The sequence below is a fragment of the Lampris incognitus genome, chromosome 6 (assembly GCF_029633865.1).
Source record: "Lampris incognitus isolate fLamInc1 chromosome 6, fLamInc1.hap2, whole genome shotgun sequence".
Taxonomy (NCBI): domain Eukaryota; kingdom Metazoa; phylum Chordata; class Actinopteri; order Lampriformes; family Lampridae; genus Lampris; species Lampris incognitus.
Window position 1 is genome coordinate 24,128,352 of NC_079216.1, and position 144,179 is coordinate 24,272,530.

General features: G+C 47.1%; 1 protein-coding gene across 1 annotated transcript; it reads right to left on the reverse strand.

Annotated features, from left to right (window-relative positions):
• Positions 1-729: 729 nt before the first annotated feature.
• Positions 730-106,254, reverse strand: fa2h (fatty acid 2-hydroxylase). Its single transcript, XM_056282622.1, is given in 8 exon segments — positions 730-797; positions 1,069-1,321; positions 1,437-1,609; positions 2,122-2,222; positions 3,096-3,238; positions 8,716-8,780; positions 35,157-35,202; positions 105,905-106,254. Coding segments are annotated over 8 exon segments (1,134 nt in total). The 5' UTR covers positions 106,190-106,254.
• Positions 106,255-144,179: the final 37,925 nt, after the last annotated feature.

The window sequence follows — 144,179 nt, forward strand, 5'->3', positions numbered from 1 at the left end:
CTCTCACCCACACTCTCTCTTCATCTTGCATTCTCTATCAAATTCTCATAGTCTTTGTCTGTCTTTGATCGCCATCATCTTCTTTTTCTGTCTCTTCCACATTCAGCCCCCTCCCCCACCTTGGGGGGGGGCACTGGGACAGTGTGTGCATGTGCACAGATGTGGATGTGTGTTGTGAATATATGTATGCATGGGTGTGTATACGAGTGTATATGTGGATGTCTGCGTATGATTCTCTTTCCCTCCACAGTCCACCTCCAGGCTCTGTCAGCCACCATGATTGGTTAATAAGTGATGATTGACGGCTGAGTTTTATCCCCAGAGGAGCTTAGCAGCAGGTCAGCAGAAGTAACAGTTGAGGATGAGTTGCAATAAAAGCACAGCAACGCCTTTAAAATGTGAAATAGGGAAGAAGACACAAAGTGCTCACACCAAGGACCAGTACTGACAGTCCATTACACTGGTGCTGTCCCAGTACTTCATAGAACCAGACGGGGTGGCTGGCTGGGGGTCAAGTGAGTGAGTTATTAATGTATGTAGGATGGATTTCTTGCCTCTTCCTGCCTTTTTGTCAAAGATACAGTATGGCTACACAATGTGTGTGTGTGTGTGTGGGGGGGGGTTGTTACGGTTGTCTAGGCGGGGGTGGGGTGGGGGGGATGGATGATACCTTTCCAATATTCTTCCAGTAGAGGAACATTGGAATATTGGTCCCTCCTTGTTTCTGCTCTAGAATGTCTCATCAGGGATGACCGTGTTGAAAGGATGGTCCCAGAACGTGGTGGTGATTCCAAAACCTGACAAAGACAAAGAGAGATGTGTAAGGAAAACCAGAGTTACAAGCAGACTTGAATGCCATTGTAGTCAGGCCAGCAGACACTGAGGCAGATCATTTGACAGACCAACAGGTCTACAACCAGGCAGATGGGCAAGACGAGACCCAGACAGATAAACTAAACAGTTGCAGAAGCATTTTTTGCATGTTCTTGCGACTAAGAAAAGTTTGATTTTTTTTCCCATTTGTAGGTTTTTCCTTCATTTCCCCTATGTGTTTCACCGGGTGCTCACCTGCTCTCTGGTGCTCAAAGTGGTGTTTGACATGGTAGGCCTTCAGCCCGTACATGTAGGAGCCTCTCTTCGGTGAACCATAGTGAAGGTAGTAATGGATCATGTCATACACCACGTAGCCACACAGGCCCCCTACAAACACCGACATCCCAAGGACCTCTGGGAGCAAACGGCTGAGAAAAAGGTAAAAAGCACCCACCATTATGGAGGCCAGGCCAGGTGGGAACACCAGTCGAGAGCCATCAAAAGGACACTGTGGACAAGAAGCACCAATGGACAAGATGTGAGAATGACAGAAGTGTTAGTTGTTAGGAGAGGAAAAGACAGGAGATTTCCAATTCTTATGAGCTGTACAACTGTGTGTGTACCTTGTGATGCTGTCCGTGTAAGAGGAAGTGTAAGGTGATGAGGTAGTAATTATAGGCCGGCGGTTTCATGTGAAAGACGAAGCGATGGATGCAGTACTCGACGAATGACCAGAGAAACCAACCCATCACAAAGAGCAGGGGGAAACTGTACTTGTGGATCAGGATGGAATAGTCTGGTAACACACATACACACGCATAGAAATGCATACACATGTAAAATTAGACGAAAACACAAAAAAGCACAACCTTAAAACAGTTCATTTTTACAGCGTAATTAAAGGCACAGTCCCCAGTTGATGCACTGTCTGCCCCACTTCTGCCGTTGTTTTGGTCAGACTTCGCAAACGTTGTTTGGTTCATTTGAGTTGTCTTCATTTCTCAAACAAATTCACCGTGTTCACCCGGTGGTGAGAAACATCAGGTTTCTTGTTGTCTGTCAGCAGAGTGCTCGTGTTGTCACAGTACTCCACAGAGCCGTGGCGCCGCATGCCATGGCAGATTGTACCTTTAACTTTGTGAGGTTTTGTTGCATGCTCACATAGCATGCACGTGGTCATACAAACGAATATTCAGCTATGCATGAAGACTGATGCATGTGACAGTGTGACGCTCTCATGCATGTGCGGCAGAAGTGTGAGCATTTTAGTGTGGTGCCATTGTGTGCGTACAGGCAGGTGTTTGTTACCTGAAGTGAGGGCCAGCCTGGTGGTTCCCCGTGCCAGCGTAGTGTAGCAGTGCCAACTAAGATAAATCACAAGAGGGAGCCATACCACCGGCACCCAGTACCTAGAGAAACCCATTCTTATTATCCATTGGAGTCTTATATAAAAAACATTTCGGTAACACTTTCTATGAAGCTTGCATCTATAATGCCCTATAAGCATCTATCTTGAATCTATAACGCCCTATAAGCATATATAACGCCCTATAAGTGTAGCTATAAGTCATTGTAAGATTCGTTATCACCATGTATACGCCCTCACAACGCCTTATAACCACCTTTATCATACATTATGCCAATTTAAAACTGATTTATGCATTATAACTATGTCATCATTAGCCTGTTTATCTGTCAAATGTCATAATGCATCATAGCCAACTTATTCTGCTGAAGTTTTGTAGAGATGCATAATGAGACTTCAGTGCTATTTCAGTCTTCAGCCATAGCTGTTAGTCATTGTAACACACATTGTAGGAACATATGTGCGTTATAGATACAATAGATACTTATAGGGCGTTATAGATGCAAGCTTCATTTCTTTTTAATTCAGCCAGACTGATAAAATGTTTCCAATATCTAGCTGACTAAAATGTACACAATCGAAAAAAGTTGGAATTGGTCAAGGATATTGTGTCTACCGAACCAGCTGTTAAATTGCAAATTGGCAAAATTAGCATTGTTGCATTAGATTACTTCTTTATAGAAAATAATAAAACACAAAAACCAGCGACTTAACACTTAGTCATTGTTTGGGAGCTTTGATAATCAGTATTGTTGTTGCTGACAAATATTTATTGATGATGAGTTACATTTTAAATAATTATTATTTAAAGCAGCATTTTTGAGACATTATTCAGTCTTGGCAGTAAAAATAACATCATCGTGGATTACTCCATCTGCACACTGACTTAACAGCGAGAGTGTGTTTCTTGCGCTACCATGACGTCTTCGTGCTGGCCTCCAGGAAGGGGTTTCCAAACAGTCGAATTGGCCTGTCAACTGGCTGGTGGACCCATGTGTCGTATTTCTCTCCCAGGTAGCCGACCTGCCACGCCAAGGGCCTGCGCCAGTCTACCAGGTCCTGACAGCACAAGACACTGATAAGTTTGAAATGTATAATACAGAGATTTGATATAGAAATAGAAATGAAGTAATCTATAGGGTTAACCTCCACTTGGGAGCCATTACAAGGCAGGAAAAATTACACTGCAAAAGAACGACAAGCTTATCAAGGTATTTTGTTTTGCATCAAGTCTCATGATGCTCATTTCAACATACTGCTCCTCCAGCAAACATTGCTTGTGTAAAATAAAGTGTACTTGTTTCAATAACGGGGCTTGTTTCAAAATATTTTCTCTAAAAAAAGACAGATCATTGTAAATCAAGTTTTTTGTTTTAAGATTTCTTTTCTTGTTTAGTTAAAAATTCCTTACAAGTCTTATAATCATCTATCATACACACGTTCTTGAGACGACTAGTAATACCTGCCAGTGGAGCAAGAAACATGTACCAACTATATCTTGAAATAATCATATGAGAATTAACAAGATAAAAAAAAACCTTTATAAAAGCGTCTTTTTCATATCTACTACTACTACTACTTTCGGCTGCTCCCGTTAGGGGGCGCCACAGCGGATCATACGTTTTCATTTCTTCCTGTCTTCTGCGTCTTCCTCTGTCACACCAGCCATCTGCATGACCTCCCTCATCACATCCATAAACCTCCTCTTTGGCCTTCCTCTTTTCCTCTTCCCTGGCAGCTCCATATTCAGCATCCTTCTCCCAATATACTCAGCATCTCTCCTCCACACATGTCCAAGCCATCTCAATCTTGCCTCTCTTGCTTTGTCTCCAAACCGTCCAACCTGAGCGGTCCCTCTAATATAATCGTTCCTAATCCTGTCCTTCGTTACTCCCAGTGAACATCTTAGCATCTTCAACTCTGCCACCTCCAGCTCCACCTCCTGTCTTTTCATCAGTGCGCCTATTTCCAAACCATATAACATAGCTGGTCTCACAACCATCCTGTAAACCTTCCCTTTAACTCTTGCTGGTACCCTTCTGTCGCAAATCACCTTTTCTTTGTCTTTTTAATATACAAAGGCATATGTCACTCTTTAAAGACAGTCTAACTGAGTTAAGGTGGGTAAATTCTTTCAGTTCATTCAATTTTCTTGATTTCAGCAAGAGCTGTTCTCATATCAACATCTGACAAAATGTTCCTGAGCTGTCATATCATTTATCCAACCACATTTATGTTAGAAACAGGCTAGGATTAGGGTTAGGGTTAGCACATATCAACTATGAATATTAAAATATGTCACACTTGAAGAAATAAGGATATAACCATTTCATTCAAATAAAAAAAATCAAAACTGAGAACGCAAAACTTTTGTTATTATGCCGGTTTGATGCAAAGTCATTTAACAGCGTTTATAGACTCTGCCTGCTGTAACAGGTGTTTCTTCCCAGCAGGGGGCAGCACAGGCTAAAGTCAGATGACCAGCAGTAGGACGCACAAAACCCGGATGTGACTGCATGGTCTGGTTGTTTCCGTGTGTTGACTGTTGGAGTATGCACGTTATTAGATGAGTTCAAAGCTAACCACACACCAGCCCGAGCCAGACGTCTTTAAAACTGAGCTGCTGCCAATGACAATTACACACTGCATACTCTGTCAGTCAGGGCGGGAGGTTCAATAAAGATATAGAGATTGAGGCTATGTAAAAAGACAAAGAATTAAAAGAAGATTTTAAATAAATAGACTGCTGCATTGCTTAGCAAACCCTATACAGAATGTAAAAGAAAGTCCATGGGTTGGGATCCATTTTCACATTCTGCCATAGGTATGCCCCCTGTCAACCTTCAATGTATTCAATCCAAAAAACTTCACATAGTGAGGTGAAGGAGGATAGTAAAACTAACGCAGTCAAAATAAGTTATGTTATGCTGCTATCAAATTACCAAATGTAAATATGCACATAAATATTTATTCAAACTAGACAATTGCTGATTGACCTTGGAGCTAATGAGTCACATTAGTATTCCAATGGAATTAGTTTTCATAATGCATTTCATCTGCCTTCTTCTTATCCATCACAAAATCAGTCAGTACCATTCATCATGTTCCTGCTCAATCATTGTTTTTTTTGTTGTTGTTTTTTTTTGTTTTTTTACAAAATCTGTTTAAGATGAATAAAACCAAAAGCATGCTGAAACATACTATATTACTGAGTAGCTATCTGGACTTCTGAGAGATGGCTGTCCCCAGGGGACACATCCCATGATTGAGGCTAGTTCCCCTGATTTTGCACATTTTCATATTCCCAGGCCCTCTGGTACAGGGGGTGGCCTAGCTGTTTTCTATAAATTGGGTCTTAAGAGTCATCCTGTTACTTTTGGTAATTTTATCTCTTTTGAGGTTTTATGTTTTTTAATCACTGGTCATCCCCCTTTACTCTGCATCTTAACTTATAGGCCCCCTAACTCAGTTAGTTTTATTTTTGAGTTTTCCAACCTTCTATCTATTGTCATGCCAAAATATGACAGGGTGCTTATTCTTTTTGGATTTTTCCCCCTTTTCTCCCCAAATGTACCCGGCCAATTACTCCACTCTTCCGAGCCATCCCAGTCGCTGCTCTCTGCCGATCCAGGGAGGGCTGCAGACTACCACATGCTTCCTCCAATACATGTGGAGTCACCAGCCACTTCAGTAACTACAGACCAATCTCCAAATTGTCTTTTTTTATCTAAGGTTCTGGAGAGAGTAATTTCTTCTCAGTTGATTTCTTTTATGAACCCTAATACTGTTTTTCATAGTTTTCAGTCTGGTTTTAGAGCACTTCATAGTACTGAGACAGCACTAGTTAAGGTCACTAATAACCTACTGCAGACTGCAGACAGAGGTGACTGCTTGACTGTAGTTATTTTAGAGTTAAGTGCTGTCTTACATCGCTAAGAGACTTTGGTTGGTATCAAGGGCTCGGCTCTTAGCTTATTACGCTTTTACCTCACCAAAATAACTTTTTTCTGTTGTTCTGGGTAACTCTACCTCCTCGGTAGCTCAGTTGATTTGTGGTGTACCTCAAGGCTCAGTTCTTGGTCCCCTTCTCTTTTCTATATACATGCTGCCCCTTGGCCAGGTCATTCAAAATCACGACGTGCTCTACCATTGTTATGCTGATGACACTCAGTTATACATGCCACTAAAACCCATAGATCCTAGTGCCCTAGCAAATCTCACAACTTGCCTCTCTGACATATCTAACTGCCATCTGTTAATTATTTTGACAAATATTACATAAAAATTTTGCATCAACTTCAGTTCTCCATATATTAAGATAGGCACTAGAAATTCACTGTGTGGTATGTAGAAAAATTACAGGTGGAAACATAAAAGTGAGGCAGCAAGAGGCTGTATTTATTCTGATCCATGCTTGACATTCCTCATCAATAAGAATGTTGAGAGAAACCGTGACATGTGATAGGACAGCTGCCTAATGTTGTTATAATGTAACAATGACACAATGACAGAACAGAAATGCAAACACATTTGGCTCAAACAGCCATAGATATGAGCGTGTTTGAGCATGCACACACACACACACACACACACACACACACACACACACACACACACACACACACACACACACACACACACACACACACACACATGCACACAACTCCGTCAGTCAAAAGACATGTGAGAATAGCAGTAATGTAACTGCGAAGATAGATGTTTTTCAAGTTTGTCACTTTGTCACTTGTTAAAATACAATAGTACTGCATGGCCTTTCTGTATACTGGAAACAGAAGGTGGTATTAATGAATCTTATCGAATTAAGTTTTTTTTAATTCAAGCAGCCGAGTCATTTTTTTAGGCAAGTTCATAGATGAAGTGTAGATATAGACTTGCCTGTAATGAAAACCATAGCAAATAAGTCGCGTTTCAAATAATACTGCAGCAAATTATCTCAAATAAACACTTCATATGATATGTGTTACTTCTGCTTCTAAGGGTATTCACCTCTGCATAGATCCAACCACAAACTGTCTTGACCCTAAAAAAGTGTGTGTGAAGAGAACCTCTTCATGTGACAAAGGCTTACATTTGTTAACCACGTAGAAACAAATGAGGCCAGCACAGAAAAGGTTAGTAAACGCTGAGCTGTTAGTTTGTAAAAGTAGAAGTGATTCGTTCAAATCACATTTATATCCAAAGTTATATCTCAATCATAATCAATTGACTGTTAGGTAGCTCATATATTTCTAATCACTTCCCCAGCAAAATCAAACCATGCAAGCATTGCCAACGCCCACCATACAAGCAAAATTAAAACCTATCTGGCTCTTATGATAAACTCAACGTTATATGTAATAACCATGATAAACTCTGTGTTATATGTAATAACCATGATAAATAAACTCAGTGCTATATTTAATAGACATGATAAACTCAGTGCTATATGTAATAACCATGATAAACTCAGTGTCATATATAACAACCATGATAAGCTCAATGCTATATGTAATAGACATGATAAACTCAGTGTTATAGTATGTAATAACCATGATAAACTCAGTGTTACCTGTAATAACATGATAAACTCAGTGCTATATGTAATAACATGATAAACTCAGTGTTACATGTATTAACCATGATAAACTCAGTGTTACGTATAATAACCATGATAAACTCAGTGTTGCATGCAACATCAGCACTGTGTACACAAAAAGGTTCAAAGAGAGACAGAGAAGTGCTGCCAGGTTTAGTTGTTACATTTTTGTGGAATAACTAATGTGAATCTGATTATATTCTGCTTTCTCTAGTTTTGGTGTATGTGTGTGCCTATGCATGTGTGTGTGTGTGTGTGTGTGTGTGTGTGTGTGTGTGTGTGTGTGTGTGTGTGTGTGTGTGTGTGTGTGTGTGTGTGTATCTTAGATGTTTTGAGTGTGGGTGAGTTTGAAAACATCTATTTCATGTTTGTGCATTTAGCTGAAATCTGGTAGAAAAGCGCTATGTAAAATGCAATTTGATTGATTGATTGATTGATTGATTGATTGATTGAAAGGGCAACGCCGTGCATGTTGTTCTATACATCCATCATGTTCTATACGTTCATCATGTTCTACACATTCAGCCCTGCAGCAGTGAGACAACAGCAGTCTGTCGTCACCTGACAATCTCTTGTCAATCACCATATGTATGCATGAGTAAATGTGTGATGTGTGTGATGTGTGTGTGTGTGTGTGTGAGAGAGAGAGAGAGAGAGAGAGAGAGAGAGAGAGAGAGAGAGAGAGAGAGAGAGAGAGAGAGAGAGAGAGAGAGAGAGAGAGAGAGAGAGAGAGAGAGAGAGAGAGAGAGAGAATGTTAAGCATTTGGAGGAAGGCCAGGTAGTTCTGTTGTTTTTAAACAGTCAATGACCTACTGACTGTTAACTCCTTGCCTATCCCCTTTCCTTACACACACACACACACACACACACACACACACACACACACACACACACACACACACACACACACACACACACACACACACACACACACACACACCTTGTCCAGGTCCACAGTGCTGCAGCGGCTGTACGGTGAGATGTCCTCCTCTTTTTCCCTCTCCTCTCTTGTCTCCATCTCATCTTCTGTCTTGTTTGGACTCCTCTTCCTCGCCGTCAGTGTCTGAGGAAAGCAAGACCAGACACAGTGGACGTTAGAAACAGAAACACACACCAAGAGTTACAGAACTGGGTGGGCTAATGTATTTTCAATACTTTTCCCCAGTAAAAGGCATGTCTCTACATCCAGTGCACACACACTGACTGAGGGGCAACAAGCACACACACAAAGTTCACAAAACTCATGCACAGCCTGACATACAGCAACTATTGTTGTTATCAGCAACCTTTACCGTTTAAGGGGCAATACTTCATTTTATACCATCTATTTCTGCTGTCATCAGCATGAAAAATTAGCCAAGCCCACATCCAGACTGGCACATTCAGACTGGCACTTCCCCCTCAGCACATCACATCCTGAGCTATGGATAATGTTATAATGTTGTCAGTGTGTTACTAACTGAGTGACCATTGACCAGTTGCTTTTAATCAGCCCCATCTCTTACATCGGCCATGATTCCATAGTCAGTGTAGCCCAGTGTCACTTCCAGGAACCATTCAGTCTGTCTTTCATTTTGTCTTTCATGCTCAGTTTGCCAGCTCTGCCACCAAAGGTGGATGTTAGCGGGTTTTTTGGACAGTGGGAAAGGGGCTTCAGGTAAATCCCCCCCCCGTGTGTGTGTGTGTGTATGTGTGTGTGTGTGTGTGTGTGTGTGTGTGTGTGTATGTGTGTGTGTGAGGGGGAAGGCATGTCCAGAGGCAGCGGGAGAGGAGGAACGGCAGGAGTGTGGAGGTGAGAGTCGGAACAATGTTGGGACTATGACTGGTAAAGGGAGAGAGCTGGCTGATATGATGGAGTGAAGGAAAGTAGCTACACTATGTGTGTGTTACCGGCCTCAGGTGTAGGGGTGCCTGAGCCAGCAGCTAAAGTTGCTGCACAGTCCTGAAATGGCTGTGGAGCAGTAAGGAACAGACACGGGTTAAGTATGTTATCAACTCAAGCGCCATATTTATTCTGCCCCTGAAGTAACCAACACGGCTTGAGTTGGGTGTTTCCCTACTGTACCCAATATTACAGTGACACCTGCTGTCACCAGAAGATAACATTTAAATGAATTGACGTACAGACGGGCGCGGGCGCGGCTGGACATCGGAGCACAGGAGAGCCACGCATATCAATAGCTCCGATAACGACGGGCGCGGCCAAACATCGGTACACAAAAGAGCCACTCATATCTATGGCTCTGTTAGCGACGGGCGTTGGTAAACATCGGGACACAAAGAGCCATGGACATCTATAGCTCTGAACACGACTCGTAGAGGATAAATTCTGAGTCTCATCACCAGCCAGTCAGAATAGCTTGCTCTAGTCAGAAAGGCACGAACTGAGGAAGCCTCTTGGATGAGAGGCGAGACGTCTTCACGGATATATACCAAGTCCAGTTCCACTTGATTCAACTCCTTTCGACTCCCGTGGTCCAAAACCTGCTGGATAACCTCGGAGGCTACATTTGGTTCTCCATACTTGACCAAGGGAGTGCTTACCACCAGGGCTTCGTGGATGAGAGTTCACAACACGTCACTGCATTCGACACGCCATGGGGGTTCTATGAGTGGGTGCGACTCCCTTTCGGACTCACAAATGCACCTGTGGCATTTCAGAGATGCATGGAGGGAGTTATGGAAGGCTTGAGGGATGAGTGTTAGGAATGACAACATTCACAGACACGTATAGAAAGAAGACTATTTATAAAGGAGCTGGCGATTTACATGTTTAGATTTACAAAAAAAATAAGGGGGGTGTCCTTCTTTATTTAACGTTCAATAGAGGCTATTTCCCACCCTCTACACTCTCCCCTACTTTTAAAGATGTCTCCTGACATCTACCGCTACAATAGTAAGTCATCACAGAGTCAAGAGTTCACCTCAGAAGAAGTCATTGCTCCCTAAAGAATCTGTTAAGTGTTTTTAAAAAAAATATTTCTAGTTTTTCCCCTTATCCCACCTGATTAACCCGATGGCATATGGCTGAAACTCTTGTCGAATAACTCCCCTGGCTCACGTTTCCACAGGAAGGAGATAGTGGTAACACCAGCTTCCTTCAAACTCGTGTCGGCTGCTCTCGCTATCTTACACGCTGAAGCCTCGCATGGATTGCATCACCTTCAGGCCGCGTAGGGAGAATGCTTTCAGTTGCTTGGCTGCAGGCGCCCGGGTGGGCCAGAGAGGTCGCTGGAGAATGACGAGTCCCCGAACACTACACCGATCTACACCCACTATCCCTTGGGTAAGGGTGGCCTAATGAATGCCTTGCCCCGTGGACGCTCTGGCTGTGACCGGTAACGGCGAGTCTGGGACACGAACCTCCCAGCCACATGACGAGCGGGTTGCAAGAACGGCGGTTTATTCCGCTCGGCCACCAGAGCGGCCTAGAATCTGATAATTGTTTTGTCCATCATGGATCAAGTTCTAGTCTTCAGTCTAGTAAGACCAGGCTACTGGCCTTGGAACATAGTAGTTAGTGTCCGGGAAGACTAGGCTTGGCATTTCAGTACTTGACATGAGGTAGGGTACACATTGGAACACAGAGTTGACTCCAGGCATCAAAAGTTGATATGAAGGCTGGCCTAAACTGTTATACTCCCCTGGGTCGTGGTGCACTTGAGGATCTTCTTAACGTTTGTTCACCTGGTGACTCTGGTTCAGGCTCCTCTTCTACTTCACCGTGTTCCTCTTGGACATCATTTACTTCCTCATGTTTCTCCATCATCTGCACTTTGTGAGATTGTTGGTACTTGTTGCTGCTCTGGCCTGTGAGCTGGTTTTGGTCCTGTAACTGGTCCTTTGTCGGCTGATACATTTCTCACTGGTTGGAAACCATGAGCAGAGGGATCCAGCTGCCGCTGTGACTCTAAGTGAGTAGTACGAGGTCTGATAGGAGTCATCCTATACACCAGTATGAGACGGGGGCTATATGTATCCTCTTCTTTGTCTGACTCATAAGAGTCCTGCTCTGACATCCCATTGTTGTTAGCTCTCCATTTCGTTTGTTCCCTTTTTACAGATCCAGTTCCAGTCTCTTCTAAAGGTAAGGCATTCACTGGCAGCAAGAGATTTCAATGGAGCCCCCGGATGACTTTGCCTCCACTCTCAGCTTGTACTTTGTATACAGGCCCTTCACCGACTCTCCCAATCACACGGTGGACCCTCTCCTCCCAGTATGCAGGGCCACCTCTTTCGGAGAGGTTCCGCACAAGCACTCTGTCACCTGGTTGGAAGGTGGCACCTTTCACACCCTTGTCATATTGCCTTTTTCCCTTTGCTGAGGATTTTTTACTATTTTCTGAGGCAATTTTGTATGCCTCCCACATCCTGCTTGCCCATTTTTGTGCAAACATTTGTCTGTCTGGGGTCTCTTGCTCAGGGTTCAGGTGAAAGAGTAAGTCGATTGGCAAGCGTGGGGCTCTTCCATATAAGAGAAAGAATGGCGAGTATCTCATAGCTTCGTGGGTAGCGCAATTGTACGTGTGCACAATATGAGGCAGATGCTCTTTCCAATCAGACTTTTTCTCCTCCTGCAGGGTTCGAAGCATCTGGAGCAGTGTTCTGTTCAGTCTCTCAACAGGGTTCCCCTGCGGATGGTAGGGAGTGGTTCAAGAATGAGAGGTGTCGGCCAACTGTTGGAGTCTCTGAAACAGTGCATTCTCAAATTCCCGCCCCTGATCATGGTGCAATTTTTCAGGGTACCCAAACCTAGGGACGAAATCCTGGAATATTTTCTCTGCCACAGTCTTCCCTGACTTCTTTTTAGTGAGGTACGCTTGGGCAAAGCGTGTGAAGTGATCAACTAGAACGAGTATGTATTCATAGCCTCCCTTGCTTTGCTCAAGGTGGAGGTAATCGACTGAGACAAACTCGAATGGGGCACTGGACGTTATGGAGCCCATGGGTGCTTTGTTTGGAACACAAGGCCGCTTCTGTTTAATACAAGTACACCTTCTGATCACGTAATCCTCAATCTCCTTCTGCATAAACGGCCAAAAAAATCTCTCTCTTGCCAGGCGAATTACTTTGTCAGAACCAACATGCCCCATGTCATTGTGCAAGCTTTTATGCACCATTTGTTTAAGTTCAGTAGGGAGAACCAACTGTTTCCTCTGACTAGCATGTCTATACAGAATTCTCTTGTCTAATTTTAGTTTGGTCCATTCATGTACTAGTCTCCTTGTCTCATGTGACATTTGTTTTTTTCCTTGTCATTTGGGATCCATCCTCTCTTTTTCAGTGTTATGACTTCACTAATTGAAGAGTCATTTCTTTGTGTAGTTCAAATGTTCTCTGGGGTAAATACAGGTACAGTACTAGGTGGTGAGTCCTCGGCTGTTGAGGTGAGGACCAATGCGGCGGCCCATGGCACATCCTCATTTTTCTCCACTTTGTCTCCTTGCCAGATAGCTGCCGCTACATCTGCGGGCATCGTTTCGGTGTACTCGCCTATGCACTCACTGAGCTTAATGGGATAACATGACAGTGTGTCAGCATCTGCATTCATCTTCCCTGGCCTATATTTGATGTTGAAATTTAAGTCTGCCAACTTGCTGACCCAGCGGTGGCCTACTGCATTCAGCTTGGCTGTACTCAATATATAAATCAGAGGATTGTTATCTGTATATACAATGAAAGTAGGGGCGTTGTACAGATAGTCTCTGAATTTTTCACAAATCGCCTACTTCAGAGCGAGAAACTCCAGCTTGCCTGAGTGCAAGTGGTAGTTTTTTTCGGCTGGAGTGAGTGCTCTGGAGCCATAGCCTATGACACGTAGTTTACCTCCCTGCTGTTGGTAAAGTACGGACCCCAGACCTTCATTGGAGGCATCTGTGTGAAGAATAAATGGCAAATCGCAGTCGGGATAGCGTAGTATAGGGGAAGTGGTTAGCATGTCCACAAACCTGGAGACAAGAGCACTGTGCTCAGGAGTCCACTGGACAAGTGTATTGGATGGCAGCTGACTACTGTTTGTAGTTTGGACTCTGCTTCTGGTGACCTTGGACTGAACAGTTTGATTAGATTCCTTCTGGCCCTGTTCAAGCTCAAAAAGGGGTCTGGCTATTCTAACAAAGTCCTGGATAAAAGAGCAGTAGTAGCTTAAGAAGCCTATTAGGGCTCTAACTTCCCCCACTGTCTTGGGCTCTCTCTCTTTGAGCTGTATTACTGCCTCCAAGTCCTTGGGGTCAATTTGGACTCCCTCATCTGATACTACACGATCTATGTATCTAACCTGCCGTTTAAAAATTTCACATTTCTTCGGTCGCAGTTTGATATCGTGTTCTCTCATTCGGCCAAACATCTGTCGTAGTGTTTGTATGTGACTATCAAAAGATGTGGAATAGCACAGCACATCATCTAAATAGGGGGAACAACACTCACCCCTCAGGCCTTCCATAACTCCCTCCATGCATCTCTGAAATGCCACAGGTGCATTTGTGAGTCCGAAAGGGAGTCGCACCCACTCATAGAACCCCCATGGCGTGTCGAATGCAGTGACGTGTTGTGAACTCTCATCCACGAAGCCCTGGTGGTAAGCACTCCTTTGCTCAAGTATGGAGAACCAAATGTAGCCTCCGAGGTTATCCAGCAGGTTTTGGATACATGGCAAGGGGTGTCGGTCGGGAATGGTTTTCCGATTAACCTCTCTGAAGTCGACACACAACCGTAGGCTGTTGTCCTTTTTCCGCACGCAGACCACGGGAGTCCAAAGGAGTTGAATCAAGTGGAACTGGACTTGGTATATATCCGTGAAGACGTTTCGCCTCTCATCCAAGAGGCTTCCATGACCTGGATGAATGAGAACATTCACAGACCACGGGAGACGAATATGGCAATTTTGACTTCTTTACCCATCCTTGATTCAGCAGATTCTGAATGTATTCTTTTACTTCCCTGTATAAAGGCGTTGGGATGGCATTGTAGCGCTTTTGCACAGGTACGTCATCCTTAAGACTGATTTTGAGTTTCAGATCTTGGATGCAGCCGATATCACTATCATCTTTGGCGAAAACATCTGACTCCTCATACAGCATCTTTCTTACTGTTTCCTTCTCCTTTTTCTCCAAGTGTGACAAATCAACGAGTGGCTGCCATTTCTCGTTAACTGGAGGCTTTTGTTTGTCATTTACCTGTTGGCTTTGTTTTTCAGAGCTTAGTTGAACAGAGCAGATGTCAGCCTTCGTGGACGGTTTTGCTGATGCGCCATGTTGCATAGGGCAGGTGAACAGTTTCACATCAGCAACTTCCTGAAAAGTGCCAAGTACTGTTCTCCCTGAGAGAAAAATATCATGTTTGGTCACGTTCTGGATAGCGATCTTAACTTTGGAAAAATCACTGGGGACATCCATGAGTGCAGGGAGCGGCTCTAAACCGTCTGGACAGTGATTGTCTATAGCTGGCTCGTACAACACTGTTCTCCCTTCTGGCCAGGCTCTAACTCTGCCCCTCACCTCGCCTATTTGACGTGCCGAGATTTTAAGCCCTTTCTTCCCTACCCTGACATACTGAGGAGATTCATCTGACAGTTGCACTGAGGGTGGACACTATGGCTTTGACTGTATCTTCATTAACATGTAAAGCTTCCTTTAGCAGTGAGCTGATATCCATGCCATCTGTCTGCTCATTTCCCTTGATTATCTCTGTGATAACATTTGACCCTAACAGGGGGAAACTGACACTTTGACCTACTAACATGGGGACTTGCACTGCTACAGTTCGATGGTTCACGCTCACAATCTCCAGGGTTACATCTATCCAGCCGTCAAATGGCACATCAGTTCCGTTAGCTGCAGCGACCTCTAGGGATTGGTCAGCGAGCAAAATCTCAAGGGGTTGGATTACATTAGGTAACTCATTTTGTACCCACTCTCTCCCGACTATGGTTACCTGAGCTCCTGAGTCTAAGAGCATCTGTACTGGAAACCTGTTGATGGCACAGTTAATGATGCATCTTTTGCCAATGAGTTGTGCAATACGTTTTTTTTCTTGGTTTAGGCTGAGCCGTCACTGACACAGGTTTCTTGCCTTGAATTGAGTTGACTGTCACCAGGGACATTGCCTTTACCTCAGTCACAGGCTTCCCTTCTCCAGTGACTGCACTCCATTTCCTGACCACTGTCTATTTTAGACAGCCCACAGCACGATGTCCAGCCTGGCCACAGCGGAAGCAGTGAGAGCATGACGCATTTGGCTGTTGCACAAATTGAGAACAATGGCCTCTGGTGTCAGTCCTCCCTGTCTGGGTGCTTATCTGGGGCTGCGGAGCATCTCGAGGAGTCTCACTGTCTACTTTTCTGGTCAGTTTAGTCAAGTGTTTTGTCAAGGTAGACGCCTGCGCAGTCAGTTCCATGATAGCAGTCTGATTTGCCCGTATGTCACGGTTAACATCAGTCAGCTTTAACTGGTCAACTGGTCAGTTGTCACCCTGCTGAGCTGAGCTAACAGTCGCTGATTTGGATTTAGTCACAACACCAAGGCGTTTAAGTCTGTCTGCCTCCTCACTAGCTGACATAGTGATTTGCTCCAACAATAAATCATCAGTCACCTGTAAGTTTTTGAGGTAAGGTTTAAGATCACTCCTTATGTGACTATTTCTCTCAGTTAAACCTTGGTAAAGCGTTTGGAGGAATGTACCCTGTACCAGTCTTTTGTCATAGCTGAATTCAGTATCAATTTGTTGTCAGGCTAACAGAACACGCTGTTTGAGACCCATTATCCTATACAAAATTGCTGTGGTGTTTCTTTAGCCTGCTGTTTAGTATTACTCAACTCGTGAAAGAGTTCTCTGCTACTTTTATTTCTGATGTGAGACCTGAGAAACCACTTTAAATCATCTACTGTGAGGTCATCTTTATTGGTTAGCATTTCTCTGAAGTTACCTGGTTTGGTTACCTTTATCATGGTTCTGATAATCTCAGACTCACTGAACCCCTCCTTAAGACCCTGATCTAATTGTTTGCACATACTGTTGTAAGGAATTTCGAACCCAGAATCAGATAGTTGACCACCATGGATCTTAAATTCCCTACGAGGTAACAAACTTGCGATGTCAATCAGCCCTACTACCTGATCAGAAGCACGTGAAGATGTGCTGACTCTCACACCCTTCATAGAGTCTCTGACTGGAACAATAGACTTAGCTGGGATGACTGCTTCTAGAATTGACTGTGCCTCGTCAACCTCTCCGCTGTTGATCTGTGTCTTGATAGACGTGGGTGAGAATAAGTCATCCTGGTCATCAGCATCTTCACCTTCCAACGTGGGGGGATCAGTAGGGGTCAACAGTTCCTCGACCATATCAAGAAGAAATGCCAGGCAAGACATGCCTCCATCTTCCATGTTCTTGAGCTTCTCACTCCTTATGAAGTCGACAATCACATCATACAGTTTGGGTTCCGTCAATTTGGATGGATGTACAGTTGCTTCTTTTCCCACATTACTGATTTCATGTGCCATGGTCTGCAGTTGACTGCAACTCAACTCTGGTAGTTTCTTCTGCAGTTTCCAGATCAGCAGCTGAGGACGAGACATTGTGACTGGGATCCCTGAAGCCGTAGCTCCCTGGATGACACTTTGGAGGGCAGTCTTCCCTGAAGCTCTGGAAACAGGTCACAGTTGCAGTTCTGGTGCCCTCAAACAGCTGGTCGTATCCCAGACGAACCCCCAAATGTTACTGGCCTCAGGTGTAGGGGTGCCTGAACCAGTAGCTGAAGTTGCTGCACAGTCCTGAAATGGCTGTGAAGCAGTAAGGAACAGACACGGGTTAAGTATGTTATCAACTCAAGCGCCATATTTATTCTGCCCCTGACATAACCAACACGGCTTGAGTTGGGTGTTTCCCTATGGTACCTGGTATTACAGTGACACCTGCTTTCACCAGAAGATAACAACATTTAAATGAATTGACGTATGGAAAGAAGACTTTTTATAAAGGAGCTGGCGATTTACATGTTTTAGATTTTAAAAAAAAGATAATAAGGGGGGTGTCAGTTTTTATTTAACTTTCAATAGAGGATATTTTCCCACCCTCTGCATGTGCAAGAGATGAGGTGGGGAGTAAAGTCAGGAGCATCCGAGGTGGGTTCAAACTCTTCTACCATGGTGCAGATGGGAGGAGAAATGGGGTGGGGGTAATTCTGAAGGAAGAGTGTGTGAACCTGGAAATTGAAGGTGTATTGATGAAAGTTATCAGCACATATTGGTTGTGAGATAGAAGAGAGAGAATAATTCTGGAGTGAGTTGGACGAAGTGGTGGAAAGTGTACCCAAGGAGGAGTGAGTGATGACTGGAGCGGACTTCAACCCTTAATGTTCAGTCACGTGACTGACGCGGAGCCCTGGCGGGAAAAACAAAGTTCCAGCATGGCGGCCAACATTGGAAACTCGATAGAGCAGCAGCACAGACCTGTCAATTTTCCAGCTGTTCCAAGCAACGACTATTTGGAAGAAAAACAAAGATATATTAACAAACTACAAGTTTGGGGCACTTACGATCCATGTCCAGCACCCGCCGTAGTATTTCAGTCTCTAAAAACAGCGAAGTCCCTGCCAGAGCTCCAATTTGGCGATGTTTACATATATCTTGTGGAGAATCCCTCTCCTTACACTGCAGCCAGGATGAATGCTTACAAAAGTACAGACAGTTATATGTATTTTCGTTCTGGATGGGTCAATAATGCTGCCGTTTGGGACGTGTTTTGCCTGCCAAGTGGGCGTTCGAATATGAATGTGACGTCACATGAAAACTATGGATGGGCATGTTGGTGAAAGGAACAGAGGTGATGAGGAGGTGATGGGTAGGTAAAACAAAAACAAGAAAAAAACTTCTGTTTTTTTCTTGTTTTTCTTTTCTTTTCTTTTTTTTCCTGTGAGCGATGTCTGCAAGTACTAGAAGCTGCTTTGAACCGGAGTCACATTTCTCGTGTGCACAGGCACAAGTGACCAATAAAGTTGATTCTGATTAAGTCCATTCAACAAGCTACTAAAATAGCTTATACACACTGAAAAGCTGGAAAATGTCCAGTCGCGGATTCCCAGATTGACCCTCACAAATGTTGATGGTTTAAATGTTGAAGTTCTTCTGAACATTTAGATGTTCAGGAGAATTTCAGTATTTTTTCATGTGAACAGCTTTCATAACACACCTTTTGTCACCCCTTGTCAAATGTAATCCAAGTTCCTGATTCATCAGGTAGGTAGATGTCTCAAAGCTGGCACCAGGTTAGCGTTTTTGTTGATTTATTTGGTTGTCTCTTCTTATAGGGGAGAATGGATGAATGGATGAACGAATGCATGAATGAATGCATGAATGAATGAATGAATGAATGAATGAATGAATGAATGAATGAATGAATGAATGAATGAATGAATGAATGAATGAATGAATGAATGAATGAATGAATGAATGAATAATAAAAAGACTGCTATGATGGTGCTGGCCAAACAGATGATCTCACTCCCCTGAGGAGGACAGGGAGCAGGAATAAGACATTTAGGAGTGAAATGGTTGAACAGAAAAAAAATATAAAGATGTCTAAACACTGGGCTACTTTGTCCTTATTTCTCCTCAACTGACTGGACAAGAAAAGGGTGAGTTTAAACAAACAATGGAGAGGGCTACGACAGGGCGGCAGCATGGCGTGGTACCATCAGAACACAGGAACTACAGTGAGCCTAAATGGGGACGGGGCGGGGGTGCACTGCTGGAGTTCACCCCCATGTAGGCAATGGCCAGGCTGAGGTTAGAGCAAATTAACTAAGCAAAGAGTGGACTTAAGACTATGGGTACTGGTAGCATGGATGTGTGCGTGTGTGTTCTGGCTGGAGAGGGTTGGGACTTGGTAATAGGACAACTGGGTAAAAACCATACGACTGTGGATGAGATGGAGTGAGAGGAAAGGGTGGGATGAAGTTCCATCCAGCCATCCATTATCTGAACCGCTTATCCTGCTCTCAGGGATGCTGGAGCCTATTCCAGCAGTCATTGGGCGGCAGGCGGAAAGACACCCTGGACAGGCCACCACAGGACCGACCGACCAAAACACACACACACACACACACACACACACACACACACACACACACACACACACACACACACACACACACACACACACACACACACACACACACACACACACACACACACCTACGGACAATTTAGCATGACCAAATCACCTGACCTACATGTCTTTGGACTGTGGGAGGAAACCGGAGCCCCCGGAGTAAACCCACACTGACATGTGGGGAACGTGCAAACTCCACACAGAGGACGACCCGGGATGACCCACCAAGGTTGGACTACCCCAGGGCTCAAACCCAGGACCTTCTTGCTGTGAGGCGACCGTGCTAACCACTGTGCCACCGTGCCGCCTGCGATGAAGTTAAGGTGTACAAATAACTAAATCTTAGACTGAATTTAAAATGAAAACATACTAAAGATAAAGATAAAACCTAAAGTAAATTAAAGTTAAAAAAATATTAAACTGTTGCTCGGAAGGTGGGGACTTAGAAAAGATGAGTTATAACAAGGCAAAGCACAGGTTGAGTGGACTGTATTGTAGGCAGGTTTGGCTTGGGCTGTGTTCAGAGAACCAACACAAGAGGCCCTAGATTTGTGAAAATGATTAGAGTGACAAAAACTCTGTTGACCCTTACAGCCCTAAATGTTATCAGTTGTATTTTGTCCCAGTTATCAATTCCGATCCGTTCTGAAGGCAATCTTTTCGATGTCCACTGCCTCAGTGCGTAAGTCAAAGTGATGCAAGGGAACGTTTCTGACTTGGGCAAGTCAAGACAGTTGTGATCCCTTACCATCCTTTAAGCTGTCTATCTAACTACTCTATGAATTAATAAAATGAAAGTATTGTTATCTACTATAAATAAATACATATCTACTATTTATCACATCTCCATAGGGACTGATTCAGTATGTAGTGAAGGCTTCTTTCTGGTTTTTAGTGTTTACACTACAACTAAAAACAAACTCAGGGAGGTTTAGGCCTGCACGATATGGACAAAAACAATCAACTTGCAAATATTTTGCTATATATTGCGATTAAAATGTAAACTGGATTATGACCCACATTGAAGTTAACATTTCATATTGCTGTTTAGCAAAGCTAAAAGCTCATATTGGCCTAATCAGACACTGAAAAAATTGAGTAATTTTCCTTACTTTCTCCATGGGACCTTTTCATCATAAAGTCCTCGTGTGAATCTCTATGGAGATGATTAAGATGCTGATATAAATTATTTGTGTTACCATGTGATGTTGCAACTATTGTTTTGTCTTTTGCATAGTACCTGCAGTTCAGTCAAATAGTTAAATCAAATATGTAAACTGATGTTCTACCCTCTACCATATTTAAGATTAGACAGATAAATTTCATAAAATATCTATATGTGCATGAGATGTAATCTAATATTAAGATCTATGCTACCACTAGAAAGTATGTTGTTATAAACATAAACCAAACTTTAATTTTTCTCCTTAATATTTCCCGTTTTTGGGCTAGACGCCATTTTTTTATTTGCTACTACAGATGGCCAAAGTACACGTCACATCTAAAGATGTAATTTTGCGTACAAACGTCATATGTAAAGATGTAGTTTTGTGCATCGGCGGGCTGTTTTGACCTACAAAAAGCTAAGAAATGTCTATGATTTCCAAATTATTGTTCACGTATGAGATGCTGACTTAACCCAGCCACTGAGGATGCACAAGCCAGTGCATTCTTAGTGCTGGTCCCAAGCCTGGATAAATGGGGAGGGTTATATCATGGAGGGCATCTGGCGTAAAACCTTTACCAAATCAAATATGCAGATCATAAATCAGATTTCCAGACCGGATTGGTCAAGGCCCGGGTTACCAATGACCGCCACCAGTACTGTTGGCCAGCAGGGTGTCGGTGAAGGGAAGTCAGGCCAGGCGTATCGGAGGTGGGTTCAAACTCTCCTATCATGGGGCGAATAGGAGGAGAAATGGGGTAGGGGTATTTCTGAAAGAAGAGTATGTTGGGAGTGTGTTGGGGGCGAAGAGAGTGTCAGACAGAGTGATGAGTATGAAGCTGGAAATCAAAGGTGTGTTGATGAATGTTATCAGCACATATGTCCTGCAAGTTGGGTGTGAGAAGGAAGGGAAAGAAGAATTCTGGAGTGAGTTGGATGATGTGGTGGACAGTGTACCCAAGATGGAGAGAGTGGTGATTGGGATGGACATCAATGGGCATGTTGGTGAAGTGAACAGAGGTGATGAGGAGGTGATAGGTAGGTATGATGTCGAGGAGAGGAATGTGGAAGGACAGATGGTGGTGGATTTTGCGAAAGTGATGGAGATGGCTGTGGTGAATACATATTTCAAGAAAAGGGGGGAACACACGGTGATGTATAAGAGTGGAGGAAAGCACACAGGTGGACTATTATCTTATTTCAGACGCGCAATCTGAAGGGATTGAAGACTGCAAGGTGGTGACAGGGGAGAACGCAGCTAGGCAGCATCGGATGGTGGTCTGTATAATGACTTTGGAGATCAAGAAGGGGAAGAGAATGAAGGCAGAGCCAAGGATCACATGGTGGAAGTTGAAGGAGGTAGACTGATGTGTGGAGTTCAGGCAGGAGTTAAGACAGGCACTGGGTGGTAGTGAAGAGTTGCCAGATGGCAGGGTAACTACTTCAGAAATAGTGAAGGAGACAGCTAGGAAGGTACTTGGTGTGTCATCTGGACAGAGGCCAGTGAATGAAGAAAATGAGAGAGAAGGTTGGATGACGTGGGGATAGTGAAGCTCCGAGTGATGCTAACCGTATGGCTTATGGTGCTAGCATCTCAGCAGCAACGGTGAAGTTGCCCGAGTTTTGGCAGCACAGTCCCCGGACATGGTTTCAGCACACTGAAGCCCAGTTCGAGCTGGGAGGAATAACGCGGGACGTTACAAGGTATTTCAGTGTGGTGGCGGCGTTGGATGCCCAGACGACAGCCAGAGCTATGGGGCTACTGGAAGCCCCCCCCCCCCCCGGCTGTGGGAAAATACGGCACACTCAAGGCCTTCCTTTTGCAGCTCTTCGAGCTGTCGGAGATGGAGAAGGCGGAGCGCCTGTTGTCACTCAACGGACTCGGCGATAGCAAACCTTCTGAGCTGCTGAATAAGATGTTGGCCGTTTTTGGCTCGGCGGACCCCTCCTTCATTTTCACCCATATTTTTCTACGGCAGCTCCCAGCGCCTGTGCGCACAGCGCTAGCCAGCTCCCCCCCTCTCCTCCACCAAAGACTACCACGCTCTGGGCGCGGAAGCGGACAGGATTTTCCTTGCCAACCGACAGCAGTTCGTTCATGCGATGCTCCCCACCCAGACCTCGCCCCCGCCTCTGGAGGACGCAGCGGGCACCGCGGCTGCGGGCACACGCCATGCCATGCAGCTGTTGCGCCCCCCCCCCCCGCAACACGGTAAATACGTCGCCCTCAAACATCTTCTGCTCCGGAGGTACAACCTATGTGCCGCAGAGAGGGCAGATAGGATCCTTTCCCTATCCGGGTTGGGCGACGGGACGACTGTGGATCATATGGACAATATGCTGTCGCTGCTAGGCTCGGACGAAGGTGGGTTCCTTTTCCCGCACGTTTTCCTGCGCCAGCCGAGGTTTGGCTGAGGAGGCCGATCGGGTCCTGCTGGCTACCAGACGGTTATCTGTTCAGAGTGTGGCATCGGAGCCTCTGCAGGCGGCGTCGGAGGACGCGGACCCGGCAGTGGTGGCTGGAGTGACTGCCCGGAGACGGCGTGGGAGCGGCCTCTGTTTCTTCCACCAGCGGTTCGGCGGCAAGGCTAGGCGCTGCGTCCCCCCGTGCACGTTTGAGGCGCCGGGAAACTCCAGGGCCAGCGCTCAGTAGCAGCTGTGGGCGCTGGTGGACGTAGTGAGCTGCTCTTCATTAAGGACTTGTAAGGGATTGAAAATAGCCTCAATGAAAAGTGTATCTTAAAAACTATACCCCCCCCTATTTTTTAGATTTAGATCTAACTTAGATACGTGATTGCAATGCAGTAAGGGTGTTTCTCCACGAAGCCAGTAGAGGGCTCTGTAGCGCTTCTGTGGATCCCTGGAGTCAAGCTACTCCCAGCTTCCTAACCAGCTCAGAATAAACTGGTTCGAGCTGGAGTGAACATGGACTCATGCGTTTCTCTTCTATGATCCACAGTTTATCTACCCAGTTCACCTCACCGGTCCACAGTACCCACTGTCTGTGGATCCGTGCTACCGCCCAGATTCCCCTAGGTCTAGGCCGGTAACAATTGGGGGCTCGTCCGGGATTCAGCGCCACCTAGAGGAGGACGTGGTTACTGCAACGACAGGATCCGGTGCCCAGAAGCTTCAGGGAAGGCTGCAATTTGCGTCATCCAGAGAGCGACGGCCACAAGTGTCAAGTCAAGATGTCGACTGTACCTCCTCGGCGGACGCTGATCGTTCAGATACAGAAGAAACTCTCAGGTTTGAGTGACAATCAGCTGCAGGGTGTGGCAAATGCAATTGATTCTGGCACAGAGACTGCGGTTGAAGAGCTTAGTGACTCAGAGCTCTACCTGATTGTTGACTACGTCAGGGGCAAGAAGCTTAAAGAAATGGAAGACGAGGGTATGAGTCAACTCCTCGCCCTCACTGACCTGATTGATGAGATGCTGCTTGCCCAAGTCACAGACTCTGCTGGAGTGGGCAAAGCCATACCTCCCATGACTGGGGGTGAATCGCCTTCACATCCCACCTCAACGGACAAAGACATTGCCACCCACTCAACTAGTACAGATGGAGACATTCACACTCACACCGCTACTATGGACAGAGACATTAACACCGACCCCTTCACGGAGCGCAGGGCAGGCCCGTAACCAGAAACATATTTTTTTGGGGGGGGGCAACACTGCCGAAAGCTATAAATAAAATTCCCACACTGTATACTATAGCCTAATACCCAATCGTACGGTAAATGTCAACGTATTAATGGCCCATAGATAATCATCAATGCATTAATAAATAAAAGTGTGTCTTACCTTATAAAAGCAGGTCCAATCATCTTTTTTGTCTGCAAAATATGTCCAGTACCTCTTCCGGCGTCACCACAATGTCTCTGTGCTCCGAGAGCAATGTCAGTCCATTAAGCCGTCTTTCCGTCATTGTACTGCGCATTTTGTCCTTGATCCTTCCCAGACGGGAAAAAACTTCTCTCTACATGGGCACTGGTGACAGGAAGCGTGGTCAAAACGCGGAGAAGCTTGAAGATGCTTGGAAACAACTCACTGTTACAGGCATTTAATGCCTCAATGGCATTTTGTGGATCATAAGTTGCATCTTTCCATTTATCCCGCCAGGTGTCAATTTCTGACTTTACAACTTCCAGATGTGGTGACACTTCATCAGGATACAGGTTGGAGAGCGCTTGAGCTGAGCTGTCGTTCAGCATGCTGACCTTAGATGGCAGTAAGGAGCAGAGGTTGGAGATCACATTTCTGTGTTTGCTGAAGCGTTCCTTCATCTGTGATGAATAAAAGTCAAGCATGACTATGAAAAGCTTTTGCCGGTAGTGATTTTCACAGGCCTTCAATGGATCCTCATTGCAGTCCATGCCTCTTCGTGGTCGAAATTCAACCCCATACTTGGCTGCTTGGGAAGAGGTCTTTTGGAAAATCTGCCTGAACTCCATCTCAGAGTTAGCCCTCATCTCATCTACCTGCTTAATAACAGCATCAGCAGCTGAAACGCAACTCCCCAAGTCACAATTTTCCTTCTGAAGGAAAGTGGACAGGTGGTAGGTTTTTGCAAGCATCTTCTCACTCACATTCATGGACAGCATGAATTCTGCATTGTCAATTGAATTAAAGAGCTGAGTGGCTTTGACAGATGTGTCTCCTGTGAAGGTTTCACTGATTTTCTGCAGGCTGGATCGCACAGGGTCTAAAAGCTCGTTGTATGTAAATATTGCGTCGTGGCGTTCGACCCATCTCGTTTCACACAACTTCGTCAGTCGCGTTTCTTGCAGTCGGGTAAAAGACGTTCCGTCTCGTGTCGCAGACTGGCAGACCGCAAAGCCGAATCATGGAAAAAAGTGCAGATTTCCGAGACAATTCCAAAGCAATTTCGCACCATTTGTACAGTGCAGCACTTGTTTAGGACCAAATTCAAACTGTGGCTGGCACAGTGCACATAAACTGCTTGCTTGTGCTTCTCTTTGATTTTAGCTTGGGCACCATTTAAACGGCCACTCATGGCAGATGCGCCGTCGTATCCCTGGCCACGTAAAAACTGTAAATCAACGCCTGCATTTGTCAACTGACTTTCGATTGAATTGGCGATTGCCTCCCCGGTTAACTTCTCGATATCAACAAAGGACAAAAAAATCCTCTCTGATGCTATATTGGCTGTCATGCTGGTTCACGTATCTGACACAGACAGAAAGCTGCTCCCGCCCTGAAACATCTTTCATTTCATCTGCCAACACAGCGAAACACTGCGCGGAGTTTACTTTCTGCACCAGTTTGTTTGTTATCACATCTCCAATTATGCTGATTATTTCATCTTGTACATCAGGACTGCAGTAGCTAGCGTTTGCTGCACATTTACTCAAGTGTTGTAACAGTACTGTGTCGCCAGATGTAGCCCTAAACCTGAGTAAAGCCCTGACATTTCCGTCATTGTGAGTTGGCTCATTCAATGTCACTGGTCCTGAATCAATATCACCTCTCAGGGCGAGTTCTTGGCGACCGCAAATAAATCAACGTTGCAATGATGCTTTTGAGTTTTTCTCTGTTTTCTTGGACTCGCTTTTTTCTCTCAGAATCTAGCCTCGGTGAAATTGCATCAATTTTATTGTTGAGAACCATTTGGAAATTGTCCGCTTTCAAACATGCATCCTTGTGATATGCCTTTTGTGCATGGTCTTTGAACGTCTCTAAAGCATGTTTCCAGTCTGAGAAGTGGACATTAATTAGTTTGCCAGCTTTTCTGTGCCCTCCCTTGCCCACATGCTCGACTGCAAACGCAACACAGTGCTTACAAAAACAACCGTCGGACCTTGTTGAGTATACTAGCCAGCTACACTGGTCAATCCAATGACGTTGGAAACGTAGTTTACCTCCTAGTTTTGTAGGGAATGTTTGTCCGATATTGGCCGTCCAGTCCAGTGAGTATATTTCTCTTCTCTGTTCGTCGGATATTTTCCCACCAATATAATCCACAGAGTCGTGTGAAAACGTTTCCGAGGTAGAGGACGGCGGGTCTGCTAACTCTGGCTCCGTTTCCGAGGAGGGCAGTGGGTCTGCTAACACTTGCTCCGGAAAATCGGTAACGTTAGTGACCAGATCATCTGTAATGTTCTTTTTTTTCTTTTTGAGTCGGGACACGTTGAAACCAAAAATCACTGATTTTACGAATATTAACTTTACTGCTCTTGCCTGATTTACAGGTAGCTTTCAGCGGCTCCATTGCTTTTGAAAAGCAAACTATAGATCGACCATTTAGCTAGCATAACCAGTGGCAGGTTGCTTAGCTGACTCGTCAGACCCCTGAGCCAATCAAAAGCGTGTGATTTTATTTGTTTTACGAAACAGACCAATAAGATACATCATGTTTGGAAACAAATTAACTGACAGGTTTAACGCCTGTCAGTCACGATAGATGCAGCGTATGAGTAGGCTAGAGGGGCGGTGACAAATAATCAAAACGATAACTAAATAATTATTGGTGCCATTTCAGACGGGCCGTGGGGTTTCGGGGGGGGGGTTCAGACACGAAAACCACCTACCTGGCTACGTGCCTGGCGCAGGGCCAGCTCCACGCCATCGGGAGAGCCTCCCACTCCAGATTCCAGCCGCCAAGCTGGCGGGGGGACTCCCCTGCGTTTACCCTCTGCTGTCACGGGTCAGGTGGTAAGATTGTCTGATGTAGCAACCCTGTTACCTCGCAGAGAGTTCAAGTTACATGGTGGTCAATTGTCTGATACTGGTTCTGAGATTCCATATGGTAGTCTGAACAAACAGATTGATGAGGGGTTGCGAGACGGGTTTAGTGAGTCAGAGATCATCAGAACTGTACTTAAGATCACTAAACCTGGTGTGTTTAGAGAAATGTTAAGCAACAAGTTTGATCTTACAGTAGAAGGGTTAAAGAGGTTTCTCCGTTCTCACACCAGAGACAAAAATGTTACTGAGCTTTATCAAGAGTTGAGCAATGCTAGACAGCATGACAAAGAGACCCCACAACAGTTTTTGTATAGAGTCATGGGTTTAAAGCAGGGGGTTCTATTTGAGTCGCAACAACCTGCTGCAGGATTTAGCTATGATGCAAAGCTAGTACAGGGAACATTCCTCCATACACTCTACCAAGGGTTCAATGAGAAGAACAGTCATGTCAGATGTGATTTAAAGCCTTTCCTCTCAAACATGCAGGTTAGTGATGACTTCCTTTTAGAGCAGATTACCAAAGCAACCAGTGAGGAGGAAGAGAGACTCAAACGTCAAGGTATACCAGCCAAAACCAGACCAGTGACTGCTAGTGCAGCTCAACACGATACTGAACAGACTAAACCTACGGCAGTTAACTCTGAATTACAGGCCCACCGTGCAGCTATTTCCGAGCTGACGGCACAAGTGTCTGCTTTGACTCAGCACATGGCTCAGATGGTGAAACCTGCTGAGAATGTGAGTCCTGGAGGCCCGACCCAAATGATGACTCGTTCCCAGCCACCAGTCACTGAATCCAAGGGTAGGTGCAATGACTGTGTCCAAAATGGCAACGTGAACTGTCCTCATTGCTTCATCTGCGGCCAGGCAGGACATCGGGCCATCGGCTGCCTGCAAAGGAAGACGTCGGGAAACGGGGGGGGGGGGTCGTTGGAAAAGGGCAGCCGACGACCTTCAGCAGCGAGAGGCCCTCACCAGTAAAGGTCAAAACCACCGCACCAAACCCACCAGGTCAACAAACCTCACGAAAACATGTAGCTCAGCTAGTAGGAGAGCGATGTATGGTCTCCTGTTATGTCAATGACATCCCTCTCCAAATGCTACTGGACACCGGAGCTCAGGTGACCATCGTGGGAAGAACATGGATTGAGAAAGAGTTACCCCATGTCAGAATCCAACCATTCACATCCCTGCCTTTTGATCTCGAAGTATCAGCCACAAATGGTACAGAAGTTCCCTTGGATGGCTGGGCAGAAATTGACCTTCAGCTAGGTAGCATGAAGCATGGGTATGTGACAATCCGAGTGCCAGTAGTGATCAGTCAGAATTGTAACAATGCCCTACTAGGTAGCAATGTGATCGCAGAGATTATCAGAGAGAACACAGAGCAGGGCAATAGAGTAGATGTTATAGCTATTCTTAAGGAAGCTTTGAGTGTTACTGAGAGTACAGTAGAGGCCATCATCTCCATTCTCCAGATAACAACCCATGAGAAAGCCCCACCCCAGTGTAGCGTGAGAGTTGGGAAGAAGGGTGTTGCTATTCCTACAGGACAAATCAGAGAAGTGAGATGCAGAGTGAGGGGGTGGCCAGGTGGGAGGACAATGTTGTTTCAGCCGAGTTTAGACAGTAACTGCCCCGAGGGTTTAGAGCTGTTTCCCTCTCTCGTAGATGTGCCTAGTGGATCATCAAAATGCACCAAAGTCCCGATCCAGAACTCCACTAGACATGATATTTATTTAGCACAGAGAACAGCATTAGGGACCCTCGAGGAATTCATTGACGTAAAACCCGTCAGGTGTCCCACTTTGAGTCCTGAGCCCACTGCCCAAACCTGCTCTGCCCAAGTGAACTCAGATGAAGTCAACAACACAAGGAAAAGGGATGACACACACTCAAACACACAGACTACAGAGGAAAAATGGCACCCACCAGTTGACTTGTCACACCTTGGAGAAAATGAACAGCAGATAGTCCGTGACATGCTCTTCCATGAGTCCAATGTGTTTGCCAAGAATTATGCAGATATAGGTTGCATTCCAAACCTGCAACTGAAAATCCATCTGAAAGATGAAACACCAGTTCAAAAGTCCTACAATGGCATCCCAAAGCCACTGTACAAGGAAGTTAAGGACTATGTGCAGAACCTGCTTGATCATGGATGGATCAGGAAGTCAACTTCACCGTACTCGTCTCCTGTGGTCTGCGTGAGAAAAAAAGACAAGAGCTTACGTCTGTGCGTGGACTTCCGTGGGCTCAACAGCAAAACCGTTCCTGATCGTCACCCACTCCCAAGGATTCAAGATCTACTGGATAACCTCGGAGGCAACTCATCGTTTTCCATACTCGACCAAGGCAGTGCCTACCATCAGGGCTTCGTTGAGGAGGGTTCCAGGCACCTGACAGCCTTTAGCACGCCTTGGGGGCTGTATGAGTGGCTCCGCCTTCCTTTTGGCCTCACCAATGCTCCGGCAGCATTTCAGCGATGTATGGAACAAGTACTGGATGGTCTGAGGGACGAGTGCTGTTCTCCATACCTGGATGATGTACTCTGTTTCTCCAAAACATTTCAGGAGCATGTGCAGGATCTAAGAAGAGTACTGTGCCAGCTACGAGAGCATGGTGTTAAGTTACGCGCAAAGAAATGTGAATTTTTCAAGCGCCAAGTGAGATATGTTGGGCGTCTGGTGTCGAGTGAAGGTGTTCAGGTAGACCCAAAAGACCTAGAAGCAGTGCTTCAGCTGAAGGAGAGAGAGCCGAAGAACATCGGAGAAGTCCGTGCTCTGCTGGGATTCCTGGGATACTATCGACCCTTCATCCAGGATTTCTCCAGAATAGCACGCCCTCTGTTCAAACTTCAAGAGAACCCTACAGAGTCCAGTGAGCGAACTGCGCAATCTAGGTTCGCCCAGGCTACACTGAAGGGCACCAAGGATGGCCAGTTGTCATCTAAGACACCCGTCCAATGGACCCCTGAGCACAGTGCCGTGGTGTCTCGCCTGGTTGACATGTTGACCAATCCTCCCATCCTGGCTTACCCAGATTTCAATTTACCGTTCGTCTTACACATCGACGCATCCAATGAAGGCCTGGGAGCTGTGCTGTATCAGGAACATGGAAACAAGCTCCGGGTTATTACATATGGATCAAGGTCACTCTCGCCTGCTGAAAAGAACTATCACCTCCATTCTAGCAAGCTTGAGTTCCTCGCCTTAAAGTGGGCAATCTGTGATAAGTTTAGGGATTACTTGTACTACGCCCCCACATTTACTGTCTATACAGATAATAATCCCCTTACTTATGTCTTAACCACAGCTAAGTTGAATGCAGTCGGGCACCGCTGGGTGGGTGAGTTAGCTGACTTCCATTTCACGCTCAAGTACAGGCAAGGCAGGGTGAACATCGATGCAGATACTCTGTCCCGGTATCCATTAAAACTCCAAGACCACATAAGGGAGTACACAGAGATCATGCCCCCTGATATCATCTCTGCCATCTGGCAGGGGGACCATGCCAAAAGAGAGGAAGATGTGCCATGGGTGGCAGCGTCGCAACTGCGTTCTAGTGATGACTCCCTGCCGACGAGCACGCCCATGTGCACTCCAGAGGATATCAGAGCAGCCCAGAAAAACGACGCTGCCATCTGGGAAGTGATATCCTTGAAAAGGAGGGGATGGAATCCGAATGAGCAAGACAAAAGACAAATGGGACCAGAAACAAGAAGACTAGTACATGAATGGAACAAACTCAAACTGGACAAAGGAATTCTGTACAGACAGACAGGACAACATAAACAACTGGTCCTTCCCAATACACTCAAGTCAACAGTCCTGAAACATCTGCACAACGACATGGGGCATATCGGGGCTGACAAGGTCACCCACCTGGCAAGGCAGCGGTTTTATTGGCCATTCATGCAGCGAGAGATTGAAGATTACGTCATCCGCCGGTGTTCCTGTATCAAGCAGAAGCGGCCCACCATTCCAGAGAAAGCACCAATGGGCTCCATTACAACGAACGGTCCATTCGACCTCATCTGTGTGGACTACCTCCACCTTGAACCAAGTCGAGGAGGCTACGAGTACATTTTAGTCCTCGTAGACCACTTCACGCGGTTTGCACAAGCCTATCCGACAAAGGACAAGTCGGGAAAGACGGCGGCGGAGAAGATTTTCTATGACTTCATCCCACGTTTTGGTTTCCCTCAAAAGCTGCACCATGATCAACGCAGGGAGTTTGAGAACAAGCTCTTCTATCGACTCCAACAGCTGGCGGGGATCGCCCAATCTCGAACCACTCCCTACCACCCGCAGGGGAACCCTGTTGAGCGCCTGAACAGGACACTTCTCCAGATGCTCCGCACTCTACAGGAGGAAAAGAAAGCTCAGTGGAAAGATCATTTGCCAAACATCATCCATGCCTACAATTGCACCCGGCATGAAGCAACAGGTTACTCACCCTTCTATCTCCTGTTTGGAAGAGCTCCAAGGTTGCCTATTGATCTGCTCTTCGACCATGACCGGGAGCAGGAGATACAGACGCGAGAGAAGAACGCAGAGACATGGGCTTCTAGGATGCAGGAAGCATACAAGATCGCCTCGGAAAACAGCAAAAAGAGCTCAATGAAAGGAAAACATCACTACGATCGAGGTGTTAAAGGAGTTGTGCTTCAACCTGGGGATCATGTGCTTGTCAGAAACCTGTCAGAGAGAGGTGGCCCAGGCTAACTTCGTGCATATTGGGAGGATAAGGTTCACCGTGTGGTTGAAAGGCTTGAAGACGGACCTGTGTACAGAGTACAAACAGGGAACGGCACCCTCCGTACGCTTCACCGTAATCTCATCCTACCAGTGAATGACTTGCCACTTGAACATGAACAGGACTGTCATGGAAAGTCAACGAGAAAACAAAGACCAAGACAGCTACAGGCAAGCTACAGGGAGGCAGCAGACTCTAGTGAATCTGAGGATGAGGAAGAATTCTCATACAACCTCCGGCACTTGCCTGTGTACCGAAGGGAGACCATGACAGGTCCACCCCGTCAGGCTGAGTCTCACAGGGAGCTCAGAGCGGTAGCACCAGCGTATCGGCCATGGCGTCAAGAGGCTGAAGTTGATGAGAGGTCGCTAGACGAACCTCCAGAGCCATTACGAGTACCAACACCTGTGGTTGACATGCCTCCATCGATGGATGTTCAGGAGCAACCGGAGGACAATGATACCGGCGACCAAGGAACAGATGAGGAGCCTGGGATGATCATGGAGTCTGTTTCAGAGTCAGCGGGTGACGAGGAGCCAAGTCTGAGAAGGTCTGCCCGAGAAGTCAGACCCAAAGATATCCTCGTGTACGACCAGCTAGGGCAGCCCACTTACCAACCGTGGAGACTTGGAGCAAATGTCATACTGTCCTGTTTGCCATACTCCATTCCGACCTACCCAGTTATCCCTGAAATCTGTTACTATCCTACGCAAGCAGTGTGGACATGCTAGAGACATGAGGGACACTGACTAAAGACGTTAGTTTTGTTCTAGATGTCAGGAGACATCTCTAAAAGCAGGGGAGAGTGTAAGGGATTGAAAATAGCCTCAATGAAAAGTTTATCTTAAAAACTATACCCCCCCCTATTTTTTAGATTTAGATCTAACTTAGATACGTGATTGCAATGCAGTAAGGGTGTTTCTCCACCAAGCCAGTAGAGGGCGCTGTAGCGCTTCTGTGGATCCCCGGAGTCAAGCTACTCCCAGCTTCCTAACCAGCTCAGAATAAACTGGTTCGAGCTGGAGTGAACATGGACTCATGCGTTTCTCTTCTATGATCCACAGTTTATCTACCCAGCTCACCTCACCGGTCCACAGTACCCACTGTCTGTGGATCCTTGTACCGCCCAGATTCCCCTAGGTCTAGGCCGGTAACAGACTCAATGTCAGTAAGACGGGCTCTGGTGGACTCCGGCTCGCAAAAGAGCCCACTCCCTCCAGCTAGCACAGACATGTCAGCCGAAGGCAGTGGCCCACAGTTGAGTGCAGCTAACGGTTCGTCCATTGCGACGTTTGGCACAAGGTTGGTTACTGTTTGTTTCCACGGGCGCCATTTCGAGCGGGACTTTGTAGTCGCCTCCATTACTGTTCCTATTATCGGCGCGGATTTTCTGTGTGCTAATGGTCTGCTTGTTGATGTTGCAAACCGCCGTTTAATTGATGCTGTGTCTTTCGCCACTTTTCCGTGCGAGACGGGGGGGGGCGGGCCGTTAACACGCGCTAACTTTTTAGCATTAGGTGATGTTTTTTTTAACGTTTGCTGGCGGATTTTCCATCGGTGACTACACCTGCCTTTTCCACCGCGGTTACTAAACACGGGGTAGAACATTTCATTCCCACTGTGGGACCGCCAGTTTTTGCACGCGCGCGGCGCCTCAACGCAGTAAAATTGGCTACAGCTAAGGAGGAGTTCGTCATCATGGAGCGTCTGGGTATAGTGAGGCGTTCCAACAGCCCGTGGGTCTCACCGCTTCACATTATGCCCAAGGCGGATGGGGCGTAACGTCACCGCCAATGACCGCTATCCCATTCCACACATACAGGACTTTTCCATACGCCTGGCAGGTGGCACTATTTTCTCTAAGGTGGACCTGGTGCGCGGCTATCATCAGGTTCCCGTGCGCGCAGAGGACGTGCCCAAGACCGCAGTGATCACCCCATTCGGGCTTTTTGAGTTCATGCGCATGCCTTTTGGCTTGAGGGGGGCAGCGCAAACCTTTCAGAGGCTGATGGACTCGGTGTTGCGTGACCTTGCTTTCGTGTTCGTTTATCTCGACGACATATTAGTGGCCAGTCCGTCAGCTGAAGAGCACATGGCGCACCTGAAACAGGTTTTCCGTCATCTGGACGAACACGGCCTGATAGTCAACCCGGCCAAGTGTCAGTTTGGACTGCCGGTGATTGACTTCTTGGGTCACCGCATTTCGCGACAAGACGCGGTCCCGTTGCCTTCTAAGGTGCAAGCGGTCGCGGAATTTCCCCGCCCAGTCGTTGTTAAGTCATTGCAGGAATTCTTTGGCATGGTGAATTTTTATAACCGTTTCCTCCCTCGCGCTGCCCACCTCCTTCAGCCACTTTACGAAGCCCTGCGGCTTAAGAAGGCTAACGACCCTGTCGACTGGACTCCCGAACGGGTCCAGGCCTTTGACGGAGCTAAGTGCGCCCTGGCTAACGCTGCCCTCCTCGCTCATACCACACCCACGGCGTGCATAGCTTTAACAACCGACGCGTCTGACATAGCCGTGGGGGCTGTGGTTGAACAGCGTGTGGCGAATGCGTGGCAGCCACTCGCATTTTTTAGCCGCAAACTGCGAGATAGCGAGCGCAAGTACAGCGTTTTTGACCGGGAGTTGCTGGCACTGCACCTTGCAACCCGTCATTTCCGTTTCCTGCTGGAGGGTCGTACCTTGACAACAGGACGCCAGGAGAGGGGGATAGAAAACCCAAGCCGCCAAGCCGCACTGTATTAGATACGCAGCCTAGCCGTAGCTACGATGCCCAAAAGTTGCTGTGTGGTGGACTGTACTGTTAACAAGAAAAACAACCCAATATTCGTTTTTTTGTATTGCCTAAAAGGCAGGAGGGAGAAAAACGATTGAAATGGCTCCAGGCGATCAGAAGGAAAGGCAAGGATGGACAACTTTGGGATCCTGACAGCAAACATGTTTACGTCTGCGGTCTGCTCTTCATCACTGGTAATGTTAGCTAGCTTAACTAGCTAAGTTACGTCTATTCTACATTTTATAATCACCAAAATGTCAAGTTAGAATGCCAATAGATCAGTGGGCCCAGATGGGAAAACGAATTTAGTCAGTGTAATAGGCTAGCTACATTGAACGAGATGTAGCCGAGTTAGCTAGGCTACAACCCATATAATGTTAGCTACACTGTAGTCTCCCTCGCCAGACTCCTTTCAGCTACACTGTAGCAGCTAGATGTGAAACTCAGTTGCGGGGTAGGTTGAGTCATCTCCCTCTTCCCCTCCCTTTGCCTTCCCTCCTCCACTCATATTTTCTAAGACCCGCTCTGGCCCCTCCCTCACCTCCTCCCCTTCCCCTCTCTCTCCCTCCCTGGAACAGTTTGGTCTGGCGCAGGTTGAGCCGGTGGCTATATGGAATTCCAGTTAGCTAAACCTGTCTGAATGGGATCACATTCTTAAAACCCATATGTATTTTTATCCATTAAAAATCATAAAATGGTCCCTCCCCCCTGAATATTTGGTCACATGCTCAATTTTGTTTATCTTTCCTAGAAACAAGGGGTAACTACCCCGGTCTCCCTTACCCAGTTAAAATGCAAACATTGTTATCACATTATCATTGTCATCCTTACTGAGTAGTATATCATGCATCATTGTATACAGTCATGTGTAATCCAGTAAAAAGTAATAATTCAACAAAATGCAAACATTTGTTGAAAATGTAGCCTAGTTCCTATGTCTTTTCCCCATGGCTGCTCTAGGTCATGATGTGTGATTTAATGTTTGCCTTTTATCATTTCAGGGTGTAATGCATGAGTGGGGTAATTAAGCCATTCCCCTGTTCGATTGAAAGGACACTGGCCACCGATACTGCGAATTTTTCGCAAATATCGGTTCTTGTCCGCAGCCGCCAACGTAGCGAGATAGTTAGCCATTTAAACCGTGTTCAGACTTGCCGGTTTCTATCCCCCTCTAGCTCCCCCCGCTCTAACGTTCGAACGCGGAAGTGCAGTGGTCTATTCACGGCTTATGTGAATCATAAACCACTGATTTTTGCCATGTCCAAGGTGACTGAGCCGTGGTCTGCACGTCAGCAGCGCCACCTGGCGGCCATCTCTGAGTTCACAACGGACATTCAGCATGTGGCCGGGAAGTCCAACCCTGTTGCTGATTGTCTGTCGCGTGTGCTTGTGTGTCCTGTGCACCTCGGTGTGGATTTCTCCGCTATGGCTGCCGACCAGCGCAGTGACCCGGACGTCCTTGCCCTTAGGTCAATGCGTACAGGCCTCAAGCTAGAGGACGCTGTGATGCAGGAAGGCAGTCCTGCCCTCCTCTGCGATGTCCCCGCCCCGTTGTTCCAGTGGCCTGGCGCTGTCGTGTTTTCGAATCGATTCACTCCCTCTCGCACCCTGGAGTTCGGGCATCGGTGAAGTTGGTCGGTTCCAAGTTCGTCTGGCCTGGCCTCCGCAAGGACGTCAAGAGGTGGGCGGCTGCATGTGTGGCGTGCCAGCGCGCTAAGGTCCACCAGCACACTAAGTCTCCCCTCGAACCGTTTCTCATCCCGGCCAGACGTTTCGACCACGTGCATGTGGACCTGGTGGGCCCTCTACCTTCTTCACAGGGTTTTACGCACCTGCTCACAATGGTAGATCGGACCACCAGGTGGGCCAGAGGCTGTCCTTCTGTCCTCCACAACATACTCGGACGTTGCACGCGCTTTTCTTTCCTCCTGGGTCGCCCGTTGCGGCACTCCGTCAGATATCACCTCAGACAGGGGCCCCCAGTTCGTGTCAGAGCTCTGGTCGGCACTTGCGCGATCCTTGGGTGTGCAGGTACACCTCACTACCGCGTACCACCCTCAGGCTAACGGCTTGTGTGAACGTTTTCAGCGGTCGCTCAAGGCAGCGCTGCGCTCTCGGGTGGTAACTGGGTGGACCGTTTACCTTGGGTTATGCTCGGGTTGCGTTCGGTTCCTAAGGAGGACCTCGACGCTTCGCCCGCTGAGCTGGTGCTCGGTCAGCCGCTCCGCGTCCCTGGGTAATTTTTGCCTGGGAGTTCCGCTCCTCGACCCCGTCCGGCCGTTTATCCTTTTTTGGCCGACAGCACTCGGGTTCCAGGCCCCGTTCACCACTGTTTTTCGCGGTCGTTCGTGCCTGCGGAGCTCATGTCGGCTCGTTTTGTTTTTGTACGGCATGATGCTCACCGCTCGCCCCTCCAACCCCCATACGATGGCCCATTTCGGGTTCTTGAGACGGGTCCTAAGGGTTTTGTGCTGGATATGGGTGGGCGTAGGGAGCGTGTCACGCTTTATAGGCTTAAACCGGCGCTCAGGGTGGCAGGCGAAGTTGTGTTTCTGGCCCAGGTTCCCCGTCGGGGTCGCCCTCCTTCCAGGACCCCGGCAGTGTCTTCACAGGTTCAGCATTCTGCTTCTCAGCCGGCTTTGGACTGTGTTTCACCTACTGTTTCGGCTGAGGGACGGCGCAGCCGTTATGGCAGGCTGCTTAAGTCTCCAGTGAGACACGGATTTTCTTTCCAGGAGTCCCTTCTGGGTGTTCGGGGGATGCTGTGTGGCGGACACTAGGGGCTATGCTTCTCACCCAGCAGGGCTGGGGGCGTGGTTTACGCTAGGGGCGTGGTTTACGTTCCCGGGCTCTCTGGTGCAGGGTTGTTCCTGTTTCAGTTTGGTTTTGGAGTTGAGGAATAAAGTTCAAATTCGCCTTCGTCTCCTGTGTTTTTCCTCATCCTGCCACAATACTATATACATTCTACAATGTCTGGACAATATTTGAGACAAAGGGAGCGGGCAAAAACTGGAGAAAATTGGACGTGAAAGTAATTTATAATCAGAATCAGTTTTTATTGCTGAGTATTTACGGAGTAAATTTCTGGAACACACAGACCAGGACCATCCTATACGGAAATCTGTGAAATTGTAGAATCAGTTGTTTGGCAACTAAACTGTGTGTGTGCATGTGCGTGAGAGAGAGAGACAGAGACAGAGAGAGAGGGAGAGGGAGAGGGAGAGGGAGAGGGGGAGAGAGAGAGAGAACGTATATATGTTTTTGTTGTGTACTATAGCCTTTACCAGGCTGGACTGATGTGTAAAGAGCAAGGCTGAAGTTCAGTTACACTCAGGGCCTTGAGCTCTGAATAGACACTCACACACCACTGACCAAATCTCCCGTTGGCTTTTCCTTCCCCGGGATACAAATAGATTACGATTTTGCAGCAAATCAAATTGTTCCACTTTTTCAGACTGGAGGATGTATAAATTCATCTCTTCCAGTAAAGTTTCACAATAGGAGCATCATGGGATTAAATTACAAAATACAGAAAAACCTTACAAAGTGATATACACTACCGTTCAAAAGTTTGGGATCACCCAAACAATTTCGTGTTTTCCATGAAAAGTCACACTTATTCACCACCATATGTTGTGAAATGAATAGAAAATAGAGTCAAGACATTGACAAGGTTAGAAATAATGATTTGTATTTGAAATAAGATTTTTTTTACATCAAACTTTGCTTTCGTCAAAGAATCCTCCATTTGCAGCAATTACAGCATTGCAGACCTTTGGCATTCTAGCTGTTAATTTGTTGAGGTAATCTGGAGAAATTGCACCCCACGCTTCCAGAAGCAGCTCCCACAAGTTGGATTGGTTGGATGGGCACTTCTTTGAGCAGATTGAGTTTCTGGAGCATCACATTTGTGGGGTCAATTAAACGCTCAAAATGGCCAGAAAAAGAGAACTTTCATCTGAAACTCGACAGTCTATTCTTGTTCTTAGAAATGAAGGCTATTCCATGCGAGAAATTGCTAAGAAATTGAAGATTTCCTACACCGGTGTGTACTACTCCCTTCAGAGGACAGCACAAACAGGCTCTAACAGGTACTATTTAATGAAGATGCCAGTTGGGGACCTGTGAGGCATCTGTTTCTCAAACTAGAGACTCTAATGTACTTATCTTCTTGCTCAGTTGTGCAACGCGGCCTCCCACTTCTTTTTCTACTCTGGTTAGAGCCTGTTTGTGCTGTCCTCTGAAGGGAGTAGTACACACCGGTGTAGGAAATCTTCAGTTTCTTAGCAATTTCTCGCATGGAATAGCCTTCATTTCTAAGAACAAGAATAGACTGTCGAGTTTCAGATGAAAGTTCTCTTTTTCTGGCCATTTTGAGCGTTTAATTGACCCCACAAATGTGATGCTCCAGAAACTCAATCTGCTCAAAGAAGTGCCCATCCAACCAATCCAACTTGTGGGAGCTGCTTCTGGAAGCGTGGGGTGCAATTTCTCCAGATTACCTCAACAAATTAACAGCTAGAATGCCAAAGGTCTGCAATGCTGTAATTGCTGCAAATGGAGGATTCTTTGACGAAAGCAAAGTTTGATGTAAAAAAAATCTTATTTCAAATACAAATCATTATTTCTAACCTTGTCAATGTCTTGACTCTATTTTCTATTCATTTCACAACATATGGTGGTGAATAAGTGTGACTTTTCATGGAAAACACAAAATTGTTTGGGTGATCCCAAACTTTTGAACGGTAGTGTACAAATTTCACTCAAAAATATTTCTCAGAAACCTCCTTAATAGGAAGTGTCACATTATATTCGAATATCGAATTTAATTTCGAATTTGCATAAAAACACGAGATTCGAACGTAAATGGGGAAATTCGAATTAAATAAATAAATAAATACATTGATTGTACTTTAAAATTATTAATTAATCAATGTCAAAAATGCCGAAAGTAGGCTACGGCAAGAATTCCAGCTCTAATTACCCATAAGTCCATTACACATAAGTCCATGGAGCGGAAACGTAGGCCTAGGCTGCAGCCAGAAACGAGAAAATGGAGGAATATGGTGCTGCCGACAACGAGCCCGATGATCAGCATACCAGAAAGATCGTCACTCCAGAGAATCTTAGGAGTGCGATTTGGAAAAACTTTGGTTTTTGGACTGTAAATGGAAAGACTGAAAACAAGGACAAGGTAATATGCAAACTATGTGAGCGTGAACTAGCATACCATAGTTCCACGACCAACCTATAGCATATCAGCTCCTTCACGCCTCAGGGCGCCTACGCTTCCGATGGCCTTACGGTCGCTCCATCCCACTTCTGACACCAATGTAGCGAATTCGGGGGGACAACGCAACCACAGGAACTGCCGCGGCCGGGAAGAGAACCCGTATCGCCCGCACCGCAGGAGGCATCGTTAACTGCTCGACTAAAGGGTCAGACCCGCCGGCCAGCGGCCAGCGTGTCTTCTTATCCATGCACGTTACAGTACATATGAAATGATCTGCAGGGCATCGGAACAACAGGCAGCTGTTGCAGCTGTAATATTTGAGAAAAAATGGTCAAATCTCGAACTAACCACAACTGAATGGTCCACGGTCGAACAGATGCGTGAAATACTTAGACCGTTCAAGATTGCGATTGAGGCTTTGTCAACTAACAAATATCCCTCAGCTTCTGCTGTATTGCCTTTACAGCATGTACTACTGTGTCAAATTGGCTCACCCATTCCTAATGCAATGCCCAGCTTGAGGGAAATGACCGCAAAGATCGACACAGATTTGAGGAAGCGTTATGAAAAAAATAATCAAGCAACATTCATGTTATTGAATAAAGCAGCATACCTGGATCCCCGCTTTCATAGTTTAATGCATTTATCAGAGGAACAGAAGGACCAAGTGCACGCAAACATTAAAGAAGAAATGGCCGTGAGATTTGAAAGTGGGACAGATGAGCATTCGTTAAGCTCAGACACTCACGCACGAAAAACGGCCCTGACGGCAACGGGCGATCTGTTTGGAGAAACATACAAGGGAAGGGGCGAGACGAGAGACGACCAAGAAAATGTACTGCACCAAGAGATGTGGTCCTGCCGAAGAGAGACAACGATGCCAGCAGACAGCAATCCTCTTCTATGGTGGAAGACGCCAGGTAGCGCAAAATATCCCCACCTGGCGCAGCTTGCAAGAAAGTAGCTGAGTGTTCCCGGGACATCAGTGCGTTCTGAGCGAGTCTTTTCCACAGCTGGGAATATTGTTAACAAGAAGCGCTCCGCTCTTGACACTGAACACGTTAACCAGTTGATATTCCTGGCGAATAATTTGTAGCCTCCCAGTCCAGTTAGGTCTATGTGTAGGCTATATATAATCGTATTTACAAAGGCCACATAACCCACTATTTTTTATTTTATTATTACTATTATTATTTATTTTAGTTATTTAGTTTGGTGGGCTTGCCTAGGCTACTTATAGGCCACGTTCTGTTAGTAGCCTACGTTACATTGCCATGGCAGCGCTTAATGCAGCCCAATTGCCGTGAGGATTATTGACATTATTATTACTTTTTTGAGAAGCATACTCTGTGGTAATTGTTTTTGAAAATATGGCAACATTTGACTTCATAATTTGCATTAAACTTCACTAATTATTTCGACCGAAATATGTTGTCTGTCTGCTTGTCCCCTCTTGTGGATACAAATGGTAAAACGCATGATCAAAATAATTACTGGTCAATAAATTACGGGTTATTTTTAGTCTTGCCATTTTAAAGACCGTTTTTTACGTGGAAATTCGAATCCAAATTCTAATATGGGTACAATTCTGCCACGAATATCGAATATGTTTTTTTCTTAAAGTGACAGCCCGAAGTACTAAGTTATCTCTTTTTTTTTTAAAGGGAAATGTGTTTTTTAAGGATAATAAGGCAACTTGGATGATAAGGTACACTACTGACATGTTTTTCCCATTTAGTTCTACCTGGATTAATGTTTCCAGTGTCTCGTAAAATAAATCGATTGTACCTCAAGCAGGGGAAATATCTGATCCTCTTTTCACATGTAAAACATTATTTATCAATCATAAATCTCAGTAGCCCTGTTCTGCTAGTCACATTTGATGACAATGACATCAGTGGGGTTGGAGAGGTCACATGATAGCAGGGTTACTGGTTAAACGCTATCATGTCCATGCCAGGGTAGACATTTGTACCACAAGATGACAGACAGTTGACATGCCACTCTGCTGTTACCTCTACCTCTCTACACCTTTCACACATGCAATCTTCCTCTGAAATGTCCAGGGATGCTTCCTTCATGGAGTCAAGTGTGAATGGGAACAGGGAAACATATTCAGGGGACCTTGTACTGCCAATTTCCCACCTCAAGACCATGTAACATTTCAAGGAAAATGCCGGTAAGGCTGTGTTGTGAATGAAAGCAGTAACATTTTTTTTCAATTTTCCCCCCTTTTTCTCACCACTTATATCTGGCCTATTAACCCAAGCCGTCCTGGTCGCTGCGCCTCCCCTCTCTGCCGATCCAGGGAGCGCCCCGACTAACCAGAGGAGGCACTAGTGCAGCGACCAGGACAAATACCCACATCCAACTTCCCACCCACAGAACGGCCAATTGTGTCTGTAGGGACACCCGACCAAGCCGGAGGTAACACGGGGATTGGAACCGGTGATCCTGTGTTAGTAGGCAACAGAATAGACCGCTACGCTACCCGGACGCCAGAAAGCAGTAACATTGTAGGAAAGTGCACATAAAGGGTTACATCCGTCTGACAAAAGAGGCTTTCACGTGGAATGAGCAAACCAAGCACAAGACTCCACTGGTGACATATTTGAATCCACCACAGTTGCTTTGCCTCATGGGTAATTTGATAACTGAAATACAAGCTCTTCTCTTTTTTGCCAAGAATGGCTCGAAACTGGACAAATTCAGAAATATAGGCACTCCTCTCAGTATGCGCAGAGGATAAAATCGATATCCGTAAGTGTTGCATTACCACCACCTCTTTTAAAAACTCGTTTCTTCTTAAGCAAGATGGCGGCCGCCAGCCTCGTCCAGGTACAAACTCAGTCAGTTGCTGTGTCTCTCACTTTTACTCATGTCATTCATATGGAAATCCCACCAATACAACAGACTGGATCTATTAAACATCTGGGAGAAATCGTATGGATTATTTATCCCACAACGTCTTTCCATCCCTGATGAATTATGGAATAACGCCGTGCCTGGGCAAATAGGCCTACCTGGGCATATACTGCCAGCAGGTAGGAATACGGGATGAAAATGTACCAGCACAGTCACCAGATTCAGAAAGCGGCCCTACCGAACCAACCTTGCTGGCTTTGCTACCCTCCAACGTTAGAGCGCTCAGGAATAAAATGGATGAACTCCTACTTTTTATCCAAACTAACTGGCATTACAAGGAATGCTCTGCCATCTGCCTTACCGAGACTTGGCTGGATCAGCATACCCCTGATGCAGCTGTAACACCCCCAAGTTTTACTATCCACCGAGCTTACAGGTCAGTTAAACTGTCTTTGAAATCTAAAGTGGAGATATATGTTTTATGATTAGTGAATGCTGGTGTACCAACTCCACCATAGTACAACAGTCCTGCTCCTCAGACCTTGAGTTCCTAACATGCAGACCCTTATACCTCTCAAGGGATTTTGTAGCCATTGTGCTAACTGGTGTTTACATCCCACAGAGGTTAATGCTAACACTGCTACCAGTGAACTAGCACATCACATATCCTCAGTTGAAAGAATACACCCAGACTCCACTGGGTGACTTCAACCACTGCAATTTGCCCAGTGAACTCCCTAACTATGTGCAACAGGGGACATGTCCAACAAGAGAAGATAAAATACTGGAACACTGCTTTACAACAATCAAATCCGCTACCGTTCCTTCCCGAGAGCCCAGCTGGGAAAGTCCGATCACACAATGGTGTTCCTTGTCTTGGTGTATATACAAAAACTCAAAACTGTTAAACCAAAATGCAACACCATAAAAACATGGTCCACAGATCCCATTGAAACTCTGAATGGTTGCTTTGAATCCACTGTTTGGACATCTTCAGACATGTGTAGCTGTCTTGACGAGTTCACAAACACAGTGATGTCATACATCCGCTTTTGAGTGGACCGATGTATACCAACCAAAACCGTGTTGTCATACAATAATAGCAAACCGTGGTTCTCAAAAGAACTAGCTGCACTGCACAGGAAAAATAATTCTGCCTTTAACATTGGCAACAGGGAGAAATATGTCTGCCAAATATGAACTGAGATCTGCACTCAGGAAAGCCAATTCTGACTACAAAAAAAAAAAAAACTGGAACAACTCACTACCAATAACCCCAGAGCAGTTTGGAAAAGCCTGCAGGAGATGACAAAGTACAAAAAGGTGCCTGCTTCACCAGCAGATGAGGACCCTAGTCTCCCCGACAGGCTCAATGATTTTTAAGCACGGTTTTAGAACACACCCCAGCAGTTATCCCCTCACCTCCTCCTTCATTCAACCCCTCCTTTTTCCATCCAGAAGGCTGAGGTGAGGAGGCTTTTCAAAAAACAAAATATGGGGTGTCTGGGTAGCATGGGTGTCTATCTCGTTGACTACCAACACGGGGATCCCAGTTCGAATCCCCGTGTTACCCCCAGCTTGATCAGGCATCCCTACAGACACAATTGGCCGTGTCTGCGGGAGGGAGGCCAGATGTGGGTATGTGTCCTGGTTGCTGCACTAGTGCCTTCCCTGGTCGGTCGGGCACCTGTTCGAGGGGGGGGGGAACTGGGGGGAATAGCATGATCCTCCCACGTGTTACACCCCCCTGGCGAAACTCCTCACTGTCAGGTGAAAAGAAGCAGCTGGCAGCTCCACATGTATCGGAGGAGGCATGTGGTAGTCTGCAGCCCCCCCCGGATTGGCGGATGGAGTGGAGCAGTGACTGTGACAGCTCGGAAGAGTGGGGTAATTTGCCAAGTACAACTAGGGAGAAAAAGGAGGGGAAAAAAGTAAACAAACAAATAAATAAAATGAAAGCAGCTGGGCCGTATGAGCTCTCCCCAGCTATGCTTAGCCACTGTGCGGCTCAACCGGCCCTAGTGTTCACTGACATTTTCAACACCTCCTTACAACAGTGTGCAGTCCCACAGTGTTTTAAAAAAAATCTACTATCATCCCGGTCCCTAAGTCAACATGCCTTAATGACTTCAGGCCATTTGCCCTCACTTCAGTGGCTATGAAAGTGTTTCAGCACTTAGTCCTTCCCTACCTGAAGTCTTGCATATTGCCACTGATGGATCCACATCAGTTTCCTTATCAGGCTAATAGATCCACTGAGGATGCTATAAACCTGGCTCTTCACTTCACTCTGCAACACCTGGAATCAACCAACACCTATGCACGAATCCTGTTTATAGACCTTAGCTCAGGTTTCAACATCATTAATCCTCTCATACTCTTCACCAGGCTTCTAGACATGAATATCACCCCAGGTCTGTGTTACTGGATACTGGACTTTCTTAGAAACAGAATTCAATCTGTCAAGGAGAACAACGCTACATCACACCCTCTGACCCCCAGCACTGGTGCACCACAACACTGTGTTATCTCCTTTGCTTTTCTCCAGCTACACCAACGAGTTTACATTTCATCACAGCTCAGTCAAAATATTCAAGTATATGGATGATACTACCATCTGTGGACTTATCAATAAAAATGCAATTTCACAGTCTAAGAAGGCTAACATGTAATTTTTCACATCCACCCTGGCCAACTTGATGTGGCAGTTGTTGATGGGGGACAATTGATTGTTGATATTTACTGTAAACTTACACATATTGATCAGTACTTAAGGTTTGACTCTCATCATCCACTGGAGCACAAACTAGGAGTCATCAGGACGCTGTACCACCGAGCTGACAATGTCCCCCAAACAGTGGCCAGGGAAGGGGAGAAATCCCACATTAAACAGGCCCTGGTTAAGAGTGGTTATCCTAACTGGGCGTTTGTCAAAGCCAGGAAAATGCCCAAACAGTGCACCAGCCAATCGCAGACAGGAGAAGGACAACAGCTGCCTAAGCGTAGACAAGTGGTGAATATGTATGTAGCGGGAGTGGCAGAACAGTTGAGAGGCGTATTTTCCAACCACCGCGTCTCAGTTGCTTTCAAACCCCGAAACACGCTGCGCCAGAAATTGGTCCACCCCAAGGACTGGGTCTCCTGGCACAAACAGAGCAATATAGTGTACCCTGTTAAGTACCAAGAGGAGTGCCATGGCTTGTACATCAGGGAAACCAAATACACTGGCCAAGAGGATGGCACAACACAGGAGAGATAACACGTCAGGCCAGGGCTCCACAGTCTACACCATCTACAGGCCAATGGCCACTCTTTCAAGGATGAGGATGTGCACATCCTTGATAGGGAGGAACGCTGGTCTGAATGGAGAGTCAAATAGGCCATCTATGTGAAGCGGGAACGACCATCCGTGAACTGAGGGGGGGCCTGAGAGTACATCTGTCACCATCTTACAATGCTGTGATTGCAACTATTCCCCAGCCCTCTGTGAATAGTACACATGGCCATTGTAACTCTAGTTAATGGTCACACCCATATTTGCACATGAAGCTGATCATTGGTTTGGGTCGTTATGCCACTATATTGTTTAAAAGGGTGGGGACACCTGCAGTCAGTCGAGACTGAAGAGGTCACTTAGATGAGTGATGAAACATTTCTCTCAATAAATGTCGTGCCCAGATGAACTGATCCAATTTTCTCTGAATAAAGTATCTTTCTATCATTTTATAAAATGGCTTTTAGAGTTTTAGAGTTGTATTATGCTTATATTAATTTTTTTCTTAAGATTTTTATTTCATTGTCTTTTATCTATTTCTTGATTGCATTGTGCATTTTCTGTTTGTATGTCTGTGGAGCACTTTGTAAACTTGTTCTTGAAAAGTGCCGTTCAATTAAAGTTTATTTATTTTTATTTTGTGCTGGACTATCCCTTGCCTCATGTATTGCCATGGCCTGTGTGAGAAGGTGCAGGACAGAAATGTTCCTGAATGCAGCTGCATGTGAGAACATTGAAAATCACTAGCAGTGCCTGAAAGGTCGCTTATCCAGTAATTTACCGGGAACTATGTGTGAAAAATACTTAGGACTCTCAAATAAAGACAGGTACAAATGCAGAAATACAGATAAAGACACGATTGTGGAAGCAAACACAAATCTAGTTATCAGTCTTATGACTACCAAACAGCATTTTCACATTGCTTTAACAACACACCATCCCAGTTTGTAAAAACAGCTGTGTTACAGAGGCCAGGCATTTGGCGTGAGCAGACCGTGTGAGGTCTTAGACCTCATGATAGATGTATTAAAATGGATGTGTGCGGATCAGAAGGAAAGGGAAAGACACAGCAGAGAGGAATTGGTTTCACAATATTGACTGTCAGCTGACTCTGAATTTTTCAACTTTCAATTCACGATTTTAAAGACTGATGGTGTTGTCACAAGACAGCCCTGGAGAGAGAGAGAGAGACAGAGAGAGAGAGAGTGTGTGTGTGCGTCTGTGTCTGTGTCTGTGTGTCTGTGTGTGTGTGGCCAGCAACATCACTCACCTCACTGCAACTAACAGAACCAGTCAAACCTGAATTACCAGGACCTCCCTAAATCTCTTGCAATAGTGTATTCAAGTGTGTGTGTGTGTGTGTGTGATACAATACAGATAGTAGTAAGTTAATCAGTCCACAGAAGCCAACTTAACTATACTATCATAAAGCCTGTGGACTGTATGTGTGCCTTGAAGCAACTCATTTTCAAACTGTACTGTTCAGTCTTTAGCTCACGGTTTTAGCCTACAGTTTTAGCCCACAGTTTTAGACCCTTTTCAGCTGCCCTCACATTTATGCCTGTTTTACTTTTAAGCTAACTGAACAAAAGAATAAGCTCTAATCAAGTTTTCTGTTCAGGGTGTTTTTGTAGCTTCTTCAGCTTGCTGTGACTCCATGCTGACCTGTTCTGCACGGTTGCTGAAAGGTTTTCATTTGTAAATTAATATTTCAGTTTACCATTTCTTCAGAATTCTGTGGGCCTTATTGAAACATTCTCGACTCATATTAACAGCAGGCCTTTAGGCATCCACAACTGTTTGTGCATGTCTTAGCTGCCTTTAAACACAACTGGTATCCATTGTATACTTTACTCTGGGTGGGTTTTACCTAAAAAAGGCTTTACTAAGACTTTAACCTCACTGTGAACTTCAGTTTGTAATGAAGAATTAAATGTTTGACACACTTCAACTCACAAATGGAAGTGTTGCTAGAACAGTGTAGGTAGGCGGTGTGTGGTGTCATGTAGAAAGTAGAAGAGCAAGGTGTCAAAAGGACAATCAGTATGTCCTCGGGTAACACACACACACACACACACACACACACACACACACACACACACACACACACACACACACACACACACACACACACACACACACACACACACCTGATCTGACAGCTCTACATGTACAGCCAACCAAAAATGTGATGAACAGACAGCAGAGACCCTCAAACACTTGTATATTTTCATATGGCCCACCATTAGATGTAACTCTTCATGGGTTTCTAACAAGCTGAACTAAGCTGTGCTGTATAAACTGGACTGTTGTATGTGCGTAAGATGAAGACAACTATGCAGGTCGTGTTGCAGTGTCAGAACACACACTATTATCAAACTCAGAAATAACTGTATTGGCTTAGTGCACAAGGAATTGGACTTGATTTATAGACAAACATATCTTGTATATATTAGTTACACATGGTGCAGAGACAGGATCTCATACAGTTCAAGTGCAGTTAATTAAGGGCTAGCACACAGGGTGTAGTTCCCATTAAATATGTATAGATAGAATATACATTGCAGAAACTTTATTATGTGCCCATCGTGACGTTATACCTAAAACCTATCAAGTTGAGCAGCCTATTATGAGAGTCTGTCTTCTCCTGGTTTTCCCAGCCAGAGATCCTCTCACACTCCTTTGGGTGTGTCTGACCACCTTGTCTGTTTCTCCCACACCTTGTTTTTCCTCCAACAACAGACCTGCGAGTGTATCTTCCCCAAGGGCTATGGGTCAACCAACTACACACACACACACACACACACACACACACACACACACACACACACACACACACACACACACACACACACACACACACACACACACACACACACACACACGTGCAGCTCAAAAGGGAAATCAAAGAACTGAGAGTGTGGAAGAAGAGCAAGGGGACAAGAGTACCAGAAAAACATTATCCTAGTTTACTGTTTGCTGTTTGTTATGCTGCTTGTTATGCTGTTTGTACAGCAACCAATCAGCTCCAAATTCAGCAAAAACAAAATTTAAGACGTTGCGTACAGAGGAAGACATGGCTGGAGAGGCGGCCGCAGCAAAGACTGTATTCTACATAAAGAGTAAAGGCAGCTCAACAAGAGCCATTGTCATTAGATGTTTGTTTTCTTTGTGTGTCCTGGCAGAAGTAGTTGTTGATGAAGTAATTACACTTCATCCCGCTGGCTGTTGCCAGTGCAAGTCCCTGAGTTGAGTCTTTGACCCATTCCCACTAAATGATAGTCATGACAAAGTAAAACATTTTTGAAAAGAATGATCCACTAAAACTGGTCAGGAGTCAATGGGGGGCAGTAAAATCTTGAGTCGGAAACCTTTTCATACAAGAGGGTAATCTGCCCCAGATTAGCAGACCCCTGTGGGCTCAGTCAGCAAGGATAGCCTGATGCGAGGATCAGCCCAGTTCTTGCCAAGTGCAGAGCCACCTTTACCAACAACCCAGAAAAACAAGCTGACAAATAGAAATTATTCAAAACATTAAAAGATTAATTTATTGTAGCACGTTAAAGGTGATACAGCATATCGTACTTGCATCTCTGTTGATGGTGTTTCTGTGAAATCCTACTTTGAGTGAAATGGCATGGACAATACCAAGTGATAGAATACATGGGAGAGGCTAAGCGAGAATAGTGGTGGGGTGCAGAAAAAAATGTATTTTGCCAATTTTCTTACCAAGGAGGATTGTAATGTTAAAGAAAGAAAAGCAAAATCTATTACAACAGCATATATTCTAAGATGCAATCACTCACCACCATTTTTGGAAGCTACACTCCTCAAACCTACACTGATGGTACAACTAAATGTGAGACCAAATCTCAGTTTGTGAGTGAGTGAGTGAACTAGAAGTCAGGTTCATGAGGTGCTTCACATCTTAAGATTCAGAGTGCATCAGAATGGTGCAGGTTTGAGGAACTGAATAACATGTCCACATGAAGCCAGTGTAGACAGCTGAACTAATAAAATGAGAACTTTTCTTCAAGAGATGGGCTAATTTGTTCAGGTTAAGGCTCGGAGTTTGATACAACCGTAGTGTCTTCTAACCACTCAAACATTCCCCCTTTTTTAAATTAATTTGAATTCTTAATGACTTATTTTCTACTCCCATTAATTATTGTAGCTATTTTATCCAGAGTCAATACCAAGTATGTCAAAGAGTAAAAAGTGACAGAAAAAGATGGACAAATAAACACGCACATCATATTACTTCTCAAAATAAACTCACAAATCATACTGTCTTTTGAATATATGCTATCATATGGAGCCAAAAGTATCCAGAAATACCCTACCATTAACCGTTCTCGCTACACCACCACTAGCACTAATACAGGCAACTATACCACTGCTTAAAAACTTTCCTTTTTCCATCTATGCACTTTAGATCACAAGCAAAACAAGAGGGAAGGTTGTCCATAGCTAGGTTTGAGGTTTAATAGCTGAATCCGTTTTGGAACTGGCTCTAAAAATGATAGAATATCTGCATTCCATAAACTGAGTTAAACAAATCTGTAATTGAACTTTTTTCCCCTGAAATCCAGACCTTTCTTTCGACAACTACCATCAGTTGCTGTGGCATAATAAAACCAAATGCAATATTTTAATGAAAAGGCCATTAAATCTTTACTGTGGATTCAACAGCTGATGATATCATGCAGGTAAGTCCAAAGAAGTTGAATCAAGTGCACTTGATTGAACTCCTTTGGATAACCATGACCTGGATGAATGAGAACATTCACAGACATGCAGGTAAGTCTATCACACACAAGCAACTTGCAACATATGGCACACACAAGCAGCTTGCAACATCAGTGAAATGCCCACACAGGCATTCTCATTGGTTATTGGAGCTTGGTAGCCTACGGTTGCAAGTAAGCATTTCAGAATTTTTTTTTTTTTGCCATTTTCCGCCTTTATTCAATAGCAGTAGTACAGAGAGACAGGAATGGCAGGAGAGAGGGGGGAGGACATGCAGCAAAGTTTCTGGGCCAGACTCGAACCCAGGCCGCTGTGGTAAACAGCCTTATGTGGTACGTGTTCTACCAAGTGAGCCACCGGGCTGCCCCTGGGCATTTTGATTTTTGACATGCTGAATGGGTTGTTTCAAACCAACAGTGTCAGTCATCCCATTAGCATACAGGCATTCTTAGCGATTGTCAAGTTTGTTAGCCAACTGAACCATTTGGAACCGTGTTTATGCAGATTGATGATGCCATTGCCTGATGTCCTCTCCTTAAATGTAGAGAGAAGTGGGTGAGGTTGTTTGGTTGAGCAGGGCTCCCGTGTGTATCCCCTCCTATTTATCAGCTACAGGGAATTTAACATCAGATGCTCTGTATTAGTTCTGACATCAAGGTTTTCTCAGCAAAAACTGGGCCAAACTTCTGTGAATCATCAGTAATAATTTGCTTCATTTTTTTTTCCTGCAGCACTAACGCAACTGCCACCATGGGCTATGCATGGAAAATTGTGGTCACTCACTCACTCACCCGCTCACTCATGGACGACCTGAGAGGGACGTTTTGTAGGATGCACGTGCAACTGCTAGGACATGTGTGCAACTGCAACTGCTTCCATGGGCTGTGTGTGGTAAATCGGCTCTGTGCGTAACTGTAGTCCACTGCCTTCCAGTTTCTACTGCAGCGGTCATACCAGTTTCCTGTTTGTTGGCGTGTGCTATTGACAATGGCATATTTTTTGAGAGATATACCATGGATAAATGTCAATGACATACACAGAACTGTCAACAATTCTGTGTGACGGGGCTGTAAAGTTGCTTGAGGCAAATTTGTAATTTGTGATATTGGGCTATACAAATAAAATTGACGACTTGACTAACTTTCAGCTGCATCTACCAGCAAATGGGTGAAAAGTTTCAAGTTGTACATATCAAGTTGTGTCCACAAAATATGCCTCTGTCAATAGCACACTTCAGCAAATAGGAAACTGGTATGACCGCTGCAGTAGAAACCGGAAGTCAGTGGACTACAGTTATGCACAGAGTTGATTGTCGTCGCTCACTCACTCATGGATGACATGAGATGGATGTCTACTGTTATCGCCTTTCTCATTGAACACTGCCTTGCTGCACCTACATGTGAGTTACAGGTGTGTAGTGGGTCAGGACACTTTCATGCTTTTTTTTCTATAATTTACCAAAAAAGTTTGACAAAAGATTTTAACAGATATAGATTTGATAAGAAGTGCCCAGCCACTGAGGATGCACAAGCCAGTGCATTCTTAGTGCCAGATAAATTGGGAGGGTCAGGGTCAGGAAGGGCATACGGCACAAAACCTTTGCCAAATCAAATATGCGGATCATAAATCAGATTTCCATACTGGATCGGTCGAGTCCTGGGTTATCAATGTCCACCACTGGTACTGTTGGCCAGCAGGGTGCCAGTGGAAACTATGCTACTGTTGGACGAAGGAGAAGGAGAGCAGGAAGACATGTCCAGAGGCAGCAGCAGAGGAGAAAGGGTAAGTAAGAATGTGGAGGTGAGAGTCAGAACTTTGAATGTTAGCACTATGACTGGTAAAGGGAAAGAGCTGGCTGATATGATGAAGAGAAGGAAGGTGGATATACATACTGTATGTGCAAGAGACCAGGTGGAAGGGCATTAAGGCCAGGAGCACTGGAAGTAGGTTCAAACTCTTCTACCATGGTGCGGATGGGAGGAGAAATGGGGTAGGCATAGTTCTGAAGGAAGAGTATTTTAAGAGTGTGTTGGAAAGGAAGAGAGTGTCAGACAGAGTGATGAGTATGAAGCTGGAAATCACAGGTGTATTGATGAATGTTATTAGCGCATATGCCCCCACAAGTTGGGTGTGAGACAGAAGAGAACGAATAATTCTAGATGAATGCTGGATGAAGTGGTGGAGAGTGCACCCAAGGAGGAGAGAGTGGTGATTGGGGTGGACATCAATGGGCATGTTGGTGAAGGGAACAGGTAATGAGGAGGTGATGGGTAGGTATGGTGTCAAGGAGAGGAATGTGGAAGGACAGATGGTGGTGGAATTTTTGAAAAGGATGGAAATGGCTGTGGTGAATACATATTTCAAGAAAAGGGGGGAACACATGGTGACGTATAAGAGTGGAGGAAGGTGCACACAGGTGGACTATATCTTAATGAGGAAGTGCAGTGTGGAAAAGATTAGAGACTGCAAGGTGGTGACAGGGGAGAAGGTAGCTTGGCAGCATAGGATGGTGGTCTGTAGGATGACTTTGGAGATCAAGAAGAGGAAGAGAGTGAAGGCAACGCCAAGGATCAAATGGTGGAAGTTGAAGAAGGAAGACTGTTGTGTGGAGTTCAGGGAGGAGTTAAGCCAGGCACTGGGTAGTAATGAAGAGTTGCCAGATGGCTGGGCAACTACTGCAGATATAGTGAGGGAGACAGCTAGCAAGGTCCTTGGTGTGTCATCTGGACAGAGGAAGGAAGACAATGAGACTTGGTGGTGGAGCGAGGAAGTACAGCAAAGTATACAGAGGAATAGGTTGGCAAAGAAGTGGGCTAGTCAGAGAGATGAAGAAAGTAGGAGTACAAGGAGATGCTGCCTAAAGCGAAGAGATGTGGCGAAGGTGAAGGAAAATGCATATGGTGAGTTGACTGAGCGGTTGGACACTAAGGAAGGGGAAAAGGACTTATACAGATTGGGAAGACAGAGGGACCAAGGAGGATGTGCAGCAGATTAGGGTGATGAAGGATAGAGATGGAAATGTGCTGACAAGTGAGGAGAATGTGTTGAGAAGGTGGAAATAGGAATTGATGAATAAAAAAAATGAGAGAGCGAGAAGGTCGGATGATGTGGGGATAGTGAATTCCGAAGTGCGGTGAATTAGCAAGGAGGAAGTGAGGGCAGCTATGAGGAGGATGAAGACTGGAAAGGTAGTTGGTCCAGGTGATATACCTGTGGAGGCATGGAGTTTGCACTAGATTATTTAACACAATCTTGGAAATTGAGAGGATGCCTGAGGAGTGGAGAATAATTATACTAGTACCAATTTTCAAGAATAAGGGTGATGTTCACAGCTGTAGTAGAGCTCAAAAGTTTATCAGCCAGAGCATGAAGATATGGGATAGAGTAATAGAAGCTAGGTTAAGAGGAGAGGTGATGATTAGCGAGCAGCAGTATAGTTTCATGCCATGAACGAGCGCCACAGATATGATGCTTGCTTTGAGAATGTTTATGAAGAGTATAGAGAAGGTCGGAAGGAGTCACAATGTGTCTGTGGATTTAGAGAAAGCAGGGTGCCGAGAGAGGAGGTGTGGTATTGTATGAGGAAGTTGGGAGTGGCAGATAAGTATGTAAGAGTAGTGCAGGATATGTATGAGGGAAGTGCGACAGTGGTGAGGTGTGCAGTTGGAATGACAGATGGGTTCAAGGTGGAGGTGGGATTACATCAAAGATTGGCTCTGAGCGCTTTCTTGTTTGCAATGGTGATGGACAGGTTGATGGACGAGATTAGGCAGGAGTCTCCGTGGACTATGATGTTCATGGATGACATTGTGTTCTGTATTGAGAGTAGGGTGCAGGTTGAGGAGAGCCTGCATAGGTGGAGGTATGTATCGGAGCAAAGAGGAATGAAAGCCAAGATGGAACACATATGCATGAACTAGAGAGAGGACAGTGGAAGGGTGAGGATGCAAGGAGTAAAAGTGATGAAGGTGGATGAGTTAGGAAGTACAGAACAGAGGTGAAGTACAGAGCTGAGGTAGGGTGGAGTGGGTGGAGAAGAGTGTCAGGAGTGATTTGTGACATAAGGGTACCAGCAAAAGTTAAAGGGAAGGTTTACAAGTTGGTAGTGAGACCAGCTACGTTGTATGGTTTGCAGATGGTGGCACTGACGAAAAGACAGGAGGCAGAGCTGGAGGTGGCAGAGTTAAAGATGATCAGATTTTCATTGAGAGTGATGAAGGACAGGATTAGGAACGAGTATATTAGAGGGACAGCTCAGGTTGGACGGTTTGGAATCAAAACAAGAGAGGCAAGACTGAGATGGTTTAGACATGTGCAGAGGAGAGATACTGGGTATATTGGGAGAAGGATGCTGAATATGGAGCTGCCAGGCAAGAGGAAAAGAGGAATGCCAAAGAGGAGATTTATGGATAATGGTGAGGGAGGACATGCAGGTGGCTGTGGCTGGTGCTGCAGATGAAGATGCAGAGGACAGGAAGAGATGGAAATGGATAGTCCGCTGTGGCGACCCCTAACAGGAGTAGCCAAAAGTAGTAGTAGTGGTAGATGGATTTGATAAGCAGATTCGATACAGGGTTCCGATTCAATGGAATACTATTGGCACCCAATCCTATCCACAGGCCACTCTGGGCACCTCGCAAGCCAATCAGATCCTTTGAAGACATTCCTATCTGCTCTCTCTCATTCAACAGACCAATGAGAACCTAAAAGGCCTCAGGAAAAACAATTATGTCAGCTGAAAAAAAGTTGCCATCTGGAAACCTAAGCCAGTGCACAAGTAATTATATCGACCAGTGAAGGGGATATCTCCTCTCAATCTCTCAAACATATGTCCCCTCTCCATCTGACCATCTATCTCAGGGGTGGGCAATCTTATCCAGAAAGGGCCAACGTGGGTGCAGGTCTTTGTTCCAACCAAGCAGTTACACACCATTGTCTCCTAATCAAGTCCCTCAGCAAAGACTCTACTGGTTGATTAGTGGGATCAGGTGTGTAACTGCTTGGTTGGAACAAAAACCTGCACCCACACCAGCCCTTTCTGGAAAAGATTGCCAACTCCTGATCTATCCAGTCTCCCTTCTTCCCTCCCTCTTCTCCATTGTCTCCTGAAGGGAGTTACTGCAGCAACCCGGGGCATTACCTGAGACCAAACCACTAATTGAAGCGTTTGTAGTCTCCAAGGTAGCAAAGGTAAACAATTCAAGGCAATGCATTACTGAGGTGATGAACTCTGATCCAGACTAGTGAAGGTTGTAAGGTGAGTTCACCTGAACAGCTCATGAGGGAAGAACAATGACAGACATCTCAGAGACTCATTCTTCATTCAATCATTCTCTTTACCGTTCTCTTGCCTCTTTTCTTCTCCTGCCTTCTATCCATCCCCATCTATTTTACCCCTTCTTCTCCTTCTTGCTTTCTCACATCTCAGCTCATCGACTAGCCCCTGCCCCACCATTTCCTTATTACTCTCCCTCCCTCATCTCTCCCTCTGCCCGTCCCTGCACTGACAGACAATCACTTCACTGAGCAGAGATTCATGCAGATAAAAGTGAACATTCCAGCACTCGCCAAGGCATTGCTGACAACCCTTTGGCATTCCACCCACCATCTTGACCCTTTATTCATTCCTGCCCGACTGCAGCTAAAATCCACAAGTTTCTTCAGGAGTATACCCTGTAATTAACTATTATGCAGTGCTATTACCCCTCTGTTGTTTATCACAGCAAAGATTTCCCCCTTAACATCTCTGGGGTTTTGGCCTCTGTGTTGTTGTAGTTACAAATATTAGACTTTTTAATTTTATTCTGTTGTACTATGTAGCATAGACTGTCCATGCCTTTACGGTCTGTTTTTGTTTCTTCATTCTCTCACTTAGACTTTTTACATTTCATTCATTTGTATTATCACACTTAATTCAAAGATATACAACCGCAAACTTCTCTACACAGCTCAAAAAAGTTTATTGTTACGGCGTACTTTTCAACTTTGAATTCATTTACATTTTAATTATATATGAAGAAAGAAAGAGAGACAGAGGCAAAGAGAGAAAATAGACTATAGTCTGATGGAGAAAGAATGTCATGGATTGTTGAATGGTGTATGTCCACATCCTGCCCAGGGACAGGGCCTAGTCAGCAAGTCCTAGTCAGAACAAGCAGTGAACAAACAAAGGTGTACCTGTGACTGACACACAGCTGGTTACAGGGATAAGGATGTATCCACATTTTTTCATTTAACTAGTTTACTAGTTTCCTCTCATTTTCTCTTCGCTTTCATGTGATACTCAATGCACAAATAAAGACTGGCATTTTTTTCTCTTATTATTATTATTATCATTATTGTTAGAGTGATTTGTCGTTGTTGTGTAATTAAGTAATAACCTTGCACCAGCCTTGGAATTAGGTAAACCTGATAAGTTTCTCTTATTTGTATTATCTGTATTATTATTATTATGTAAAAACACCTAATGACTCTGCAGCTTCAGAAACTTAATACCTGACTAGCTTAGCTGTGACTACTATATCTTGTTTATGTTGACCAAATTACTTCTAAGTTGTTGTATTGATTGTTGCTGTCCTCGTTAGTATAGTGGTGAGTATCCCGCCTGTCACGCGGGAGACTGGGGTTTGATTCCCTGACGGGGAGACAACATCTATTTGGCCCTGTGATGGCCTGGTGGCCTGTCCAGCGTGTCTCCCCACCTGCTGCCCAATGACTGCTGGGATAGGCTCCAGCATCCCTGTGGCCTTAAAAGCAGAATAAGCGGTTTGGATAATGGATGGATGGATGTTGTATTGACATACGTATTCCACTAACAACATATGATATTGCACCAACAGATCAACTGATAGGGGGAAAAAAACTAAAACAAATCTTCAATTTTAACTTTTACTTTTATGTCTTTAATTTCTGTTCTGACTCTTCACAGCTATCATGTGCTTGTATCTGGCTAACTTTAGAAACAGGTTACCAAGGCACGTAAGTTCGAATGGCTGAAGTATGCTTTGATTGTATCTAGCCTCTTGTGTAGGTTGCTTTGGATAAAAGCGCCGTTGCTTACCAACATAGGGATCGCCGGTTCAAATCCCTGTTACCTCCGGCTCGGTCGGGCATCCCCACAGACACAATTGGCATCTGTTCGGGGGGGAGGGGGACCTGGGGGGAATAGCATGATCCTCCCACACGCTACTGAAGTATTAGTGGATGACAAGGCAGACAGCCAGAATAGGGATTAACAGAACTTTACTCCACGTTGTGCTCAGGCGTCAATACATCATACATCACTTCCTGTATCACTCCACCTAGCATCTAGTTCTTTGATAACAGAGTGAGGTGTTTCACTATGGGAAACGCTCTCCGCGTGACCATACGGAAGCTCCAATGACACAACGTCTGTCTCTGACAGACAGGTCGACTTTCGGGGAGGGCCCCGCCCCCTCTTATATCCCCCGGTCGACTGCCCTGCCAAGTCATTCTATACCGGTTTCTTCCCTTTGCCATGCGAGAAGGGAAATGCAGGTGAAACACCTCACTCTGTTATCAAAGAACCAGGGTATACGTTAAGTAACCCGACGTTCTTTTTCTAACTTCATTCGGTGTTTCACTATGGGAGATATAGCCCACTCCCGGCTTGCATACTCTCCCAAAGCCATCCGGCATTCAGACTCAGACTGACACATTATTCACAGGCGCTGAAGCCCCCCCAGTCCCTAGCACCGCATGAGCTAAGGACGGGTCTGAAACATCCAGCCTGTAAAATCTGACAAAAGTGTGCGGCGTAGCCCAACTTGCTGCCGCACAGATGTCCTCAACACGAATTCCCCTGAACAGAGCCCATGACGTAGCCATGCCTCTGGTGGAGTGAGCTCTTAACCCAGCAGGAGGCTGCAAGCCCCTGCATCTGTAAGCCATCTCGATAGCTTCCAAAATCCAGTGGGACAGCCTCTGGTGGGACAGTGGCTTTCCCTTGTGGGGCGTGGCCCAGGAGACAAACAGCTGATCACTCCTGCGGAGCTCTGCTGTCCTGCCAACGTACGTGCGTAATGCCCTGACCGGGCATAGAGTATTCAGCCTGCGCTCCTCCGCTGTTGCAAACAGCGGAGGATGAAAAGCCCCCAATTCTACTGTGGGGCATCTGTATGCAGACTCCAACACCTTAGGTACAAAGGCCGGGTTGGGTCGCAAACATACTTTGGAGCACCCCGGAGCAAACTGCATGCAGGTTGGGCGCGTTGACAGAGCATGTAAATCACTCACTCGCTTTGCTGTAGTCAAAGCTAAAAGTAAGGCAGTTTTAAGGGAGAGGAACTTTAACCCCACTCCCTCCAGTGGTTCGAACAGGTGTTGAGACAGGGCGTATAACACCAGAGACAAATCCCATAATGGTACCAGGGGTCTTGAAACGGGGCGCTTGCGGCGCGCCCCCCTCATAAAGCTGCATACCAGTGGGTGCTGGCCAGGTGTTTTATCACCGAGGCCTATATGGCATGCTGAAATAGCTGCCAGATAAACTTTAACGGTGGAATACGATTTTCCTCTGTTCAACAGGTCCTGTAGGAAACAGAAGACATCCCTCACCAAGCATTGAAAAGATACAATGCACCTCTCCTCACACCACTTCTCAAATACTCGCCATTTACCACTGTAAAGCGAGCGGGTGGAGGGAGCCCTCGCACACTGAATGGTGTTGATCACGCTGGAGGGCAGACCTATTGCATCCAGATTTAGCCTTTCACGGGCCAGACTCAGAGCGCCACCAGCTCCGGGTGGGGGTGGTAAATTTCTCCCCGCGCCTGAGACAGGAGGTCCCTGCGCAGCGGGAGTGGCCATGGCCGGCCCGACAGTAACTGAACTATCTCTGCCACCCAGTGTCTGGATGGCCACCGAGGAGCTATTAGGATCAGTGACAGGCCCTGTTCCCGCACTCTGGCTAGAGTGGGGGAGATCAGGCAGAGAGGAGGGAATACGTAAAGCAGAACATCTGGCCACGGGTGCGCTAACGCATCCACACCCAGCGGTGCAGCCGCGTCTGCCAAGGAGAAGAACAGAGGACACTGTGCGTTTCCTCGCGATGCGAAGAGATCTATGGCAGCCTGGCTGTATCTCTGCCACACCTTTGCCACTACTTGGGGATGGAGTTTCCATTCCCCGAACAGCGGATTTCCTCTCGACAGAAGACCTGCTCCTCTGTTCAGTACTCCTGCTACGTGCGTCACTCGGAGCGACAACAGCCGCGAGCTGCTCCACAGAATGATTTTCCGAGCCAGTCTGTGCAGCTGCAGGGAGCATGTGCCTCCCTGCCGGTTTATATACGCCACCACTGTGGAGTTGTCGGACTTCAACAGGACATTTTTGTCCCTGAGGAGAGGGGAGAAGTGTTTGAGTGCCAGAAACACTGCCATCAACTCCAAGAAGTTTATGTGAGCACAGGATAACTCCATGGGCCAGATGCCGTTCACCGCTCTGCCCTGGAAGGTCGCTCCCCATCCTGTGAGGGACGCATCCGTTGTCATGACAACCCTGCACGCCACGGTCTCCAAGCACATCCCCTGAGAGAAGATCGCCGGGTCGCGCCACTGATGCAGAGCCTCCATGCCCGTTAACGAGACTGTCACTAAACGGAGAAGCTGACGGCGGGGGCATAATTTCAGTGATGCCACCCATCTCTGTACATCTCTCATCATAAGGAGGCCCATTCTTATTACAGATATGACCGACGCCATCAAACCGAGGAGCCGCAGACAGATCCTGAACGGCACCCTAGCACCCTGCTGGAAGCGGGCCAAACACTGTCTGAATGATTTTATCCTCTCCTCTGACAGAGTGACACGATACGAGAGAGAGTTTATGCTGAGGCCCAAATATACTGTGCATTGTGCGGGCCATAATCGGCTCTTGGACCAGTGTATTCTGAAACCCAAGCTCGCCAGATGTGACGTCACCACTGTCGCATCTCTGGACGCCTGTTCTTGTGAATGAGAACAGACCAGATAATCGTCTATGTATGAAAATATTCTGATGCCTCTGTCCCATAACGGAGACAGCGCTGCCTCTACACACTTGCTGAACACCCGCGGGGCTAGTGAAAGACCAAACGGGAGAACTAAATACTCGTAGGATTTGCCCTGGTGTGCAAACCTGAGATATTTTCTGTGTGCAGGGAGAATATCGATGGGAAAATAAGCATCTGCCAGATCTATCGTCAGAAACCAGTCGCCCGGACGGATAGACTGACAAAGCACTTTGTGTGTCAACATCTTGAACGTGTATTTTCTCAAATGATTGTTTAATACACGCAGGTCCAAAATAGGGCGGAGTGAGGCCCCCCCTTTTTTTGGAATGAGGAAGTAACGGCTGTAAAAACCCTGCCGGGACTCCTCGTTTGGCACAATCTGATCGCTTTCTTTATCAACAGAGAAGCGATCTCTTTCTGCAGCACCTGTGCTGCTTCCCCTCTCGCTACAGAATCTAAAACACCGTTGAACCTCGGTGGTTTCATAGCAAACTGTAGCCTGTATCCCCGGGAGATAGTTGACAGAACACACGGGTGAACTGCGCATGCGTGCCAGCTCTCCCTCAGCGCAGCGAGAGGCCCGCTCGCGCCGGTTTCTCATCCGGCCGCCTCCCTCTCGCTGCAGCAGCCGCTGCAGCAAAGCCAGGGTGGGCCGCGGGTCATGGAGCCTGTTTGCGAGGCAGGCACAATTCGAAAGCCTCCCCTTCCTGTTTTCTGAGGGTGCTCGTCTCCCTCATTTTCTGCAAAGCTGGACCGAACAGAACTTTGGTGGGGTCGTAGGGGCGTCCATCACCTCTGCTTTCTGGGTGTCTCCCAGCCCAGACAGGTTCAGCCACAGGGCTCTCTCCCCCGCAATCGCCAAGCCCATTACGCGGCCGCTTCCCTGCACAGCTCCGCGTAAGGAGCGCAGGAGGAGGTCATTTACAATGCAGATTTCATCCCAGAGAGCCGGGTTCGGGGCCCCCGAGTCCAGCTGCTGGCCCATTTCCTCCAAAATCTCTGCCTGATAAGCTGCCAGCAGGGTAACAGCATTTAGGGAGCAGACTGACTGAGCAGCTTATTTATACATTCTCTGATAAATACCTGCGGCTGTGCGCTCCGTTTTCCCGGGCAGAGAAATGTGGGAGGACGCTGGGATGGTCCGGCGGTTCGGGGGAAGGTGGTATGCCACTGAAGGCTCCACCGCTGGGGGTTCGGCCAGCCCCAGGTCACTCATGCCGTGCACCTCCAGCTTTGAGTAGCCCTGCATGGCGAGCTTGCTCTTGTACGGGCTCGTCCAGAACCGGCTCATTTCTTGCATGCAGGCCGGGACTGCTGACAGCAGCTGTTTGGCTGGAGGCTGAGATGGGGGGAGCCGTTTACCGTCGTAGAGGTCCCTGGCTTTCCCCTCCGTGTCCAGGGCCACTGGCAATGGGATGTTTAATTTAGCCGCGGCCCGTTTGCAAACCTCGTACAGGTTACTATCAACCGGGGAGGTTGCTCCGGAGGAGCTGGCGGGTCTGGAGTCCTGAGTGGGGAAGGTGGATTCGTCCTCCCCTTCCTCCATCTCATCCAGTTCGAGGATGTCGGAGCCGGCGTCGCCGTCCGCATCGTCACTCACATTCCCCTTGTCGAGGAGGCCCTCGAACAGTGGGGGCATGTCCCGCACCTCAGCCTCTTCCATCAAGTCCGCCCAGGCCGCTGGCGCTGGCGGGTGATGGTCAGCCATAGCTCCGGTAGCTGGAGCAGCCAGGTTTGGGTCCTGGCTAGCAGCGTTAGCTACCGCTACCCTCAGTCTCCTCTCCAGTATTTTCTCGGGCATCATGGCGCAGTGTGGACAAACCTGGGGATCAGCCAGAGACACCTGCGCGTGTTTAGCACCCATGCACGTGATGCACAGTGGATGCGGATCTCTGCCCGAGATGGATGGACGCGGGGCACAGGCGGGGGACACCCGCTGCCTCCTTCTTCGGCTCGGGCCTTTTGGTGGGGGCCGAGGGAGAAGACATGTCCGCTGGAGGGGAGGATACGAAGAGCTAGTTGTTAGCCTAGGCAAGAGTAAAATAATCGGCTCGCCGCTACGCGTTAGCCTTGCTAATGACACTGGCTAGCTGGTGTAAGCCTCGCTAGGACCGAGTCAAACGGAGAATAGCCCGCCGCGACGCGATAGCTATGCTCCGACTATATATATATATATATATATATATATATATATATATATATATATTACGAGGGCTACACGGCAATTACTACTCGGTAGCCTGAATGAATAGCTCGCCAAAACGCGGACGCTATCCAGCTAAGATAATTTCTTAACGAAGCTTACCAGCACGATCCAAATAATCGCCGATACCGCGCTAGGCGACGTGACTCCTTGACGGGACGTCTGTTAGCTGTTTAGCAATATCCGACTAGCTTGGATGCGCTTTGGGAGCTTTTTCTCCGCAAGGGAAGAAAGCGAGAACGACTTGGCAGGGCAGTCGACCGGGGGATATAAGAGGGGGCGGGGGCGGGGGGCGGGGCCCTCCCCGGGCGGGGCCCTCCCCGACTTCGATCTCCCGCCCTCCCCGACTTCGACCTGTCTGTCTGAGACAGACGTGGTCACGCGGAGAGCGTTTCCCATAGTGAAACACCGAACGAAGTTAGAAAAAGAACAAAGGTAAACATATTTTAACAGTCCTGTGTAATAAACAAGAACTCAAATGTAGTGTCTATCAAATGCATTAAACACCATTTGTCCACATATCATTGGAATGATTCAACTAACGCATGTCCCTCTCACTTACAACAGTATACGATTTTTTTTAGTTTTTTTTAACCAACATAGTTAAGAAAAGTGTACATGAAAGATAAGGAAGATATAAGGTTTCTAGTCAAAAGATGTTATCTCATAATCCTCTGTTCCTTAGTTAGCATAGTCCGTGTAGTGGGCTGGTTTGATTATAGCCCTCCCAGATCTTGTGTGTGTTGGGTTTGGGCTTTTGAGCTCCTTTGCATTTGTGTTAGTTCCACCGGTTGGTGTGGTAGGTGTTTCATCTGGGCCCCTGTGATTATTTTGAGCTTCATCTTGAGATTCTGGCTCAGCAAAGCGGATCCTTTATATATTCTGCTGCAGTTATGGATTGTATAGCTCTCGCAGATGGCTCCTGCAACGTCTGACCTTGTTTCCATTTGGTGTTTGGACGATGTAGCTCCTTGGCTCAGTGCATTTTTGCAGGACAATTGCTGGGCGCCATGTTCCTCTCCCCTTATTTAACACAGTGACATGCTGGCCAGAGTGGAGTGGATGATGTAGTTCTCTGCGGCAGCTGCAGTCATGATGTTCCTTCATTACAGCTGCTCTGTGAGCCAGATGCATTCGGTGTCCCTCTTTGCCTGGGTCTGCCCGACTTGGCAGCAGGGTGGTAACAGGGCCCACCAAAGATCCATTCTGCAGGTGAGGGTAGCTTACTATCAATAGGGGTTGCTCTGACTTGTAGTAATGCTGTGTGTAGATCACCCCCATTTTTCTGAGTTTTCGTCATAATTGATTTGATATGTCGCACATGCCTTTCAATGAACCCATTGCTTTTTGTATAGTGGGATGAGCTTGTTATGTATGTAGCACACTTGATAAGAATGACACTTACAAGGGCTGGTGTTTTTGTTGTTTTACTCCATCTGTCAAATAGACATTACAGAGGACACGTTTTCAGAGCATGGCTCACTATACCAACGGCAACACTCATCTGACGATTCTACCCGAATGCCCCAGAGTGCACCACGAGAGCCAGCGCTACGTCACACAGGCTAGAAGCAATTAACCTGCAGTGCCCTCCTGTGGCGAGAACCGGCTATCACAACAACACAGCAGACAATTCTCCTCTTTACTAGTAGTGAGTGGTCAATGAAGGTAAGTATATGAAATAGAAGGTAAGTATATAAAATAAAAAATAGATGGGGGGCTACTAAATCCCAAGTACCCCACACTCTCCCCTCAAAAAGATAATGGCGTCCCGACATAACAAATCTACCAGTCCACATTGCGTAACTTTTCATTGAAAAGATAGGTTATTACTAAACAGGAGTCAATCTGGATACTGTACTGTAATCAGTCATAACATATAACACACATCTCCTATTAATGGTATATGTTTGCAGTAAATAATGTGCACTTTAATCCACTGCTTCGTCCGTCTTGAGGCCGGGGAGCTATAGTATCTGACTAAAAGCAAATAACTTTGTAATAGTAATATCCCTGGTGGTAACAGGTGTGTTCTAAAACACCAATGCTACAGTAACTCTATGTCTGGTGATCACAGGACAACTAAAATCACATAGCTATAACAATTGTAACATTTTTTTTTGTGGTTTTTAAATTATTTTTTTTTTACGTTTATTTATTTATACTGACTTGTCTGATTTGCTTATCTACCAGACACACTAGGCTGCCCTAGTCTGTGATAAGTAAACACTGGTGTAGGTTTTCTATTTCTCAAAGGATATGCTTTTTCTCTGGCAGGCTGCACAGCTTCCCCTGGAGGAGGCTGCAAGGCATCTTCTGGTGGAGGCTGCAAGGCATCTTCCGGGCTCTTGTCGTCATCGGGCTCATCCTCTTCTTCAGCTCCAGATGTCTCGCCATTCTCTGACACTGTCCCATTGTCCTCTATTGTTGCAGGCTGCTCCGCAAAATCCTCTTCATCTTGACCTGTCTCTTTCCTCCGGATAGAAATCCAAGGCGTCTGGGCTCAGCTGACTCTGGATCCGCTCACTGGCTCTGACTGTTGGTCGTCCCACGATGCATCTCCAGTTATCCTCATCATCTGAGTCACTGTCCTGTTCCTGGTTCCACTGCATTTGTCTGTCTGTCTTCTTTCTCTCCCGTCTAGGTTTCACAGGTAAGTTCTCTCCTCTTGGGTCCACAGGTCTCTGTCTCTGTTTCACAGGTAAGTCCTCTTCTCTTGGTTCCACCGGCAGGAAGTCGCATGGCAGAAGAAGGTTCCTATGCATGATTCTGGTTCTCCTTTTCCATTCTCCGGCTTCAGCTCATACACAGGGCTGTCGGCGTGCTTCCTCTGTGTTACTACATGCACCTGCTCCTCCCAAAATGGTCTTAATTTCCTCGGTCCTCCTTTCTCGTTCAGGTTGCGGATGAGAACCCTGCATCCGGGATACAGCTCTGTCCTGTGGGCCTTTTTGTCATATAGTGTTTTGTTTCTGGCCCCCTCCTTCCGTGCTGTCTCTGATGCTAGGCGATAGGCGTCATTCATGCGGGCCTTCCACTTCTCTGCATATTCTTGATGGGATAGTGCCTGGTCCTTTGCTCTAAGGCCAAACATCAGGTCAATGGGAAGTCTTGGATTTCTGCCGAACAACAAATAGTAAGGTGCAAATCCGGTCGCTTCACTTCGGGTGCAGTTGTATGCATGTATCACCTTTGGGAGTGACGCTTTCCAATCCGTTTTCACAACCGCTGGCAGGTTTCTCAGCATCGCCAGAACCGTTCTGTTGAAACACTCGACCTGACCATTTCCTTGCGGGTGATACGGTGTTGTGTGAGAACCCCTGACTCCACTGTACTCCTGCAGCTTGGCGAAGAGCTTGTTGTCAAACTCCTTCCCTTGGTCATGGTGCAGCGTCGCCGGGAAACCAAATCTCAGCACAAAGTCCCCGAATACCTTCTCTGCGGCGGTCTTGGCAGCTTTGTTTCTGCATGCATAGGCTTGAACGAAACGGGTAAAGTGGTCCATAACCACCAGTATATACTCGTACCCTCCCTTACACTTCTCTAAGTGTAAGAAGTCAATGGAGACCATCTCAAATGAGTGTGTGGTCACGATGTTGGTGAGAGGGGCTCTGGTTGGTTTGTTGGGACGCTTGGTCTTCAGGCAGCTACACACCTGTGTGATGTAATGTTCCACATCTTTCTGCATGTGAGGCCAATAGAAACGGTCCCTCAACAGGTGCAACACCCTCTCCACGCCTAGATGGCCCAGGTCTCTGTGCAGTTCTTTATACACCAGCTCATGGAACTTTTTTGGCAGGACTAGCTGAGATCGGGTAGCTGTTTTCCGGCGCAGGATGCCATCATCATCAAGGCACAGCCGATGCTTCTCTCTCATGAGTGTCACAACACCCCTGCTCGCACACTGTGTTTTTCCCCGAGGCCACTGATTGGAGGTTATGTACTTCAGCACCTCACCAATGACAGCATCCTCCCTCTGGGCGTCTCTCACCGTCTGACTGGGTATCTCTGCCACAGGTGATGTATGTTCCTTCTCAAACTCGGCTAGTGCTGTGGCTATGGTTACCGGACACATCCAAGGCTCAGCTCTCTCCAGCTGTACTGACAGCACCTGGGTCACACTGTTCATGACCTCGGGGTGTACTTCTTGTGAACAGGTCTGCATGTACTGCTCCATCGGCATGCGTGAGAGGCCATCTGCGTCCCCATTGGCTCGTCCAGGCCGGTACTTGATAGAGAACTGGAAATCGGCTAACTCTGCTACCCACCTGTGGGTGGTCGCATTCAGTTTGGCTGTCGTGAGCACATAGGTGAGGGGATTCTTGTCTGTGTAGACAGTGAATGATGGAGCGTGGTAGAGGTAATCTCTAAATCTCTCACATATGGCCCATTTCATCGCGAGGAACTCCAACTTCCCTGAGTGGAGATGGTAGTTCTTCTCAGGAGTTGTCAGTGTCCTCGACCCGTACGCGATGACTGCCAGCCCACCCTGTGACTGTCTTTGATACAATACTGCCCCAAGGCCCTCTCGTGACGCGTCGCAGTGAAGGATAAAGGGCTGTTCAAAGTCTGGGTAGCCCAACACTGGTGGCTGGATGAGGAATTCAATCAACTGACAGAGGACCTGTTGGTGTTCAGCTGTCCACTTAACTGGGTGAGAGGAGGGCAGATGGTCTCGGGAGCCCTTCCTCCCCTTGTCCTTTCTCTTTTGTTTGAGCTTCCCCGCTGCTGTCTTCTCTGGGGTGAGGAGGTCATAGAGAGGCCTTGCGATTCGGGAGAAGTTAGGTATGTAGGGCCGGTAATACGAGATGAATCCCAGCATCTTCCTGAGCTCTCCGATGGTCGTAGGTTCTCTCTCCTTCAGTGCCTGGACCGGGGCCACATCAGCGGGGTCCATTGTGTATCCATCCTTGGTCACAAGCCTTCCCAGGAACCTTACTTGGTTTTTGAAGAGTTCACATTTTCTTGCCGTCAGCTTGATTCCATGGCTTCTGTAGCGCTGCAGTACTCTTCTCAGGTGCTGGAGGTGTTCGTCGAATGTGGTTGAGTGGACCAGGTTGTCATCTAAATACGGCTGACAAATGTCGTCCCTCAGCCCAATCAAACATTCCTCCATGGACCTCTGGAACTCTGCTGGTGCTGAGGACAGTCCGAAGGGAATTCTCACCCATTCATATAATCCCCACGGGGTGATGAATGCAGTCAGTGGGCGGCTGGACTCCTCAAGAAACCCCTGGTGATATGCCTTCCCCTGATCCAAGACAGAAAACCAGGCACTCCCCTTCAGGCTGTCGAGCATATCCTGGATGCGTGGTATTGGATGGCGGTCTGGGATGGACCTTTTGTTCAACTCACGGTAGTCACAGCAGAGGCGGAGGCTCCCATCCTTTTTCCGCACACACACGATTGGGCTTGAGTAGGGTGATTTTGACTTAGTTATCCAGCCTCTGTTCAGTAAATCCTCGAGGTATTCCTTCACTTCTTTATGAAGAGGCTTTGGGACTGATGTGTATGTCCGCTTCACCGGTGTGGTGTCACTCAGGCGGATCTTGAGCTGGAGTGATGGAATAGTCCCCACATCATGGTCATCGCGTGCGAACACACTACTCTCCTCCCGCAGTAGCTCTCTCACCTGCAGTTGTTGGTCAGGTGTCAGGTGGTTCAGAGGGACAGGCGGATCCCATAGATCTTCCTCCTGGTGTTCCGTCTTGACATCACCTGGCCCTTTCAGCTTTGTTGTGTCTCTAATCACAGGTCTTCGTTCTGTACCTGTTGTGGAGGTCCCTGGGATGACTGGGTTCACTGTACTAGTCCCATCCACATCCAACGGCTTCACGGCGGCAGGGTAGATGGCTCTAGTTCTTTGGGTCTGCCCCAGGGGAGTCCGTGGCGGCAGTGTGATGTCATGAGCTGTGACGTTAGTCACTGGGACAGCGATGCGTGACCAGGTTCCCTTCTGTAAACATACAATGTTTTCATCCAACTTCAGGCCCTCTGGCCACTTTGGGTTCACATTAGGCTCAAAGGGGACGTTCTGGTCTGCTTGGAGGGGCCCTGCTCTAACACCACACTTAACAATCTTTGTCTGGCCCGCCGGAATAGTCATGCTTTCTCGGCCCACTTTAACCATCCCCTCACCTTCCATATCATCTCGGCTCTTTATCAGCTTCACGAGGACTTCAGCCTTCTTGTAGTCAACCGCGAACGCAATGCTTAGTGCCTTTGTGATTACACTTGATGGCTGTCCAGCTCCAGACTCTAACAGGTGTTCAATTACATTGTAACCGATGATCGGTTCTTCTGCGGTGCCCTGGTGTGTGGTTACTAGTATTGGCACAGTGAGTTCCATTGGTGGGGTCTGAGTGGTGCTATTCGGTGCTAACTGGACAGTCACTTCCACCCATCCAGAGAAAGGAATGGTTGTCTGGTTTGCTGCTTTACCAGTAAGGGTGCCAGGGCCAAGGATCTCTTCTGTGCTTCTCACCTTGGTGTGTGGGAGATGTTTTCTCCTCCATTCTTCACTGATTAGGCAGACCTGCGACCCGGTATCCCACAATGCCTGTGTGGCTACACCATCAATGTAACAGTTTATCATGTATTTCTTTCCAATTAGGTTCAGCAGCTGTGACTGGCGTTTTGAGGAGATATGACTCACTGTGGGTGCTTGCTGTTCCCGCCCTGCCTCGTCTCGCTGTCGGGCAGACACTCTGGCTTCTAGTAGCTGAATACTGTCGTCGATGAGCTTGCTGGTAACAGTACAGCTAGATGTGTCTACCTGCTCCGATTTTTCAGGCCTCTGAGCTCTACACCCTCTTGAAAGATGGCCACTCTGTCCGCATTTGAAACAGTGGTTGCACTGGTCACCCCTTTCACTGTCTTGACAGGCTTTGCATCCACGCTTCCTCACAGGCTGCTGCTGACGAGAGGGTCTTTGGCCAGAGGAGTGGTTCATGGCTTTTCTCATCTGTTCCATTTCTCCTTTCAGCTGTTGGATTATCTCGTAGAACGCAGACTCCTTTTGGTTCCCTGCCTGTGTCTTAAGGGCTTTCACACTCGCGGATGTTGATGGCGACGACTCCTGACCCCCGACCACTGCAGCTTCTGCTCCTAGATACTGATGTGCCTCAGCTCGCACTTCCCGCACTCTGGTTTCCTTACTGTGGGAGCTCTTCTTGAATTTCCGCTGTCTCTCTGACTCGAAACTTGCGGCCTCTATCATCTTAACAATGAGAACATCATCAGTAGTTGCTTGATCATCGAGATAGCTCTTGAGCTGATATTTTACCTGGTCACTCACTAGCCCAGTTCCCACAGCTCTTAGGAACTTCTTCTGTATCAGTTCAGGGCTGTATTGTTCATCAGAGCCAGGCTCTCTCGGTGCTGCTAAGAGTCTCTCTTTAAGTGCTATGGCTCGGAACAGGAAGTTCTGTGGTGACTCCTGACTGTCCTGTGTGATGCTGATTAGTCGGTGATATAGGTCCACAGAGCTATCCTCTTTTAAATGGCCTTTCAGAATGGTCCTCAGCTGAGGGAGGGTGAGTTCAGTTTTGATCTCTAACAAGTCACGGAGAGTCAGCCCAGGGCTGATGGCTCGGATTACAGCCTCTATTATCTCCAACTCGCTGTGGCCTTTTCTCACCCCCATATCAATCTGATGCGTAAGATTTGTATAAGACAACTTGTCTTTCTGCCCCCGTTCTCCTATTTGGCCATTTATCTTAAAGTCTCTGCGTATGGTCACTTCAGGGGGTTGGATTACTGACGGGGTTGGGTTTGAAGGTTGACTAGGTCTACTGGGTTCTTTAAGACTTAGTTTCTCACTGAGGCGTGATATCTCTTCCTCAAGCGCTTTTGTGGATGCAGTAAAGCTGGACTGTAAGGCCTGATATTGTTCATGTAAGCTTGCCAATTCGGCAGCATCCTTGTTAGTACTGTCTGCACCTGCACCAGTATGTGACTCCGCCCCTCTCTGCTTCATTTCACTAGAGAGGTCCACTAGTCTGGACAGAAACTGACGTGCTACCTCTTCATCCTCCTTCTCAATTGCTTCATCCACAGTTTCACTAATAAGTCTGATCAGCGCATGCCTCTTTGTCTGGTTTTCAGTGGGGACTTTAGCAATAACACACACCTCTTTTAACTGGTCCAGCCCTAACTGCAGGAGGGTCTCACTCAGCCTGTCTTGCAGTTGCTCAAGCTCCAGTTCCATTGTTGGTCACGTGTTCTCACTCTGCTTCCCACTTTTTCTCCTGACAATGGTGGCAATCGCGCTGATCCCGGGTTTCGGCACCAATATTTGTAGCACACTTGATAAGAATGACACTTACAAGGGCTGGTGTTTTTGTTGTTTTACTCCATCTGTCAAATAGACATTACAGAGGACACGTTTTCAGAGCATGGCTCACTATACTAACGGCAACACTCATCTGACGATTCTACCCGAATGCCCCAGAGTGCACCACGAGAGCCAGCGCTACGTCACACAGGCTAGAAGCAATTAACCTGCAGTGCCCTCCTGTGGCGAGAACCGGCTATCACAACAACACAGCAGACAATTCTCCTCTTTACTAGTAGTGAGTGGTCAATGAAGGTAAGTATATGAAATAGAAGGTAAGTATATAAAATAAAAAATAGATGGGGGGCAACTAAATCCCAAGTACCCCACATGTATCTTATTCCCCGGTCGGTTACAAACTTTTTAAAAGCCTGCCCTGTGTACTCTGGTTCATTGTCAGTTAGTATTTCATCAGGGCATCCAAATAAGGACATGTACATTTACATTTTCTGTTTGACTGCTTGGCTAGATACTGGAATTTTAATTTCATCCACCAGTGGATATTTTGAATATCTGTCTACAGTCAGCAAGTATTGGCAGCCATTGATTTTGAATAGATCAGAGGCTAAAGATTGCCATGGCTTGGAGGGAATTTTATGTGGTTTGAGAAGCTTTTTTGGATTTGCATCTTGATGATCCACACATACACTGCAAACTCTTTCAATGTCGTCATTCATCTTTGTCCAATAGACACTTTCTCGTGCAAGCCGGCGTGTTTTCTCTATGCCTTGATTGCCTACATGTAACTGTTTTAGGATAGCCTCAGTCATGGAGTCTGGAATGAGAACCTGCCTGCCCTTGAATATGACTCCTGATTCCACTGTGAGTTCATCCCTAAAGGACCAATAAGCACGCAGGTCTTTAGGCAGGTCTTGTATCTTTTTTGGCCATCCTTGGTGAATCAGCTCTTTCAGCATACTAAGTCTAGGAACTTCAGCAGTTTCTGTACGGAGCGCATCCTGTTTTTCAGAGGAGACGTTTATTATGGTGATGGTATGCAACTCTTAATCTCTGCATCAATTCCATCTATGCGCTCGTCTAGCTCAATGTCACCATGGTTTTCTGGATTTGGTAACCGGCTTAGAGTACCTTACGTCATAGTTGTACCCCTGTGTCTTGATCAGCATGCGCTGAAGTTATGGTGGTGCAGCATGCAGTGGTTTCACACATATGGTGATGAGCCGTTTGTGATTTGTTATCACTATGAATGACTTCCCGTATAGGTAGGTGTGGTATCGCTGCATCCCATAAACAATGGCGAGCATTTCACGCTCTATGTTGCTGTATCTAGATTGGCAGACTGTTAGGGTTTTTGAGCCAAAAGCAATGGGTCTGTTGTTCTACACCAATGCTATACCTACGCCTTTCTGTGACGCATCAACTTCAGGCACGTAGCCAGGTAGGTGGTTTTCGTGTCTGAACCCCCCCCCCCCCGAAACCCCACGGCCCGTCTGAAATGGCACCAATAATTATTTAGTTATCGTTTTGATTATTTGTCACCGCCCCTCTAACCTACTCATACACTGCATCTATCGTGACTGACAGGCGTTAAACCTGTCAGTTAATTTGTTTCCAAACATGATGTATCTTATTGGTCTGTTTCGTAAAACAAATAAAATCACACGCTTTTGATTGGCTCAGGGGTCTGACGAGTCAGCTAAGCAACCTGCCACTGGTTATGCTAGCTAAATGGTCGATCTATAGTTTGCTTTTCAAAAGCAATGGAGCCGCCGAAAGCTACCTGTAAATCAGGCAGGAGCAGTAAAGTTAATATTCGTAAAATCAGTGATTTTTTTGTTTCAGCGTGTCCCGACTCAAAAAAGAAAAAAAAGAACATTACAGATGATCTGGTCACTAACGTTACCGATTTTCCGGAGCAAGTGTTAGCAGACCCACTGCTCTCCTCGGAAACGGAGCCAGAGTTAGCAGACCCGCCGTCCTCTACCTCGGAAACGTTTTCACACGACTTTGTGGATTATATTGGTGGGAAAATATCAGACGAACAGAGAAGAGAAATATACTCACTGGACTGGACGGCCAATATCGGACAAACATTCCCTACAAAACTAGGAGGTAAACTACGTTTCCAACGTCATTGGATTGACCAGTGTAGCTGGCTAGTATACTCAACAAGGTCCGACGGTTGTTTTTGTAAGCACTGTGTTGCGTTTGCAGTCGAGCATGTGGGCAAGGGAGGGCACAGAAAAGCTGACAAGCTAATTAATGTCCACTTCTCAGACTGGAAACATGCTTTAGAGACGTTCAAAGGCCATGCACAAAAGGCATATCACAAGGATGCATGTTTGAAAGCGGACAATTTCCAAATGGTTCTGAACAATAAAATGGATGCAATTTCACTGAGGCTAGATTCTGAGAGAAAAAAGCGAGTCCAAGAAAACAGAGAAAAACTCAAAAGCATCATTGCAACGTTGATTTTTTGCGGTCGCCAAGAACTCGCCCTGAGAGGAGATATTGATTCAGGACCAGTGACATTGAATGAGCCAACTCACAATGACGGAAATGTCGGGGCTTTACTCAGGTTTAGGGCTACATCTGGCGACACAGTACTGTTACAACACTTGAGTAAATGTGCAGCAAACGCTAGCTACTGCAGTCCTGATGTACAAAATGAAATAATCAGCATAATTGGAGATGTGATAACAAACAAACTGGTGCAGAAAGTAAACTCCGCGCAGTGTTTCGCTGTGTTGGCAGATGAAATGAAAGATGTTTCAGGGTGGGAGCAGCTTTCTGTCTGTGTCAGATACGTGAACCAGCATGACAGCCAATATAGCATCAGAGAGGATTTTTTTGTCCTTTGTTGATATCGAGAAGTTAACCGGGGAGGTAATCGCCAATTCAATCGAAAGTCAGTTGACAAATGCAGGCGTTGATTTACAGTTTTTACGTGGCCAGGGATACGACGGCGCATCTGCCATGAGTGGCCGTTTAAATGGTGCCCAAGCTAAAATCAAAGAGAAGCGCAAGCAAGCAGTTTATGTGCACTGTGCCAGCCACAGTTTTGTGGTATTGTCTTACATGCCTTATCATTCCAGTAGGTGGCAGTAGCGCCTAGCACTACAGACTGTACGTGTTGATATGTGCATGTCCCTGAAGAAGAGTTCCGAGTAAAGGAAGTTGAAACTACACCTTGCGTTGTCCGTCTGCTCTTTTCATGCTAACGGTACTACTCAACAAGTTTGAATTTGGTCCTAACCAAGTGCTGCACTGTACAAATGGTGCGAAATTGCTTTGAAATTGTCTCGGAAATCTGCACTTTTTTTCCATGATTCGGCTTTGCGGTCTGCCAGTCTGCGACACGAGACGGAACGTCTTTTACCCGACTGCAAGAAAACGCGACTGACGAAGTTGTGTGAAACGAGATGGGTCGAAAGCCACGACGCAATATTTACATTCAACGAGCTTTTAGACCCTGTGCGATCCAGCCTGCAGAAAATCAGTGAAACCTTCACAGGAGACACATCTGTCAAAGCCACTCAGCTCTTTAATTCAATTGACAATGCAGAATGCATGCTGTCCATGAATATGAGTGAGAAGATGCTTGCAAAAACCTACCACCTGTCCACCCTCCTTCAGAAGGAAAATTGTGACTTGGTGAGTTGCGTTTCAGCTGCTGATGCTGTTATTAAGCAGGTAGATGAGATGAGGGCTAACTCTGAGATGGAGTTCAGGCAGATTTTCCAAAAGACCTCTTCCCAAGCAGCCAAGTATGGGGTTGAATTTCGACCACGAAGAGGCATGGACTGCAATGAGGATCCATTGAAGGCCTGTGAAAATCACTACCGGCAAAAGCTTTTCATAGTCATGCTTGACTTTTATTCATCACAGATGAAGGAACGCTTCAGCAAACACAGAAATGTGATCTCCAACCTCTGCTCCTCACTGCCACCTAAGGTCAGCATGCTGAACGACAGCTGAACTCATGCGCTCTCCAACCTGTATCCTGATGAAGTGTCACCGCATCTGGAAGTTGTAAAGTCAGAAATTGACACCTGGCGGGATAAATGGAAAGATGCAACTTATGTTCCACAAAATGCCATTGAGGCATTAAATGCCTGTAACAGTGAGTTGTTTCCAAGCATCTTCAAGCTTCTCCGCGTTTTGACCACGCTTCCTGTCACCAGTGCCCATGTAGAGAGAAGTTTTTTCCCGTCTGGGAAGGATCAAGGACAAAATGCGCAGTACAATGACGGAAAGACGGCTTAATGGACTGACATTGCTCTCGGAGCACAGAGACATTGTGGTGACGCCGGAAGAGGTACTGGAAATCTTTTGCAGACAAAAAAGATAATTGGACCTGCTTTTATAAGGTAAGACACACTTTTATTTATTAATGCATTGATGATTATCTATGGGCTATTAATACGTTGACATTTACCGTACGGTTGGGTGTTAGGCTATAGTATACAGTGTGGGAATTTCATTTACCGGTAGCTTTTGGCAGTGTTGCCCGACCCCCCCCCCCCAAAAAAGTTCCTGGCTACGGGCCTGATCAACTTCAAGGGTTAAGGGTGTGTTTGGGTTATAATATTTTAAACATGCATCCTCAGTGATTGCTGACTTCAAGCCTTCAAAGCATTTTTGGTGATCTGCGTCCCATATCCATGGTGCTTCATTTTTCAATAACCCTCTCACTGTGTGAGCTTTGTGCAAACTTTGGTATGTAGGGTGATAGGTATGTCAACATTCCCATGAACCTATGTATGTCATCTTTGTTTTGGGGGGTTGGCATTTTCTCTATGTCTGATTTTAGCTGGGTCTGGTTTGATGCCGCTGTCTGTATACAGATTGCCAAAGAATGGGATGCTGTTCTGTTTTATTGTGCATTTGTCGCTGTTGAACACAATACCTGCTTGAGCTATGCGTTCCATCAGGTTAATCAGGTTTCTATCGTGTTCGTCCTCCTTTTTTCCGTATACAGTTATATCATCAGCTATGCTGACCATGCCACGAAGGCCCTCGAGGCTCTTATCCATCTTGACCTGGAAAAGATCTTGAGAGACACTTAGCCCAAATGGCAAGCGTTTCTAACAGTACCTGTCAAAAGGAGTGCGAAATGTTGTCAGCAGTTGTGAGTCTTCATCAAGGTGTATGGACCAGTATCCTGCTTTTGTATCGAGCTTGCTAAATATTTTTGCATTTGCAAACTTTGGGTTCAGTTCTTCCACAGTTGGAATCTTGTGCGGGCACCTTTTCAGGCTGCCATTCAGCTTTTGTAGATCTAGACATATCCGTAGAGACCTGTCTTTCTTGGTGCCATATGCAAGGCTGGAGCACCAGTCTGTCTGTTCTTCCACCTTTCGCGTCACGTCTTGTTCCACAAGTTTGTTTAGCTCTTCCTGGAGCTTGTCTTTGATGTGGACGCTGCACTTCTGTGGTGGGTCTATGAATGGCTCGGCGTCCTCTTTCAGAATAATCTTAGCAGTTCCCTTGAAGTTGCCTGTTTTATCAAATTGGTCTGGGTACGCTCTCTTAAGGTCTGCACAGGGTGATATTTTTGGTGGTTTTGTTTGCTTTGTCGGTGCTTTTTTCTGGTTATCATTTACTTTTTCTTTTACTGTATCCACATTCACAGTTACAAGGCTTAACAGTTCACTTGTGGGTAATCCAACTACGGCTGACCCTGGTACATCCACAATATAGAACCTGGCATTGACCCATTTAGACTCCTTATATTGGCATGGAATGTTAATAGTTCCGAGGCAAGGGATCTCATGGCCACTATATGCAGACAGCTTTGTGTGATTCTTTTTTAGTTTTTTTGTAGGCATAGGCTTCGTTGCCATATATTTGTCTAAATGTGTGCAGTGGGAGTGTGTTCCCTGACACCCCTGTGTCTATTTTCAGGCAGAGTGTATGTCCGTCGCCTGGTAGATCAGGTGGTCTCACATTCAAGGTTGTGTATGCCTCCTCTCTGGGTGGTTTGCTGTCAATGCTATGCATGCACTTTTCACTGATTGTGATGGAGTAGAACTGTTTTTGATACATGTATTCTTCATCAGGTTCATAGCTGTCAACAGCATCAATTTTGGACTCGCTTTGTTGTCTGTGGCCCTTTCTGGATGTCTGGCATCCGTGATGTTTGTTTTGTAAATGCGATGTCATTTCGACTTTGCTATGTTTCCACTGTATGGTCTGCACGCTCCCGCTAGCTTCCTAGCCTGACGTAGCCTGTGGCCTACACTCACCGCCTGTGGCGACAGAAAGTATCCTCGGACAGCTCTGTTTGCGTCTCACATCAAGCACAAAGTGGGTCTTTGCGTTGGTCTAATAGGCAATCCCACCACTGCCACCATGAAGTATTAGTGGATGACAAGGCAGACAACCAGAATAGGGTTTAACATAACTTTACTCCACGTTGTGCTCAGATGTCAATACATCATACATCACTTCCTGTATCACTCCACCTAGCATCCTGTCCTAATTAACATATCACAACAGCTACATCCCCCTGGCGAAACTCCTCACTGTCAGGTGAATAGAAGTGGCTGGCGACTCCACGTGTATCGGATGAGGCATGTGGTAGTCCACAGCCCTCCCTGGATTAGCAGACGGGGTGGAGCAATGTGGTGAATACTCTGATACATTAATCACTATCACATATTGGAGGAAAATATATTTTATCATTTAAAATTTGCCATCACTTCTAAGTAAATTATTGCCCTGATACTAAAACTAAAGCGGGGCATTGGTTCTGAACGGGGGCATTCACCATGCAAAACAAACCTGTTCAATTTGTTGTCAGTGTCAACAGCATCTGTTTGATTGTAAATCCTCCCTCCCTCTCCCTCTCCCTCTCTCTCTTGCTCTCCCTTTCCCTCTCTCTCATGCATTCACACACGTACACATAAACACACATGCAGAATGGCAACTACTGTCTGGTCCTCCTGCAGGGATCCAGCCCCACCAGGTCCTCTGACTTCCCACTTCTCCTTCTGCAGGTCAGAACTTGGCAAGATAAAGACTGGCATAACAGGGTTTCTGTAGCTTTCAACAAGTCACATTTAAGAATTTTTAAGACCTTTTTAAGACCATTATTGATGCAATTCAAGACCTGTTTTATGTCCATACTGACAAAAAAAATTACAAATGCTATGAAGGAAAATCAGTCTCAGAATTACTTGCAAGTAAATTGACTTTATTCACATCGAACATGAACATTCAACTTAACATGACCACACAGAAATATGTGTATGCAAGAGTAATGTGTGTGTGTGTGTGTGTGTGTGTGTGTGTGTGTGTGTGTGTGGTGTGTTTACAATAACTACACCACATTAATCTCAGCTCTTTTTCTCGGCTGCAATATCTGCCCCTCGATGAGCTTGAGCTCAGATAACTTTCTCCTTGCAGCCTCAGAGCATCTGACTTTGTTAGGAGCTGGGCCATCTGACTGCCAGCTTTGCCCTTAGTCTCTTCTGCAAACCTGTCTGCTTCTCTGGCCAGTCTTTCAGAAAGCTCTAGGATGGTTTTCCTTTTCTTTTTTAGTTCCTCTAGGTAATCCCCTGTAGCCTTCCTCTTCTGGCCCTGCGCATCACACTCCTGCTCCCTTTTGTCTTCATTGAGGTGGACACGGTACCTGTTGGCACAGAAGTCAGGAGCTGTTTTGTGAAGGGAACCTTGGTAATCCTGCCGTGTAGAGTGATAGAATCACACACAGGCATGTGTGCAACAATAGTGTCCTCCTGCATATTGCAAGTCTCCACTTCCTTGTTCACAGAAAAGCCTCTTGAGATGAGGTCTCTCTTCATGAAATCTGCCAATCCAAGTTGCATAATGTAAAACAGCTGGTCCTCTCCACACGTGACGCCATGTCAGAATCAGGGAACATGGTTTGAAACAGCTCACCTAGTATATCTTTATCGCTTTTATATGACAGATGTTTAGCTACCGTGTGTAACGTCCAGAGCACCTCCGCTTTTTTTTCTATAAATTTATTTCTGATTTTCCCTTTTTCTTCCAATTTAGTGGCCAATCGATCCCCATTTTAATTCAAACACCCACCCACTCGTACTGCATGCGTTCGTTAACTGCGTCTCTCCGGCCGGCAATCTCGAACGAGACGCCTCCCCACTTTCGTGACAAGGCGAATCCAGGCCGAACCACTGCTTTTTCCGACACATTCATATGATGAACACAAGCCGGCTCCGCCCCCTCCCGAAGACAGGGTTGCCAATTATCGCTGCTTCATCGAGTCCGGCCATAGTCGGATCTGACGAGACCGAGGCGCGAACCCCGGTGGCTACCTGCATCGACACAAAGCCGATGCTTAGACCGTTACACCACCGCGGACTAGCATCTCCGCTTTTAATGTTGCAATAGATCCAGACGCTGTCCTGAGGTTGCTTATCGGAGGTGCAGGAGTTAATGTTAGTGCAGAGAGGGTCCCGCTGGGGCCGGACTTTAGTGATGCTCCCGATCATAGGCCGCGGAACCGGTATGGCCAGTAGGGCCGTGGCCATACCTACTTTGGCGTGCATCAAACATAAACGTGTAAAAATTCAAATCGCAAATACGTTACATTCTTAATGTATTGAACTTTTGCGCGCTTCCCGGGCTAATTTCCACTAGCTGTAAGCCTACGTACTGTAGCGAAGTTGCTACCACGTCAGAATTTTGCCAATTGTCCTGTTTTACCCATCAGGCACTGCGTGCACATTGCCAGTTGTTATTAAATGTTTTGTAAGTGTTTTATGTGGTTTTATGTTTTTATGTGATTACTATTTGTTGTGGTGTAATTGTAGTTGTCATTCTGTTGTGTTGTGTAAGCTTGTAACTGAAACCCTGAACAACTTTGTTGTTCGGGTTGATCAGGGCCATGTATCGTGTCACATTTCAGTAAGTTCTTGTTTCTGTGTGAGTTCAATAAAGGGGCTGCAAAGTTACCTTTGTCGTTCTTTCTACGTTCGCTACAGTACATAGCCTATCACAAGCAACAAACTCTGTTTCCTAATGATTGATTGGTTATTTGTGTCACGTGAGCTTAGCGTCACACGGACGTGAATTTCACAGAACAAAATACCAGCGCTCTATGTAAGTAGACTACCTGCTAGTGTGTTCGCTAAACTGTAAGCAATAGTAACGTTAAAATGAACGATGAAGCATCGAAAAGTAACTGATTTTTTCGGGTCAAAGTTAACCAAGGTAGCTGAGACAACCACTGTCACTCCAGCCCACAATGAGCCCTCTGAGGAACCAGAAGTAGAATGTCTAACTGTCGCTGCTCCAACTAGCCCCTCTGCCGCCGCTACCCTCAACGTTATGAGCCTATCGCCAGATGTACACAGGCTGTTGAAATTGTTTTATACAATTCCCGTGTCAACTGCCAGCGCCGAGAGGTCTTTCTCAACCCTTCGTCGTATGAAGACTTATCTAAGGTCAACAATGACTCAAAGGAGACTCAATGACTTGATGTGCAGCCACACACACAGGGATGCTTTGGCCAATGTGGATGGTCTCGCCATTGCCAGTGACTTCATCCAGCACAATGAGAGACGGAGGAACTTCTCTGGGAACGTTGAAGACGGGGTGGTGAGCGTTGACATTTTTTAATCCTATGCCACTGGACCTGACGTGTCAAATGATTTATGCTTTCTAATCATACTGATTATACTATTAGATTGTGACTCAAGTGTAGGCTATAATCAGGACAAATAAAAACGGCAATAATAAATAATAATACATAAAGTTATGCGTTACGAGTATGGTTTGTGGGGGGGGGGGGTGACGTCATGTCATTCTTGGCCATACCCATTCAAAATGCATTCCACGGCCTATGCTCCCGATATTAATACAGAAGCTTTTTATGGCAGCTTTCTGTTTTTCGGACTTCCTATCCGACTCCAATGCCTTTATTTCCAAAGTTGCTCATTTGAGTGTTTTCTTGCACAAGCTGCAGTGGGCTTCAAATTCATAATTTTCAACAGGCTTCAACCAAGCACAAAAAGCTCTGTTCTTGAGCCAGATCTGCTTGAACTTTCACTTCCACATATTAGATAAAAGTAATTGTAACAGAAACAACTTTGACTTGTTACTCCTAGATATAGCTATTTTTTCTTTTTTAATGAGAGGAGATGCCGAGTTATGGCAACACAGTGCTCCGATAAATTCTAACCGGGCTGCACAGTTTGCATTAGTGGTTACTGGTTCCATGTTCCATGACACCCAAAACCCAAATCCTTCCAAAGCCCGCCCAGCTTGTGGAGGTGGGTGTTTCTCTGTGTACAAAGAACAGTGTCTTAAAATTTTTGCTCTTCAAACAGAAAACCGAAAAAAGACATAACTTGAATTGGATTAGTTTTATTGACAACAAACATGCCTTCAACAAGAAGGTCCTGGGTTCGAGCCCTGGGGTAGTCCAACATAGGGGGTCGTCCCGGGTCATCCTGTGTGGAGTTTGCATGTTCTCCCCGTGTCTGCTTGGGTTTCCTCCGGGTGCTCCGGTCTCCTCCCACAGTCCAAAGACTTGATGAGGTTAGCGCACAGAACGGCATCTTATTCCGGGGGCAGAAAGTCATCATCCAGAAATCGCTACACTCAGAGATGCTTACACGCATACATACAAGTCACACAGGAGGAGACGCATGCTATTGGCAAGCTCAAGAGCCGTTGTACCGGCCCAACATGGAAGCAGAAATAAAGGACTCTGTGAGCACCTGCTCAACCTGCAATGAGTATGCTCACAAACAGCAAAAAGAGACCACGCTGTCACATGAATTGCCCACCAGGCCATGGCAGATCGTGAGCATGGAGCTGTTCAGCCACAGGCAGAAGGACTATCTGCTCATAGTTAACCATTATTCAGATTTTTGGGAGGATGAGCTCCACCCTGAATTATCTGCAGAGACAGTCATCAAGCATTGTAAGGCACAGTTCGCACGATATGGCCAGCCAGACAAGGTCATTGCAGACAATGGCCCACAATTCGCAGTTCGCACGTTTTGCCTCTGAATGGGAGTTCAAGTATGTGACAGCCTCTCCAAGGCACCCGAAAGCAAATGGCAAGGCAGAGTTGGCCATCAAGATTGCAAAAACTCTACTGCATAAGGCCATGCGTGACAGTGACGACCCTTGGAAGGGCATACTGCACTGGAGGAATACTCCCACCGAAAACAAGGACAGTAGCCCAGCACAACGCCTCATGTCTCGTAGGCTGAGAACCTCCATTCCAGTGACAAACTCCTTGAACCAGTCATTATGGTAGGGGTCACTGAGAAACTGCATCACAGGAAGAAGCTCACCAAGGTTTTCTACGACCAGTCCTGCTGGAGCTGGAGGTAGAGGAAACTGTCCGAATGAAGTCCCTGCCTGGCAATAACACTGGTCTCTGGAAGGTCGGGACCTGCCTCCGCAAGGTTGCACCGAGATCTTACCTGGAGGTTGTTGATGGCTCACTCTATCGATGCAGTGGGGTTGACCTCAGAGTGGCAGAGCCAACTCCTACTTGGGCCTGCGAAGAGGATGAGCCTACACGTGTTCCAGAGAACAGTGCTGCAGAGGCTCCCCCAATTGTGGCCAAGCCAAGCCCCATCAGGCTCACAACAAGGGTCTCTCCCAATTCAGTTGGAGCCAGACCCTCAGAGGGACACAGATATACAAGGGCCGGATGGTTATCTAATCCATCTGAGAGACTCAACTTATAATATGGACTGTGTATGGCTGTTGCCATTAAAAAAACCAAAAAAAAGGAAGACAACCAGAAGGAATGCAGAAAAACAGTCGTTAAGTTATATTGTGACACTATTATGTACTTGCACTATGCTCTAATGTGTTGGTGTTTACTTTGGAAAAGGAGGATGTTACGGGGTCTAGTTAGATCGATGTCATCAGCAATCTACTTGTTTATTGTTTCATGCATGATCCCCGATGTAGGGAGTTGTTACATGTTTCTTGAGATTACACGTTTTGAGCTTGGCACACAGATCTGTCATTTGTAACCAAGTATCTAGTTGTCCCTCTTTAAATAGAAATAAATTAAGATGAGACCAGATTTAAATTGTACCGTAACAAGAAATTTATTCCAGGGTCTGGTAGTAGTATGCTACCTATGTCCAAATAATTAACTAATGGACTGGAACGTATCCTCCCTCAAATAAATGTCTACCCTTTGTTTTAAGTAAACGCACAAAAGAAATAAAATAAAATTAATTATCTTCTGCTGTAATTTGTAAGTTATAAATTCAGCATCTTCATGTGTTGCTGGCCGAGTCGCACTCAGATCCGCTTCTGCATCGGCACCACTGTCTTCTCATCTGTCAAACAAATGAGTAAGTTTCTCAGGGGTTGAAGGGAAAGTGGTAGATGGAGATTTGGAGCTCTGTTCAGTACGTGCAGTGGGTGCATTGGAAAAAGCCATCCTGGCAAAACCCTTTGATGTCTGGATTGGCCTGGAAGTGCATTGGATGCTGTAAAACATAACAATAAAACACGTGAGGTTACTGTAACTCTCAGCATGCATGTTCATTCTAAAGACAATTGCAAGCAGAAGTAATAGCCTAGTTTGTAAGGTTATCAGCTGTGATAAAATACTGTGCAAACGTTTTAGACCACCATTGGAGTTGTTGTTTAAGCAATGTTATAATGATGGTATATATTGATTTCTCCAACTCTTTAATAGAATAAAACCAGAAGATGCAGGACAAACACACACACACACACACATACAAACATACACTATCAAACACACAAACATAGTTACACCCTATTGCTCTCTCTCTCTCTCTCTCTCTCTCTCTCTCTCTCTCTCTCTCTCTCTCTCTCTCTCTCTCTCACAAACACACACACACACACACACGAGAGAGAGAGAGCGCGAGAGAGAGAGAGAGAGAGAGAGAGAGAGAGAGAGAGAGAGAGAGAGAGAGAGAGAGAGAGAGAGAGAGAGAGAGAGAGAGAGAGAGAGAGAGAGAGAGAGAGAGAGAGAGAGAGAGAGAGAGAGAGAGAGAGAGCGAGAGAGTACCTGTGTTTTTGTGTTTGATAGTGAGGTTATATTTGGAATTGTGTGTGTGGATATGTCCACTTTTGGGTGAGAAAAAACAGGCAAGGGACAGTAATAAAGGTATGTTAATATTTGTCTATTTTATATACAACATATATGTGTATATATATATATATATATATATATATATATATATATATATATACATAGGTTGCTGAAGCATCATGTGATGTAGGCTGAAAGGTACAGGCTACCGATTGCTGCATGCGTAACAAACCTCGGATGGGCCCCTCCATGCGGTATTGACCGGACTTCACTTGTGGAGTTGGCATAACCTGGGCAGCACTCAGCTGGCTAAAGCCTAACGGTGTAATAAATCACGGAATGTCCAGTCAAACGGAGCAGGTTAAGTTTCTACTTTATTCAGCTAACAGGTCAGCTCACATCTATGCAACATGACCTTCACGCATAGTCTACTGTCATAAAACCCCTTTCATGTACAGCCACATCTCACAGTTTCCATCACCGTCGTGCACATTACCGTATTAACTGTAATACTATGACATCTCCCCCTTTTAGTTTTTGCTTCCCCTTTTAAAGTAAACAGATATAACATTATTTGAAACATTATGTAAACAGTGCTATTCCTCTGTAGCATTAACACAACTCTTACCACACTGACAGCAACAATAAGGCTTCAACATTCAGTTTAACATTTCACAACCTATTACACTCTGGAACTCTTGACATTTCCAAATAACTCCTTAGTTATATAGTTTACCATCTGGAACTTTTTTTTTCGTTTGTTCACCCTTTTCTTTCCCCCTGTTTTCATAAATGTATATCCCCCAAAGGCCATGAGATGTGAGAACACAGTCACTCACAAGTCCAGTCTAACAACTGGTTTAATGACCCGTCCAGACCTGGTCTGTGACCATTTCTCTTTACCAGCAGGTATGCTGACATTGGGGGTGTGTGGACCAGTCCCCTGTCCAACTGTGTCGTAAGGCTCTTGACTGGCATCCTTGCAAACAGGTGAGACAGGCGCTATGCTCCCAGCTGACTCTGGAGCAGGCATCGCCTGGAGATGGTGACGGTTACGCCGGAACGTTCCACCCTGCTGTGTCTCGATGAGGTAAGAGCGTGGTGTGACACTCTCACTGGTCACTACTGCAGGAGATGTCCAGGATTTCTGGTGGTCCAGCTTGGTGAGAACATGACCACCTGGCTGCAGTGGAGTTAGGGATCTCACCCCGTGACGTTGGTTATGATAGAAGGCTTGCTTCTTCTTTTCAGCCTTGTCCTTCTGCTTGATCCGTTGCAAATTAGGCCATCTAGGTTGCAGGTTTCTCTCGAGGGTAGGAAGCGTCGTCCTGATCTTCTGGCCCATTAGGAGCTCAGCTGGGCTGGCACCCATGGTGCTGCATGGAGTCGACTTGTAGCACATGAGTGCAATGAGAAGGTCCTTCTGTTTCAGGATTCTCTTTGCAGTCTGCACGGCCCTTTCAGCGTGACCATTTCCTTGTGCGTTGTGCAGGTTCGAGGGGATATGTTTAAAATTGAGCTCACGGGCCAGGTCTTGAAACTCGGTGCTCGAGAACTGTGGCCCATTGTCACTCACGACCACATCAGGTACGCCGTACCGGACACATGTTGCTTTTAGCTTCAGAGCGACTTGAGCACTGGTTGTTGTTGTCATGTGTAGAATCTCTATCTATCTAGAGAAGTAGTCTGAGATAACTAAATAGTTCTCTTTGTTGTACTCACACAGGTCCAGAGCTAAATGCATCCATGGCCTATCAGAGAGCAGAGTAGAGATCAATGGCTCCTTTTGCTGTGCTCTTCTTGACTCACAGCAAAACTGACATGATGAGACCTTGTGTTTTATCTGTGAGGAAATGCCCAGCCACCAGACAGAGGCATTTGCCCTCTCCCGACATTTTCTGAGGCCCTGATGTCCATCATGAATCCTATCAAGAATGTCTGTCCTCAATGTCCCAGGTATCACCATTCGACATCCCCTAGTAACCATTCCCTTATTCCCTGAAATTTCACTTTTCATTGGAAAATACTCTCTTATGTTACCTAGGACTTTACTCACATGTTCAGGCCACCCTGACCCGATGTGTCTGATCACCATCTGTAGCGTCTCATCCGCTGCTGTAGCACTCCACATCTGAGTGTGTGTCCCTCTCGTTCTCCATGTGGCGCACAGGGCTCCTTGACAGTGTGTCTGCCACAACCAGTGTCTTTCTAGGTGCATACTCCACTATGGGTTTAAACCTCATGACCCGCATAAGAAGTCTCTGGCACCGTAATGGAACATTGTCTAAGTCCTTGCTGTTCATTAGTGGGGCCAACGGCTTGTGGTCTGTCACTAGTTTGAAACTCTCGAGGCCATAGAGGTATTTTTCAAACCACTCGCAGGCCCAGACACATGCCAAACACTCTTTTTCGATCTGCGCGTATCTGGTTTCCGCGTCAGTCAATCTCCTGGAGCAGTATTCTACTGGCTTCCAGTCTTCCCCATGGAGCTGCAGTAGCATGCCACCAATCCCATAGCTACTTGCATCAGCTGAGAGTGCGGTGGGTTTGCTGACGTCGTAGAATGTCAACACAGGCGATGTCAACAGGAGCTCTTTAAGCCTCTCAAACGCTGTCTGTTGTGCTGGCCCCCAGGTCCATGCTGTCTGGGACCTTAGCAGCTCATACAGTGGCTGGCCCACTGTGGATAGGTTTGGCATGTATTTGGTGTGGCATTGTCCTTTAACTCTATCTTTACAGGCTCTGTCTTGAGAGTGCCATGCTCTCCAAATGCATTATGGACCTCCTCGACTCACTTCACAAGGCCCATCTCTGCTGCAATGGAACAGCTGAGTAAGTTATTGACACTCTGCCCTCTGATAACATACACTGGGAATGAGTATGACTTGCCCTTGTACATGGTGCATGCTTGAAATTGCCCTTGACAATTCAATTGACCTCTTGGACTGCATAGTGAAATGTTGCTCTGCTTTACTGCTCTCTCTGGAATTAGCATATTGAAAGTCTCTTCACACATGACAGTAATGTCTGCTCCAGTATCAATCTTAAACTCCACTGGTGTTGCACCAATGAGAAGCTGCACTGTCCATATTTCATCACTCAAGTTTGCGTTCAATGATCCCAAAAAGTATGCATTCTGCTCATCAGTCTTTGTAACTTCACTCACCGATTTGCTCTTACACATTCTCTCCCAATGTCCATTTTTGTTGCATATGTTGCATGCTGATTTGAACGCTGGGCATCTTTCCTGGTTTTTATGTTGCATTTTTCCACATCTGCCTCACTTTCCCCCGCGCTCCATGTTTCTGGAGTCTTTGCCTCCTTTCTGTTTAGCGTTATGTCGCCATTTTGGTTTTTTCTTCCATGCTCCCTGTGCGTGCACCTCTTGCACAGCTGCTGCAGCGCTTGTAGCTTCCCCTTGCTTGCTAATTTGCATGCTAACGGTTTCTGACTGACGCACTGACTGTATTGTTTGTGCTAGCGTGAGATCATTCATGAGTTGCAACTTATGATACTGCTCTTTATCTAGAATTCCTACCACGATCCGGTCACGAATATTCTCATCCCTGTTTATCCCAAACTCGCAGTTCTCTGATACCTCATAAAGGGCTCTGATAAATGTCTCTGCTTTCTCACCTGGCTGTTGCCCCCGCTGCTGGAAAATGGCTCGCTCGTGGATTATATTCCGTTTAGGGAAAAAGTACTCCTTGTAATTATCCATGACTATATCGTAATCCTTCTCATGTGCTGCTTCAGCAAAAGTGACAGACTTGAAAATATTCTCTACTTACTCCCCATCGCATATATTAGAGAACTAACTTGTAATTCACCATCTTCCTTGTGGAGTTTCGTCGCCATTCTGAATCTCTCGAAGCGTCTTTTCCAGTCAGTCCATTCCGTCGGTTTATCAAAGCAGAAGTTTTCTGGTGGGCTAAACGTCACCATAATTCACTATCTTTGTGAATATACACTACCGTTCAAAAGTTTGGGATCACCCAAACAATTTTGTGTTTTCCATGAAAAGTCACACTTATTCACCACCATATGTTGTGAAATGAATAGAAAATAGAGTCAAGACATTGACAAGGTTAGAAATAATGATTTGTATTTGAAATAAGATTTTTTTTACATCAAACTTTGCTTTCGTCAAAGAATCCTCCATTTGCAGCAATTACAGCATTGCAGACCTTTGGCATTCTAGCTGTTAATTTGTTGAGGTAATCTGGAGAAATTGCACCCCACGCTTCCAGAAGCAGCTCCCACAAGTTGGATTGGTTGGATGGGCACTTCTTTGAGCAGATTGAGTTTCTGGAGCATCACATTTGTGGGGTCAATTAAACGCTCAAAATGGCCAGAAAAAGAGAACTTTCATCTGAAACTCGACAGTCTATTCTTGTTCTTAGAAATGAAGGCTATTCCATGCGAGAAATTGCTAAGAAATTGAAGATTTCCTACACCGGTGTGTACTACTCCCTTCAGAGGACAGCACAAACAGGCTCTAACCAGAGTAGAAAAAGAAGTGGGAGGCCGCGTTGCACAACTGAGCAAGAAGATAAGTACATTAGAGTCTCTAGTTTGAGAAACAGACGCCTCACAGGTCCCCAACTGGCATCTTCATTAAATAGTACCTGTTAGAGCCTGTTTGTGCTGTCCTCTGAAGGGAGTAGTACACACCGGTGTAGGAAATCTTCAATTTCTTAGCAATTTCTCGCATGGAATAGCCTTCATTTCTAAGAACAAGAATAGACTGTCGAGTTTCAGATGAAAGTTCTCTTTTTCTGGCCATTTTGAGCGTTTAATTGACCCCACAAATGTGATGCTCCAGAAACTCAATCTGCTCAAAGAAGTGCCCATCCAACCAATCCAACTTGTGGGAGCTGCTTCTGGAAGCGTGGGGTGCAATTTCTCCAGATTACCTCAACAAATTAACAGCTAGAATGCCAAAGGTCTGCAATGCTGTAATTGCTGCAAATGGAGGATTCTTTGACGAAAGCAAAGTTTGATGTAAAAAAAATCTTATTTCAAATACAAATCATTATTTCTAACCTTGTCAATGTCTTGACTCTATTTTCTATTCATTTCACAACATATGGTGGTGAATAAGTGTGACTTTTCATGGAAAACACAAAATTGTTTGGGTGATCCCAAACTTTTGAACGGTAGTGTATACCTCACTTCTGACACCATGTCATAAATCACGGAATGTCCAGTCAAACGCAGCAGGTTAAGTGTGTACTTTATTCAGCTAACAGGTCAGCTCACATGTATGCAACATGACCTTCCGCATAGTCTACTGTCGTAAAACCCCTTTCATGTACAGCCACATCTCACAGTTTCCATCACTGTCGTGCACATTACCGTATTGACTGTAATACTATGAAAAACGGGACCGCGGACTGGCGGTTAAAAAAAATCCAACACATCCCTGGCTCGTAAGTGCCTAACAAGTGGGCAGTCCGGACTCACAATCCGACCATCACTTGGGTGCAACCTGTGGCGGATCCCATCGTCTTCACTCCTGTGTTGCCATGGAAGTAGATCCTCCCAGGCCAAGCAGTGTGGACCAGCGTCGCGACCTGATCACCACTCTAATCAAGACTTTAGAGAATGGCTCCAAGTTTTTAAGTACACATCTTAATCTCTTGGAATGGAGCGGGGGGAGGAAACCACAGGAACTGCCGCGGCCTGGATGCGAACCCGTATCGCGGGAGACATCGCTGACCGCTCGACTAAAGGGTCAGACCCATCAGTTAGCGGCCAACGTGTCTACTTATCCATGCACGTTACAATATATATAAAATAGACAATGTATTATTAAAGGTATATTAAAATCTTGTTTCAGCGGGTAGTAGCTTGCTAGCTATCTAGCTAGCTAATACCTCGCCTCTGTGAAGCATAACTAACTAGCTATAGCATAACTAAGTAGCACGTTTTAGCATATTAGCTAGCTAGCTGATATCTTGCCTTCGTGAAACATATGAAGCATGCAAAACCGCACGCACCACAGTACAGTGTAATTATTGAGGGGCATTAGTAGCAGAAACACTGACAACAACAGATTTTTTTTCACTTACCGACATAATGGCGATACACTTCACTTCTTCTTCCGCAGCGAGAGACGGAGATTTTTTATCCATGTCTGCCGCCGTTTCTCTGTGAGTTTTTCAAACTTCTTCCCTATGTCTACCACTATTTTCGGGACTCGAAAGTAGCCCTTGTCTTTTTCCCGATTTGATCGGTTGAAACAGCCACAAACAACGCAAACCATATGCTTTTCTGCAGTGTTGGTGGTCGTTGCTAGAGCACTCTGCCTCAGAACCTCCTTGCCCTCTGTAATGTCCAATAACAGACACGAGACGACTGTGTTATCAATAACCGGCGCTTTACTTTTCTACTCATTCACAGTACATCCACGCTGTGTCCTGCATGCGAATTTCCGATATGTAGGATGGCAGGGGAAGGCTCATTAACATTCATAAAAGAGGCGCCGCCTGATTGGCCGGTGAGTGGCGCGGGAAGAAGCGTTACCTGATAGGCCGGTGAAACGTTGTTGCTCACTCTTGTCAAGACATCCCGAGGAGACGAGCGTAAGGTAAGCAAGCGTTAATACATTAACTTTTGTTAACGTACAGTTGTACGAATACGAATTTTGCAAGCGTTAAGACCTTAATGTTTATGAACTGATAACGTTACATGAATATGTTTTTGTATAACATAACAGGAATAGAGAAGACATACGTTCTACATCAGCTATTACCAAACACAGTCAATACGCCCATTTCACGCCGCGGCCATCTTGGATTTAAAAAAACCAAGCGGTGGGAACTTAGCCACGCCCCCTTCTTACTTCATTGAAAACACTGCTGGAAGCAACATGTCGTACTGCTGTGTACCATCCTGCAACTCCTATCAAAGAAGGGAAAGAGATAAATCTGTATATATATATGTATATATATATTCACTAATCTTTCAATAGTGGATTGCTCTGTTCTGACACATCATCTTGATAACAGGAAATGTGTGGATTTATATTGCTTCCCACATGTATGACATATCCTCATGTATCCAGTGAGGTTTGGGCGACTCTACCTGATCATGACTACGACATGAAGCCCCTTTCTGTGGAAGACCAGCTTGACGCAGTAAAGAAACGCATCACTTTCCTGGAGGATGAAAATAAAAAGCTGAAAAGTGAGCATTTTGGTCTAGAACGCTTCCAGTGTGCGCCCAATCTGATCAGGTTTTACACTGGTTTTAAAGATTACCACACCCTCAAAGCACTCTTCCTAGCTTTACAGCCTACTGCAGATTCCATGGTGCGATGGACTCAAATGCAAAGGAACAGCCATAACCTAGAACACATTTCTGTGTCTGGCTTCCATGCAGAGTATTTATCGCTGATTGATCAGTTTTTCTTGTTCTTGTGCCGTGTGAGGCAGGGCTTTTTTGCTCTTGATTTATCTGTACGATTCAATGTGTCGCCGGCCACAGTCAGCAGGAACTGTACGACGTGGGCCAACTATTTGCTCTTTATGTTAGGGACCCTACCAATATGGCCTAGTAGAGCAGCAGTAGACGAGCTAATGCCACCAGTATTCAGGGAATTCTACCCAAACACAAGAGTGATACTAGACTGCACAGAGATCCGCATCGAGACAGCTAGTTCAAAGGTTTTGAACACCATGACATACTCCCATTATAAAAGTAACACTACACTGAAATCCCTAATTGGGATCACTCCCTCAGGGTCAGTTAGCCTGGTAAGTAATCTATACACAGGATGTATTTCTTATAGGAGATAACTAAGAGGTCAGGTGTTCTGGACCTCTTAGAGTCAGGTGATGAGGTCATCGCCGATAAGGGCTTCCTTATCAAAGACCTGCTCGATGAAATAGATGTAAAACTTGTCATCCCTGCATTTTTAGGCCCAAGTGGACAGTTTAGCTGTGATGAGCTCACAGACACACAGAGTATTGCTGGCTTGAGAATACATGTCGAACGGTCAATAAGACGCATAAAGGAGTACCACATTTTTGATGGAGTCATACCCCTTTCACTAAGTGGAACAGTCAACCAACTGTGGACTGTGTGTGCTCTCCTAACAAATTTTCAGGGACCACTGATTTAAACCTTTGTTAAATTCAGCTGACAAGAAAATAGTGCACACAAACCTTAGATAGATTGAAACATATTTAACTTCATTTCAGTACAGTCCCATTTTTTAGCCCACACCTTGAGATGAGCAATTACTATCTTAGTTTAGTAAACAATTGATGATTTGAGTTGGTAGCGAGTTCCAGTTTATTGCTACAACAGAATGACAGTTGACCGAACATATTTTAGTTTAAAATTAACCAACAGTTTTGTTAAAGTTAAAGGACAAAGAAGGAAAATATTGTAGATGGGACAATCTAATGTATAAATATTGAATGTACCGTTTAAAAATGAAATGTATCTTATTTTTTATTTTATTGTGATTAAACAGCTTCTTTGAATACAGCCCTGTGTGTGTGTCTCTCCTCACTGGCACAGGAGAGGCAGAAAGTACTCGAAAAAGAAAAGATCCAGCTTAGTTTTCATATTGTGGTAAATGACGGTAGGTGCTCGAGGTTGGTAGTCCAAACCATATTTGCTGCTGGCCCCGGCTGCATTGATTTCCGATTGAGTAAGAAGGGGGCGTGTTACGGGTCTAGATAGATCGATGCCATCGGCTATCCACTAGTTTACCTTAGATACACATGACCCGCGCTCAGGAACATGTTACATCACTTTGAATATACTTGGCTGCACTGAGCAACTCGTGTGTGTGTCATTCTTTATAAGATAGCCTACTGAAACATGGTGCCAGAAGTCGGAGAACTTATTTCTTATTTTACTAGCTCGCATGTTTAAGTTTGTAGGCCTGAGTAGGTCACATGTCGGAGGATTCCGATTCAGAGCAAAGTACTTCTGCTGAAGACGTTGTCACAGAGGAGCTAACGCTAGCATTACCGGCGCCGATAGCATCACATACAATGGCAGCTAACGTGAATATTCCACCACCGTCCCCGATGAGCTTCACAGGCGATTGGAGTGTCAATTGGGACATTTTTCGGGCCGAATATGAAGACTACGTCCTCGTCACGGGCATACTTGGCAAGGACAAGAAAATACAAGCGGCTACTCTAAGAAGTGTGATGGGAAGTGAATGCAGGCATATTTACCGCCACAATCTGAACCTCTCAGAAGATGATCAAGGGGATCCTGACGCCATACTGAGAGAGTTGGGGAAATACTTCGAGCCAGCAAAAAACACAATATACGAGAGGTACATTTTCGGGAGTTGCAAGCAGGAGGAAGGAGAATCGTTTGATACCTTTGTGACGAGACTGAGAGAGAGGGCAGCAACCTGTGAGTATGGACAGTTGAAAGATGAAAGGATCCGTGATAAGATAGTCCTGGGAGTTGCAAGCGAGGCCGTTAGGCGCAGGCTGTTGAGAGAGAAGGATTTGAACATGGCCACAGCTATTGACATGTGTCGCGCAGCAGAGCAAACTGACATCCGTATGAGAGCAATGGAGTTTGCAACAACACCGCAGCCGGAGGCAGTGCATGCCGTTGCTAGGCAACCCAGACTAAACCAATGGAAACAGAGCAATCCACCCAGAACAGCAGGAGATGCAGGCAATTGCAAATATTGTGGCAGCTCGCATTCAAGGGGCAGAGAGCATTGCCCGGCCTTCGGGAAACAATGTAGGTCATGTGGGACACTTAATCACTTTTCTAAAGTGTGCTTAAAGAGCAAAAAGGGGCATGCTGAGGGCAAGGTAAACTGTGTGGAATACACAGAAGAACCCCCAGAGCATAGTAATGATGCAGATGATCTGTACATGTTTGAGTCAATCGGCGCAGTGCACACCAAAGGAAAGAAGTGGTTTGTGACTCTGAAACGCCACGACAAGCCACAACAATGTCAGCTGGGCTCTGGAGCCACCTGCAATGTAATGGGCTTTCAAGACAAGAAAAGGCTGGCCCCAAACACACCTCTCCGCCCGAGTGACACCAGACTGAAGCTGTATTCGGGGGAAACACTGAGCTCTATGGGCACCTTTGAGACTGACTGTACTGTGAGAGGCCAAACACACAAGCTCTCATTAAAAATAGTGAGGACCAGCCAACATCCTCTTCTGTCAGGCTCCACCTGTGAACGCTTAGGGCTCATGCATTTCACAATTCCAGAGGATGTGCTCAAAATGGAACACACACAACCAGGAGCCCTAACTAAAGAACAGCTTATCAACAGATACAGTGACGTGTTCAACTCCCCTGTGGAATCCGTGCCTGGGGAGGTCCATTTTGACCTTGATCCTAGTGTTGCTGCAGTACAGAGTGCCCCTCGCAATGTCCCAATCGCAATGAAAGCAGCAGTCAAAGCCCAGCTGGACAAGTACGAGGCTGACGGCCACCTTGCGCCTGTCACAGATCCTACAGATTGGATCAGCAACATGGTGATTGTTAAAAAACCGGAGAAGCTGAGAATATGCATTGACCCTAAACCATTGAACAAAGCCCTAAAGCGCTCTCACTACATCATGCCTACCTTGGAGGACATTTTGTATAAATTGCCCAAGGCCAGAGTCTTCACGTTAGTGGACGCTCGGGATGCATTCCTGCAATGCAAACTGGACTATGAGAGTAGTCTCATGACCACGTTCTGGACCCCCTGGGGGAGGAAGCGGTGGCTCAAGCTACCATTTGGAGTATCGGTGGCGCCCGAGGTATATCAGCGCAAGCAGCACGAGCTCCTCGCCGGTCTGAAGGGCGTTGAGCCCATTGCAGACGATATCCTGGTCGTCGGCTGCGGGGACACAGACAAGGAGGCCGGGGACGACAACGACGTCAAGCTTGCGGCGTTGATGGAACGCTGCCGCGAGGTCAAGCTTCGCCTCGGCCTGAAGAAGTTGCAGTTCAAGGTGGCTGAGGTGCAGTTTCATGGCCACATTCTCTCATCTGCTGGACTGAAGCCCGATCCAGAGAAGGTGAGAGCCATTATTGACATGCCGAACCCAACAGATGCCAAGGGCGTGCAGCGTCTCATTGGCTTCGCTAACTATTTAGCCAAGTTCATGCCTCATCTATCTACTGTCTGCGAGCCGTTGCGACGCCTGTTGGACAAGGACACACCCTGGCACTGGCTGCCTACGCACGAGGCGGCGGTTCATGAGCTTAAGGCGCTGGCGACAGCCATGCCCGTCCTTCGCTACTGTGATGTAACTAAGCCAATCGCAATCCAGAGCGACGCCAGCCAGAGCGGTCTCGATTGTTGTCTCATGCAGGAAGGTCAGCCCATCGCATTTGCCTCGAGGGCTCTTACCCCCACCGAAAAAAACTATGCACAAATTGAGAAGGAGTGTCTCAGTATCGTCTTCGCCTGCCAGAGGTTTCACCATTACCTATATGGCCGCGACCCAATCACAGCAGAGATGGACCATAAGCCTCTGATCTCTATTTTCAGCAAGCCACTTCTCAATGCGCCCAAGAGACTCCAGAGCATGCTCATGACTCTGCAGAACTACGACCTGAGGGTAATCTACAAACCAGGCCCAGAGATGTTCATAAGCGACACGCTCAGCAGAGCTACGGCTGGATGCTCCGGCAGAGGGACTGCATATCAGCGACACGCTATCTGCTCTCTGCAACAAGAGCAGGAAGACATACAGCACGTGAACCAGGCAGAGTACCTGAATGTGACTAACCAGCGGCTGGAACAGATCAGACGACACACCGACAGAGATGAATGCTTACAGGCACTGAAGAACACTGTTCTCGTGGGCTGGCCAGATGTAAAGGAGGAAGCGCCCCTCATCGCTAGGGAGTACTGGCCCTTCAGGGATGAAATCAGTGTGCAGAACGGAGTTCTGTTCCGGGGGCAAAAAGTCATCATCCCAAAGTCACTCCGCCCAGAAATGTTGACGCGCATACATTCAAGTCACATAGGGGGTGATGCATGCTACCGACACGCTCAAGAGACATTGTACTGGCCCAACATGCAGTCAGAGATAAAGGACTTTGTAAGCAGCTGCTCGACCTGCAATGTGTACGCCCACAATCAGCAAAAGGAGACCATGCTCTCTCACGAAGTACCAACCAGGCCATGGCAGGTCTTGAGCATGGACCTATTCAGCTTCAGACAGAAAGACTATCTCCTAATAGTCGACCACTATTCCGATTTTTGGGAGATTGAACTTCTACCCGACATGTCTGCAGAGACAGTCATCAAGCGATGTAAGGCACAGTTCGCCCGACATGGTCAGCCAGAGAAGGTTATTACAGACAACGGCCCTCAGTTCACAGCTCAGTTCACACGGTTCGCTTCTGAGTGGGAATTTGAGCACGTGACCTCCTCTCCCAGACACCCGAAAGCGAATGGCAAGGCCGAGTCGGCCGTGAAGATTGTAAAAAATCTTCTGCGTAAGGCCGCGCATGATGGTGAAGACCCCTGGAAAGCCGTGCTTCACTGGAGGAATACACCTACGGAAAACATGGGCAGCAGCCCAGCACAACGCCTCATGTCCCGCCGGTTGAAGACGTCCATCCCGGCGGCAAGCAAGCTCCTGGAACCAGCTGTTGTCGTGGGCGTCACTGAAAAGCTGCGCCACAGGAAGCAACTCGCCAAATCCTTCTATGACAGATCTGCCCGTGAATTGCCGGCACTGGAAATTGGGGAAGTCGTACGGATGAAGCCCCTGCCAGGTGATAACACTGGCCGCTGGAGAGTCGGAACTTGTCTCCGCAGGGTTGCGCCGAGGTCTTATCTTGTGGACATTGATGGCTCCCTGTACCGTCGTAACAGGATCGATCTCAGAGTGGCTGAGCCAGCTGCACGAGCCGCGCACGATCCTGTTGAACCCGCTGCGGCACACACACCGGACGGGGATCCAGCTACAGAAACTGTCATTGAGACCCCTCAGGCTGTGTTCGAGCCGAGCCCCATCAGGTCCATGCCCAAGGCGCCATCTACTCCTGTTGGCGCTCCGCGTTCGGATGGACACACTTACACAAGGGTTGGACGGCTGTCTAAACCTCCACTGAAACTCACTATGTAATCTGAATAATGTTGATGGTTGCTATGTGGGAGAGAGGGGGAAAAGAGGAGAAATGTTATCATACGCTACTGTGGTTATTACACTGGTATGGGATATGAAGAGATTTACTGCTGTTGCACTGTTATTGGTTGTTCGTATATGAAAGTAATTTTATTTTGCACTAACTTCATGTGTATGTGTTTATACTTGGAAAAGGAGGATGTTACGGGTCTAGATAGATCGATGCCATCGGCTATCCACTAGTTTACCTTAGATACACATGACCCGCGCTCAGGAACATGTTACATCACTTTGAATATACTTGGCTGCACTGAGCAACTCGTGTGTGTGTCATTCTTTATAAGATAGCCTACTGAAACAGGGCGTGGCTAAATTCCCACCACTTGTTTTTTTTTTAAATCCAAGATGGCCGCGGCGTGAAATGGGCGTATTGTACCTCCTATCGGCACTGTAGTCACTCCAGCACCGCAAAGTGCGACACAAACAATTGCATGTAAATTGGGCAACACGTTTGTTATGTTGCTGAGTGAGTGAGTGAGTCACATGAGACAAAAAGAACTGTTGATTAACTTTAATGAATTCCCTCAGCAACACAATTAATGTGTAACATACCGGACTGTCGTCTTTTGTGTCTTCTTCACTACATTCTTACAGCAGTCTCTATCCTATGCATCTTACAGAGCCACCTACTGGTGAGGGGGTGTATTGTCCAAAGTATCAGCGTTATCTTAGATCGGTCCATATGTGTCTGATGTTGGTCGAATACAAACTCAAAAAACAATTTAGCTGTTACATAAACTGTTTTTTTTGTGTTAAATTATTATGTCATACTCGAAACGGGTCATGTTAGGTATCGTTACAACCAGACAGTCCAGACAAGTTAAACAATACCCCTCCCGTGTAATTCTGGTAAACAGCCAGAACACTAGGTCCAAATATATTAATCTGCATGCACAGTCTCACACTTGAAACCTGTAACACTTGCTTCATATTAGGAAACCGCTAGCAGACCAGGTGTATGTAAAAAAGCACCATGTTGTGAATCCAAGCTAATAACTGAAATAGTTTACCAACTGCAATGCCTAGCATAAACAGCGTTGTGCTGCCGACAATACACACACATCCTTAATATCAGCCTATAGTAACAATATTGTAAAAATAAATAGTGCTTTCAATCTGTCTCCTTGGTTTTTGTGTATAAATCACCATGGTACACTAATGCAACGTCCATTTGCCATACCATCATAGTAGCGTGCAAACAGGTTAAAACACATTTTAGCTCATTCCAGTGATTAAAAAATAATCTCTCTGAAAGCGTCCCTCTCATTCTGCTTATCTATGTCATTGCAGCACGCAAGAGACCGGTTTGGGGCAACATGGTGGAGGAGGTCATGGGTGTTTGGCATGTTGGAGGTGAGAGGAGGAATTAGAAGGCCAGTGCTGAAGCTCGTGAGGAGACGATCGAGGCAGGTGTTAGTCCCGCTTGTCTGCCAACATGTCAACCCTGGTAGCAGCATCATATCGGATTCATGGAGAGCGTTGACAGTCTTACACAAGAAGTTTATGCGCACTACCAGGTGACCCATAGGTGGCACTTTGTACATCCAGTGACAGGGGCACACAGCCAACATACTGAGAGAGCCTGGCGTACATACAAGGAGACGATCGACCGGTTCAGGGGGAACCGCACACCGACAGCTCTCAGAATGAACTTGAAATTCATTGAGTGGAACCACTGGTTGGCAAAGAAACACAGGGAAGGAGTGGTTCAACGCCTTTTCAGGGATATTAGAGCATTGTACAAATGTTAATGTTGTATGCAGACATGGCAAAACCAGGTCCAGAAAGTACAATTCCGAACCATGTATTTCCTCCACCCGCGTGCTAAATCAGCTGATTTCATTACCCTATCAAGCTGAAGAGTGGGGTTGATTAGAATCAATTGGTTTAGCACATGGGTGGAGCAAACATCGTTAGGACTTTTACTTTCTGGACCAGGATTTGCCACCTCTGGTTGTATGCTGTGTTTGTGTATTTATATCATTTGATTATGTATATTATCTTTTCTGTATATGAAAAGTGATAAACTTATTGAGTGGTGTGAATACATTATCAGGCCCCAATAAGCAAGGTAGGAATGAAATTTTGAAAATGGTCTATTCATTTATAATGATTACTGTTGATTATTTAGTTGCATTTATAGGTAACTCGCAATTTATTGTAGCTTGAAATAAGACATGCAGGGAAAACACACTTTAGGGGGCTGTTCATGAGAAATTACCAAGAAATGACTACCAATTTACTAGGAATTGTATCACCTCATTACTAGAACATTACTGCTGCTTACGTTCACCTTATTTCTATTGAATTTCTTGATAAAATACCACCTTTTTACTAGGATATAACCACCTTATTTCTAAGAAATTACTTGATAATTACCACCTTATTACTTGGTTGTTTCAACCTTATTTCTAAAAAATTACTTAATAATTTCCACCTTATTACTAGGAAATTACAAGGTAATTTCAACCTTATTTCTAAGAAATTGCGTGATAATTACCACCTTATTACTAGGAACTTACTAGGTAATTTCCGACCCCCTAAAATAAAGCGTTATCAAGTGTTGGCCCATATTGGTGGTTTCATGCAAATTACACATTAAAGTTTCGGTTAGGCCCTTTTTTCTGAAAACACCCGCACCTTGAAAACCTGCGTCAGAGGGTCGTCTATAGCTGCTTACTCTCATCACATCTTGGTACACGAGTTTCAAATTAAATAAACACCAGCGATAAACTGGGACTAACCTTTACAAGAGTAGATTATGATAACTAAAAGAAACGTGTTTGTGTGTATGTATCTGTATGTAGGCTGTTTTCATTGTCCAAGAGTGATTAACAGTATTGTAGTTTTCATAACTCCATTTACAGCACATATTAGCCTGTTCCATTCATTCCAATCAATAGACACACGTAATAACTGACACGCTGAAAGTGAAGATGGATGGCAGCTGTCCAAAGTGTTGTTTTATAGCTATAACTTACAAATCAAGCATAAGGCTACAGAAGAGAAGACGAGAAGAGAAGAGAAGAGAGGAGAGGAGAGGAGAGAAGGTCATCAAGCTGGCACCGTAGATGGTAACCTTGGTTCTACGCTCTCTTGTACTTTTTCTGTTTTTGTGTATTTGTTTAGTTTCCAGCGTCCACTCACCGATCACATACGGCAGAGAAGAACTTTTAAGCCTCCAACTGTCCACTGGACAAATGGAGCAGACTTTTTTACCGACTTTAAGTGAAGCCTTGCTGATCTTTCGGCTCTGTGCGGGCTGGGGCAGAGCCGGAGCATTCGCTAAACTGCGACAGCGGGGATTTAGAACCGCGCTCCCGTCAACCCACCTGGCGAATGTCCGCTCTCTGGCCAACAAGATGGACGAACTGCTAGTCCTAAAACGGGAGAAAAAAACTCGGACTTTCCAGATCTCCCGCCCTGTGTCTCACTGAAACCTGGCTCAGTGAGCAAAAAGAAAAAAAAAGAAAAGAAAAGAAACGGGGGTAGCGGCATATGCTTCTGCATAAACGAAGGTTGTTGTACGGATGTCACAATGTTGAAGAAATCATGCAGCCGTCACTTAAAGACCTTTTTCACTGACTGTAAACCATTCTATTCACCGCGGGAATTTACATCATTTATTCTGGTCGGCGTCTATGTCCCACCCCAGGCCTGTGTTAAAGAGGCGTTAAAACAACTGGCTGATCAAATTACAAACATGGAGCGCAAATATCCAGACTCCCTGCTCATTATCTTTGGGGATTTTAACTGAGCAAACCTCAGCCATGAACTGCCAAAATACAGACAGCATGTTAAATGTCCCAGCAGGGACAAAACACTCTGGATCATACTTATACAATATTAAAGGACGCCTGTCGCTCTGTCCCCCGTGCAGCCCTGGGACTCTCTTATCACTGTCTGATTCATCTCTGCAAAGCCTGTGCTTTAAACTGTGAGGAAATGGACCAGTGAAGCTCCACGCCTGCCTCGACTGTACTGACTGGAGTGTTTTTGAGGCTGCATCTACAGACTTGGACAAACTTACTGACAACTGTGACGTCTTACATCAGCTTTTGTGAGGACATCTGTGTGTGCCCGCCAAAACCTTCCGTACCTTTAACAGCAATAAGCCCTGGTTCACAGCAAAACTCAGGCAGCTTCGTAAGGCTAAAGAGGAGGCCTACAGGGGTGGAGATAGCATCCAGTATAACAAAGCCAGAAATACATTCACAAAGGAGATCAGAGTGGCAAAAAGGAGCTACCCTAAAAAAATGAATAACAGGTTTACTGCCAATGACCCAGCATTAGTCTGGATAGGTTTGAGAGACATTACGAACTACAGGAGACCACCCCCCCCCCCACAATGCCGGGAACCATCAACTGGCTGACGATCTAAATAAGTTTTACTGGAGGTTTGATAAGTGCACTTTCACACCCCTCACCCTCTCCGGCCACAATACACAACCAACTGCACCCGCTGCCAGCTACTCTCCCCTCCCCACCGAACTCTCCACTCACACTCAGGATCTGTGTTGAGAATGTGCGCCAGTGCTTCCAGAGACAGAAGAACAGGAAGGCACCAGGCCTGAATGGTGTGTCACCCTCTTTTCTCAAAGTCTGTGCTGGCCAGCTGGCCCCAATTTTCACACTGATCTTCAACAGATCACTGGAGCTGTGTGAAGTCTCCTCCTGTTTCAAGAAATCCACTATCATCCTGGTCCCCAAGAAACTCCGTATCACAGGATTAAATGACTACAGGCCCATTGCCCTAGCATCTCTAGTCATGAAATCCTTCGAGAGACTGGTGTTGGCCCACCTGAAGGAAATCACAGGCCCCCTGCTCGACCCCCTGCAGTTTGCCTATGAAGAAAACAGGTCAGTGGATGATGCAGTCAACATGGGATTGCACTACATCTTCCAACACCTCAACTCCCCAGGGACATGCGCAAGGGTCCAGTTTGTGGACTTCAGCTCAGTGTTCACACCATTGTCCCAGATATCCTCCACTCCAAACTCACTCGACTCACACTGTACCAGCCCCCATCTGCCAGCGGATTAAAAACTTCCTGATTGACAGAAGGCAGCTGGTGAGGCTGGAGAAAATCACATCCAACACCCAGACAATCAGCACTGGCATCCCCCAGGGATGTGTGCTGTCCCCTTTACTCTTCTCCCTCTACACAAATGACTGCACCTCAGGTGACCCGTCTGTTCGACTCCTGAAGTTTGCGGATGGAACAACCGTAATTGGCCTTATCTAGGATGGTGACGAGTCTGCATATAGATGGGAGGTTTAACAGCTGGCTCTCTGGTGCGGCCATAACAACCTGGAGCTGAACACACTCAAAACAGTGGAGATGACAGTGGACTTCAGGAGGAGCCCCCCAACACTGCCCCCCACCATACTCACCAGTACTGTGTCTACAGTGAAAGCCTACTGAATTCTGGGTCCCACAAACTCCCAGGACCTACGGTGGGCATCCAACATAGACACAATCATCAAAAAGGCCCAGCAGAGGATGTACTTTCTCCACCAGCTTAGAAAATTCAACCTGCCTCAGGAACTGTTGATTCAGTTCTACACTGCAATAATCCAGTCTGTCCTCTGCACATCCATCACTGTCTGGTTTGGTTCAGCCACCAAACAGGACAGGGACAGACTACAATGGACATTTAAGTCTGGAGGGAAAATCATTGGTGCCAACCCTGCCCTTCGTTCAGGACTTACACACCTCCAGAGTCAGGAAACGGATAGACAACATCACTGCAGACCCATCACACCCTGGTCACAACCTGTTCGAACTCCTCCCCTCTGGCAGGTGCTATAGAGCACTGCACCCCGAAACAACCAGATATAAAAACAAGTTTCTTTCCGCAGGCTGTCATTCAATGAATACTTAACACTGTCAATCAATCCAACCATTTTGTATATACTGTACTGTACATTGGACGTATACTGGTACACTCTGTCATGTCCATCTACCTCAGGCATGTATGTAAGTAACCCGCTAACATCTACGTATTTCAGCAACTCTGATATACTATACTCTGCACCATTGCACTTTGTCACCATTTATTTCAGCTGTATAAGTCAATTCTTGTGTAGATATCTGAAGATTGTTGTGTTGTGTTGTTATTCTATGTCAAGTACCCTGAGAGAGCCACGAAACTGGAATCACATTCCATGTATGTGCAAATCTGCATGGCCAATAAACATGATTCTGATTCTGATTCTGATTAGAAGAGGAGAGGAGAGAAGAGAAGAGAAGAGAAGAGAAGAGAAGAGAAGAGAAGAGAAGAGAAGAGAAGAGAAGAGAAGAGAAGAGAAGAGAAGAGAAGAGAAGAGAAGAGAAGAGAAGAGAAGAGAAGAGAAGAGAAGAGAAGAGAAGAGTCATCGACACAGATCAGAGTGGGCAAGCCATGTAAATGTTAACTGGCACTAAGACATTTATGCAAACTCTCCTCCCTCTCCCACTTACACACACCCCACACAGACCAACAGCATGATAAACACACTTACACACACACACACGCACACACACGCGTGCGCGCGCACACACACACACACACAAGCACACACACACACCTTCAACAGAAAGATAAAATACGGAGTGTATCTTCGGCTCACTAATGATTCCCTCAAATTGTCTCCGCTCATATTTCCTCCAGCCAGGACCGAGCTAGCTCTCTCTCTCTCACACACACACACACACACACACACACACACACACACGCACACACACACACACCTCTTGCATCATTCATTAACACTACCCCCAACCCCCCGTTTTCGTGAGCTGCATCTAACGTGTCACCTGGACCCTCCCTTTTCCTCCGTGGAACCTCCCTCATCCTTTTCTTCGTCACTCTTGAAGACCAGTCGATTGTTTTCCTCATTAATCAGGCAAACCCTGACCCAAATCTCCTCGCAAACAGACTAAACACGGGACATGGGAGGTGACGGGACTGGGCCGTGGACCTTATCAAGACTTCCATCAGTGTGGGAAAACTAACATCGCACAAACTGACAGACTGTTGCATGCGCGCACATACACACACGTAACATGCATGCGTGCACATACACACACGTAACAGGGCTCTGTTGGCTTTCTGCACGTTCAACACACCACAGTACGGCAACAGTGTAAACCAACTTTAACTTAAAGTTGTGCTATTGAAGTATAGTGATAACCCCGTCTGTACGGGCCATCATCTGGCCTTCTGCGGCACATTTTGAAGTCGAAAGCTTTATTTGAAACGAATAGCTGAAACAAATTACCCTCCATCGTGTGTCAAACGGATTACTTCACGTGACTGCACATATGAATCCTCAGAGAACGGCCATCGGTTTAAAAAGTGCAGCGTCCCTAACAAGCTGCTGTGTTTCCCACACTGAACACCTCTGCAGCCCAGCTCTGACCAGACCATGACCTGCTGATGACACCAACACATCACTGTTATCTTAACCTACATCTGCTTTTAAAGCATTTCCGCTCTTGAACTTTTTATCTTTCATTGTATATCCTCGCCTCATTTCATGTATGTATATATATATGTGTGTGTGTGTGTGTGTGTGTGTGTGTGTGTATGCATGTGTGTATATATATATGTAAATATATATATATATATATATATATATATACAAACACACACAAACACATATACATACGTACATATACATACATATATATATATATATATATACATACACACACACACACACACACACACACACACACATATCTGCATTGTATGTACATATCAACATTGTTATGGCACACTACTTTATCTATCGATGTCCCTCCTGACCTGCGCTTCATCACCGCTGCTGTTGTCCCGGTCCAGCTCGCCGATGTAGTACTGCTCCATCCATCGCCGCGCGTTCTCCGAGTGCCGGTGCGGGGGTCCCTCCATCTCCCGGACTATGTCGCTCCCCGAGCGGCGCAGAATCAGCGCCTCCCCGCCCGGGTGCATTCTGAGGAACCCGGTCACATCGTACACCCTGGACCCGAGCAGCACCCAGCAGGAGTCCTTGGTGCAGTGGCGGGCCACTTCCTTCCCCGAAAAGAACCGCGGAGACGTCGACGGAGACATCTGTCAAGTGTCGGTCGAAACTCTTCACGCGCAGGCAAGGAGGAGTGCGCTGAAGACCTCCTGGAAGCTTGTGGACTGGACCGCGGGCTAAACTTGCCTTGTTGCCAGCAGAGTGCCTCCGCCGGGGAGCCAGGCACGGCGCCTCATTAGCATATTCATGAGCACCGCGAGGGACGCTCCCATCTCGCAGCACCTGCTAAGCCTAGAAGAAATAACACCGACAGACTAGAAGAAATAACACCGACAGCTTGTTGCCCTTGTTGAGTTAAGTTAAAGGAAGAGTGTTGACAAAAGTTTTATTCAACATTTTGAGGAAGTTTCCGGTCTGTAGAAAATACGGGGTTTCATGTCTGGTGCTTAACACGTTGGAGCGTCCGTGGTGCGGCCCGACCCTGATATTGATATTGATAACTAGTGTCAGAATCAGTCCGTCACCACCTCTTGGTACGCCGGAAGGTTCCAAGCCTCTCGGGCAGTAGAAGTTGTCAGGGTTGTCAATGCTAAATAAACGGAAACAATAATGTGGTCGGTTTAAAACCTGGGAAATATTGAACGACTTTGAAAAAGATTTCAGGGCGCCAGGCTGGACATGTTCAGTGTGTGTCTGACAATAAGCCACACAAAGAAGTGTCTTCACTTCTCGGAAGGGTGTGGAGAGAGTTGTGTGTAAACAGACTGGGGTCCTGCTGCAGATGTGACCAAGTGATGCTGGGTAATTACTGGTCCAAGGGCGCCGACTGGCGCGTCAAAGTCAGTCTGGCTACTTGTTGCGTCGTGCTGACTGCACAATGAGCGGAATGTGGAGCTCTTCTTCACGTGAACTGTGTTTGTATATGTTATGTTAATGTTTATCTTATGTTTGTATATGTTACTAAAGAGCAGCAGATAAGATAACAGACAGGCACACTCCACCAACTGATCCTTACAGGTTTCCACACATCATGTTTCCTTCTGTCCCCAGTACTTTCTGGTATATCGATTAACAAAATTTCGCTTCTCCCAATATTTTCTTTTTTAAAGTTGAGATTTTCCTTCGACATTTCGACTCTCCTTCAGTTTAATATTTTGATAATGAATCAATAAGAATAAATGTCAACACAAATCCTACCGTAGAACAGTTTACAACCCAGAGCAGAATTATATAACACAATTGTAAAGTTATAGGCTAGAATATAATAGTGTATTATAAAACACCAAACAATGCCATTTATTAGTGATTAACCTGCTTGTTTTAACCGAGGTAAAATATAAAAAGAACAGAAAAAAAGATTCCTGACAACAGACAACAGCAGGTGGCAATGAAGAACCTGACAGCGTCAACGTGTGTGCGCGCGCATAAACGCACATACATGAACGCGCGTGTATCAAGTACACACGGGGGTACATGCATGAGTGTATACGCATGCATGCATGCACACACAGCAATGCATAAACATGATTATGTACCCACGGCTCAGACCTGACCGCTGATAAAGTCGTGGTCAGCACTCCTCGTGTATTCACACCTCATGTAGTCACACCTCATGTATTCACGCCTCATATAGTCACACCCTACACACCCTATGTATTCACACCTCATATATTCAGCATGAAAGCCAGCAGTTATGACCATGTTAGTGTCATATCTAACTTTTCTGACAACATTTCGACAGCGAGGTAAGCAGAAGGATTATATTTGTACAGAGAGGTGAAGCTGGAAAGTCCAGGCCTCCCTGACAAGGTGTGACATGATACCCATCCTTTAATGTAGTACACTATCGAGTCCCCTCTTGAAAATATTCCCCAAGAGCACATATTCTGTTTCTATTTTACCTACAGTGGGCTATCTACACACCCCTGTTAAAATGGCAGGTTTTTGTGATGTAAAAAAAAATGAAACCAAGATAAATCAGGTCAGAACTTTTTCCACCTTTAATGTGAAATTGAAACCCAAAAAATTAAGTGAAAAACAATCAGAAACATTTTTGGGGGGCATAGAAAACTTACGGAAACCTGGTTGCACACCCTTTTATCATTGGGGATGTGGCTGGGTCCAGAATTAACCATCCATCCATTATCCAAATTATCCTGTTCTCAGGGTCACGGGAATGCTGGAGCCTATCCTAGCAGTCATTGGGTGGCACGTGGGGAGACACCCTAGACAGGCCGTCAGGCCATTGTTTGAGCTAGTGGTGTGTAAAAAACGAGGCATACTCCAACTTAACAGTTAATGAGCTTTAGTGTCGAACTGTAAGTATCAACAATACAGAGATGAATTGACGCACGCAGGAGACTGCGTGCCTTATGTAACATTGACTACAGCTAACATCCACTCGGTGGCGCTATAATACCACCCGTAACATCTCCCTTTCCTTTAAGTAAACAAAACTACTACTACTACTACTTTCGGCTGCTCACTTTGGGGGTCGCCACAGCGGATCATCCGTTTCCATTTCTTCCTGTCTTCTGCGTCTTCCTCTGTCACACCAGCCACCTGCATGTCTTCCCTCACCACATCCATAAACCTCCTCTTTGGCCTTCCTCTTCTCCTCTTCCCTGGCAGCTCCATATTCAGCATCCTTCTCCCAATATACTCAGCATCTCTCCTCCACACATGTCCAAGCCATCTCATTCTTGCCTCTCTTGCTTTGTCTCCAAACCGTCCAACCTGAGCGGTCCCTCTAATATAATCGTTCCTAATCCTGTCCTTCTTCGTTACTCCCAGTGAAAATCTTAGCATCTTCAACTCTGCCACCTCCAGCTCCGCCTTCTGTCTTTTCGTCAGTGCCACTGTCTCCAAACCATATAACATAGCTGGTCTCACAACCATCTTGTAAACTTTCCCTTTAACTCTTGCTGGTACCCTTCTGTCGCAAATCACTCCTGACACACTTCTCCACCCACTCCACCCTGCCTGCACTCTCTTTTTCACCTCTCTACTGCACTCCCCGTTACTTTGGACAGTTGACCCAAAGTATTTAAACTCAAATGCCTTTGTCACCTCCACTCCTTGCATCCTGATCATTCCACTGTCCTCTCTCTCATTCACGCATAGGTATTCCGTCTTGCTCCTACTGACTTTCATTCCTCTTCTCTCCAGTGCATACCTCCACCTCTCCAGGCTCTCCTCAACATGCACCCTACTCTCACTACAGATCACAATGTCATCCGCGAACACCATCGTCCATGGAGACTCCTGCCTGATCTTGTCCGTCAACCTGTCCATCACCATTGCAAAAAAGAAAGGGCTCAGAGCCGATCCTTGATGTAATCCCACCTCCACCTTGAACCAATCTGTCATTCCAACCGCACACCTCACCATTGTCACACTTCCCTCATACGTATCCTGCACCACTCCTACATACTTCTCTGCAACTCCTGACTTCCTCATACAATACCACACCTCCTCTCTCGGCATTCTGTCATAAGCTTTCTCTAAATCTACAAAGACACAATGCAACTCTTTCTGGCCTTCTCTATACTTCTCAATCAACATTCTCAAAGCAAACATCGCATCTGTGGTGCTCTTTCGTGGCATGAAACCATACTGCTGCTCGCTGATCATCACCTCTCCTCTTAACCTAGCTTCTATTACTCTTTCCCAAATCTTCATGCTGTGGCTGATCAACTTTATACCTCTGTAGTTGTTACAGTTCTGCACATCGCCCTTGTTCTTGAAAATCGGTACCATTATGCTTCTTCTCCACTCCTCAGGCATCCTCTCACTTTCCAGGATTGTGTTAAACAATCTAGTTAAAAACTCCACTGCCATCTCTCCTAAACATCTCCATGCCTCCACAGGTATGTCATGAGGACCAACTGCCTTTCCACTCTTCATCCTCTTCATAGCTGCCCTCACTTCCTCCTTGTTAATCCACTGAACTTCCTGATTCACTATCCCTACATCATCCAACCTTCTCTCTCTCTCATTTTCTTCATTCATCAGCCCCTCAAAGTATTCCTTCCACCTTCTTAGCACACTCTCCTCGCTTGTCAGCACATTTCCATCTCTATCCTTGATCGCCCTAACTTGCTGCACATCCTTTGCAGCTTGGTCCCTCTGTCTAGCCAATCGGTACAAGTCCTTATCTCCTTCCTTAGTGTCTAACCTGTCATACAACTCACCATACGCCTTTTCCTTTGCCTTTGCCACCTCTCTCTTTGCTTTACACTGCATCTCCTTGTACTCCTGTCTACTTTCTTCATCTCTCTTACTATCCCACTTCTTCTTTGCCAACCTTTTCCTCTGTATAATTTACTGTACTTCCTCATTCCACCACCAAGTCTCCTTGTCTTCCTTCCTCTGTCCTGATGACACACCAAGTACCTTCCTAGCTGTCTCCCTCACTATTTCTGCAGTGGTTGTCCAGCCATCTGGCAACTCTTCACTACCACCCAGTGCCTGTCTTAACTCCTGCCTGAACTCCACACAACAGTCTTCCTTCTTCAGCTTCCACCATTTGATCTTCGGCTGTGTCTTCACTCGCTTCCTCTTCTTGGTCTCCAAAGTCATCCTACAGACCACCATCCGATGCTGCCTAGCTACGTTCTCCCCTGTCACCACTTAGCAGTCTCCAATCCCTTTTAGATGGCGCCTTCTACATAAGATATAGTCCACCTGTGTGCACTTTCCTCCACTCTTGTACGTCACCCTGTGTTCCTCCCTCTTCTTGAAATATGTATTCACCACAGCCATTTCCATCCTTTTCACAAAATCGACCACCATCTGTCCTTCCACATTTCTCTTCTTGACTCCATACCTTCCCATCACCTCCTCATCACCTCTGTTCCCTTCACCAACATGTCCATTGAAGTCCGTTCCAATCACCACTCTCTCCTCCTTGGGTACCCTCTCCACCATGTCGTCCAACTCACTCCAGAATTCTTCTTTTTCATCCATCTCACACCCAATTTGCGGGGCATATGCGCTGATAACATTCAGCAATAAACCTTCAATTTCCAGCTTCATACTCATCACTCTGTTTGACACTCTCTTCACCTCCAGCACACTCTTGACATGCTCTTCCTTCAGAATTACCCCTACCCCATTACTCCTCCCATTCACACCATGGTAGAAGAGTTTGAACCTACCTCCGATACTCCTGGCCTTACTCCCCTTCCACCTGGTCTCTTGCACACACAGTATGCCTACCTTTCTTCTTTCCATCATGTCAGCCAGCTCTCTCCCTTTACCAGTCATAGTGCCAACATTCAAAGTTCCAACTCTCACCTCCACATGCCTACCCTTCCTCCTCTCTAGCTGCCTCTGGACATGCTTTCCCCCTCTCCTTCCTCCTCTCTAGCTGCCTCTGGACATGCTTTCCCCCTCTCCTTCTCCTTCGCCCAACAGTAGCATAGTTTCCACCGACACCCTGCTGGTTAACATTACCGGTGGCGGTCGTTGGTAACCCGGGCCTCGACCGATCCGGTATGTAAGTCTTATTTATGATCCGCATATTTGATTTGGCAAAGATTTTACGCCGGATGCCCTTCCTGACGCAACCCTCCCCATTTGTCCGGGCTTGGGACCGGCACTAAGGATGCACTGGCTTGTGCATCCTCAGTGGCTGGGTTCCTTTAAGTAAACAAAACACTTCTTGAAATAACAACTTGTGATCTTCACCCAATACATTGTTATATCTAGATCTCAAAAACAATTAAACAGCCTGTCTATCCCCCCCCCCCTTCCCTTCAGCCACTATCCCCAGACTGCCTAAACACTGAAAATTAGAACCAGTCCATGTGAGCTTATAGGTTCAGTCTGTTGGGAGGCCTTATCTGACGGCCATATCGAAAGAGAGCAGGGGAATGGGGTGACGATGGGACAGCAGAGGTGTCCAAAGTCTGTGGTGGGCCCGGAGCCCATGGACTGCTGTAGAGCCTGCTGGGAGAGGGTTGAGGAGAGAACGTGCATGCCTTCTCACCCTCCGTCATTTCACTCTGTGGCTGAGACCCACTGCATTCAGATGAAGGCCCCTCTGCGCCAGCCCTAGGGTTTTGTGATGGCCTTGGCTCTACCATACGTAGATCGACTCAATTGCGACGATACAAGGAGCCCTCGACCTCTACCAGATATGACCATGGGGCCACTTTCTGCAGACACACTCCTATCACCAGATGCCAGTCCTGTCTCCTGGTAGTGGTTTCATCCAAACTGCTTCTCCCACTGTGAGCTCAGGTAAGTCCTTAGCAGTCCTGTCATAGATGAGTTTCGAGATTTGTTTCCTGTGCCGCAGTTTGTCTATAACATCCGTAATGACGCATGGCTCAAGAAGTGCATCAACCACTGACAGAGCTGACTTCGAACGCCATGACATCAGTCGTTGGGCAGGACTGCTGTCCATACACTCCGTTGGGGTGTTTCTCCATTGTAAGATTGCCTTCCAGGCATCCTCGCCATCCATAGTGCTTTCTTGCACAGGTTCTTTGCGATTTTGACCGCTGCTTCCACCTTCCTGTTGGCCTTGGGATGCCTTGGTGAGGACGTGATATGGTCAAACCCCCACTCCACAGCGAATTGGCGGAACTGAGTCGAGGCGAACGGGGGCTCATTGTCAGAAATGACCCTGTCAAGTTGCCCATAATGAGCAAACTGAGCCTTGCATCGTTTTATTGTTGTCTCTGCACTGTCTGGCAGAACATCAATCTCCCAGAAATCTGAGTAGTGATCAACTACCATCAGAAAGTTTTTCCCACTGTGTTGAAAACTTATGATTTGCCAGGGGCATGTGGGCAGTTCATGGCTCAGCATTGTCTCCTTTTGCTGCTCAATTGCATACTTATTGCATGTAGAGCATTTACTGACAAAATCCTTGATCTCGCTCTGCATTCCAGGCCAGTATGGTCTCCCGTGCTTGTCTGTAGCAGGGCTCACCACCGATGTGACTGCCATATACTCTGGCAAGCATCTCAGGATGCAAAGATTTTGGGATCAACACTCTTTCCCCCTAAACAAGACTCCGTTCTGGACACTTAGCTCCTCTTTGATAGGCCAGAACTCTCTGACTGACTGCTCTGTTTCATCCTTATCAGCGGGCCAACCCTTAAGGATAGTAGACTTCACGACTTGTAGTTGTCAGTCGTTGTCTGTATGTTGCTGTATCTGTAGCAGCCTTTTGTCTGTGACATTCCAATAGTCAGCCATATTTATGTGCTCAATTGCCAGCTGCTCATCCACCATACTGCAGACTGTGTGCTCTGCATGCATAGAACCAGGGTGTGTTTTGGAAGTGACAGCCCTGCTTAATGCGTCACTCACAAACATGTCTGGTCCTGGTTTGTAGATCACCCACAGGTTGTAATTCTGAAGAGCCAGTAGCATGCTCTGCAAGCACTTGGGAGCATTGAGGAGAGGCTTGCTGAAGATTGCTATGAGGGGCTTGTGATCTGTCTCCGCTGTGATATTGTCTCGACCGTACAGATAATGATGGAAACGCTGGCAGGCAAATACTATGCTGAGGCATTCCTTCTGCACATAGTATTGCTCTGTAGGCGTGAGTGCCCTCGATGCAAAAGTAATAGGCCGTCCCTCCTGCATCAGACAGCCGCCTATGCCATGCTGGCTGGAGTCACTCTGTACTGTGATGGGTTTTGACACATCATAGTATCGCAGCACAGGTGTCTGTCACAAGCTGTTTTATCTCCCTGACAGCTGCATCGTGCTTCGTCAGCCGGTGCCAGACTTTGTCCTTGTCTGTGAGTCTCCTCAAAGGCTTGCATGTTTCTGAGAGCCGCGGGAGAAACTTAGCCAAGTATGTCGATGAGTCTCTGCACACCCTTGACGTCGGATGGGGCTGGCATGTCCAAAACCGCTCTGACGTTCTCCAGGTCAGCTTTTAGACCTGCAGCCAACAGGATGTGGCCATGGAACCGCACCCTTAGACACTCTAAATTGAAGGTTCTTGACACTGAGCCCCAGTTTCACTTGTCGACAGTGGTCCAGAAGGGCTACCAGCTTGTCATCATGGTTCTTGTTTGCCTCTTCCTCACTGTCACCACAACCAACGATGAGGATGTTGTCAGCTATAGGCTCCACTCCCTCAAGCCCTTCCAACAGCTCATGGTGTTTCCTCTGGTAGACCTCTGGGGCTAATGACACACCAAACGGAAGTTTCAACCATCTCTTCCGGCCCCAGGGGGTCCAAAAGGTGGTCATGAGGCTGCTAGCCTCATCCAGTTTACACTGAAGAAAAGCATCTCTTGCATCAACCAGTGGGAAGACCTTGGCTTTAGGCAGCTTATAGAGCACATCCTCCTCCAGTGTGGGCATGAGGTAATGAGAGTGTCTGAGCGACTGGTTGAGATGGTGCAGCTGTAGACATATACGCAGCTTTTCTGGTCTTTTGACTATGACCATATTGCTGATCCAATCCGTGGGCTTACTGACTGTTATAATATGACCCTCTCTTTCATATTGGTCAAGCTGAGCCTTCACAGCTTCCTTCATAGCCACTGGAACATTGTGTGGTGCACTCTGCACTGGCTGAACCACTGGATCCAAGTCGAAATGAACCTCTCCAGGGAGTGCCTCCACAGGACCTGTGAAAACATCCTGATATGCTCTGATGACTGCACTTCTGGTGAGAGGCATAGTGGGGCTGTTGCCCACTGCGTTGAGCCATTCTACTCTGAGTTCCTCTGGGATGGTGAAGTATATGAGCCCCATCTCCTCTGATGGGGACCCTGACAGCAGTGGCAACTGTCGTGTATTTACGACCTCAAAGGTAAGGACCCCAAATGATGGCAGACATTGGTCTGAGTACATTTTCAGTGTGGTGCTACTATGCTTTTGTTTCTCTCCGGGAGCTAGCCTCTTCTTGTTCCTGAGACTCATGACATTGCAGGTACCTCCCGAGTCAAGCTGGCATCTCTGTAGTTTGCCATTTAGGCGAATACTGACAAACCATTTCTTGCTTTTTGTTCCCACTGCACCAATGCTTTCTGTTGCATACACATCATTTGTGTCCATGACTGTGTTGTTGTCTTTATCCATGTTCAGTCCCTCAACTGCGTGGAGTTTACCATCCTTTTTCTTATTTTTATTGCAAACTCTCGCAAAGTGATTGGCTGTGCCACAAGCATTGCAGGTCTTGCCATATGCTGGACAGTGTTCTCTTCCCCACTGATGTGCTGTGCCACAGTATTTGCATGCGGAGAGACCCCCTTGTGATCTGGGGTGCCCTCTCATTTTCTCTGTAGTACTGGCTGATCTTTTGAATGTTTGTTTCCCTACAACATTGACATTGTCCGCAAGGGATATCTCCTGTTCCATGGATCTCAACTGCAAATCACTCAGCTCTGCTGCTCTGTATGCTTCAATAGCATTGGCTAGAGTCAAGTCCTTCTCCCTTAACAACCGTCTGCGTGTACCCTCTTTAGCAATGCCGATGACTATTCTGTCCCTGATTAAGTCATCTCTTAGGGCTCCATATTCGCATGTGGAAGCTTTCTCCCTGAGCCGTGTCACAAAACAGTCTATTGTTTCACCTGCCTCTTGTTTACAACAGCCAAAAACGTAGCGCTCATAAATAAAAATTTTAGCGGATTTGAAATACCTTTCCAATGAGTCCAGTATGATGGTCGCGTCTTCTTGCTGTGCGTTGGTCAGATTTAAGTTGTGTTTGTAGACAACAAATCAAATCAAATCAATTTTATTTGTATAGCCCAATATCACAAATTACAAATTTGCCTCAGTGGGCTCAACAGCAACACAACATCCTGTCCTTAGACCCTCTCATCGGATAAGGAACAACTCCCTAAAAAAAAACCTTTAACAGGGAGAAAAAATAGGAAGAAACCTCAGGGAGAACAACAGAGGAGGGATCTCTCTCCCAAGACGGACAGCGTGCAATGGATGTTGTGTTCACACAATTTACATAATACAACATTGAAAAAGGATAACAGAATTATAATGGACATAAAATTTATGAAGAACATGATGCACAGGATGCCAAGCAGTGTCCACATGCCAACGGAGCAGTCCAAGACCCAAGCCACGCGACCAGCATCATCATGTAATAAAAGAAGAACTTATGTGAGGAGTGGAACGGCAGGCAGCATCCGAATGGCGACCATCATCACCACGGAGACCTGGGAGGAGAACCGACTGCACATGCATGCAAGAGAGACTCACTTGACACCATTCCAACACAGAAAAAGAGAAAGGAGAAGACATCATTCAGAGAGAGAGAAAAGACATGTTAGAGAAGAGAACAGTTTGCAATAGTCATTAGCCAGAATCAATTAAGTCATCAATTCGTCATAATCTATACTCGATAATCTCGTCGGCAGAACAGTGGTTGGTAAATTCATTGACAGAAAACGAACCCGCCATCCAGTACTGGTTGTGAAGCACTCAACTTAAAGGCAACTAATTGTAAACTAAGGCAAAGAGATGAGTGTTAAGTTATGATTTAAAGGACTCAACAGACTCTGATTTTCTGATGGCAGCGGACAGGTTATTCCACAACAATGGAGCCCGATAGGAAAAGGCCCTGCCACCAGCTGACTTCTTTTTAACGTTGGGTACACACAGGAGCCCTGTATTTTGAGAATGAAGTGCTCGAGATGGCATGTAAGGTTTAAGCAGATCAGACAGGTAGGATGGGGCAAGCCCATTTAGGATTTTTTAAGTCAGCAGAAGCACCTTGTATTCTGATCTAACATGGATAGGAAGCCAATACGCCCATTTCACGCCGCGGCCATCTTGGATTAAAAAAAAACCAAGTGGTGGGAATTTAGCCACGCCCCCTTCTTACTCGATTGGAAATCAATGCAGCCGGGGCCAGCAGCAAACATGGTTTGGACTACCAACCTCGAGCACCTACCGTCATTTACCACAATATGAAAACTAAGCTGGATCTTTTCTTTTTCGAGTACTTTCTGCCTCTCCTGTGCCGGTGAGGAGAGACACACACACAGGGCTGTATTCAAAGAAGCCGTTTAATCACAATAAAATAAAAAATAAGATACATTTCAATTTTATACTGTACATTCAATATTTATACATTAGATTGTCCCATCTACAATATTTTCATTCTTTGTCCTTTAACTTTAACAAAACTGTTGGTTCATTTTAAACTAAAATATGTTCGGTCAACTGTCATTCTGTTGTAGCAATAAACTGGAACTCGCTACCAACTCAAATCATCAATTGTTTACTAAACTAAGATAGTAATTGCTCATCTCAAGGTGTGGGCTAAAAAATGGGACTGTACTGAAATGAAGTTAAATATGTTTAATCTATCTAAGGTTTGTGTGCACTATTTTCTTGTCAGCTGAATTTAACAAAGGTTTAAAACAGTGGTCCCTGAAAATTTGTTAGGAGAGCACACACAGTCCACAGTTGGTTGACTGTTCCACTTAGTGAAAGGGGTATGACTCCATCAAAAATGTGGTACTCCTTTATACGTCTTATTGACCGTTCGACGTGTATTCTCAAGCCAGCAATACTATGTGTGTCTGTGAGCTCATCACAGCTAAACTGTCCACTTGGGCCTAAAAATGCAGGGATGACAAGTTTTACATCTATTTCATCGAGCAGGTCTTTGATAAGGAAGCCCTTATCGGCGATGACCTCATCACCTGACTCTAAGAGGTCCAGAACACCTGACCTCTTAGTTATCTCCTATAAGAAATACATCCTGTGTATAGATTACTTACCAGGCTAACTGACCCTGAGGGAGTGATCCCAATTAGGGATTTCAGTGTAGTGTTACTTTTATAATGGGAGTATGTCATGGTGTTCAAAACCTTTGAACTAGCTGTCTCGATGCGGATCTCTGTGCAGTCTAGTATCACTCTTGTGTTTGGGTAGAATTCCCTGAATACTGGTGGCATTAGCTCGTCTACTGCTGCTCTGCTAGGCCATATTGGGAGGGTCCCTAACATAAAGAGCAAATAGTTGGCCCATGTCGTACAGTTCCTGCTGAATATGGAGCTGCCAGGGAAGAGGAGAAGAGGAAGGCCAAAGAGGAGGTTTATGGATGTGGTGAGGGAAGACATGCAGGTGGCTGGTGTGACAGAGGAAGACGCAGAAGACAGGAAGAAATGGAAACGGATGATCCGCTGTGGCGACCCCTAACGGGAGCAGCCGAAAGTAGTAGTAGTACAGTTCCTGCTGACTGTGGCCGGCGACACATTGAATCGTACAGATAAATCCAGAGCAAAAAAGCCCTGCCTCACACGGCACAAGAACAGCAAAAACTGATCAATCAGCGATAAATGGTCTGCATGGAAGCCAGACACAGAAATGTGTTCTAGGTTATGGCTGTTCCTTTGCATTTGAGTCCATCGCACCATGGACTCTGCAGTAGGCTGTAAAGCTAGGAAGAGTGCTTTGAGGGTGTGGTAATCCTTAAAACCAGTGTAAAACCTGATCAGATTGGGTGCACACTGGAAGCGTTCTATACCAAAACGCTCACTTTTCAGCTTTTTATTTTCGTCCTCCAGGAAAGCGATGCGTTTCTTTACTGCGTCAAGCTGGTCTTCCACACAAAGGGGCTTCACGTCGTAGTCATGATCAGGTAGAGTCGCCCAAACCTCACTGGACACACAAGGATATGTCATACATGTGGGAAGCAATATAAATCCACACATTTTCCTGTTATCAAGATGATGTGTCAGAACAGAGCTATCCACTATTGAAAGATTAGTGAATATATATATATATATATATATATATATATATATATATATATATATATATATATATATATACACATTGTAACGTGCATGGATAAGAAGACACGCTGGCCGCTGGCTCGCGGGCATGACCCTTTAGTCGAGCGGTTAGCGATGTCTCCTGCGGTGCGGGCGATACAGGTTCGCGTCCCGGCCGCGGCAGCTCCTGTGGTTGCCTCCCCCAAATTCGCTACATTGGTGTCAGAAGTGGGATGGAGCGACCGTAAGGCCGTCTGAGGCGTGAAGGAGCTGTGATTTTCCTCATTCCTGCCACATTGGTGACCCCGACGTGATCATGTTTGGAGCAGAAGAGGAGTGTGAATCCACTTCGGCCACGCCGCCCCAACTCTCACAGCCAGCCGTTCTCGCCGCGGCTGTGAAACTCCCAGAGTTCTGGCAGAGCGACCCGGCCTCGTGGTTCCAGCATGTCGAGGCGCTGTTCCACCTGCGTGGAATCTCCGCGGACGACTCCAGATACTATCTGGTCGTCGCTGCGCTGGACCAGCAGTCCACACGCCGGGCCATGCAGCTGTTGCGCGCCCCTCCGCAACACGATAAATACAGCCTATCTACCGCAGAGAGGGCAGATAGAATCCTTTCCCTATCCGGTTTGGGCGACGGGACGGCTGTGGATCTCATGGACAATATGCTGTCGCTGCTAGGCTCAGACGAAGGTGGGTTCCTTTTCCCGCACGTTTTCCTGCGCCAGCTCCCGTCTCCTGTGCGCGCGGCTTTGGCTAACTCCCCGTTTCTGGCCGCTGGTGACTGCCGAGGTTTGGCTGAGGAGGCCGATCGGGTGCTGCTGGCTACCAGACGGTTCATGTGCAGAGTGTGGCATCGGAGCCTCTGCAGCCGACGTCGGAGGACGCGGACCCGGCGGTGGTGGCTGAAGTGACTGCCCGGAGTCGGCGCGGGAGAGGCCTCTGTTTCTTCCACCAGTGGCTCGGCGGCAAGGCGAGGCACTGCGTCCCTCCGTGCACGTTTGAGGCGGCGGGAAACTCCAGGGCCAGCGCTCAGTAACAGCTGTGGGCGCTGGCGGACGTAGTGAGCTGCTCTTCATTAAGGACACGATGTCAGGAAAACGGTTTCTGGTGGACTCAGGCTCGCAAAAGAGCCTACTCCCTCCTGCTAAAACAGACAGGTCGGCCGAAGGCGGCGGCCCACAGTTAAGTGCAGCTAACGGTTCGTCCATTGTGACGTTTGGCAGAAGGTTGGTGACTGTTTGCTTCCACGGGCGCCATTTTGAGTGGGACTTTAGTGGCCGCCATTACTGTTCCTATTATCGGCGCGGATTTTCTGTGTGCTAATGGTCTGCTGGTTGATGTTGCAAACCGCCGTTTAATTGATGCTGTGTCTTTCGCCTCTGTTCCGTGCGAGACAGGGGGAGCCGGGCCAATAACACACGCTAATTTTTTAGCATTAGGTGTGGAGTTAGAACCCAGCCACTGAGGATGCACAAGCCAGTACATCCTTAGTGCCGGTCCCAAGCCCGGACAAATGGGGAGGGTTGCGTCAGGAAGGGCATCCGGCGTAAAATCTTTGCCAAATCAAATATGTGGATCATAAATAAGACTTACATACCGGATCGGTCGAGGCCCGGGTTACCAACGACCGCCACCGGTACTGTTAACCAGCAGGGTGTTGGTGGAAACTATGCTACTGTTGGGCGAAGGAGAAGGAGAGGGGGAAAGCATGTCCAGAGGCAGCTAGAGAGGAGGAAGGGTAGGCATGTGGAGGTGAGAGTTGGAACTTTGAATGTTGGCACTATGACTGGCAAAGGGAGAGAGCTGGCTGACATGATGGAAAGAAGAAAGGTAGGCATACTGTGTGTGCAAGAGACCAGGTGGAAGGGGAGTAAGGCCAGGAGTATCGGAGGTGGGTTCAAACTCTTCTACCATAGTGTGAATGGGAGGAGTAATGGGGTAGGGGTAATTCTGAAGGAAGAGTATGTCAAGAGCGTGCTGGAGGTGAAGAGAGTGTCAGACAGAGTGATGAGTATGAAGCTGGAAATTGAAGGTTTATTGCTGAATGTTATCAGCGCATATGCCCCGCAAATTGGGTGTGAGACGGATGAAAAAGAAGAATTCTGGAATGAGTTGGACGACATGGTGGAGAGGGTACCCAAGGAGGAGAGAGTGGTGATTGGAGCGGACTTCAATGGACATGTTGGTGAAGGGAACAGAGGTGATGAGGAGGTGATGGGAAGGTATGGAGTCAAGAAGAGAAATGTGGAAGGACAGATGGTGGTCGATTTTGCGAAAAGGATGGAAATGGCTGTGGTGAATACATATTTCAAGAAGAGGGAGGAACACAGGGTGACATACAAGAGTGGAGGAAAGTGCACACAGGTGGACTATATCTTATGTAGAAGGCACCATCTAAAAGGGATTGGAGACTGCAAGATGGTGACAGGGGAGAGCGTAGCTAGGCAGCATCGGATGGTGGTCTGTAGGATGACTTTGGAGACCAAGAAGAGGAAGCGAGTGAAGACACAGCCGAAGATCAAATGGTGGAAGTTGAAGAAGGAAGACTGTTGTGTGGAGTTCAGGCAGGAGTTAAGACAGGCACTGGGTGGTAGTGAAGAGTTGCCAGATGGCTGGAAAACCACTGCAGAAATAGTGAGGGAGACAGCTAGGAAGGTACTTGGTGTGTCATCAGGACAGAGGAAGGAAGACAAGGAGACTTGGTGGTGGAATGAGGAAGTACAGCAAATTATACAGAGGAAAAGGTTGGCAAAGAAGAAGTGGGATAGTAAGAGAGATGAAGAAAGTAGACAGGAGTACAAGGAGATGCAGTGTAAAGCAAAGAGAGAGGTGGCAAAGGCAAAGGAAAAGGCGTATGGTGAGTTGTATGACAGGTTAGACACTAAGGAAGGAGATAAGGACTTGTACCGATTGGCTAGACAGAGGGACCAAGCTGCAAAGGATGTGCAGCAAGTTAGGGCGATCAAGGATAGAGATGGAAATGTGCTGACAAGCGAGGAGAGTGTGCTAAGAAGGTGGAAGGAATACTTTGAGGGGCTGATGAATGAAGAAAATGAGAGAGAGAGAAGGTTGGATGATGTAGGGATAGTGAATCAGGAAGTTCAGTGGATTAACAAGGAGGAAGTGAGGGCAGCTATGAAGAGGATGAAGAGTGGAAAGGCAGTTGGTCCTCATGACATACCTGTGGAGGCATGGAGATGTTTAGGAGAGATGGCAGTGGAGTTTTTAACTAGATTGTTTAACACAATCCTGGAAAGTGAGAGGATGCCTGAGGAGTGGAGAAGAAGCATACTGGTACCGATTTTCAAGAACAAGGGCGATGTGCAGAACTGTAACAACTACAGAGGTATAAAGTTGATCAGCCACAGCATGAAGATTTGGGAAAGAGTAATAGAAGCTAGGTTAAGAGGAGAGGTGACGATCAGCGAGCAGCAGTATGGTTTCATGCCACGAAAGAGCACCACAGATGCGATGTTTGCTTTGAGAATGTTGATTGAGAAGTATAGAGAAGGCCAGAAAGAGTTGCATTGTGTCTTTGTAGATTTAGAGAAAGCTTATGACAGAGTGCCGAGAGAGGAGGTTTGGTATTGTATGAGAAAGTCAGGAATTGCAGAGAAGTATGTAGGAGTGGTGCAGGATACGTATGAGGGAAGTGTGACAATGGTGAGGTGTGCGGTTGGAATGACAGATGGGTTCAAGGTGGAGGTGGGATTACATCAAGGATCGGCTCTTAGCCCTTTATTGTTTGCAATGGTGATGGACAGGTTGACGGACAAGATCAGGCAGGAGTCTCCATGGACGATGATGTTCGCGGATGACATTGTGATCTGTAGCGAGAGTAGGGTGCAGGTTGAGGAGAGCCTGGAGAAGTGGAGGTATGCACTGGAGAGAAGAGGAATGAAAGTCAGTAGGAGCAAGACGGAATACCTATGCGTGAATGAGAGAGAGGACAGTGGAATGGTCAGGATGCAAGGAGTGGAGGTGACAAAGGCATTTGAGTTTAAATACTTGGGGTCAACTGTCCAAAGTAACGGGGAGTGCAGTAGAGAGGTGAAAAAGAGAGTGCAGGCAGGTTGGAGTGGGTGGAGAAGTGTGTCAGGAGTGATTTGCGACAGAAGGGTATCAGCAAGAGTTAAAGGCAAAGTTCACAAGATGGTTGTGAGACCAGCTATGTTATATGGTTTGGAGACAGTGGCACTGACGAAAAGACAGAAGGCGGAGCTGGAGGTGGCAGAGTTGAAGATGCTAAGATTTTCATTGGGAGTGAGGAAGAAGGACAGGATATATTAGAGGGACCGCTCAGGTTGGACGGTTTGGAGACAAAGCAAGAGAGGCAAGATTGAGATGGCTTGGACATGTGTGGAGGAGAGATGCTGAATATATTGGGAGAAGGATGCTGAATATGGAGCTGCCAGGGAAGAGGAGAAGAGGAAGGCCAAAGAGGAGGTTTATGGATGTGGTGAGGGAAGACATGCAGGTGGCTGGTGTGACAGAGGAAGACGCAGAAGACAGGAAGAAATGGAAACGGATGATCCGCTGTGGCGACCCCTAACGGGAGCAGCCGAAAGTAGTAGTAGTAGGTGTGGAGTTAGAAAACAACGAGACAGGAGACGTGAGAGTAGACGTAGTCGAGGCAGTTTACTAGCTCCAACTTTGCATGTCATACATTCGACAACGACACTGAACTGTGAACCGGAAGCGGAAGTGCATTATCTGACTCCTCGCCTCTTCCCTTAAAGGTACACTGTCCTCTTAGGTGAATGTCTCTAGTTATATAGATGTGGGTCACCACACAGGCCCCCCCAGAATTCACCTACACAAAACAATGCAAAACAGCAAAAGCGCAAGTCATGGACATAAAAATAGACTCTACAACAGAACAGTCAATGACATAGTGCAAAGTCACGGGGAAAACAAGTGACGAGTCGGGGGGCGGACCCTGCGGCCATAACGGCTGCGCTTCAGAGGAGGGGAAACAGATGGGGCCGAAACCCGGGCCATAGGCGGGGCCGAAGCAGGAACAGAGGCAGGTGCCGGGGCCGACCTGGGAGGGCGCCCCCGCCGCGGGGGTAGGGCCAATTGCATTGGCTCCCCAATGTCCAAGTGCGCGGGCTTGAGACGGTCTATAGCGACCCGCTCCGGCCTGCCCCCCATGTCCACCACAAAGTTCTTATCCCCCGCCTCCAGGACGCGGAAGGGCCCGTCGTATGGTGGCTGCAGCGGGGACCGATGGCTGTCGTGCCTAATGAAGACGTACCTCGCCGATGGCAGATCCTTGGGGACGTAGGACCGGGGGAGGCAGTGTTGAGACATCGGAACGGGAGCGAAGGCACCGGCAGCGCTCCGGGACACACTGAGGTGAGAGGCGGCCGACCAGGGAGCCGTAGCATCCGGAAGAAACTCCCCGGGAACTCGCAGGGGCTGGCCATACACCAGCTCAGCGGAGGAGGTCTGGAGGTCTTCCTTCGGGGCCGAACGCAGGCCGAGCATGACCCATGGGAGCCGGTCCATCCAGTCGCAGCCAGTGAGGCTTGCCCGCAGAGCGGCTTTCATGTCCCGATGGAACCGCTCACAAAGTCCGTTGCTCTGCGGGTTGTACGCCGTAGTGCGGTGGATCTTCACCCCCAGGTGCTCAGCGACCGCCGTCCAGAGCTCCGAGGTAAACTGGGAGCCCCGGTCGCTCGTGATGTCACCCGGCGTGCCGAAACGGGCCACCCAGCAGCCGATGAACGCCCGTGCTACCTCTGCTGCCGTCGTGGAGGACAAGGGAATAGCCTCTGGCCACCTGGTGGCCCTGTCCACAATAGTGAGGAGGAACGTATAACCACGGGAGGGGGGCAGGGGACCCACCGGGTCAACATTGATGTGGTCAAACCACCTCTCTGGAACCACAAACGGCGCCAAAGGGGCCTTGGTATGGCGGTGCACCTTGGCGCGTTGGCACGCCACACGAGCCGGCCCAGGCTCTAACATCCTTACGGAGCCCAGGCCAAACAAACTTGATGCTCACCAGCTTGGTCGAGGCCTTCACTCCCGGGTGGGAAAGGCCGTGGACGGTGTCAAAAACTCGGCGCCGCCAGGAAGTAGGCACCAGGGGGCGCGGTTGACCGGTGGAGATGTCACAGAGGAGGGTGGTGTTGGCCGCGTCGAACGTCACGTCCTCCAGCCGTAGCGCCGTAGGGGTCGACCGGTAGTCTTGAACGGTCGCGTCCTTGGCTTGGTCCGCTGCCATAGCGGCGTAGTCGAGTCCCAAGTGAACGGCGTTAACAACCGCCCGTGAAAGGCAGTCGGCGACGAAGTTATCCTTGCCCGACACGTGTTGTATGTCCGTGGTAAACTCGGAAACCGCCGCGAGATGGCGCTGCTGACGCCCAGACCACGGTTCTGAGGTTTTGCCCATACAGAACGTCAGCGGTTTGTGGTCCACGAAAGCGGTGAACTGTCGGCCCTCCAATAGGAACCTAAAGTGTCTGGTTGCGAGGAAGTGACCCAGTAGTTCCCTATCAAAGGTGCTGTATTTGCGCTCGCTCTCACGGAGTTGTTTACTGAAGAACGCCAACGGCTGCCAGCCCCCCCCCACCCACTGCTCACACACAGCCCCCACGGCGTAGTCGGAGGCATCCGTTGTAAGGGCTATGGGGGCGGCAGGCGACGGGTGAGCTAGCAGCGCAGCGTTGGCCAGCGTGGTCTCGGCGGCCACAAAAGCGTCGTCCATCCCCGAAGACCAGTCCAGCTCGTCCTTAGACTTCTTACCCCGCAGGGCCTCATACAGGGGACGCATGATGTGGGCGGCACGGGGCAGGAAACGGTTATAAAAGTTCACCATGCCCAGGAATTCCTGCAGCGACTGTACAGTGCGGGGGCGGGGGAACATGGTGACAGCCTCAACCCTGGCAGGGAGGGGAACGGCCCCCTGTGGAGTGATGTGGTGCCCGAGGAAGGTGATGGACGACTCCCCGAACTGTCACTTAGCTGGGTTGATGATGAGGCCGTGTTCGCTGAGCCTGTCAAACAGCTGTCTGAGGTGCGTCATGTGTTCCTCCGCCGACGCGCTGGCCACGAGGATGTCGTCTAAGTACACAAACAAAAATGGCATGTCGCGGAGCACAGAATCCATAAGGCGCTGAAACGTCTGCGCCGCCCCTTTAAGGCCGAAAGGCATACGTAAAAACTCAAAGAGCCCAAAGGGTGTGATGACAGCCGTTTTTGGGACATCCAGTGGGTGGACCGGCACTTGGTGATACCCCCGCACTAAGTCGATTTTGGAATAGATGGCAGCGCCCGCCAGGTGGGTAGAGAAATATTGTATGTGCGGTATGGGGTACCGGTCGGGGGTCGTGGCATTATTTAGGCGCCGGTAGTCCCCACACGGGCGCCAACCCCCGTTGGCCTTAGTAACCATGTGAAGAGGGGAAGCCCACGGGCTGTCAGAACGGCGGACAATGCCGAGGCGCTCCATAGTCGAAAACTCCTCCCTGGCTATTGCGAGCTTGGCCGAGTAGAGGCGTCGGGCCCGGGCGTAAACTGGGGGGCCCACTGTGGTGATATGATGTTCCACGCCGTGCTTGGCCACCGCCGAGGAGAAGGTGGGTGTGGTGAGCTCGGGGAAATTTGCGAGCAGGCGTTGGTATGGATCCCCGGTGGAGAGTGTGTTAGCGAGGCACAGCGCTCCAGCGCCCCCAAGCGTGCAGGGGTATGACGCAAAAGAGACGGCATCAATCACGCGACAGTTTTTAACATCCACCAGCAGGTTGAAAGCACAGAGGAAATCCGCACCTAGGAGCGGGGTGGATACAGCAGCCATCACAAAGTCCCAGCCGAAACGTCGGCCGCCAAAACACACGTCCACATGTCTGATACCGTACGTCGGAATGGACGTGCCGTTGGCGGCGTCCATCTGGGGGCCGTGACTGTCGGTCATCGTGTCCACAGCTTGTGCTGGTAGTATGCTGCGTTGAGCGCCAGAGTCAACCAGCAGCCGCCGGCCCGACAAGGAGTCTCTGATGAACAACAGCGTGCAGTCACGGCCGGCGCCCATAGCCGTTAACGAGCGCCGGCCTTGGCGTTTCCCTGAACCCTGTAACTGCAGGGTTTGCGACACCGTTTTGCTTTTGCCCCAAACCTGGCATGGTAATAACAGAGCCCGTCGTCAGGTTGGCGGCGGGCTGTCACCGCAGCCGCGGTGTCCATATAGTCGTACACAGGTGGTGGTGGGGCGGTCTTGTGGGGTAGCAGGGCATGCACAAACTGTTGCCGGTTGGCCAGGAAAACCCTGTCTGCTTCAGCAGCCAGAGAACGGTAGTCCTTGGAGGCGGCGAGAGGAGAACTGGCCAGTGCTGTGCGTACAGGTGCGGGGAGCTGCCTCAGAAAAATGTGTGTGAAAAGAAAGGCCGGATCAGCCGATCCCAGCACAGACAGCATTTTTTCCATTAACTCAGACGGTTTGCCGTCGCCGAGGCCATTCGGGGACAGTAAACGGTCTGCCTTCTCCAGCTCCGACAGATCAAATAGTTTCAGGAGGAATGTCTTTATAGCATCGTACTTGCCAGCAGCTGGCGGAACTTCCAACAGTGTCATTGCTCGCGCCGTTGTCGATGCGTCTAATGCCGCCACTACGTGGAAGTACTGCGTTGCATCCTGCGTTATCCCTCTCAGCTGTAACTGGGCTTCCACATGTTGAAACCACGGCCGTGGATTATGCTGCCAAAAGTCGGGTAGCTTCACAGTAGCGGTGTAAATGCTAGCGTTAGCAATAGCCATGTTGTTGGCACCGGCGTCGTCGTTGTCAGACATACTCGTATTGGTAGTTCGATCACGTCGGGGTCACCAATGTGGAGTTAGAAAACAACGAGATAGGAGACGTGAGAGTAGACGTAGTCGAGGTAGTTTACTAGCTCCAACTTTGCATGTCATACATTCGACAACGACACTGAACTGTGAACCGGAAGCGGAAGTGCATTATCTGACCCCTCGCCTCTTCCCTTAAAGGTACACTGTCCTCTTAGGTGAATGTCTCTAGTTATATAGATGTGGGTCACCACACAGGTGATGTTTTTCAGCGTTTGCTGGCGGATGACTACGCCATCGGTGTCATGGCGTCATCGGTGACTACGCCTGCCTTTTCCACCGCGGTTACTAAACGGGGTAGAACATTTCATTCCCACTCTGGGACCGCCAGTTTTTGCGCGCGCGCGGCGCCTCGACGCAGTAAAATTGGCTATAGCTAAGGAGGAGTTCGCCATCATGGAGCGTCTGGGTATGGTGAGGCGTTCCAACAGCCCGTGGGCCTCGCCGCTTCACATGGTGCCCAAGGCGGATGGGTCGTGGCGGCCTTGCAGCGATTTTCGCCGCCTGAACAACGTCACCGCCAATGACCGCTATCCCATCCCACACATACAGGACTTTTCCATACGCCTGGCAGGTACCACTATTTTCTCTAAGGTGGACCTGGTGCGCGGCTATCATCAGGTTCCCGTGCGCGCAGAGGATGTGCCCAAGACCGCAGTGATCACCCCGTTTGGGCTTTTTGAGTTCATGCGCATGCCTTTTGGCTTGAAGGGGGCAGCGCAAACCTTTCAGAGGCTGATGGACTCGGTGTTGCGTGACCTTGCTTTCGTGTTCGTTTATCTCGACGACATATTAGTGGCCAGTCCGTCAGCTGAAGAGCACCTGGCGCACCTGAAACAGGTTTTCCGTCGTCTGGACGAACACGGCCTGATAGTCAACCCGGCCAAGTGTCAGTTTGGACTGCCGGTGATTGGCTTCTTGGTGTAACAATAGGAACTATTGTTAGGAACCATTGTTTAGTTCCTTGTTTACACAGGGGTCGCTTATGTTGTTGCACCTGGAATAATGGACCGAGCATGATGCATAACCTTACGTGCCGAAGTTATTACTAAAGTTTATAGCCCAGTGGGGTTGAAACGAGTTGTAAAGTCTCATTAGTAGAAGGAAACAACACACTTTAACACTTGGGTCACCGCATTTCGCCGCAAGGCGCGGTCCCGTTGCCTTCTAAGGTGCAAGCGGTGGCGGAATTTCCCCGCCCAGTCTCTGTTAAGGCATTGCAGGAATTCTTGGGCATGGTGAATTTCTATAACCGTTTCCTCCCTCGCGCTGCCCACCTCCTTCAGCCACTTTACGAAGCCCTGCGGCTTAAGAAGGCTAACGACCCTGTCGACTGGACTCCCGAACAAGTCCAGGCCTTTGACGGAGCTAAATGCGCCCTGGCTAACACTGCCCTCCTCGCCCATCCCACACCCACGGCGTCCATAGCTTTAACAACCGATGCGTCTGACATAGCCGTGGGGGCTGTGGTTGAACAGCGTGTGGCGAATGCGTGGCAGCCACTCGCATTTTTTAGCCGCAAACTGCGGGATAGCGAGCGCAAGTACAGCGTTTTTGACCGGGAGTTGCTGGTACTGCACCTTGCAACCTGGCATTTCCGCTTCCTGCTGGAGGGTCGCCCATTCACGGCTTATGTGGATCATAAGACGCTGACTTTTGCCATGTCCAAGGTGACTGAGCCGTGGTCTGCTCGTCAACAGCGCCACCTAGCGGCGATCCCCGAGTTCACAACGGACATTCAGCATGTGGCCGGGAAGTCCAACCCTGTTGCTGATTGTCTGTCGCGTGTGCTTGTGTGTCCTGTGCACCTCGGTGTGGATTTCTCCGCTATGGCTGCTGACCAGCCCAGCGACCCGGACGTCCTTGCCCTTAGGTCAACGCGTACCGGTCTCGAGCTAGAGGATGCTGTGATGCAGGAAGGCAGTCCTGCCCTCCTCTGCGATGTTTCCACCGGCCGTCCCCGCCCCGTTGTTCCAGTGGCCTGGCGCCGTCGAGTTTTCGATTCGATTCACTCCCTGGAGTTCGGGCGTCGGTGAAGTTGGTCGGTTCCAAGTTCGTCTGGCCTGGCCTCCGCAAGGACGTCAAGGGGTGGGCAGCTGCGTGTGTAGCGTGCCAGCGCACTAAGGTCCACCAGCACACTAAATCGCCCCTCGAACCGTTTCCGATCCCGGCCAGACGTTTCAACCACGTGCATGTGGACCTGGTGGGCCCTCTACCTTCTTCACAGGGTTTTACGCACCTGCTCATGTTAAGTGATATTAAATATAACCTGAGTGTATTGTATTACTCTGTATGAAACCAATGTATGTAACCAGAACAGAGGGTGAAGAAGCCACATTCATGTAGATGAAATATATTGCATGCCTTGCACTGAATGTGGGTAGGGGAGGGGGTTGCCCTCCCCTGGGGCCTTGGGAGAGATACCGTGTCTGGTGCAAGAAGGGCCCCCGGCTAAGAGCTGCAGGTCCAAACAGGATGAGCACTCCCTAAAGCTCAACCATGAAAGGGTGCATTGACCAAACATATTGGACAGGAAAATCAAGGCCATGTGTGATGAATGAACAAGGGAGGTTTAGCATATAAAGAAGCTCACACACAAAGGAAGTTAGACACACACAACGGATTGGCAGAGTGTGTCTCCAGATCTGTACTCAATAAAACCATTTTAATCTCCTAAAATGTGGTGGCTGTTTTCTTAACATCAAACGGACTCGGGGACGAGGACCGCGAAGGTGATTCTTGACAAATTGGGGGCTTCGTCCGGGATGTGAAGAAGCGGTCCTAATTGGACAGTGTGGCTGCCCGCCGACACCTCCCGAGCTTGGGGTCGACCCATAACACGAATAAGGTAAGCAGAACCTGTTTTAACGAAATCTGCATATTGGACTGAATTACTAAATTGTACTAAGCTCGGGAAGGAGAAGGCGGCCAGTTTAACAAAAGAGGAGGGGTTGGAGTCCCCTACAATAAGAGTAAAAAGGAGATAATCGTGAAAAGAGGTGAGAGTCCTCTGTCTAAGATCCTAGGTAGTGGCGCACCCACTCACTCTCTGACGAGGGGGTGAGGTGAAGGCTGGGAAAACTCTCCCGGGGAATTGAGGACCCCCAAAGGAGGAAAGCTTAGAGCTCAGTAAAGGTTAGAGTCCCAAGGAAAAGAAGCTTAGAGCTCAGTAAGGGTTGGAGTCCCTAGAGAAAAAAAAGGAAGGGGAGACGTGTTTTTCAAAATGGAATTGAATACGGGTGAAAAGGGCGAAGAGAAGCCCCGGTGGAAGTCCTTACGGGAACAAATAGATGTACTGGTCAGAATAATGTTGAATACTCGGAAAAATGAGAGTAAGAAAGAGAAAGCGAAAGCGAGAATAAGAGCTGAGGTGCAGGGGAGAATAGAGGAGGTTATTATATTAGGGGAAAGGAGAGTGGAGGATGTTGTCCCTTTGGGAAAAATAATGTGGAAACAAGAGAAAAAAAGCAAAGAGATGGGATTGGATGCAGAAAAAAAAGAAACAATCGTGTGGCTTGATGTCTCAGCGGAAGTGGAATAAGGTTATTCGGAAAGCTGAGGAAGATAGGGTGAAGTGGTATATCTATGCTATTATGTGGCGAGGGCTTGTTCATTGCATGAAAGAGGAAAAAGAGAAAAAGACAGGGGGACCCCAGATAGAAAAAAAATGATCCTCCTCCATACGAGGTGGGAAGATGTAGCCCACAGCCACAGGGACAGTGTGAGGGCGGATTATATCCGGTATTAAACATTACGGATGGTAAATTTCAAATTGAAACAGCTCCGGTGCCCAGCGCCCCAAAGATAGCAACCCGATCACGGGGGAGAATAGAGACTGTGAATGAAGGGCCCAGCTCCCCGGAGGAGGAGGACGAGGAAGAAGTCCTGTTTAAACAGAGATTAGCCAGACAACAGGGAGCCAGAGGGGCGCGGCCGAAGCCAAAACAGCGGAAAAAGGGGGAGAGGCCAGTGGTCATTGACGGGGGTGAGTGAAGATTATAATGGGATATTAGATACCTACCATGTGGGCGCAATGGGCGTAGCCCAGGGAAACTGGGAAGACGAGGGAGAGGGAAGTAGAGAGAGAGAGGAGTGTGTGGCGGGGGCTTTACTAACCTCCGCCGCTGAAAGCAATGAGAGAAGCAGAGTTGTTGTCATCCCAAGGGAAAGAGGGGGGGGGGCAGTGCCCCCTCCACAGATGAGGGCTAGGTCCCGATTGCAGTGTCCACTCGTGCAGTCGCATAGGGGTCAGGGGTGCCGATATAAACCATGGAATTTGGGTGACGTACAAGCCCTAGTGGATAAGATGCCCCCGATAACTGAGGGAGGGGGCATATGGTTGAATGAATTGGATAAATTAACACAAGGAAAACCTTACTTGTACAGCAAAATCATTTGGACAAAATAAGACGTAATCAAAAGAATGAGTCTGGGACCGTCTTTTTCTTTCCTGTAAAAACGGAGAGTTGTTGCAAATTTAGGAAGAATTAAATAAGAGAAAGAATAAGGACACAGGGAAAGATTTGTTGTTTTTCACAAACTGTGAGGTGGTTTCCTGGTTTACGAGACTTTTTTGCCTGTGTGGAAGTTTGAAAAAAAAAAACACACACACACCAGGCTCCGAAACCAGTGTGTTTGCTTGTCAAATGGGGAAGGCCTAGAAGAATATAAGGGATAAGCGATAAGGTCAGGGACCTAGAACACTGTATAGCACCTCCAGAGTAAAAGGGGATACTCGGGGAGTGATACCTGAGCGAGATTTGAAGTGAAGGTACGGCCGCCCCATGTGGGTAGAAGCCTGCTGTATCGTTCTCGCTCGAGGTGATCAGAAAACCGGCGGTTGACATTGGGTGACCCGACAGGGCCCCAACCTCTTCCGTGGCTGAGTTCCCCTACCTCCCCCGGACCTAGAGTCCACTTGGTTGGTGCATCAGTGTATGTGAACAAAGTATGTCTTGAAAATGTCTGATAAAATTAAAGCAGTGATAGATAGCTGGCAAAAACCACCCCATTACACATTAGGCAGGGTCCTGCACAAAGCCCTAATGTTAAGAGCATACAGGACTCTGCCCGGAGAAAGAAATAAATTGGCAAAGAAAAATTAATTAGTGATTTGGGCACATGAAATGCAGGAAGAAGGCCTGCTAGGGGCGTGGACTGATCCACCACCCAGCGCACAACTACTAGAACAATATGAGGCACAAGCCCACGTTAAAGCGGCTAAGGCGGGAGAAAAAGTTGGACAGACCGGATGTCTAACAAAGAAATCACAGATACGAAATGCAGAACGAGAGGCAGACAGACAGGCCACCATGGCCCTCTGGTTTTTCGAAATGTTACAGACTATGCCGAAAACGCCGAAACCAACTCAGCCAGAAACAAAGCAGAAAACCAGAAAAGAGCAGGATAAAGCAACCAAAGTTAGAGGAGGAAGAAGCTGAAAAAGGGGGGGCCCAAACTAGGGGACAAGATATACAGGCCCCTCTAATGACTGTTAAAAGCGGGGTCATAGGTGTAAGCATCGACCCAGACAACGCAGAAGAAGCCCCTGTCACCCAGACAGAACTAGAGCACAGACTCACACAGCTTAGCGAACACATGCACGAGATAGAGAAAAAAAAGGAATAATAGAGTTAGAGGAAGGGAACGAGAATGTAATGCAAAAACCAGACAGTAGGAAAAGAGGGGACGAAGAGTGGAAAGAGATGGATGAGGGAAAGAAGATAAAGCAAGAAACAGCAACTAAAGCTAAGACTGGGAAAAAGAAAGTTGTACAAAAAGTAGACAGTAACAGTGAGGATAATACAAGTGATTCAGAAGGAAACAGCACAGGAAGTAATTAAATGGCTGGTTAAAGAACTCATACCCAGATATGGGTTGCCAAGAACCATCAGATCAGATAATGGTACCCACTTCACAAGTGAGGACCTTCAGAAGGTTGAGGAAATGTTTGGGATCAAACACAAATACGGCTCAGTCTATCACCCTGCCTCCCAGGGACTGGTGGAAAGAGCAAATAGGACAATCAAGGAACAATTGGGGAAAATATGTAGCGAACTAAACCTGAAATGGCTAGACGCCATACCATTGGTACTGTTCAACATGAGATCTCAACCAAATGCAGCACATGGGTTAACCCCTCATGAGGTGCTAACGGGTAGAAAAGTGCCATGTCCATTCACCACTTGCCCTACCACATACGGACACACTCTTATAGGACAAAGAAAAGAGATTGGTGATTATGTAACAATGCTTAACATAGCGGTGAAGTGTTTGTCCTCACAGGTACAGGAAGCACTTCTGCAGGATTCAGACGACGTCGTCTCACCACCGGTGGAAATAGGGGAATGGGTGTTGAGGAAACAACACCGAAGAAATTGGAGTGAACCACGTTGGCTCGGACCATTCCAAGTGGCCCAAGCTACTGACTACTCCCTAAAAGTCTGGTTGCAAACAGGCAGACTAAGCAACTGGTGGCACAAGACTCAGTGCTGCAAGACAGACGCTCCGACCGAGCGGACACTGACTGACATTAGAAAAAACCTGAAGGACCTCGACAGTGACTATGACAACCCCGACGAGACCTAGACATGACACAGGAAATCCATTTAGCCTACTCAGATGTGACAGACTCCAGGGACTGATCACCCTATGGTGTGTCTCACTGATGATAGCAGGACCACTGTTGTGGTGGAAAATGGCTCAGGCCTTACGAGAACGATCTAACCTAGAGTCAATTCATATTAAGAGAACTGGAACCCCACTAACTGATATCGCTAACGATACCAATCTGACCCAATTACATCACCACATAACTAAAAGAGCAGTCAACACAGCTCTAAGGGACAAATGTTTATCAATTTACGGGGGAATAGAACTAAATTATACTACAGGGAAAAGCTACACTTTCCAATTCGACCTATGTGATGTAATTAACTGTGGGGGGAATCCCCAGGCATGGAGGGGTTATGACATATACCTCTGTGGAATGACGGGGCGGCACCCGACATTTGGGAGGTGTGTGTGCAATGTTCGGCTCTCAGTGTTGTACTTTTATCCCAAATAACACGGTGCCTGATGGCACACTTACAAGGGCATTGGTTGATTATTGGAGTTTGTTTCTGTATACCTATGTACAAGGCCTTATGCATTCGATGCATGGACAAACACATGAAATCTAGTATAACATCCCTCCCCCTGCCCTACCAGATGACAGAAGTAGAATTGCTCAGGCCTCTCAACCCAGACAGAGAGAGCCTGTTAAAAGGTGAGATAGGGACTTTTAGGGAGGATAACCACTCTCTCAACAGTTACCATTCTGGAATGCTCGGTATGGGCCATCCCCCACGAGACGAAGGGGGCCTAGAGGGACCGGACCTCAGCGAGTTGGATTCGGATGACCCAGACAGCCCACTGGACAGCCCTGTCTGAAAGAGGATCCGTAAAGCATGCATTCTGCGTTTCTGTCTCTATGCTTGTAGAAACGGCCTAGCCTCCCTCAGTTAACTACACTTTGTTTACTTATATACATCTCTGCTGTGTGCAATGAAGAAACGCTTGCTGCTTGTATTTCGCACCTATGTACCCACACGCTACACATAGGCCTCGCAGGTCATTGAGGAAGCCACAGTGGTGCCTTGCAAGGATGCCTGGGGGACATCCCACCCTGGGGTGGAACCAATGACCGAATACTGATATAGATACCCACGCACCACACTTAAAATATTATGTGAGGTGATAAATCACCTCAACAGGGGGACTAAAGGAGCTGGGCCTGAGAGTAGGAACATTGTACGCTGGCCTGATAGAGACGGCCTTGGAGTAGAAACACTATGTGCACCCACCTCATTAGGACGGCCTTGGAGCAGGAACGCCATGCACATAAATCTGATTAGGACACGCGCTACACCTGCAAGACATATAGGACGATCTACAAGAAGTGTCCACCTCTTCGGATGGACTCGAAGGTTCACCGATCCTCCCCGAAGCCGACACTGTTAGCAGAAGTCAGGGTGAAAGTGCTGGTAACCTCTCCCCTAGGTCATAGATGAACTAGCCGGACGATCACAATTCCCGGCCAGAAGTAGACGTAGACGGAGAACCGAGGGGCGGACGACTAGACAGACCAACGTATTAACAGATATAACTATGAATGACAGTCATGAAGACAAGGGGAACAAGGGTTATAATGGGGATAATGACTATGATGGTATGCCTTTGTTTAGGGTAGTGGGCCCTGGATCAGTCCCTTCTAAGAGCCAAAAGAGATGAAGTGAAAAGGGGGGAAGAGTTCAGATGCAGTCAGCGCCCAGGCGGGAAAAGGGGGTGGTACAACTCGTGGGTTAATTGGACCCATCCAGTAGGCACCACTGCCACATATCAGGTAAAGCTTTGCGACCTGTTCCCGTGTCCAGAAGTTCAGGAAGATTATTGGAAAAAACAGCCAGTCTACATATGCCGGAAGGTGCTGTGGCCCAGCTGTTATAAATGGTCTTATGTAGACGCATACACGGGGGACATAGGGAGTCACCGCAAAGAAGATTATGGCAAATATATGAAAGTTCAATTAGGAGGAGATGGTAAGACCATTATGATCTCGATAGAAAAAACAGTTGACCGACAGAAAGGGATCAAGTTCGGATTGGTGGGGCACACTGCCAGTTCAGGGTATAACGAAGGGCCTGGCCTATTAAAAATGTGTCCGCGTAAAGGAGTCAATGACACCCTGTATACCATAGACCTAGACCAAGCAGGGGTGGACACACAGAGTTTTTTCCGTGTCACATGGGTCGCTCCCCAGGAAAGCCAGCACGCCAACATCACAGGTGAAGGGGCAGGGCCAGACCAATATGATGTAGTAAAAAGGGTCGACCCTGAAAAGATAGACCCGTCCGACATAGTCTACTACGCCACGGGGTACTCGGGTAAAAATATGTGGTTGGAATGGCTGGCTGCAACAGCAGCAGAAAGAGGGATGGAGGGTTGCGTGGCCTGCTCTTCGGCCCGTCCTGTGCTGATTGCGGTTCCCACGCCAACTTATATCCATGATGCCATGGGTTTCTATTGTCTGATTGCCATAATGATGAATGCAGCCCCTGACAATTGTTCTAGCCTGAACCATGTGTACCCGTTGGTCCAGGCGAAAGGCAATCAGGATGTCATACCACCCGCCTTCGTTCCGGTAAAAAGTAACTTCACCTGTTTTCTAAATCACAATGACTCGGCACTAATGTTGGCGAGATCCCGATAGACTGGTGTAAACGCCTCATTAATATGACGGGATGGACCAACGTCACCAACATGCACTATCACCGGGCCGATTTGTTTTGGTATTGTGGAGGCACCGTGCTTAGGCCCCGACTCCCAGCCGATTGGGTTGGACAATGCGCCCTTGCCCGTCTCTCTCTACCTGTGACCCTGATTGGGCCGAGGCAGCAGAGGGGACGGTGGGGGAGGCGACGGAGGCAAGCAACGGCCCATAGTTTTGACTTATCACAAGGGGGGCCCACGTATGTTGACACAATAGGCGTCCCCCGAGGAGTGCTGGATGAATATAAGCTAGCCGACCAAGTCGCTGCCGGATTTGAGAGTATGCCCATCATCAGTGCCCTTTTTCCCGTCTCTCCTAATAAAAACGTTGACCGGATCAATTACATACATTACAATATACTCCGCCTGGCCAACTTGACGCGAGATGCTGTGGCCGGGTTGTCGGAACAATTGGAGGCCACTTCTTTGATGACTATACAAAATAGAATGGCTTTAGATATGTCGCTGGCTGAAAAAGGGGGCGTATGCTCAATGTTCGGAGATCAGTGGTGCACCGTTATCCCCAATAACACGGCCTCCGACGGTTCAGTGACCAGGGCCCTAGAGGGTCTACGTACCCTTTCAAAAACTATGCACGATCATTCGGGTATTAGCAATCCTTTTGAAAAATGGATGACTCAATTCTTTGGAAAATGGAAGGGACTGATCGTGTCATTATTTGTATCTCTAGCCGTTTTTATGGGAATTTTGGTTACCTGTGGCTGTTATTTCATACCATGCTGTAGATCTCTCATTAACCGACTAATAGTTACAGCAATTGAATGTCGAGAGGGGGATTTTCCACCTCCCATGATGCCCCTTCTGGTACCGACACCTGTGGAAAGGGACGTAGATGAAGATATTAAACGTAGTTGGTGATCTCCTTAGAGGAGATCAAAAGGGGGAATTGTTAAGTGATATTAAATATAACCCGAGTGTATTTGTATTACTCTGTATGAAACCAATGTATGTAACCAGAACAGAGGGTGAAGAAGACACATTCATGTAGATGAAATATATTGCATGCCTCACACTGAATGTGGGTAGGGGAGGGGGTTGCCCTCCCCTTGGGCCTTGGGAGAGATACCGTGTCTGGTGCAAGGAGGGCCCCCGGCTAAGAGCTGCAGGTCCAAACAGGATGAGCACTCCCTAAAGCTCAACCATGAAAGGGTGCATTGACCAAACATATTGGACAGGAAAATCAAGGCCATGTGTGATGAATGAACAAGGGAGGTTTAGCATATAAAGAAGCACACAAACAAAGGAAGTCAGACACACACAACGGATTGGCAGAGTGTGTCTCCAGATCTGTACTCAATAAAACCATTTTAATCTCCTAAAATGTGGTGGCTGTTTTCTTCACATCAAACGGACTCGGGGACGAGGACCACGAAGGTGATTCTCGACACTCACTGTAACAATAGGAACTATTGTTAGGAACCATTGTTTAGTTCCTTGTTTACACAGGGGTCGTTTAGGTTGTTGCACCTGGAATAACGGACCGAGCATGATGCATAACCTTACGTGCCGAAGTTATTATTAAAGTTTATAGCCCCGTGGGGTTGAAACGAGTTGTAACGTCTCATTAGTAGAAGGTAACAACACACTTTAACATGGTGGCAGCGGCGGACGACTCGGTTTGAAGTTTGGTGCGGAAAAGTTTCTAGGAGCGGGAGAGCGGTTAGTGTTCCTAAGCAACGTTCAGTATATGTTAGCATTAGCTGCTAGCGTGAGACTGCCGTGTGACATGGGTGGGCTTAAACCACCGCAAACGTTATGTCTGAACTCAAGCAACCTTTCGAGGACATGGAAGGCCTGGAGGGACGAGTTTGCTCTGTATGTGGATTTAGCCATGGCTGACGCCGATGACAAACAGAAGGTGAAACTGTTCAGCTATCTTGTCGGGGAGAGCGGCAGGGAACTTATGGACACGTTACTGGGCGACACACCGAAGGATGCATGGACGTTAGATGACGTTATCGAGAAGTTTGATGATCACTGCGACCCCAGCGTTAACGAGACTGTGGAACGTTATCGTTTTTTTACAAAAAACCAGGGCACCAGTGAAAATATAGACCATTATGTCATGGAACTGAGAGTGTTGGCAAGAACATGCAACTTTGGGACAGTGAGAGACTCGCTCATTCGGGATCGGATTGTGTGTGGAGGTAACAGCACAATCGTAAGAGAAAGACTGCTCCGAGAGAAAAACTTGACACTGGACACATGTTTGCAGCTGTGCAGAGCCGCTGAGCTCTCAAACGACAATGTGAAAACCATCTCGGGATCGATGGTGGAAGAGGTACATGCAGTGCAAGGAGCACAGTATCGGAAACAGACGAGCAACACTGTGGAGTGCAGATATTGTGGAAAAACGCATGAGAAAAGTAAACAAAAGTGCCCAGCGTTTGGGAAGAAGTGCACAAAGTGTGGAAGAGAGAACCACTTTGCAGCAAAATGCAGAGTAAAACCGGAACTAAGGAAAAAGAAATATGTGAGTAAAATAACAACTGAATCTGAGAGTGATGAATATGAAGATATTAGCACCTGTGTAAAAGAAACTGAGAAAATGAAGAAAACTCAGCTTCTCTATGCTGGCATGCTTCTAGGCAAGGACATGATCAAATTCCAAATAGACTGTGGTGCCAGTTGCAATATCATCCCAATTAACCTGCTGAATCCAGATGCCAAATTAGAACACACGAAGAGTGTACTAGTAATGTACAATAAAACCAAATTAAAACCACTGGGAAAATGTAAAGTGAAAATAAGAAACCCGAGAAACAACAAGCTATATCGCTTAGAGTTCAGGTGGTGAATGCAGCTGGTACAGTGCCTCTGCTGGGTAGGAGAGCCAGTGAGGCCATGAAATTGATAAAAGTGCAATATGAAAACATCATGACAATAGACAGTATTGTCACAACAGAAACAACAACAGGACAGTGGATAATGGGACAAATTAAAGATGAGTATGCTGATGTGTTCATTGGCGATGGCTGCCTCGAGGGAAAATACAAAATAGAGGTGGACAGCACAGTGAAACCAGTACAGCTGCCAAAGAGGCGGGTCCCAGTCGCCATGATGAAACCACTGAAGGATGAGCTACAGGACCTACAGCAAAGAGGGATCATAACACCTGTGGAATGCAATACAGATTGGATCAGTGCAATGGTGGTGGTACAGAAACCAAGTGGGAAACCAAGAGTGTGTATCGATCCCAAGCCTTTGAACAAAGCTCTAAAGCGCAGTCACTTCCCACTGCCAACCATTGAGGACATTTTACCGGACTTGTCAAAAGCAAAAGTGTTCACAGTGTGTGATGTCAAGAGTGGATTCTGGCATGTGCAGCTGGAGGAGGAGTCCAGCTATTTAACAACATTTGCCACTCCATTCGGACGTTACAGGTGGCTGAGGATGCCAATGGGGATAAGTCCGGCCCCAGAAATCTTTCAGAGAAAGCTCACACAAGCGCTGGACGGTGTACCGGGCTTGTACATTATAGCTGACGATGTACTGATCACAGGCCAAGGGGAAACACAGGAGGAAGCTGAGCGTGACCATGATGGAAAACTGAGACTGTTTCTTGAAAGATGCAGACAAAAGAACATCAAGCTGAACAAAGACAAATTCAAGCTGAGACAAAAGGAGACCACATACATTGGACACCGCCTGACGGCTGATGGACTCAGGGCGGATCCAGAGAAAGTGCTTGCCGCTGAGAAGATGCCGGCACCGACTGATGTGAAAGGAGTGCAAAGGCTGCTAGGTATGGTAAATTATCTAGCCAAGTTTTGTCCCCACCTCTCAGACCAGTGCATAGTGTTGAGAGATTTGACACACAAAAACAGGGAGTGGAACTGGACAGCACAGCATGAGGAGGCTTTCCTCAAATTGAAAGAGACTATAGCAAAGGTCCCAGTACTGAAATATTACAACTCAGATGAGGAACTCACAGTGCAGTGTGACGCTTCCGACACAGGTTTAGGCGCAGCGCTCATGCAGATGGGTAAGCCAATAGCATTTGCAAGCAGAGCACTCACTCAAACAGAGCGTGGGTATGCACAAATAGAAAAGGAGTTCTTAGCAATGGTTTTTAGCATGGAAAGATTTCACCAGTACACATACGGCCGAAAAGTGACGGTGCAAAGTGATCACAAGCCGTTGGAAACAATAGTGAGAAAACCTCTACTAAGTGCACCCAAAAGGCTGCAGGGAATGATGCTGCGCATACAAAAGTATGATCTAGATGTAGTATATGTGCCAGGTAGAGACATGCTGCTATCAGACACTCTGAGCAGAGCTTATCTTCCAGAGAGTGCACCGGATGCAGAACTAGAGACTGTCAACATGGCACAACACTTACCTATCGCAGCAGACAGGCTACATGATATACGATCTGCCACAAAAGAGGATGAAACACTGCAGCTTCTCATCAAAATGATGCAGCAAGGATGGCCTGACGATAAGTCAAAAACACCAAGGGAAATCAAGCCCTACTTCTCATTCCAAGAGGAGTTAAGCCACCAAGATGGAATAGTGTTCAGGAGTGAGCGCGCTGTCATCCCTGATGCATTGAGGAAAGACATCACTTGCCGCCTACACACATCACATCTGGGTGTGGAAGGATGCCTACGGAGGGCTAGGGAGTGTGTCTATTGGCAGGGCATGAACGACCAAATAAAATCATATATAGCAAAGTGTGACATCTGCAGATCAATGGACATTAAACAACAAAAAGAAACACTAATGTCACATGATGTGCCAAGCAGGCCGTGGGCAAAGGTGGGCACGGATCTGTTCATGTTTGAAAACAAAGACTACCTCATAATTGTTGATTTTTTCTCAAATTTTTGGGAAATAGATTACCTGGCAGATACCAAGTCAACCACAGTGATACGGAAGCTGAAAGCTCATTTTGCCCGCCAAGGTATCCCAGATATTGTAATCTCGGACAATGGCCCACAGTATTCGTCACAAGAATTCCAGAAGTTCAGTCGACTGTGGGGATTTTGTTAGGGTTTGCACCCGACCCCAAGAGCACAAACACAGAAGGCACAATATAGCGGGACCAACAGGCTAATTTATTGAAGAGAAAACTCAGGAAGTCCACTCTCACCAGGAAACGCGAAGTCCACCTTTAAGCCGGGAACCGTGGAGTGGCCGTTTAATCCGGGAACAGTGGAGTCGGCCCTTAATCCAGGCAGGAGGGGGGGGTAAACAGGAGGATACCAAAGGAGAATGGAAAATCACAGCAACGCTGGAGTGAAGAAATCCTCTTCGTAAACGGAAAGCAGCGCACAGGGGAAGGGGAGCAACGAGGAAGGTCCAACAGAGAAATCTCCAGGGAAGATCCAGGTAAGTAAACAAACTTCGATGAGCAGGACAAGCACAAGTACTCTCCCAGGGAACGGCACGAACTGGCAACAAGCTGAGAGTGACACAGCCAGATATAGGGAGGTGATTGCCAACAGGTGAGTGGAGGGGTAACGAGGAAACAGGCATCAGGTGGAGTTGGCAGAGCTCCGGGTACGCTTACACTGCAGAGCGGGTGTGGAGCGGGGAGACGTTGAGCCTTGGCCAAGGTTACACTGCAGAGCGGGTGTGGAGCGGCGAGACGTAACAGTACCCCCCCCCCTCTACGGGAGCCACCTGGCGACTGACCTGGCGCCCCCGGGTGGGCACGGTAGAAGTCGGCGAGGAGAGAGGGATCCATAATGAGCTTCCGCGAAATCCAACTGCGCTCCTCAGGTCCATAACCTGCCCAGTCCGCGAGATACTGGAACCCGCGGCCGCAGCGCCGGACTTTAAGCAGCCGGCGGACCTTCCATTGAGGATGACCATCTACAAATTCCGGAGGCGGAGGCTCAGGAACCGGGGGCATAAGAGGACTGCTGGAGACGGGCTTAACTCGAGAGACGTGGAAGACAGGATGAATGTGCATGGAGGAAGGCAGCTTCAGCCGAACAGCTGCCGGGCTCAGGACTTTCTGGACTTCAAAAGGACCAATGAAGCGGGGCGAGAGTTTCTTGTCGGTTGTCTGGAGGGGAACGTCCTTCGTGGACAGCCAGACCCTCTGTCCTTTCTTGTACTCCGGCGCAGGGGTACGTCGCCGGTCAGCCCCTCTGCGAGCGCGCTCCCCAGCCTTGAGCAGTGCTGTCCGGATGGTCCTCCAGACACGCTGACAGCGTCGCAAGTGGAGCTGTACGGAGGGAACGGCCACTTCATCCTGCTGTGGGTCGAACAGGGGAGGTTGATACCCCAGGGATGCCTCGAATGGAGAAAGTCCAGATGCAGAGCTGACCAGGGAATTGGTGGCGTACTCTACCCACGGTAGGTAGTCACTCCAGGTGGAGGGCTTGCTGTTACATACACAATGCAACGCTGTCTCCATGCTCTGGTTTGCCCTCTCGGTCTGACCATTTGTTTGGGGGTGGTAGCCCGAAGACAGACTTACTGTGGCTCCGATGCCTTTACAAAATGCACGCCACACTTGTGAGGTGAACTGAGGACCTCTATCGGAGACTACATCTGATGGCAGGCCATGAAGCCGGAAGACATGTTGCATCAAGAGGTCCGCGGTCTCAGCAGCCGAAGGAAGGGCTATCAGATGGACGCCCTTGCTGAAACGGTCTATGACGGTGAGAACCAGTGTTTCCCCGAGAAGGTGGTAGTCCGGAAACGAAATCCAAAGCCACGTGAGACCAGGGGCGGCTAGGAATAGGGAGTGGCTGCAACAGACCAGATGGCGCCTGGTGAGAGGCCTTGCTGCGGGCGCAAACAGTGCAGGCCGCTACAAAGCTCTTGACATCCTCCCGCATAGTTGGCCACCAGAAGCGCCGAACGACTGGGTACGACTAACTCCTGGGTGACAGGAGAAACGACTGCTATGACCCCACTGAAGAACTCGAGACCGAACAGCATCTGGGACGAAGAGGCGACGGGGTGGCACGTTACTCGGAGCGGGTTGAGCACGTTGGGCAGTGCGAACAGCCGACTCAAGACCAAAAGTGACCACACCGACCACTCTAGCCGCAGGGAGGATGGGTTCAGGCTCTTCAAACGCGCCTTCCTTCGGGTGTAGCCGAGACAGGATGTCAGCCTTTACGTTGCGTGTCCCAGGACGGTAAGTCAGAACATAGTTGAAACGACTAAGGAAGCCAGCCCACCGAGCCTGACGACTGTTGAGACGT